The 142063-nt window shown below is 42.7% G+C and overlaps 4 protein-coding genes across 5 annotated transcripts; 2 read left to right on the forward strand and 2 right to left on the reverse strand.

Moving 5' to 3' along the window:
* Positions 1–17450: 17450 nt before the first annotated feature.
* On the forward strand, positions 17451–20209 carry LOC125465533 (E3 ubiquitin-protein ligase RNF183-like). Its single transcript, XM_048559164.2, has one exon. It carries the CDS (start codon positions 18040–18042, stop codon positions 18607–18609), a length of 570 nt encoding a protein of 189 aa, XP_048415121.1. The 5' UTR covers positions 17451–18039; the 3' UTR covers positions 18610–20209.
* A 9534-nt stretch (positions 20210–29743) lies between these two features.
* prpf4 (PRP4 pre-mRNA processing factor 4 homolog (yeast)) lies at positions 29744–73170 on the reverse strand. 2 transcript variants are annotated; one of them, XM_048559229.2, is made up of 14 exons: positions 73116–73170; positions 71186–71370; positions 63974–64160; positions 59996–60080; positions 59756–59835; positions 58684–58777; positions 57612–57706; positions 50628–50686; positions 47733–47856; positions 44791–44880; positions 42851–42973; positions 33454–33561; positions 31233–31351; positions 29744–30655 (listed from the first exon to the last, which is right to left on the reverse strand). In XM_048559229.2, the coding sequence occupies exons 2-14, from the start codon at positions 71346–71348 to the stop codon at positions 30462–30464; spliced, it is 1521 nt and encodes a 506-aa protein (XP_048415186.1). In that variant the 5' UTR covers positions 71349–71370; positions 73116–73170; the 3' UTR covers positions 29744–30461. The 2 variants fall into 2 exon arrangements, with proteins under 2 accessions (XP_048415186.1, XP_048415185.1); XM_048559228.2 differs by lacking the exon at positions 73116–73170 and adding an exon at positions 72361–73012.
* Positions 73171–73241: 71 nt separating this feature from the next.
* On the forward strand, positions 73242–79163 carry cdc26 (cell division cycle 26 homolog). Its single transcript, XM_048558735.1, has 2 exons — positions 73242–73399; positions 78641–79163. The coding sequence occupies exons 1-2, from the start codon at positions 73319–73321 to the stop codon at positions 78812–78814; spliced, it is 255 nt and encodes an 84-aa protein (XP_048414692.1). The 5' UTR covers positions 73242–73318; the 3' UTR covers positions 78815–79163.
* Positions 79164–84162: 4999 nt separating this feature from the next.
* On the reverse strand, positions 84163–116541 carry slc31a1 (solute carrier family 31 member 1). The gene is given in 6 exon segments (XM_048558732.2): positions 84163–88100; positions 88103–88248; positions 89292–89460; positions 92676–92748; positions 99238–99399; positions 116456–116541. Coding segments are annotated over 6 exon segments (609 nt in total). The 5' UTR covers positions 116474–116541; the 3' UTR covers positions 84163–88059.
* Positions 116542–142063: the final 25522 nt, after the last annotated feature.

Below are 142063 nucleotides of genomic sequence, written 5' to 3' on the forward strand. Positions count from 1 at the left end.
CACATGCACATACACACACAGTACACAGAAACACCAGCACACTGTACCTTGAGACATATACTACACAGTGAAACACACACTGTCAAATGAGAAACATACTCAAGCTGTACAATGAGAGACACCGACTTACACTGAGACACATACACACGCACTGACAGACATACTGTACACTGAGACATGCACACTACAGTGAAACACAAACACATGCTATATATGAGGTACACACACACTGTCTACTCCCACACACATTTGCACTGTACACCGAGACACAAACTGTAGTCTGAGACATTCACACATTGTACACTGAGACCTACAGGCACATAATGTACACTGTGACACATACTGTACACTGCAACACACAGATATACTACATGCATATTCACATTTTCAGTGTCAACTGTGACACACACTCACAACGTATATGAGAGACAGACACTGTACACTGAGACACACACACACACTGTACACTCAGAGACAAACTGTACACCGAGGCACAGACATGCACTCTGCACTGAGATACAATTACGGTACACTGAGAAATGTGCACACACACAGCACACAAACACTGTACACTCAGACACAAACACACTGTGCACTGAGACACACACTGTAGACTTGGACATACACATGCTGTACACTGAGACCTACAGGCACATACTGTATACTGTGACACATACTGAATGCTGCGATTCACATATGCGCTGTCAACTGTGACACATACTCACAATGTACATGAGAGTCAGACACTGTACACTGAGATACACACACTGAACACTTAGAAGCACATTATATGCTGAAACGCATGTGCGCGCGCACACACACACACACACACACACACACACACACACACAGAACACTTGGAGACACATTAAATATTAAGACATGCAAACACGCAAACAGTACACTCAGGCACACACAATACACTGAGACACACACTGTCAAATGAGAAACACACATACTGTAGACTGAGAGTTACACATAATGTACACTCAGAAGCACACACACTCTACACTGAGAAACACACACACTGAACACTGCAACACACAGACATACTGTAAACTGAGATATACTTTTGCACTGTCCACTGTGACACACACTCACACGTTACACTGAGTGATGCAAATTGTACACTGACAGACGCACTGTACAGGGAGGAACAAACACTATATGGAGATACACACCAACACTATACAATTAGATACAAATACACTGTCCACTAGGACACACACTCACATGGTACACTGAGACACACACACACACAAACAGTACATGAACACACACACTGTACATTGAGACACAGCACGCACATACTATATACCAAGACACACACAGCCTGTACACTGAGACACATACACTCTACACTAAGAAACATGTAGATACTCTCCACTGTGACGCACACTCACACAGTACGCAGAGAGAGGACACTATACACTGAGACGCACACATTGCACACTGACAGACATACTGCACACTGAGACAACACACACACAGACACGCATACGGTACACTGAGGCACACACACTACACTGAGATGCACACAACACTGTCCATTGTGACACACACTCACACGGTACACTGAGAGACACATACTGTATTCTGAGACAGACACACCCTGTTCCGCTTAGTGAAACATTATACACAGAGACACACAGACACAGATACACACAAACACACACACAGACACACACATGCACACACACATGCTCTGTACACTGAAACACATGCACACTTTACCTTGAGACATACACTAAACACTGAGACACATACACGCTGACAAACAAAAAACACATTCATACTGTGCACTGACAGACGCACACTGTACAGTGAGGCACACACTGTACACTGAGACACACACATGCTATACACTGAGACCCACAGACACACACTGTACCCTGTGACACACACTGTACTCTGCAACACACTCTACACTGGGATACACATAAGCACTGTTGACTGTGACACACACAATGTGCACTGAGAGAAAGACACTGTCCTCTGAGACACACGCACACTGAACACTTGGAGACATGTTAAATATTGAGACACGCAAACACGCAAATAGTACCCTGCGGCACATGCAGTACACTGAGACACACGCATACTGTACATTGAGACTCACTATACACTGAGACACACACTCTCAAATGAGGCACACACTCTACACACTGACATACATTCTGTACACTGACACAACACACAGACAGACAAGTATATGGTACACTGAGGCACACACACTATACTGAGACATGCACAACACAGTCTATTGTGACACACACTCACAAGGTAAACTAAGAGACACATAACGTACATTGAGACACACATACACTGTACACTTAGAGACACATTATGCACTGAGACACACAGGCACAAGCACACACGCTCACAGATACACACACAGTACACAAACAGACACACTGCATGCTGAGATGCAAACAGACTGTACTGAAACACACACACACGGCACACTTAGATAAACGCACTATACCTTGACAGATATAACGTTCACTGCAAAACACACACACACATACACATATACACACACACACACACACACGATACATTGGGGCTCACACACTATACTGAAGTGAACACCAACACTGTACACTGGGATTCACACGCACACATACACACAGTGCACGAACACATGCACTGCATGCTGAGATGCACACAGACTATACTGAAACACACACATTGCACACTTAGATAAACGCACTGTACATTGACAGATATAACGTTCACTGCAAAACACACACACACATACACATAAACACACACACAGTACTCGAACACACACACTGCAAACCGAGATGCATGCAGACTGCACACTGAGACATGCGCACTACAGTCAGACACAAACACCAGCTATACACTGAGGTACATGACTGATGTATATGACAGACAGACACTGTGCACTGAGACACACACACTCCGAACAGTTAGAGGCACATTATATACTGAAGCACACACGCGCATGCACATACACACACACATACACACACACACACACACACACACACACACGTGCACACACAGTACACTGTGGCACATGCACTGTACACTGAGACATATGCACACTGTACATTGAGACACACTTTACACTGAGACACACACTGTAAAATGAGAAACTCACAGACTGTGCAGAGACACACATACATTGAACACTGAGAGATACACACACTGCAAATTCAGACACAAGTGCACATTGTGCACTGAGAAACACACACTACAAACTGAGAGACACACACTGTACCCTCTGACACTCACTGTGCTCTGCAACACACTCTGCACTGAGGTACACATATGCACTGAGATATGCACACAGACATACTGTACACTGAGATACATATACCGAAAACTGAGACACACAAACTCCACACTAAGAAACATGTACATACACTCCATTGTGACAACCATTCACACAGTACACGGAGCGAGGGCACTGTACGCTGAGACACACACATTGCACACAGACAGACATACTGAACATTGAGACAACACACACACACACACACCCACACACACACAGGTCTACAGTACCCTGAGGCACACTCTACACTGTGATACGCATATACTGTCCCTGTGGCACGCACTCACATGCTACACTGAGACACACACACACACACACACACACGCACGCACACACGCAAACACACAGTACACTGTGGCGCGCACACTGTACACTGAGACATATGCACACTGTTCATTGAGACTCACTATACACTGAGACACACACTGTCAAATGAGATGCACGCACTACACTCTGACATACATTCTGTATACTGACACAACAGAGAGACAGACACGTATATGGTACAGTGAGGCACATACATATACTGAGGCAAACACCAACACTGTACACTGAGATACACATGCATACATACACACACGTTACACGAACACACGCACTGCACACTGAGATGCACACAAATTGTACTGAAACACACACGCTTCACACTGAGACAAACGCACTGTACATTGACACATATAATGTTCACTGAAGAACACACACACACAAACACACACACACACACACACACATACACACAATACTCGAACACACAAACTGCACGCCCAGTTGCATGCAGACAGCACACTGAGATATGCGCACTACACTGAGACACAAACACAAGCTATACACTGAGGTAAATACACACTGCCTACTGCCACACACATTCACACTGTACACCGAGACACACATACACTGTACACTCAGAGACAAACTGCATTCTGGGGCATGCACAACACTGTCTATTGTGACACATACTCACACGGTACACTGAGAGACACATACTGTACGTTGAGACACACATACCTTGTATACTTAGAGACACATTATACACGGAGACACACAGACACAGACACATGCACGCACACACACACATACACACTGACACACATACACATGCACACTACGCCGAAACACATGCACACTGTACCTTGAGACATACACTATACACTGAGAAACAGACACTTTCAAATGAGAAAGACACTCATGCTCTGAACTGACACAAACACACACTGTAGACTGAGAGACGTTGGCTTACACTGAGAAACACACACACACACACACACACACACACACACACACAAAAACACACGATACATTGGGGCACATACACTATACTGAGGCGAACACCAACACTGTACATTGAGATACACACGCACACATACACACACAGTACACAAACACATGCACTGCATGCTGAGATGCAAACAGACTGTACTGAAACACACACATTGCACACAGATATAAACGCACTGTACGTTGACAGATATAATGTTCACTGCAAAACACACACACACACACACAGTGCTCGAACACACACACTGCACACCGAGATGCATGCAGACTGCACACTGAGACATGCGCACTACAGTCAGACACAAACACAAGCTTTACACTGAGGTACATGACTGTGGTATATGATGGACAGAGGCGGTACACTGAGACACACACTCAATGAATACTTAGAAGGCACATTATATACTGAAGCACACACACACACACACACACACACACACACACACACGCATACATGCACACACAGTACACTGCGGCACACGCACTGTTCGCTGAGACATATGCACACTGTACATTCAGACGCACTTTACACTGAGACACACACTGTAAAATGAGATACACACAGACTGCACAGAGACACACGTACACGCTAAACTGACATACACACATTGTACATTGAGAGATACACACACTGCAAACTCAGGTACAAGCGCACATTGTACACTGAGAAACACACACTACAACTGAGAGACACACACTGTACCCTCTGACACTCACTGTACTCTGCAACACACTCTACACTGAGGTACACATATGCACTGAGGCACACACACACGAACACGCGTGCGTGCGCAAACACACAGTACATTGTGGCACGCACAATGTACACTGAGACTCACTATACACTGAGACACACACTGTCAAATGAGACGCACACACTACACACTGACATACATTCTGAAAACTGACACAACACACAGACAGACATGTATATGGTACATTGAGGCACTCACACTATACCGAGCCACACACACTAGATTGAGACACACACAACACTGTCTACTGTGACAGACTCACACAGTACACTGAGAGACACATACTGTACATTGAGATACACATACCCTGTACACTTAGACGCAATCAGATATGTTACACTGTGGTTACACTGAGACTCACACCAATTTGGCAGTGTGGAGGAACAGAGGGATCTTGGTGTGCAGATACATAGATCCCTTAAAATGGCCACCCAAGTGGACAGGGTTGTTAAGAAAGCATATGGTGTTTTGGCTTTCATTAACAGCGGGATTGAGTTTAAGAGCCGTGAGATCTTGTTGCAGCTCTATAAAACTTTGGTTAGACCGCACTTGGAATACTGTATCCAGTTCTGGTCGCCCTATTATAGGAAAGATGTGGAGGCTTTGGAGAGGGTTCAGAGGAGATTTACCAGGATGCTGCCCTGGACTGGAGGGCTTATCTTATGAAGAGAGGTTGACTGAGCTCGGACTCTTTTCATTGGAGAAAAGGAGGAGGAGAGGGGACCTAATTGAGGTATACAAGATAATGAGAGACATAGATAGAGTTGATAGCCAGAGACTATTTCCCAGAGCAGAAAAGGCTAACACAAGGGGTCATAGTTTTAAGCTGGTTGGAGGAAGGTATAGAGGGGATGTCAGAGGCGGGTTCTTTACACAGAGAGTTGTGAGAGCATGGAATGCGTTGCCAGCAGCAGTTGTGGAAGCAAGGTCATTGGGGACATTTAAGAGACTGCTGGACATGCATATGGTCACAGAAATTTGAGAGTGCGTACATGAGGATCAATGGTCGGCACAACATCGTGGGCTGAAGGGCCTGTTCTGTGCTGTACTGTTCTATGTTCTATGTTCTATGTAACACTGTATGCTGAAATACACATACAATCACATGCACACACACACATACACACACACACGCATGGTACTCGAAGACACAAACTGCACACCGAGATGCATGCAGACTGCACACTGAGACACAAACACAAGCTATACACTGAGGTAAATACACACTGCCTACTGCCACACACATTTACACTGTACACCTAGACACACATACACTGTACACTCAGAGACAAACTGCACACTGGGACACGCACAACACTGTCTATTGTGACACACACTCACACGGTACACTGAGAGACACATACTGTACAGTGAGACACACATACCTTGTATACTTAGAGACACATTATACACTGAGACACACAGACACAGGCACACATGCTCACAGACACACACACACAAACACATGATACATTGAGGCACACACACTATACTGAGGCGAACACCAACATTGTACACTGTGATACACACGCATATAGACACACGCATTATACAAACACACACTGCACACTAAGATGCGCACAAATTGTACTGAAACACACATGCTTCACACTGAGACAATCACACTGTACATTGACAGATATAATGTTCACTGAAGAACACACACACAAACAGACACACACACACATACATACACACGGTACTCAAACACACAAACTGCACACTGAGATGTATGCAGACTGTACACTGAGATATACGCACTACACTGAGGCATAAACGCAAGCTATACACTGATACATACTGCCACACACATTCACACTGTACACCGAGACATACATACACTGTACACTCAGAGACAAATTGCACACTGGAACACGCACAGCACTGTCTATTGTGACACACACTCACACGGTACACTGAGTGACACATACTGTACAGTGAGACACACATACCCCGTATACTTAGAGACACATTGTACACTGAGACACACAGACACAGACACATGCACGCACGCTCACACATACACACTGACACACACACACATATGCACACTACACCGAAACACATGCACACCGTACCTTGAGACACACACTATACACTGAGAAACAGACACTTTCAATTGAGAAAGACACTCATGCTCCGAACTGACACAAACACACTGTAGACTGAGAGACATGGGCTTACATTGAGAAACAGACACACACAGACACACAAACACACACACACACACATACACAGTATTCGAACACACAAACTGCACACCGAGACGCACGCAGACTGCACACTGAGACATGCGCACTACAGTCAGACACAAACACAAGCTAATCACTGAGGTACATACACAATGCCTACTGCCAAACATGTTCACACTGTACACCGAGACACACATACACTGTACACTCAGAGACAAACTGCACACCGGGACACGCACAACACTGTCTATTGTGACACACACTCACATGGTACACTGAGCGACACATACTGTACGTTGAGACACACATACCCTGTACACTTAGCGACACATTATGCACTGTGACACACAGGCACAGACACATGCACGCACACACATACACACAAACACACACACGCACAGTACACTGAAACACATGCACACTGTAACTTGAGACATACACTATACATTGAGAAACAGACACTTTCAAATGAGAAAGACACTCATGCTCTGAACTGACACAAACACACACTGTAGACTGAGAGACGTTGGCTTACACTGAGAAACACACACACACACACAGACACACACACACAGACACACACACACACACACACACACACACAGAGACACACACGCACACAAACACACGATACATCGAGGCACACACACTATACTGAGGCGAACACCAACACTGTACACTGAGATACACACGCACACATACACACACTGTACACAAACACATGCACTGCATGCTGAGGTGCAAACAGACTGTACTGAAACACACACATTGCACACTGAGATAAACGCACTGTATATTGACAGATATAATGTTCACTGCAAAGCACGCACACACATACACACACACAGTACTCGAACACACGCACTGCACACCAAGATGCATGCAGACTGCACACTGAGTCATGCGCACCACAGTCAGACACAAACACAAGCTACACACTGAGGTACATGACTGAGGTATATGACAGACACGGTACACTGAGACACACACACATTGAACACTTAAAGGCACATTATATACTGAAGCTCACACGCACACACACACACGCACACACAGTACACTGTGGCACGCACACTGTACAACTGACACATATACACACTGTACGTTGAGACACACTTTACACTGTGACACACAATGTCAAATGAGAAACACACAGACCGCGCAGAGATACACACATTGTAGATTGAGAGATTCACACAGCATACTCAGACACAAGCGCACAGTGTACCCTGTGACACTCACTGTACTCTACAACACACTCTACACTGAGATACACTTATGCACTGAGATATACACACGGATATACTGAACACTGAGATACATACACCGAAGACTGAGACACACATACTCCACACTAAGAAACATGTAGATACTCTCCATTGTGACACCCACTCACATGGTACACGGAGTGAGGACACTATACACTGAGACGCACACCTTGCACACAGACAGACATACTGAACATAAGAAAACACACACACACACACACACACACACACACACACAGACATGTCTATAGTACCCTGAGGCACACATTACACTGAGATACACACAAACTGTCCCTGTGACACACACTCACATGCTACACTGAGACACACACACACACAAACAGTACACTGAGACATATGCACACTATACATTGAGGCACACTTTACACTGAGGCATACACTGAAAAGTGAGAAACACACAGACCGCGCAGAGATACACGTACACTCTACACTGAGATACATACATTGTACATTGAGAGATACACACTGCATACTCAGACACAAGCACACACTGTACACTGCAAAACACACACTGCAAACTGAGAGACACACACTATACCCTGTGACACTCACTGTACTCTACAATACACTCTACACTGAGATACACATATGCACTGAGGTATACACACAGTATGCTGAGAAACATACACCAAAGACTGAGACACACATACGCCACACTAAGAAACACGCACATACAATATGCATACATTGTGACACCCATTCACACAGTACATGGAGCGAGAACACTAAACACTGAGACACACACATTGCTCACAGACAGACATATTGAACACTGAGACAACACGCACACACAGACACAGTACACTGTGACACACACACAGTACACTGAGACATATGCACTGTATACATTGGGACCCACTTTACACTGAGATGCACACTGTCAAATGAGAAACACACAGACTACACAGAGACACACGAACTCTACACTGAGATACACACATTGTAGGCTGAGAGATACATATACTGCACACTGAGACACAAGCACACACTGTACACTGAAACACACAGACACACAGTACACTGAGAAAACATATGCACTGTCCACTCTGACTCACATTCACAATGTACACCGAGACACACACACACACCCTGTACACTCAGAGACAAACTGTATACTGAGACATACATACATGAACTCTGCATTGAGACACAAAGACTGTACACTGAGAAATACATATGCACTGTCCACTCTGACACACATTCACAATGTACACCGAGACACACACACACACCCTGTACACTCAGAGACAAACTGTATACTGAGACATACATACATGAACTCTGCATTGAGACACAAAGACTGTACACTGAGAAATAGATATGAACTGTCCACTATGACACACACTCGCAATGTACACTGAGAGGCTCACACTGCACACTGAGAGACACACGCACTGTGCACTGACAGACATACTGTACACTGAGACATGCACACTACAGTGAGACACAAACACATGCTGCATATGAGGTACACACGCACACACTGTACACTGAAACACACAAACACACACTTCATTGAGAAATACATATACACTGTCCACTCTGACACACACTCACGATGTACACTGAGAGGCTCACACTGCACACTGAGAGACACACGCACTGTGCACTGACAGACATACTGTACACTGAGACATGCACACTACAGAGAGACACAAACACATGCTGTATATGAGGTACACACACACATTGTCTACAGCCACACACATTCACACTGTACACCGAGACACACACACATTGCACACTCAGAGACAAACTGAATACTCGACGCACACATATGCACTCTGCATTCAGACACATAGACTGTACACTGAGAAACATGCACACACACACAGCACACAGACACTGTATTCTCAAACACAAACACTGTGCACTGAGACAAACTGTAGACTGAGACATATACACGCTGTACACTGAGACCTACAGGCACATACTGTACACTGTGACACACACTGTACACTGCAACACACAGACATACTGTACGCTGAGTTTCACATACGTACTGTCAACTGTGACACACATTCACAATGTATATGAGTGACAGACACTGAACACTGAGACACATACACACAACACTTAGAGGCACATTATATACTGAAGCTCACATACACACACACAAACACACACACACACACGCACACACACACACACACATGCACACACACACACAGTACACTGTGGCACACACACTGTACACTGAGACATATGCACACTGTACAGTGAGACACACTTTACACAGTGACACACACTGTCAAATGAGGAACACACAGACTGCACAGAGATGCACGTACATTCTACACTGAGATACACACACTGCAAACTGAGAGACACTGACTGCACACTCAGGCACAAGCATACACTGTACTCTGAGAGACATCCGTTATACACTGTAACACACAGTACACTGAGATGCACTTATGCACTATCCACTATGACACACACTCACAATGTACACTGAGAGACAACACACTGCACACTGAGAGACACACACACTGTATGCTAACATACTGTAAACTGAGGCATGCCCAATACAATGAGTCACATACTAATGCTATATACTGTGATACACACACACACACACACACACACTGTCCACTGTGACACACTCACACGGTACATTGAGACACACACACACACACACACACACAAATACACTGAGGCACACACAGTAAACTGAGACACAGGCACACTATACATTGGGACACAAACACACACATACTGTACACCAAGATGCACACAGACTGTACACTGAGACACACACACCGAAGACTGAGACACACACACTCTACACTAAGAAACATGTACATACTCACCATTGTGACACCCACTCACACGGTACACAGAGAGGACACTATACACTGAGACACACACAGTGCACACAGACATTGAACACTGAGAAAACACACACATACAAACATGCATACGGTACACTGAGGAATACACGCTACACCGAGATAAGCACAACACTGTCTATTGTGACACACACTCACATGGTACATTGAGAGACACACACACACACACACACACACACACACACACACACACACACACACACACACACAGAGTCACATACAGTACACTGGCACACACACTGTACACTGAAACACACACTGTCAAATGAGAAACACACAGACTGCGCAGAGACTGACACACAGACACTACACTGAGATACACACATTGTAGGTTGAGAGATACATATACTGCACACTCAGACACAAGCACACACTGTACACTGAGAAACACATACTGCAAACTGAGAGACACACACTGTACACTGAAACACACAGACACACACTTCACTGAGAAATACGTATACACTGTCCACTCTGACACACACTCACGATGTACACTGAGAGGCTCACACTGCACACTGAGAAACACACGCACTGTGCACTGACAGACGTACTGTACACTGAGACATGCACACTACAGTGAGACACAAACACATGCTGTATATGAGGTACACACGCACACACTGTACACTGAAACACACAGACACACACTTCATTGAGAAATACGTATACACTGTCCACTCTGACACACACTCACGATGTACACTGAGAGGCTCACACTGCACACTGAGAGACACACGCACTGTGCACTGACAGACATACTGTACACTGAGACATGCACACTACAGTGAGACACAAACACATGCTGTATATGAGGTACACACGCACACACTGTACACTGAAACACACAGACACACACTTCATTGAGAAATACATATACACTGTCCACTCTGACACACACGCACGATGTACACTGAGAGGCTCACACTGCACACTGAGAGACACATGCACTGTGCACAGACAGACATACTGTACACTGAGACATGCACACTACAGAGAGACACAAACACATGCTGTATATGAGGTACACATGCACACACTGTCTACAGCCACACACATTCACACTGTACATTGAGACAGACACACACTGTACACTCAGAGACAAGCTGAACACTGACGCACACATATGCAATCTGCATTGAGACACACAGACTGTACACTGAGAAACGTGCACACACACACAGCACACAGACACTGTACACTCAGACACAAACACTCTGTGCACTGAGACAAACTGTAGACTGAGACATACACACGCTGTGCACTGAGACCTACAGGCACATACTGTACACTGTGACACACGCTGTGCACTGCAACACACAGGCATACTGAATGCTGTGATTCACATATGCACTGTCAACTGTGACACATATTCGCAATGTATATGACAGACAGACACTGTACACTGAGACACACACACACTGAACACTTAGAGGCACATTATATATTGAAGCTCACACACACGCACAGCCACACACACACAGTATACTGTGGCTCACACATTGTACACTGAGACATATGCACACTGTACATTGAGACACACTTTACACTGTGGCACACACTGTCAAATGTGAAACACACAGACTGCACAGAGATACACGTACACTGTACACTGAGAGACATACACTGTACACTGTAACACAAACACACAATACACTGAGATACATGTACGCACTGTCCACTATGACACACACTCACAATGTACACTGAGAGACAAGACACTGCACACTGAGGGACACACGCACTGTACACTGACAGACATACTGGAAACTGAGGCATGCCCAATACAATGATTCACATACAAATGCTGTATATTGTGATACACAGGCACACACACACTGTCCACTCGGACACACACTCACATGGTACACTGAGACACACACACTGAACACTTGGAGACACATTATATACTGAGACGCACAAACACACACAGTACACTGAGGCGCACACAGTACACTGAGACACCAGCACACTGTACATTGAGACACATTATACACTGAGACACACACTGTCAAATGAGAAACACATCTACTGTAGACTGAGAGTTATACATATTGTACACTCAGAAACACACACTCTATATTGAGAAACACACACACTGAACACTGCAACACACAGACGTACTGTACACTGAGATATACTTATGCACTGTCCACTGTGACACGCTCACAAGGTACACTGAGAGATGCAAATTGTACACTGACAGACATACTATACACTGAGGCACAAACACTACATTGAAATACACACCACCACTATACACTTAGATACACACACACTGTCCACTATAACACACACTCACATGGTACACTGAGACACACACACACAGAATCACACACACAGTACACTAACACACACTGTATATTGAAACACAAACACACATATACTGTACACCAAGATGCACACAGACTGTAACCTGAGATACATACACCGAAGACTGAGACACACACACTCTACACTAAGAAACACGTTCACACACACTGTTCACTGACACACAGAGTATACACTGAGATACACAAACTGCACACAGAAACACACGCTGTGCAATGAGGTACACACATTCTGTACACTGGCCACACACCACACATTGATGCACATATGCACTGTACGCAGAGACAAATGCTGTACACCATGACACACACACTGTACACTAAGACACAGATACTGTAAACTGAGACACACACTGTTCATGAAGAGGCACACATTATAATGTGACATACGCAGTACACTGAGAAACATACACTTTACACTGAGACATAAACACACTCTACACTGAGATACACACTGTACACTGATATACACTTGCGCACTGTACACTAAGACAGACAGACACACTGCTCACTGAGAAATGCACTGAAACCGAAACATACATACTGTCCACTGAGATACAGACACAGAATACACTGAGACATGCACAGTGTAGACTGAAACACATACACCATCCACTGTGACACACACATTCACTTTACACTGTGACACACCCTGTACACCGAGACACACACAGTACACTGAGATATAAACACACTCTACAGTGAGACACACACTGTACACTGAAACACACACACTGAGACACACAGACAAACTGCATACTGAGAAATGCATGATACACTGAGGCACAAACACGTTTCACTGAGACACACACACAGAGTACACTGAGACATACATGCTGTACTCTGTAGCACAGGCACTGTAAACTGAGACACACTATACACAATGAGGTACACACACTGTACACTGAGACTCACACACACTGTACACTGACACACAGAGGATACACTGAGATACACAAACTACACACAGAAACACACACGGTACAATGAGATACACACATTCTGTACACTGGTCACACACCACACATGCACTGTACACAGAGACACACTGCACACAATGAAGCACACACACACTGTACAATGTAACACACACAGTACATTGAGAAACATACTGTACACTGAAATACACACTGTTCAATGAGAAACACACATTCTGTACACTGGACACACGCCACACACTGATACACACACACACTGTACGCAGAGACACACTGTACACAGAAACACACACATTGTACACTGAGACACAGACAAAACAGCACACTGAGAAATGCACTGTACACTGAGACACACACAGAGCACACTGAGACACACACACACACACATTGTACACTGAGACATACACACCGTACACTGAGATACACACACTGTACATCACAAAACAGGCACACTGCACATTGAGAAATGCACTGTCTACTGAGACTCACACACTGTCCACTGAGACACAAACAGAGTGGAGACTGAGATACACACACTGTGCACTATGGCACACACATTCACTGTACACTGAGAAACACTCTGCACACTGTGACAAGCCCTGTACACAGAGACACACACACTGTACACTAAGAAATGCATACACTGTATACGAAAACATTACACACACTGCACATTGAAACGCGCACACTCTGCTCTGAGACACAGTGTAGACTGTGACACATGCACTCCTCACTGAGAAACACACACACACATAGTACACGGAGAAACAGCCTGCATAGTGAGATGCACAATCAAAACTGGGACACACACTGTACACTGAGAAATACACACTGTACACTGAGAAACAGACACTGTAAACTGAGACACACAATGTACATTGAGACACACACCAGACACTGAGGCACACAGACACATTGTGCACTGAGACACATAGACACACTGTATATTGAGTGACATGTACTGGATGCTGAGACACATACACACTGGACAGACACAATTAATATAGACTGAGATCCACTCACACTGTAGATACACACACAGTATACACTGAGACGCAAGACAGTATACACTGAGACACAACACACAAACACACACACAGACAGTCACAAACTGGAAACTGTGGCATAGTCAATGAACACTACGGTGCACACACAATACTTTAACAAACACAAACACTTAATACTGAGACCCTCTCACACTGTACACTGGGACACACAAAATGAACACAAGGTCATACTTACCCTATACACTGAGATATGCTGAATATTGAGATACACTCACTGCGCACTAGGACACAAACTGGACAGAAACAGACAGACACACACACTGTACACTGAAAAAACACACACACACAAGAAACTGACAAACACCAAGATACAAACACAGTAACATTGAGGTTCACTTACATTGTGCACTGAGACACTGGCACTGTGCACTGAGGCACAAAGTAAATGAACACTGAGACATACACACTGTACACTGAGCTGCTGAACGCTCAGGCACACACTATAGACCGACACACACACAATATACCGAGACTCTCACACTGTACACTGAAATACACACATACACATATACACACGCACGCACATGCACACGCACACACACAAACGCACACACACCTAAGCACAGTGACACAAACCCATAACACTGTGTGACAGACACATTAATGCTGTGGCAATCTCATACTGTACACCATGTGTAATTGTGCTGGCCAGAGGAGTAGGTGTGCTGCACAGAACTGTACTTGTGCCACTCAGGTGTAGCTGTGTTACCCATGCTTCTAGCCATGTTGTGTATGTGTGTAGCTGGGTCACTTGGGTGTGTAGCTGTGTCGCCCTTGTGCCTAGTTGTGCCATCCATGCATGAAGCTGTGTTGTCCACATGTGAAGATGTTGCTCATGTGTGTAAGGTGTACCACCCACGCGTGTAACAGTGCCATGCCCTCACAGTTTTTTTTGTGCGTAGACCATACTCCTATTGAATTGACTAAGTGGCAGGTCAGCTCACAACCTCCACCCTCTACGGCCTCGATTCACCACCTTTTGTTGGGTTGGCACTGCAGGGTGAAGCTGGATGCTCTAATGTGTCCCTTTCTCAGAAATCTGCACCCACCAACATTTGTGGGTGCAGTTTCTTTCAGGTGTTGGTGGGCCCATGGCCCTCTCAGATGAACAGTGCGTCTCTCTTTGGGAATGGCAGCTTTCATTCAGAATTTGTCATATTCCAACACCAAGCACCCCCCACCCCGATGAAGTGTTTCCTTGGTGACCGTCCACATGCTGCAGGTATGCCAGGCCACGAGATCAATTGTACGCTGAGCATACAGCTCTACTGGGCCAGGGCTTGTGGTTGTTGCAAGGCCCCACGCGAGACTGTGGTGCCATGCAGATTACAATGAAGGCAGCTTAAAGGAGGAGAGTGGCCCTCAAAGGAAATATCCTCAAGCTGAAACCAGGAAAACCTGTTCCGCTAGCTTCCTCGCGCAGCTCGACACACAACACGAACAGTCACACCGGCAGCAGCTCCCGGAGACAATGGGAGAAAGAGAGAGAGAGACTGACGGACGCAGCAAACTGGACTGAAACAAGTGAAGGGAAGGCAGCAGCAAGCTGCAAGGTTTTAACCACAGAGCTAAGGACTCCAGGTCAATCCCATTGGACGGCTGCAACTGCCAGGAGGCCTGGTGGGACACAGCCAAAGGGAAGGACTTGTCTTCAGCTCCCCCGGCTGACTTATTCAGGCTCCTCTACGTTAGGTGGAAAGGCAGTGAGATTTTAACCGAGGGCAGACAGCAAGATGCACACCTGAGTGCGACCATTCTGTGAGAAACAGCTCAGGCTCACCATCCAGAGAGCCACCGCTGGGGTCAGTGAGCAGGCTTTGGCTCAACTGAACAACTGGTGACTGGTCGTGGGGAGAAGCCGGGTAAGTGAGGGAGATTCTCCTGCCCGGTCAATAGCTGAGGCACCTCAGAAACTTGAAGTGCGGAAGTGGAGAGATGTTGTAGTGAGGGGTGGAATGGTGAGGTTGTGACAGGGAAGGTGGCACTCCCTCAGATGGTGCGAGGCCCACGACGCTGCCCGCTTTAGAGGTTACCATGACGCCAGAGGGGAATGGCTCCGAGTGCGAATGCGCGGTCTGCTGGAACCCCTACGACAACGCCTTTCGCACACCGAAGATCTTGGAGTGCAAGCACACTTTCTGCCTAGAGTGCCTGGCCCGCATGAGCCTGGCATCCGTGCCGGAGATGGATCCGGGCATGTCCTGCCCCCTGTGCCGACACCTCACACCCCTGGGTGCCGGGCAGTTGGTGACAGGCCTGCGCACAAATGCAGAGATTCTCGGCCGCATGAGGCTGCAGCCTGTCCATGTTTATCTTGACCATGGGCGCCTGTTCTACAAGGGTCCAAGCAAAGCCAGCTTCTTGCTGCGTCGGCCAACCGTCTATACCCTTAGCCTGGATGTGGAGCGAGAGGGCGGACCCCCCCTGCGCACTCAAGCTGCACCAGCCCTGGAAGACCGACTGCCCCAGAACACCATGTGGAAATGCTGTCAGAGCCCACCATGCAGAACCGCCATTTACATCATGATCGCCACTTTTGGGATCACAATCATTCTTGTCATCTCACTCTTCTGGACTAAGAAAATCCTATGGGATTTGGGCTGAGAGAATCTCCTTGCATTTATTTAGCACTTTTCCCATCCTCGGGATGCCCTAGAGTCTTTTGCTCCTCGTGAAGTACTTTCTGTTTAGTTACTGTTGCGCTATACAAACTGCAATTTGGTCCCAGTAAGCTCCCTGAAATAGCCATGTGACAAATGCCAGATAATCTGCTTTAACCACGTTGGCTGATGGATAGATATTGGCCAGGGAACTGGGAAGAAACCCCCTCTGCTTTTCTGCTTCAATGGTACTGTGGAATTTTCTACTGCTTGAGAGGGAAAACTGTTTCATGTCATGTCCAAAAGACAGCATCTTTGCAAGCTCAGTAATGCTTTTGACTGTCAGCTGGTTTATGTGTTAAGTATCTGGAAGAGGGAAGTCTTGAACCCATAACCTTCGGCTTCAGAACGCATGAGTTCCCAGCTAACTCATAGCTGATCCCTGACAGACACCAGCAGCATTCCAGCGAGATGGGTAGGCATTCTCATAAGGGGTATCAGGTTGGTGTTTTGGTCTAAACTCGGCTGGTCTATTCCTCACAGGGAGAGTCCCCAGTCCCTGCAAATTTTCAGAGACGAAATCCATATTATCATCATTTCACATGGACTCTCCTAAGGCCCAAAGTCACAGTGAGGTTACACAAGGTCATGTGCTCTCCATAGGTTAACGTGATCAGAGTGTAGCACACAGACACAGGGAAGCATTGTGACATCATCATGTATTACTCGTCTACAAAATCACTCAGTGCAACTTTGAGCTGTGATGGCACCGTCAAAAATTGGGTAGAGGTGGTGAGGTGCCACTTGGATCACGGTCAAGAATCACAATGACATCTCAACACAACGACTTTAAAGTGGGACACCGAGGCAATATATCTGTTCAATATACACCAGGGTACCCTCACAGCCCACTCAGGGACTGGTACATACATACTTAGTCAAACGTTAACCACCATCCGACTGAAGGTCTACCTCACGAGCCCTCATTTGAGTGGGAGTCTAGTGCACTGACCCAATCCGACTGAGGGTCTAGTACACTAAGTGGCAACTGACTGAGGGTCTAGTACACTAACCCCCATCCGAGTGAGGGTCGAGTACACTAACCCCCATCCGAGTGAGGGTCGAGTACACTAACCCCATCCGAGCGAGGGTCAATCTCACCAAGCCGCAACCGACTGAGGGTCTAGTACACTAACCCCCATCCGACTGAGGGTCTAGTACTCTAACCCCCATCCGAGTGAGGGTCTAGTACACTAGCCCCAATCCGAGTGAGGTTCTAGTACACTAACCCCAATCCGAGTGAGGTTCTAGTACACTAACCCCAATCCGAGTGAGGGTCTAGTACACTAACCCCAATCCGAGTGAGGTTCTAGTACACTAATCCCATCTGACTGAGGGTCTAGTACACTAACCCCCATCCGAGTGAGGGTCTAGTACAGTAACCCCAATCCGAGTGAGGTTCTAGTATACTAAACCCCCATCCGAGTGAGGGTCTAGTACACTAACCCTCATCTGAGTGAGGGTCTAGTACACTAATCCCCATCTGACTGAGGGTCTAGTACACTAACCCCCATCCGAGTGAGGGTCGAGTACACTAACCCCAATCCGAGTGAGGGTCTAGTACACTAACCCCCATCCGAGTGAGGGTCTAGTACACTAACCCTCAACTGAGTGAGGGTCTAGTACACTAATCCCCATCTGACTGAGGGTCTACTGCTCGAGCCCCCATCCGAGTGAGGGGCTAGTGCTCGAACCCCTATCCAAGTGAGGGTCTAGTGCTCTAACCCCTATCCGAGTGAGGGTCTAGTGCTCGAACCCGTATCCAAGTGAGGGTCTAGTGCTCTAAACCCCATCCAAGTGAGGGTCTAGTACACTAATCCCCATCTGACTGAGGGTCTAGTACACTAACCCCCATCCGAGTGAGGGTCGAGTACACTAACCCCAATCCGAGTGAGGGTCTAGTACACTAACCCTCATCTGACTGAGGGTCTAGTACACTAACCCCCATCCGAGTGAGGGTCGAGTACACTAACCCCCATCCGAGTGAGGGTCTAGTACACTAACCCTCATCTGAGTGAGGGTCTAGTACACTAATCCCCATCTGACTGAGGGTCTACTGCTCGAGCCCCCATCCGAGTGAGGGGCTAGTGCTCGAACCCCTATCCAAGTGAGGGTCTAGTGCTCTAACCCCTATCCGAGTGAGGGTCTAGTGCTCGAACCCGTATCCAAGTGAGGGGCTAGTGCTCTAACCCCCATCCAAGTGAGGGTCTAGTACACTAATCCCCATCTGACTGAGGGTCTAGTACACTAACCCCCATCCGAGTGAGGGTCGAGTACACTAACCCTAATCCGAGTGAGGGTCTAGTACACTAACCCCCATCCGAGTGAGGGTCTAGTACACTAACCCTCATCTGAGTGAGGGTCTAGTACACTAATCCCCATCTGACTGAGGGTCTACTGCTCGAGCCCCCATCCGAGTGAGGGACTAGTGCTCGAACCCCTATCCAAGTGAGGGTCTAGTGCTCTAACCCCCATCCAAGTGAGGGTCTAGTACACTAATCCCCATTTGAGTGAGTTTCTTGTACACTAACCTGCATCCGAGTGAAGTTCCAGTACACTAAACCCAATCCGAGTGACGGCCTAATACACCACTCCCCATGTGAGTGAGGGTCCAGTACTCTAACCCCTATTCGTGTTAGGCTCTAGGACGCTCAATAATCCCCATTGAAGTGAGGGTCTAGTACGCTCACTAACCTCCATCTGAGTGGGGATTTAGTACCCTCACTAAGCCCCATCTGAGTGAGGATCTAGTATGCTCAGTAATCCCCATCCAAGTGAGGGTCTAGTACCTTCACTAACCATATCCAAGTGACGTTGTAGTATGCTCACTAACCCCCATCCGAATGAGGGCATGATAGTGTAAGTCTGTCACGTAGTCAAAGCTTCCATACCTTGAGAATGTTGGCATTAAGTTATTCTTAGTCATGAAGCAGGTTGAATATTTTACACGTCCACTCTCACATTGCAAGGTGACTGGGCAGATTCCATCACAAAACGGTTTTGATGAATCAATTGTAATTTAAGAGACTGAAGACTATTCTGCCACTTGCAACGAGTGAAGAGGAAGACCAGCACTAAGCAGATAAATAATCTCTTTTGAGAGAGAGGCTTTTTATCATTGAGCTCCTAGAACCTTGGCCCGTTTGCAGAGAAATATATTTAAAAATAGGTGTCATCCCTTTAGCCTTATACTGTTGAGGAGCCACAACAATCGCCTTTGTTTGTCATGAAGATATTGCCACCAGCGTTTCGTTGCCAGGGAGATATTGTCGTGAACATTTCGTTGCCAGGGAGAGACCACATCAGCTGCTGGTTGCTAGGGAAGTACCATCATTGGTCTTTATGACAAAGTCAAAATGTGATGTCTGAGAATTCAGGAACACAAGCTTTGTATTGAATTCATTTCCCTATCATTAGAGTCCAGGATTGTCCCTAATTTGCATAGAGTGACAAGTCCAACTTCCACATCATTGTTAAAAAAAGCTGATTTGTTTTCATAAAGCTCCCTCTACGGCATAATTATTTTACAGCCAACAAAGTACTTTTTGAAGTGCAGTCACTGCAGGAGAATTGGCAGACCAGTTTGCACACAGCAAGATCCTGCAAACAGCAATGTCATACTGACCAGAAAATCAGTTTTCGTGGTGGTCATTGAACGGTGTATATCTGGGAATTCGCTAACATTAGAAGACAAAAGCCCTTCCATTATTAATAGCCTGTCTCTTTTGGAGTGAACTTGCAATTGATATATAAACATATAGAAAAATCCAAAAACAAACTCATACCAGGACTACTATAGGAAAGTTTGTGTGTTTCAAATGCAGGATGAATCAGAATCAGGAAGCTTTAATGGAAGAAAGTAGGGAGTCTCTGGATTGAGGGTCTTCTATGCCAGGCTTGTACTACATGAGGGCTTGGGGTTTAGTCCAACTTCTATAGGTTTACAGCCAAAACAAATTATAATAGAATTATTTTGGGAGCCTAAGTTCTGATGAAACAATTGTCTAATGTCAATTTATATGCATTTATGTCATTGTATGTTATAGAGGTGGAAACAGCAAGTTGCAAAATAATATAGACTAATTGACTGGGTAAAAGTGAAAGATGGACTAAAATTTAATGTGGAAACGAGGTGGAGTGTTCATTGAATTCGAATTGTAGAAAGACAAATTGGAATATCATCTCATTGATGAGAGTCTAGGAACCATGGACAAGTAGATTGATTTATGAGTCCAAGTCCATAAGGCATGGAAAGCTGGTAGCAAGGATACAAAAGCAATCAAGAAGACCACAGATAAAATTGGCCAAAAAAGTCAAGGAGGCTGGACTCAAAAATGCAAGACACAATCCTTCAATTGTGCTTATATATGGGGGAATATTGTCATGATGGTAATGTCACTGGGCAAACAATTCAGAGGCCCAGGCTAATACTCTGATGAAGGGTCTAGGCCCGAAACGTCAACTTTTGTGCTCCTGAGATGCTGCTTGGCCTGCTGTGTTCATCCAGCTCCACACCCTGTTATCTCGGATTCTCCAGCATCTGCAGTTCCTATTATCTCTAATAGTCTGGGAATATGGGTTTAATTTCCCTCTCATACAACCCATAGAATTAATTAGTGAAAATTAGGAATTGAAAGCTCAGCTCAGTAATGGAGACCATGACAATTACCATTACTTGTAAAAGCCTATGTGATTCACTCAGGAATAGGAAGTCTGCCATCCTTACTTAGCTGATCTGGCCTGCATTTGACTGGGATGTGGTAGACTCTGAGCTGCACTGGCAAGCCATTCAGTTCATGAGCAAATAGAGATGCCCAACAGAGTGATGTCAGTGAACCTATGAAAAGATTGAAAGTAGTGCCTTAGTCAGATCAGTGTTACATTCTGCTTTGGGAAATGCATTTTAGGAAAGATATTTTCCCTTGGGTGGGGAATTGCACAAATTCACCAAAATGATACCTAGTTTAAAGGGCTAAATTAAGGGACAGGACGCGTACTGATGAATTCAGTGTGTTGGAGGGGGAAGTCATCTAGTCATGGTGTTGAAAATGCCATGGGAGAGGAGATAATGTGAAATAATTAACTTCATCTGGAAACCAGGGCAAGGCACCATAATCTAAATATTAGAATTATATCCTTCTGAAGTGAAGGCAGGAAACACTTCTGTACACAAAAAGTAATGGAAATCCTTTCCCCAATGGTGGGACAATTAAGATTTCCACATCTGATAATGGTAGATTTTCATAGTCAAAATATTTAAAGGATATGCTGTAATGACAGGTGAATGGAGTTGGGATAGAAACAAGCTATCACCTAATAAATGTGAAACTGTGTTGGTGGAGCTGAATGGCCTACTCCTGCTCTGATGTTTCTTTGCCAGAAGGAACTGATGCCAGGAAGTAGGATCATGGCCTTCAGTGTTCAGGTATTAACCTGAAAACACTTCCCAAACGTGCACACGCTGCACAGGCAATGACATTCAAACTAGTCTGTAGATACTCAAACCAACCAAGCTCAAACATTATGACACACATTTGGAACAGGGTCGACTTGAACCTGGACCTCCTGGTTTAGAGGTAGGGACACTACCAGCACACAACTCTTAAATAGGCCTGTACATTGGGTCCTCGTGGCTTCAATTGCTATCTGAATCGGCCAGTGGTGAGGGATTTAACTCACAGCAAGGGAACTAACCCCAGGTTATTGCAGCCAGGCCCTATTATTTGTTTTAGTAACATAGGGTACAGTCATGTCTAGTATCAGTCGGCTAATGGTTCTAGACCATTATACTAGCCCCACCAATAACTCACAGCAAATTACATTCCACAAATGCATGCCCCATGACTGTAGGGGACAATGGGCTGACTTCTGAGTGTGATTTATAAGATTGAACATCAGTTTGCCGATGCAGAATGGGTAATGGCTACACTGACTGAGACACAGCCAAGTAAGTTGCTGCTATTGTAAACTGAAATGAGACGGATGGGGACAGGCCTGCTGTCACTCAGATGATACTTGCAGGGTACAAAGGGTGGTACATAGGAGGGGTGAACAGAAAGCCATTGAGTTGAGAGTGGGTGCAGGACTTTGTGAAAGACACAGAACCTGCTCAGATACACAAAATATACCGAGACATGGACAGAATGCACACAGGGAACATTTCCAGTGGTCTGTCGACAACGTATTAGGAATTACAAACAAGCAGACAATTCCTGCTTTTACAACACTGTCTCCTCTTTTCTAAATATTTCACAGTGCACAAATGAACTGGTGTAAGGCCTTTAATATTATTCCCTTGTTTCAAATCTCTGTACGATTCAATGAAATGTTAATAAAAAGTTAATGAAAAAGAACTTGTGGTGTTCGTGGATGGATGAACAAACGAATGAAGTATTGGAATTGAAAAGTGATGATCCACTGGAGTGCTGTTTTCTTCTGGGACCAACTCTTCACACTCCAAGACCAGCACATGGAGGTGGTTCTGAAAAAATGGGAGGCTTGAAATCGGTCCCCAAGTGTCCTGGGGAAAAAATAACAAAGGGGACAACAGGATGAGCTGAGGCACCCTGGGTACGTACATTGAAAGTTGCATCTTAGCTGGACAGGGTGGTTAAAAAGTGTTTAGCATGCTTGCCTTCATTGCTCAGACCACTGAGCATGCAAGTTGGGATGTCACATTGAGGACTCTGGTGAGGCCACTTTTGGACCACTGTGGGACAGTTCTGATTGCCCCACTGCAGGAACGATATTATTAAATTGGTGAGGATTCAGAGAAGATTTACCAGGATGTTGTCAGGATTGGAGGTTTTGAGCTAGAAGGACAGTTTGGGACTTTTTTGACTGGAACGTGGGAGGTTCGGGAGTGGCCTTACAGGTATCTAAAACCACGAGGGGCATAGACAAAGAGAATAGCAAATGTATTTTCTCTAGGGTGGGGAGTTCAAAACTAGGAGGCATAATTTTAAAGCGTTCAGAAAAAGATTTAAAAGGGACCTGAGGGGCAAATGTTTCACCCAGAGCGTGGTTCACATGTGCAATGAACTGCTGGAGGAAGTGGTAGATTCAGGTACAGTTACAACATTTAAAAGACATTTGATAGGTGTACATGAGTGGGAAATGTATAAGAGCCAAATGCAGGTAAGTGGGACTAATTTAGTTCGAGAAACTTGGTTGGCATGTGCGAGCTGAAGCAAAGGGTCTGTTTCTGTACTGTATGACTCTAAGTTTTCAAATATTCAAAGGCTGCAGGGCATGTTGGTAAGGAAGTGAAGAAAGCTTATTGATTCTCAGATGTGTAAATAAAGATGTTGAATACAAAAAAAAGGAAGTCAAGCTAAATGTTTACTGGTTAGGCCTCAGTTGCAGCACTGTGCACAGTTCCAGGCAGCACGCTTTACAAAGCATCTCATAGTCTTGCTACAGGGAAGAGAGAGGGCAGTTCTGTGGAGATTAGGGAAAATCAAATTGTTATCGGACCAAATGTTTAAGCAGCAATCTAATGGAAGCATTCCAAGCTGAGGGGTTTAACCGAAGAAAAAACTCTGAGAAGTTGATCAGGGTCCTTTTTTTTTAATTGCCAAAAGCGAGAACAACTGTTTCAATCTGGAACACACTTTCTGTAGGCATGCTGAAAGATTCCGTAGGAACTTCTGAAAGAACATGTACTTCAAGAGAATTAATTTTCAGAGTTATTGGAAGAGATTGGATTGCATTACTAAATTAGTAGCACTTCCAGGTACAGCACAGCCAAGTGGACCAGAGGGACCTCCTCCTGAGCTACAGAGTTCAGCGAACAATCACTGAATGTTTAAGGTCAGCCACTCAAGAGTTGTGTTCTAAATCACTCTTGGAATATAAGTATCGTTACCATGCTTCCCTAGCCCTAGTTGCCCACAGGTGTGGTGACATTTAAGCAACAGTTCTGTCAGGTTGCGAGGTCTTGGATTATGACTCAGCAATGAAGAAGAAACAGTTGTAAAATTCCAAATTAGGATGGTATATGACTTGGAGATTACCTCATACATGGTGGTGTGCTCATACACCTACAGTCCTTATCCAATTAAGTGATAAGAGATCACAGATTTAGACAGTGTTATCAAAGAGCTGATATATCTTCTAATATTAGATATTAGATATTATAGTCATGGTGCACTAGTATTAGAAAGAATATCATCATCTTGACTTCCTCCAAAAATATTGGGCCCTAAGTATAGAACACTTTAATAACAGACACACCCTAGAAGCTTTGCCAAGAATGTGTCATGGATCAGAGTCTGACAGGTAGTGCAGGTAGCTTATTGTACTGTAGGGAACTTGAGTCCTTCCTCACGAGCACCAACACATTTCCAACAAGTGTCAGGTGTGAGGGACTGAACCTGGAATTTAACAACTCTACAAAGCTTAGTTATGGGGTACGACTTAACCAAGGAGTTTCAGTAATTTACTTTCATACAATAATGCTACCCAGAGATTGAAATCAAAGGAAATGACAGGGTAGCTTAAGACTATATAGTTTTAAAAATCACATTTGCTTCTTGTTTACAAAACTATAGTCCCTCTTGTCTCACTGTGTGTTTTACTACATGTCTCATCAGTGGCATTGATTTTGTTTGTACAGCGCAGGATCTGCTAAGCTCCAATCAACTGTCTTCCTCTATTTTGTCACTTCAAATAATATTGATTAAAAAAAAGTACATGGGAAAGTCAAAGTATCATTGTCAAATGAGGTTTGAAATGTATTCATGGCCCAGGTTACTCAATTTGATTTAGATTCATAGATGCTTACAGCACAAGATGTGGCTGTTCAGCCCATCAACAATTATCTGACTACACCAGCTCACTTTTCAGCTCTTAGCCCAGAGCACTGGAGCTTATGGTAATGCAAATGAGTATCTGAATGCTGTTTAAATGTTGAGAATTTCAAAAGTCAATCAAACTTTCAAGCAATGAGCTCCAGATTCCCACGACCCTCAGCATTAACGTTTCTCACCTTCACGCTTATCCTTTCTACCTCTTACCTTAAACCTATGCCTCCAGGTTATTGACCACTCTACCAATGACTTTTTTAATCTACTCCAAGCCCCTCAATCTTATACACATCTACCAGGTCCCCTCTCAACCTGCTGCTTAAAGAAAAACAAACCCAACCCTCATAGTTCAGACCTTTCAGCCAGGCCAGACCCTAGTAAATATCCTCTGCATCCTTCCAAAAAGATTATGGGACATGGACATTGCTGGCTGGGGCAGCTTTTATTGCCTGAATCTAGTTGCCCTTGAGAAGGTGGTGCTCAGCTGCGTTCTTGACGCACTGCAGTCCACAGAATGCAATCACAACCTTTCTTACAATGAGGCGTCCTGAATTGCAAACCATCTTCCAATTGCGGCTCAAAACTTGGTCATGGCATAATATAGTGTAAGAGGATTAACTAATAAGCATGAATAGTACTTGAAGAATTTATATTTCACCCCTTAAGCCAGCAATCAGCAAAACCACAACAGACTTCATGTATTTAGCAAAGTAAGCTATGCTCTCATAGTTATCTCCTTCAAAATGCTTATTGTTTGTCCAATTTAAAGAAACTGTAATCAGAACTGCTTCATATTTATTAAAAATGCCCAGGAGTAAGCTGCAAGCAAGAATTTAATTAAGGGTATGATATAGCTTTTATTTACAATAAGGGGCAAGACACAGAAATTGAGAATTTGGATTTGTTCGACAAAGAGCTAATACTAGTCTGGGAGCTCAGGGGTTACAGGTAAACAGGGTTTGATGGGAGTTAAGACATCAGTAGCAGAGACTCAAAAGGCCTCGAGTTTACAGAGTATAGAACATGGAGGTGCTTTGTTAAAAGAGGTGAACAAGATACAGATGAGGGATTTGGCAGATGAACTGCATTCGGGGCAGGATTGGACAATCTCACAGAGATGGTAAGAGGCATTCTCAGGAATGGTGTGAAGCATCAGAAACTGTTCTCAGTCAAACAGGATTGCAACAGAAGGATGCAGTCATTGCCAGGGAAGTGTGTTTTCTCAGGGACTGAAACAATGGGATGATCTGCCAATATTTCAGTAGAGAAAGTTTGTGATTGTCCAGCACTGGCTAGCCAAGGGGTCAACAGAGGTAGTAGTGAAGTGGAATTGGGTATCCTTAGTCTACACAAACACAATGCTTTCAAATAACATTATCTAGGATCAGTATGTGGATGAGAAATAGGTGGCAGCCAAGCCTACATTCTTGGGGAGCAGTAGAGAAAATGGTCCAAAAGCAGAAAGAGAATCCATTACCAGTGGTTTGCTAGCTATGGTCAGCTAGATAAGAATGGGACTGGGTGTACGCTGTAACACCCAGCTGGATCACAGCGAAAGATAGGTGACTCACTGTGCTGAAGCTTTATGAATTTGAAAAGGTGGCGGCTAGTTTAACATCACTACTGTCACCACAGTTGTTTTTGCGATTCTGAGAAAAGCCTTTACAGTAATGTAGCGAGGGCAGAATCCTGGTTTATTTTCTCTTCATGCGGCATCCCTACTTTGGTCAGGATGTGTGATGGAGAAGGGAACAGGACAGGTGAGGAGATTGAGCCTGTGCTGTTGGCAATATCTTGCACCAATGTTGTATCACTTAGCCAACTGAATTAATAGGGCCTTGAAAACTGATTGGAGGAACATAAATGTGCAGTTTGTGAAAGAATGGATTTGCCTGACAATAAAATGTTTAAGGACTTCAGAGCAGAAAAGGAGGTTGGAGATAGGGTGGAAATTAGCAAGAGTGCTGAGATCAGGAGTTGTTTTTTTCAGAAGGATGATGACATCTGATTTGAAGGGCAGAGGTTGAGCCTGAAGACAAAATACAATGAGTCACATTAACAACATACACTCTTACCTACGGAATGACAAACATCATGGACTGCATTACAGGTTGGAATCTAATTTAGGGTTTGAATGGTTAGAATTAGTGGGATTGGAAAGATATAGAACAACATGCCCAGAAATGAGTTGAATCAAAAGGTATGGATGGTTTATATGTAAAGTGGTGTTGTGTACTTATCGAATGGAAATTACTCAGTCTGATACAGAAATTAGAGCAACGCTTATTTATCAAAATATTTATTACAAAAGCATTGCTAGAGAACACCATCACCTGTGTGGCTTACACAATACAGCATACACACAAATTCCAGTCATCACTGATACTGCTGTGAGCTCAGCACTACACTGACACATTTCATCCCCAGCTCTGTAGACTTCACTGGATTCCGGCACCCAATCAAAACCGACTAAGGTTTGCCCAAAGCTGCTGGGCTCAGCTAATCTTTGACTCTGACTGTAGGCCGACCAGGATTGAATCAGTGTTCCTGCTTGTGTTGTTTCTTTGAAGCTATTGATATAAATGAGAAGGCAGTGAGGAACAGGAAGAAAACAATCTTCTCAGGGATCTGCTCTTGCAAGTACAGAAGATCTTCTTTAGTGTCTGCTCCACACCAGGGTATGCTGATCCTGTGGAGCAAGGCCAGGTAAATTTAAACCGGTAATAAACAGCTCAAGTTTCACAGGAATTGGCAAGGTCCAATTCTCAACAGTCCTGTCAATCACCAAGACACTAAAAATACATGACCAAAGCAGTCTCCAGGTGACCCTGGCAATGAGTGCTTGATGACTGGATACGTCATTTCTGGGAGATGTTGAACTTTGGTGGCCAGTTGTCAGTTTTTTGGTCATATATTAGTTACTGGAAGGAATTTTTCTCCTCCTACACAATAGGGGGTGGCCTGTAGTTACTGCTCTGCTCCATTCTATCTACTCAGATGTCCAGAGTTTGAAGGTCCTGTCATATGAACACGTGGCGATCAGCTGCCCATTTGGAGAGATGTCCAAGCCCATCACCTTGCCCTCATGCCCAGCCATGGTTTTGAGGGGTGACCACCCAGGGTGTGTCCAAATCTTTGCAGTGTTGTCATAGGCACCAGTAAGCAGGTAATGTCCATCTGTGGCTGCGGGGAGACATAAATTAGCTGTTAGACAGTGGGTGATTTGGAAAATAATAAAAGGAAGACATTTCAGAGATGGAAGTGGATGAGAAACAGTGCATGAAGGAAGGAACTGGTCACGTTATCACTTTCTTACATATGGCAGCACTCCACTAGAACAAAGACCTCATTCCCTCAATCACTGCAATAATTTTACAGGGGGAGAGGTTGGAATCAAGATGTACGAACCAGCTCCCTCACTCTATCCTCTCACAGGCCTGTAAGCTTTTCTTTCTCAATATTTAGTAAAGTTCTTTCTAAAAACTGCTACTGAAACTGCTTCCACCCCTTTTCAGAGAGGACATTCTAGATCACAACAACTCAAAATCAAGAAACAATTTTTATTTTACGCTCGTTCTTTAGCCAATTCCCAAAACCTGTGATCTCTGACATCTGACCTTTGTGCTACAGCAACAGCTTTACCTAATTTTCTCTATCAAAACCCCTCATAAGCCTGAGGATCTCTATTATGTCTTTTTAAGCTGCTCTGCTCGAAGGAGAACAACTGTGCTCCTGTTGGATTGCTCTGTACAATACTTACGCTGAAACCTGACCGCAGACAGGAGGTTGTGGTGTGCTGGGATGGTATAGATGCATTTCCGCTGGCGAAGGTCCCAAACTTTGCAGGTATTATCTCCACTTCCTGTTGCTGTGTGATATCTTAACAAAACACAGTCAGTTTGTGATAAAGAAAAATAGAGATCAGAAATAAGAACAAAACGTACGAGAGAAGCTCAACAGGTCTGGCACCATTTGTGCAGAGTAAGGAAGTTCATGTTTTGAGTCCAATCACACTTCTTTGGAACTGAGGGTTCACTTTAAGACTTGACAATGAGAAATCGACAACTGGCTTGTTGTTCAGCACAGGCAGAGACGTGACCTCAAGCCCAACAAAGTGGGCGACCCTGTGTTATAGTGCCAAAAGCAAAGGGTCAGTATATCACATGACTCTCACTGGCTTTGTGAAAAGTGACCTGCAGGTTGCAGCGGAGAATATGGGAGGAATATCAATGAAGACCACAAGTTATGTCACACCACAATAGTGGGAAAGGGCAAACAACTACTTACATTCCTGATATTGGCAAAGTATCAACACCTGTACCCTCACAGGTCTATGTGTTTCCAGCCATTACAGGAAAGCTGATGGGAGTCCGCAAGCATAGTTTGGGAGGAGGGTGGACTGCTAATTGTAGTCTGTACCCATTACTGAGAAAATGGACAATGTCCACTTCAATTGTGGAATGACTGGAAGGGTCTGTACACTTTATGATGTGAGGCATTAACTCCACCAATCCATTTGGCTGAATAAACAGCAGGTTGTATACAAAATGAATTGGAAGAATAACATTGCTCATCTACATTATACACAGAAAAAGCAGTAAGTATGATTTATAGAGCAAAGTCTAAACTGTTTTTCTGTGGAAATCACACATCGACATCCATTATTATGAAAGATATCATCTTTTACCAGTCTGTTTTCCTTCATTTTCTGTGAATTAGCTCTATCCTGCATACTGACTATAGGCCATGATTCTGCCTAGGGTGCTGTTGAGGAACATGTGCATAAAAATCTGCAGAACTGCAGAAATAAAACATTGGACAAGCTATTCAACCCAGTCTCTTTTGACATTTACCTCTTCTAATATTAACAGCTTCTGCCTAAATTGTCAACTCTGGAGGTGCATTCAATAGCCTTGGGGCTTTCTGTTAAAAATATTTCTTCTCTAAACCTTTCATGTTTGACATTGTGACCCTTCATTCTAGATAGCCACTGGAAAAAATCTGCATCTATCCAACCATGACTCACCTTTTTGTAACATGGCAATATCATAAGGCTTTTATTAAATCACTCAACAATCTGAGTTGACCTAAGGAGAGGATGTGCACTCTTTCCAAGTATATCTTGGTACAGCATTCCCTTGTATCCCTCTCTGTTCCTGAGAACCTCTGCAAATGATGAAATTAGCGAGTGTGGAGCTTGTTAAAAAAAGATTAAAAATCATGGTTACATGATTTTTGCCCGCAGATATTGATTTTCTCTTTACTTATGTTTTGGCACGGATAGGCGAGTTTGCAATGTCATGGATACAGAGGGTTTACTGTAATTGTAATGTTCCCAACCCACTGCACCTCAATATTTTCCTGTAGTTTGGCATCCAACACTAACACAATGGTTTAACTGAGGAATTATGAAGATTTTATAATTGGATCCTCACGATCTATTCTCTCCCTGATAACATTCTTCCTGTGAGAAAATCTCTAGAATTTCTTTTGTTTTGCTTTTACAGCTTTACAATCCTGTATTTAATGTACTGTGAGTCTGTTCCCCAAATGCCTCTTCTTTTCCTGAAAATCGAGTTTATTTATAGTCAGAGTATTGTTTGTTTTACCTGAAACATAGGTTCCCACTTTGACACAAATTTCTTCTGACACTTTGCAGCGTTTCTCCCCATCTAATCAAAATTCCTCTAGCCTTTGAAGGAATTAACGTGTAGCTCCTAACTTGGCATGATCTGAAGACATCTAGTCTTAGCTATAAATCAATAATACACAGACAAGTAAAAATGGCTCTGGATCTGAAACTAAAGGAATGTCAATCATTCTGAAAAACTTGCCTTCAATTCTTTGATCTTTTCATTCTTATCAACTTTTAAGTCAGTTTGCTACCCTCCTTCTAGTTCCATATCAACATTACACTCCAGTAATCTCCCAAGCGATATGTTGTCAAAGGGGTTTCTGAAGTTCACTAACACTTGTCTTACCCATTAGGAGAGAAGCTGATCCCATAGATCTCCTTCAGGTGTCCCTCCAAGAACATGATGCATCGACCCGTCCGTAAATCCCATAGCCGCCCAAAGGCATCTAGGCCTCTGTTAGAGGCAGAAGCACAAAGTATTAGTCACAGAAATGACAAGTGCTGAGATGAAGCCATTTTAAACAAAACCAAATAAATCCAATCATCTCTTCAAATTGTTGAGTACTCCATCAGCGCTCCTTCCGATGCTGATTTTGAACTTTATTATTTTGTTCAGACAGAGCACCATCAATAACCCCTTACACATCTCTCATAGCTCTGGAGACAAGACCCTGATTTTGTTAATATTGGTGGAATTCTCCTACTGGTACCCAATATAGCTATGGAGGCTGAAAATGGGATTTGAGTCACACAACGTGGAAACAGGCCTTCAACTCAACTCGTCCATGCCAACCAGCTTCCCAAGGTGAACTAGTCCCATTTGCCTGCATTTGGCCCATATCCCTCTAACCATCCTTATCCATTATCTGTCCAAATGTGTGTTTAAATGTTGTTATTACATTCATCTCTACCACTTCGTCTGGCAGCCCGTTCCATATACACATCACCCTCTGCGTGAGAAAGGTCCCTTTTAAATCTTTCCCCTCTTACCTTAAGCCTACGTCTTCTAGTTTTGGACTCCCCGACCCTGGGGAAAAGACATTATCTATTCACCCCATCCATGCCCCTCATAGTTTTATAAATCTTTATAAAATCACTCCTCAGCCTCCTAAACTCCAGGAACAAAGTCCCAGCCTATCCAGCCTCTCAGAATAACTCAAAGCCTCCAGCTGTGATAACATTCTTGTAAATCTTTGTTGCACCCTTTCCAGTTTAGTAACATCCTTTCTATAGCAGGGAGTCTCTCATAAGAAGAAGTGATTTCATAATTAGTAGTTTCTGGGAACTCCAGCCTAAAAGTTATTGAATTCTGTTCATTTGAAGTACTGAGGAAATATCTGGACCAGTTTTAATTTTCAAAAGTCCAGTGAAAGAACATTGTGCACACTTTTTCTTTCCCAAAACCATTTACTCGACATTGAAGTTAGGAGGGAACTGCCATGGAGATTCAACGCAAGAGGCTTGGTGGCAGCACCAGTGACTGAGCTATTCAGGTACTAAAGGACATAGCTGCCAGACTAGGTCTGCAGCAGGTGTAAAAGAACTGACAAAACATAAAAACACACTTGACTTCCTCCTCACCAATCTGCCTGCTGCAGATGCAGCTGCTCATGGCAGCATCAATAGAACTATTACACTACTTTTTGTGAAGACAAAGTTCCACCTTCACATTGAGGATATTCTCCATTGTGTTGCATGGGGCTATCATGATGTGAAATGGGGCAAATTTTGAACAGATCTAGCAATTCAAGACTGGGCATCCATGAGGAATTGTGAGCTATCAGCTCCAGCAGAATTGCGTTCCAGCACAATCTATGACTTCGTGGCCTGCCAAAAGCATCAGCTGCTTCATCAATGACCTTCCCTCAATCATAAGGTTAGAAGTGGGGATGTTCGCTGATGACCGCACAATGTTCAGCACCATTCACAACTCCTCAGATACTGAATCAGTCCATGTTCAAATGCAACAAGATCTGGACAACATTCAAGCTTTGGCTGACAAGTGGCAAGCATCATTCACGCCACAAAAATGTCAGACAATGATAACTCCAATAAGAGATAACATAACACCACATCTTAAAACTGAATGTATCACTACTATCAACATCCCAGGGGGTACCATTGACTATCAACTGGACTTGCCACATAGTCAGTGGCTACAAGAACAAGTTAGATGCTAGGAATACTGTAGCAAGTAACTCACCAAAGCCTGTCCGTCATCTGCAAGGCACAAGTCAGGAGTGTGATGGAATACTCTCCACTTGCCTGGATAGGGGCATCTCCAACAACATTCAAGAACCTTGGCACCATCCAAGGCAAAGCAGCCTGCTTGACTGGCACCACATCCACAAGCAGCCACTCCCTCTACCACCGATGCTCCATCGCAGCTGTGTGTATAATCTACAAAATCCTTTGACAGCACATTCCAAAGCCACTCCCAACTCTAAGGACGAGGGTAACAAATCATGGGAACAACACCACCTTCAAGTTCCTCTCCAAGCCGCTCACCACCTTTACTGGGAAAGATATTGCTGTTCCTTCATCATTGCTGCGTCAAAATCCTGGAATTCTCACCCTAAGGGCATTATGAGTCAACCTATAGCATGTGGACTGTAGTGGTTCAAGGAGGAAGTTCACCACCACTTTCTCAATAGCAACTTGGGCCAGGCAATAAATGCTGGCAAGCCAGCAACACATCTTTGAGTTGGATTATTTAGAAGGGAAAATATTTATACTTTCACATTTCAAACTATGTTAATCAGCTTTGCATCTTGGTCTATTAAATCTCGCATTTTTAATTAAACCAATAATTCTGATGTTTAACGAAGCTGGATCTGATATCATTTTGTTCTGAGTCTTGGTGGGATGCATTTTGGAGGGTTACTGCGGGCTCGATGGGTCAAATGTCTGCACTGTCAGCCTGACTGACAATTTTTGTCAATGTAGTTCTTCACCAGTAAACATTGTCCAACTGCAGAAACACATCTAATATGGGACATTGAGTCATGAGTACTGCATGTGCTGGCTGGTTGAGCGTGATCAGCATCTTGTATGTCACAAACAGCTGAATGGATACGCTGTGTAATAAGATGGGTCAGTTTTGAATGCATGGCCTGCACACCTAACATTATACCAGCAATGAAATTCATATGCCATGTTATTGGTTTGTGTGATAGGCAAAACAACTATCTGCAAAAGAGGGAGGTTCGCACTCAAAGAGAGAGAGACACAATGTGTGTGCAAGAGAGAGAGAGAGAGAAAGAGAGAGAGAAAGACAGATGAGCAGGGAGGAGGGGGGGAGAGAGGGAGGAGGGGGTGGGGGGAGAGAGGGAGGAGGGGGTGGGGGGGGGAGAGGGGTGAGAGTGGAGGAGGGTGGGGGGGGGGGATAGAAAGAGAGAGACATGAAACAGAGACAGAGAGATATGACAGGGAGAGGAAATGTGTCTGCCCCATTTCATCAGTCTCTCAACATCCTTCCTGGCTTTCGTTAATACTTTTCACTCGTTATCCCAAAACTGCAAATCTTACACCATCAAGTTTAAACCATGATTGACTCTTTACAATCATGTGGAGCACAAGAGAAAAGTGCTACATGTCAAACTGGTGACAACAGTTCAAGAAGGCATTTGCTCAAGGCAAGAGGGATAAACCCTTGCCAATGATACCTACATTCCAAAAATGTTTTATTAGTCACCTGAGCTTCACTTTCCTCATTCTTTAAGTACAATTTGACTTTCACGTTAATAATGAATGCATTCTCCCATATAGGGAGCCCTCCCACCTTGGTTCCATGTAAGCTTTGCATACTGAACAAACTAGATGGAGTGGATTTATCACAAAAATCAAACAGCAGATAAAAGAACCTTTGTATGTATCTTTCAAAAATTTTGAAGTCATTCAGGTGGATACGGAAACTGTAAAAAGGTGGTTAAAAGAACAGTAGAACTACATAGAGTCAAAATCTCATTTTGAGATTTACACAGAGGCAGGGGGCATGACAGAGATGTTAAATGAATATTTGCACCTGGCTGTACCTCTAAGGCTGATGCTGGCCAAGCCATGGTGAGTGGGGGTGAAAATTCAGTAGCCAGAGCCATTTGAAACTAAGGAGGATGCATTTGATATGCTACTTAATGTCAATAAGTCATTGGGTGATATGTATCTGAGGAAACTCAAGAAAGATAATGCGGGCATTACAGAGGCACCAACAGTAATCTTTCAACCTTTCCTGGATCTGGGATGGCTCCAGAGCATTGGACAATTGTAAACATTACACCCTTGTACAAAAAAGGCTTATAAAAGTGAGCCTAGCAATTACTGACCAGTCAGTTTAACTTCAGTAGTGGGAAAACTATTAGAAATAATTATTCGGTTTAGGATTAACAGTCAGATGGAAAAGTACGATTTAATTCGAAATGCCAGCATGAATTTGTTAAGGGAAAGTTGTATCTAACTAACTTGGAGATTTTTTTTAAAAAGAGAGAATGGAAAGGGTTGATGAAGCTAATGCTGTTGATGCGGCTTCCACGCAGGATACTTGAGGAAAGTTATAGGTCAAGAAATATCAGAGACAGTAGCAATGTGAATACAAAATTGGCTCAGGGATAGGAAACAGACAGAAATCGCTATTGGATGCTTTTCAGGCTGGAGGAAGGTTGGTAGAGAAGTTCCCCAGAGGCTGGATTTGCGACTCTTGTCTTTCTTGATATAAATGTTCAAGATCTTGGCGTGCAGGGGACACTTTCAAAGCTTTACAATTCTTAGAAGAAAACTGTAAACTGTGAGAAGGACAGCTTCAAAAGGACATTAATAAGTTGGTGGAGTTGGCGGATAGGTGGAAAATGAAGTTTAACATGGAGAAATTTGTGATGATATGTTTTGGTACAAACAACATGGAAAGACAGTGTAAAAGTAAAAGCATTATTCCAAAGGGTGCACAGGAGCAAAGAAATCTGGGTGCATTTGTGCTTTAGTCATTAGAGGTGGAAAGACAGGAAGAGAGATTAATTAAGAGAGGTTATTAATAGGAGTGGAGAGGACAAAGCAGAGAGTTACACTGAATTTTTAATAGTACACCAGTCAGGCCTTAGCTGGATCACTCTGTCCAACTTAGGGTGTCACACTTTAGGAAAGTTGTGTAAGCATTGGAGACAGTGTAGAAAAGATTTACAAAACTGGTTCCAGGGATGGTAAGCTTCAATTACTAGGAGAGATTGGAGAAGTTCAGACTGTTTTTCTTATTGAAAGGCTATTAAGCCAGAAACTCAGATAATGCTCCGAGAACCTGGCTTCAAATCGTGCCATGGCAGATGATGGAATTTGAATCCAATAAATACCTGAACTGAAGAGTGTAATAATGACTGTAAAGCTACTGTTGACTATTGCAAAAACCCAACTGATTTCATTGCTGCCATCCGCCATCCTTACCTGGGTCTGGCCTAAATGAGGCTCCAGGCACACAGTAATTGGGTGACTCTTAACTATCCCCGGAAATGGCCTAGCAAGCCATTCAGTTGTAACAACGGCTACAAAGTCTCCACAAATAAACTGAAACCTTTTGGACCACCTGTTATCAACATAAGCACCAGAAATGACAATTGCAAAAACAGCCCTGTTTTAGACTAAGGTGATGGGACTGACAGTTTCAAAATTATGAGGGATCTACACAAAGTTGAGATAGGGGAGACACTGTTCCCACTTGTAAACTGATCCAAGAACCAGATAGCACAGTCTTAAAGTGAAAGAAGCAAATGCAAGATGAGAAAAAGACTTTTCCACACAGCAAGTATCTCAGGTCTCAAATACACTGACTGGAAATAAGGTGAAGCCAGATTTGTTACTAAAGAAGACTTTACAAGTTGACAGGTCTGTTTTTGCCATTGTCATTTCTAGTGCCTAGGTTGATAACAGGTGGTCCAAAAGGTTTCAGTTTATTTGTGGAGACTTTGTTACAACTGAATGGTTTGCTAGGCCACTTCCAGGGATAGTAAAGAGTCACCCAATTGCTGTGTACTTGGAGCTTCATTTAGGCCAGACCCAGGTAAGGATGGCAGGCGACAGCAGTGAAATCAGTTGGGTTTTTGCAACAATCGACATTAACTTTACAGTCATTATTACACTGTTCACTGCAGTTATTTATTGAATTCAAATTCCATCATCTACCATGGTACGACTCGAACCCTGGTTCTCCGAGCATTATCTGAGTTTCTGGCTTAATAGCCTTTCAATAGCAGCATCTGGTCATCGCTTCCCTGTAAAGACAATACGTCTGTAGTATTGTGTGAAGACCATTTCCTCACATTGTTCTTCATTTGACTGCACAGTACAAATACAGCTTCCTAACTTAAAAGAGAAACCACAGAGAGCCTGGATTGCAGTAATACTTGTCTAAAATGGCTCGTGGTCAAATTGTCAAACCATATCAGATGGGATGAGATAGCAATCTGAATATAAAATAGCGGTAAAACCGAGATTGCGTACAGCCCAGGACAAAAAAAAGCAGATAAAATTTAATGCAATCAGGAAGCAAATTTAAAAAAATATAAAATCCAGGAATATGTGGAAATCATCACGAATAAAAACAAGAGAGTGTAAGGTTTTCCAAAAAAATCAAATAATCAACACCCAACACATTAAGCCAGTGCAGAACACAGTTAAATCAGTTGACACAATGATGAGTTACACACCAAAATTGTACAATTAGAGGAAACCTTTACAGAAGTTTGGAGATTGCTGCTTGCACTGCACTACCAATACTGCAAGTATCATCTAGACGAGAGATAATTGTGCACATGAAATGATACAGAGTACAGGCATGAGGTAGATTCCTAGATTCACAAATCTGGAGCCTTTTGGATGTCAAAGGGCATATAAGGCAGGAATAGACAAAAGAAAGGAAGCAATTTTAGATGTGGAGAGTTCAGCACCGTATGAAGTCTAAAGAAATACAGCAAGTACGGAGAAAAAATTAAAGATAGGAGCTAGGAAAGCAGAGTGAGGGCTTGACAAAATATCGACAAGTAAAATTGAAGTAATCCCAGTAATGTTTCATAAATATGTAAAGAGCAAGAGGATTATTAAACAAAGAGCGGCCTATTACAAACTAAAAAGGGAACCTGTGCATGATAGAGGGCTTGTAATGAATACTTTGCTTATGGCTTCGCAAGAAAACATATACATTGCAATTAAGGAGAAGGAATATGAAGTATGGGTGTTAATAAAACAGTCAGAAGGAAACTATCAATAACTTATAGATCTTTGAAAGTAGACAAAGTAGGTAAAGGATGAAATATGTCCCAGGCTGTGAAGGGAAGAAAGTGAGTTAATACAGAGACCAAAGTCATCACCCTTCAAACCTTCTGGCTATGGTGAGGTGCCAGGGTATAGGAGGACTGCTAACATTATACCTATTGTTTAAAATGGAAGGTATCAATGGTATAATTAGAGATCAGTCAGCCAAATCTTGTTGGCGAGCAGGAACAGGATGACAACACAGATTTAATTTAGTGCAAGTTAAAATCCAGGACTGTCAGGGAATTCCCCTGCATTCAAAGTGTGAACATTGCATGGCTCAGCTGGCAGCACACTCAGCTCCATTTCAGAAGGCCATGGATGAAAGCCCGTTTCAGTACTTAAGCATAACAAGTTAGGATGACACTACAGTACAGTACTGAGCGAGTGCTCCAACAGTAGAAATGTGGAAATTTGGACAAGGTGTTAAACTACGGCTGTCTATTCTCTCAGGTGGGTGCAAAAGCTCCCCTAATGCTATTAGAAAGGGCAGTGGAGTTATTTCCTGTGCACTGACCTTTTATCCCCAAAATTTATTTTTAAATCAACATCACTAAAACAAACTACTTGGTTATAATCATGTTGTTGTTTGTAGGAGATTGTTCTACACAAATTAGCCACAGCATTTCATATATTATGGAGTAACTTCACTTCAAAACTAATTAATTGGTCGTGGATGCACCCAGTGGTCATAAAAAGTGGTGTGTATATATATATATAAAACTCTTCCCTTACTTAATACAAGGAGGAAATTTCAAAGACGAATGGAAATCTAAGAATCTTTTAGGAACCAAAAGAAGTGGGAAATTTTAATGCTTTTTTAAATGTACCTGTTAAGACGGGATAGAATTAGATGGGTGCAATCCATTTTAATTACCTTTTGATCACATGAGCTGGAATGATCTTAAAAATCCACGGATTATTATTTGCATGAAATCATCTTCTTCCAGAAGTTACAACTCTCATGGAACCTCCCTTTAGGAGGATTTCTTGGAATATGTGCAACCAAAACCAACTCCAAGCCACGACCACTGTGCAGCTGTGTGAAAAGTCAAAGTGCTAGCATACTCAAAGCCCATACTGACTGTATTCAAATGGAAATACAGGACCAACAAAAAAACGGCAAATTATGTCTGTAACAGGTACTCATCTCTTCCTCTGACAATTCTTTGAAAAAAACTGAAATTTTGGAAATATGGAGATACAACCGCTACTCACTCTCAGTATTGGTTTCTAAGGTCAGAACGAGGCCAACCCTCTTGGGAGCTTGCATGATGACATACCAGATTGAGATGTTGAAACTAGCAAAGTATCCACCAAAGGCACAAGTCAGCTCAAGCAAACTAGACCTTGAGTGAAGTGTTTTGTTTAACTATCAAACTAGCACATCACACACAGGAGGTAACCAGGCTAAAAAGCAGCAGGGGCAACTTTACAGAAATACAGAAAGAGATGGGGCAGCACAGTGGCTCAGCAGTCTTCCTCACAGAGTCAGGGACCGGTTCCAGCCTTGGGTGACATCCAAGTGGAGTTTGTACATTCTCCCTTTGTCTGCATGGATTTCCTCCAGGTGCCCCGGCTTCATCCCACAGCTCAAAGATTTGCAGGTTAGGTGGATTGACCATGCTAAATTGTCCAAAGTGTTCAGGGATGTAATAGGCTTGGTTGGTTAGCCATGGGAAATGCAGAGTTATGGAGACAGAGTGGGGCTGCGGTCAAGATGGGATGCTGTTCTGAGGGTCAGTATGGACTCGATGGGCTAAATGGCCTGCTTCCACACTGTACGGATTCTATGATGCTGGAAATACACAGCAAGCCCATCAGTGTTGGCAGAAAGAAAATACTGATCATGTCCTGAATAGAGACAGAAAGGTTTATGAACGCTTCGCTCTCCTCAGAGTCTGCCCATTTTCAACATTTTTAAAATTTTTATTACTCATGTCCTTGAATTGGAAATACTGAAACTTCAAATCTCAATCTTTAAAATGTTTGTTGATTAATCTAAAAGCTGTGTATAGTAATCTATTCCAACTGTGATGGTTAACATGCTGGCCAAATGAAATTGACAACAGATGCAAGCTTAAGATTCCCAATGAATATATTACATACATTGGTCAGAGGGAAGATCATGTCATCAAATCAGCTCCTGGAAGCACCCATGGTTTCCAAATAGTTAGTTCTGAATTGAATTCCAAGTGCTGCCCTTCCACAACTGCAAGGAATATATTTTGTTCCACATCGAAGTTGAATGAATGAGGGAAAATCCTGCGCTTTTTTGCAGTTAAATGTTATCAATATATAAACTATGGTTTCAATAAGGACTTACAGCTCAGGTCGTGTTGCTAATAACATTTAGCAGATTAGCTGCAGATGGAGAATGCTGGATTCTCAGTTGCTGCTCATTTGAGAAGATTCAGTTCTACTTATGCATTCTCAAATAGGTCTGGACTCACCCAGTTCCCACCAGTGAGCCATCACGGTGAAAGGCAATGTCATAGACACCCTTGCTATGGCCTTCCTGGTGCAAGATTTCCTCCTGAGCTTCCAGATCCCAGAGTCGCCAGGAGTGGTCATAACTAAAAGGCCAAAAGAGCAGTCAAAATAACACCACTGAAACATTTTTTTTTACAATGGACACTACATCTTATCTGAGATAGTCTGTTACCATCTGTCATTAGAAAAACGTTGGAATCTATTAAAGAGAATGTAAATGAACAATATCTCAAAATATATAATAATAAGCAGAGTCAACACGCTTCATGAAGGAGAAATTTTGATTTCCAGAAGACACTTCATAAGCCTTCACACATTTGATTACTTGAGATAACAGTCCATGGTTTTTGGATTAACATTAAATCAAGGATAGAGGATTGGTTAACTAACAGAAGCAGAGCTGGGAAAAGGGAAGCATTTTCAGGATGGCAACTTCTAACTAATGGTTAGGTCAGAATTATTTACAATACCTATTCATGGCTTAAGGAAAGTGATGAGGAAACTGAATTTACTGTTGGCAAGTTTGCAAATGGCACATAGCCTTCATAGTAACTTAGGCAGATTAAGTGGATGGGCAAAACCTTGGCAGAAAAAAAATATAATGTGTGGAAGTGGGAGAGTTTACATTTGGAAGAATATAGGAGTGAACATTATTTAAGTTGAGGAAGACTGTAGAAAGCTGTAGCACAGATAGATTTTGGGGTCCTCATGCATAAATTGCAAGATGTTAGCATACAAGTTCAGCAGGTAATCAGGAAGGTAAATGGAACATTTTGTCTTTATTTGAAAGGAAATGGAGTATAAAAATAGGAAGGTCCTGTTAAAACTACTCCAGGCACTAGGTTAGACCACACACTGACAGTTTTGGTCCCTTTACCTGAGGAGAAATATACTAGCTTTGGAGACAGTCCAGAGAAGGTTCATTAAATTGATTCTGGGCAAGGCGGGTTTTCCTTTGAGGAGATATTGTATGAGTCAGGTTTATTCTTGTTGGAGTTGAGAAGAATAAGAAGCAAACTTATTGAAATAAAGAAGATTCTTAAGGAGTTTGACATGGTAGATGCTGAAAGGATGTTTCCCCTTGTGGGAGAATCTAGAATTGGAGTGCATAATCTTAGCTAAGAGGTTGCCCAGTTGGAATAGAGATGAGGAGAAATTTCTTTTCCCAGAGGGTAGTGCATCTGTGGAATCTTTTACCACAGGACTGTAGCAGCTGGGTCATTAAGCATATCCATGGTTAAGACAGGCAGATTTCTAAAAAGGGAATCAAGGATTTAAGAGGAAGAGGTAGGAAAGTGGAGTTGAGATTATGAGATCACCCTTAAATGGTATAGCAGACTTGACGAGCTAAATTGCCTACATGTTATGGTTTAGGCTCTACCAAAGAAACTGAATTTTACCTGTAACCATCTGTAACCAAGGAAACTACAGATAATTGTAGATAAAATGTCACTGTTGAAACTAGATCTTACTGTGAACGCTCATCTAGCAATGGTAGAGAATAAATACTACTAGCAAGTGCATGAACTAGAGACACACACAGACAGACAGACACAAACACACACACAGACACACAGTGTATTCATGTATAAAGAGGGGGTAAGAGGAAACACTAATATAAGAGCTTCAGAACACATAGGCTGGACCGTACAACACACACTGGTGGGCTCGTGCCATCAGTAAATACATGAATCAAAACTGAGGACAGACCAATCTGGAGATGTACAGGACTTTATGGAAATGAAGCAGAATCACCAATTAACCCAAATTATTTGAATTTCTGCAGCCACAGCACAGCATGAAGCACAAATCATCCTGAGCTCCACTTTACTTGTGCAAGCTTGCGTGACTTTTATACATCCAATTAACTTAAGTAATATTTGCAATTGCTGTTACTTACCATGTGGTGCCCAGGAATCTGCCTGATGGGTGCCAAGCCACTCGAGCAACTCGCATGGTATGTCCTTCAATGTCAGCTACTGGTTCATCACTGCAAAATTCCAAAACTTTGACAGTCAGACACATGGACTACATACTTTAGATAAAGTATTATATTTACATAGCATCTTTCATGACTTTGGGTGCACAAAGCTTGTTAGTGAACAATAATGTACTCACTGAGGTGCAAAACACAGCAAGCTCCCACAAACAGAAATAAGATAACTGACTAGATAATCTGTTTCAGTTATGGGCTGCAAAATAGAAATTGGCCAGGACAGTGGAAAAATGTGTCCCAGAACATTGATGTCCACCTAAGATGGCAGACAAGACTTCAATTTAATATCTCTTCTGAAAGATGGCACCATAATCAGTACAGTACTGCACTAGCACTTCACTGGAAAGTCAGCCTGAATTACGTGATCAAATCTCTGGTGCGGAGATTGAACCATAATACTCAGAGGCAGGATATAGTTACCACACATAAATGCTGACACTGTGGTGGTGTGTGCTTTGTGTAAACAAATCAATCTGCTAGGGTCTAGAAACCCTCAACAAAGCTGTGCATTCCACACCAGTTGGAATCAACAAATTCAAATCTAACGGGTCACTCTAGTCATTGACAACAATACTAGATTCAACACAGGAATCTTAGCCAGCTCTAGGGCCAAAGGGCCTGTACTGTGCTGTAATGTTCTATGTTCTGTAACTGACCTACAGTTTTCCCTACATGATCTTGACCAAGTAAAAGTTCACTGGCGCCATTCTACACCACTACAGACTGCCACCATTTCAACACTAAAGCAAGCAGAGCTTAAATGGCAGCTGATACAGAGCTTATTTCATGTGATGCTGACCTATCAGAGGAAACACCAACAGATGGGTCACATCTCAACTTTGTAACAGGGCCCTCAAACACTTATTCATTAGCAAACAATTATGTACAATCACTAACAAGCAGCATCCAAATGACTTTGGGAATGAGACACAAATAATGAGGACTTGGGATATTACTTCCATCTTAAATCTGTCCAGATTTTCAAAGGAGCACAGGCTTTTCAAAATACACTGGAACCATTCTGCAACACAAAGACTTGGTTCACCACATCTACAAGGCTGAAAACAGATCTGCACAAAAACAAAGTTGCTGGAAAAGCTCAGTGGATCTGGCAGCATCTGCAAAGGAAATAAACAGAGTTAATGTTTCAGGTCCAGTGACCCTTCCTCAGAACGCCAGATCCACACATTTTGGTCAATGTGCTGGGTCTGAACAAGGTCAATCAGATGTGGGACCAGAAAACTCAGGCATGTACAGTGAAGCTTACAGCAAAAAGCACAAGTTTGGGAGGTCTTTGAACCAGTTGGGGATAGAATGCTTACCCTGATTGGAAAGTGAACATCAAAGAAAGGCCCTATTTAACTGATATCAAACAACGATATTTTCCCACAAAGACAGGGTTGAATGAAACCTTGAAATGACTATATATAACAAGAGTTAATTTTCTTGACCCTGTCACCAATCTTTTGATTCATTAGAAACTTAATATAAAGCCTTAATGTTTCTTCATTTCTAATTCGTTTTTCTGAAGATTCAGGAGCTTTTAAGCAAATGTTGTTGGAAAGAACTGATTGTTAAAAAACAAACAATTGACAAAAAGCAGGGAGATTATTAAAAGCAAAAGTTGGAGAATTAGCAAAGAGTTTGACCAAATGGAAACTTGCGAAGTAGTGTTAGCTGATCAAGAGGTTGTGATGGTAAAATAAGGAGGTACAAAGGGATCCAGTTGAGACACTCAAAATTCTCAAGGTTGTGGATGTTGAAAATGTGAAACAAGAACTAGAATAGCTTATAAAACTCAGCAAGTGAGGCAGAATCTGTGGAGAGAAAGAAAATTAATGTTTCAAGTTGTTAACCTTTTGTCAGAATGATATAGGCCTACAATATTCAATCTCTCCTTATAGGTTAATCCTCTTACTCAAAGGACAAGCATGTCTTTTCTTAGGGAAGGAAACCAAACCTGCCACAGCATTCTAGATATGGTCTCACCAATGCCCCGTTAGAATTTACTCTCATATTCCAATCCTGTTTAACTGATATTCCCTGAAATGTTTGCTGCACCTGCACATTAACATTCTGTGACTCTTGTGTAAGAACACTCAGGTTCCTTTGAGTGTGAACATTTCCCACTAAAAATATTCTTTTGTGTGGCAGTTTTTCCCAACCAAGCAGACAAATTCACCTTGTCACACGGTATTCTAGCCACCATCTTTTTCCTCATTCACCCAACCTGTCTGAACCTCTCTGCAGTCTGTGTCCTCATGCTTACCTCCCAATCTAGCTTTGCATCATCAGTGAACGTAGACTAGTTGCACTCGTACCCTTCGAAGACATTGATACATTGTAGATTGTAAATAGTTGATGACTCAGTACCAATCCATACAGTGCCCTACTAGTTACAGCTTGTCAACGTGGAAATGTCCTGTTTATTGTTGTCCATTAACTAAACCATACAATCATCCTCCAATGCCGCATGTTCTAATTTTGCATAATCATAGAAACACTACAGTGTGGAAACAGGCCCTTCGGCCCAACAAGTCCACACTGAACCCGGGTCCCTGGTGACGTGAGGCAGCAGTGCTAACCACTGTGCCACCGTGCCGCCCCTCTTGTATCAATTCTTTTTGAAAACCCAATTACACTTCAGCTACTGACTAGCCCTTAGCCATCTAATTAGTTTTACTCCCCAAATCTGCAAACAAATTTGTCAAATATTATTTCACTTTCATAAATCCACATTGACATTTTGTGCTTTGAAAGAGATTTTAAATTCTTCACACTTGCCCAAGATATATTTTATCCCATCACAACTGGAAATTTTTGTTCACTTTATAGTCTTTACAAACCTTTCCAGATTCCAGAGTTTCACTGAGCCATCAGCGGCACATGATGCCATGTTACAGTCCTTCTCATCAAGTGAGATGGTGGCTTGGGGATGAAATACAATGGCACCCACATTTGTGCTGTGACCTGTTGAAACAGAAAAGCCAGTCAGCAGCTGTCATAAGTTGAGATGACCTAGGCTCCTTGACTGAGGTCAGCTCGGTATACCTGGTCCTGACTTAGATCAATTCACACCAGTTGTCAGCCCTCTGGATTTTATTTTATATTTCCTTACAGCTTAGTTTGCAGGCTCTCTAAACTTCATTTAGCTCTAGCCAAAAAGCCCATCTAGTGAAATCACCAAGCTTAGTACAGCTCAGAGTTCAGTCTCTAAAATGGTTGAGAAATTATAATGTTTTCTGGAAATGCATTCTTTACATATTGATATATCAGAAAAATATTGGCAGATTTTGAACCATTTCAGACTTCTTTCTTTCAGAGAGGTGTGATTTCTTGAAAATGCAGACATCATTTAATGTGTGCTGTAAGTTACCTGCTGTTTTTACTGGAAATGTTTTCAAGATGATAGGAAACGAAATTGATTACTTTAATTACTGGGAAAACATAGCTTTAACATGCTAACAGGTTGCCTAGCATGTGACTCGAAGCTCTGTTACACAGATCAGAGAGATTAAAGAAGAGACCCAGAAGCTGCAGTCTCTCCCCTGAAAACCTGTTTCTTAGAAGATGTGGCTGGAAATGTGAATGAGCTTCCAAATACCAGAAATTCAATTTACCTGGTTAAACATGAAGGTGTGGACTGTTACCAATTGCCAATAACTCAAATCCAAGGTTGACTGGCACCAGAACCAGACATTTATCACCAATCCACAACGGATGGCAGGAAATTCAGCAAAAGTGACAAGTCATCATATTTTATCCTTTGTTTCCACACAACTGGTGTTAACTAGACTTTGCCACTTGCTTCAAGAATAAATGTTGTTCATATTGACAAATCATTTTGAGATTAATAAAGAAACCTGATGGCATTGCTTTTATTTTTGTTAGATATTTGATCATTCTGATCACCGAATTAACAAATGGCACGAGTGGAGGGATTGTGGTGCTTCATTATTACAGCATGCTTCCCATCAATGCCGTAATATATTAAGTTTTAATTGTTTAACAGGTCAGTTTCCCCTTTACTTATTATGGTCCTGATTATGAAAAGGCAACCTAAACTGTGAAGTGTGTCTGAGACACACTGAATCAGAGCTTAAACATGATGCCCTCTGTAGCTCTTTGGCAAAACTGACTCTTTCTGCTCACAGGCAAAACGTGCTTACTTATTACAGGCTCAGACCGCCTATTGATATCAAGGATGGATAAAGTGGAAAAGTGTTGAAACTAAAGGACTGCTTATTTATTCCTACAAAGTTGACTGGTTTGTAAATACAGAAACCAGAAGGAATTAAAATAAAAGCAGACTGTTTACAACATTGAGAGTTTTGCTAAATGCATTCAAAGCACATTAAAAACAGCTCAACTGCATTCTGTCAGTAAACCCTACAAGACTGCAAATATGGTCATACAAAGGGGCTTTTGTGGTGCTGTAGTAGTGTCCTTATTGGTGGGTCAGAAGATCTAGGTTTAAGTCGCACCTGCTCCTATCATGTCATAACATGTCAGAACATGAAGATGAAACAAATCAACAAAGGTCACTCTGTTTCAATGGGCAGGTGAGTGGAATAGCAGTGATTAGGGGAAGAAGGTTCATCTGCCCAATTACTGGTGTTAAGCAGAGTATTGGTGTGCAGGGATTCAACAGGGTAACAAAGGAGATACAGATAATTACAGGCCTTTTAGTCTTACTCATATCCAATGTAAAATGCTGGAACTGATCAGGAGTAAACTTAACGATTTACTTATGCAATAATAATTGAGGTATCAGCAGCCAACACAGGTTCAGATGATACAGACTCCACTTCAACATCAGCATCCACTTCTTTAAAGGAACTAACTACCCAAATGGACTATGGTCAGTCTTGGAACGTAGTATACCTCAGACGCCAAAACATAATTTCAAACATTCGACAGAAAGCGTTATTTTATGAAATTCATTTGTTGAATGATTAATTACTGATTCAAGATCTTACATCAGGATGATTGAGAAGTACTAAGTGAGTATACAAATAATTGATATTTAGAAACATAATATGGGGAATTTATCTATGGTGCGAACCAGGAAGGGCAGGGGGATCAGCAGGGGCAGCCCGGAGAATCAGAGAATCAGCTGGGTAAGCCTCTATGCGAGCTTTTTGCCCATTTCCAACTATAATTGCTCCACATTAGTGGCCATGCCTTCATGTTGCTTAAGCCCCAAACTGTGAATTTTCTCCCTGCACTTTTCTTTCCTGCCACTTTGCTTTCTACCTTTAATACACTTGAAAGGCTTTTGGTCATCTGACCCAATTGATCCTAATGCGTCCTATTTTGTTTTATCGTGACCCTGTGAATTGCCTCAGGACATTTAATTATGGTGAAAGTGCTATTAATTGTTATAAACAGTACGTTTAGGATAGCTATGGATCAGAATTGATTAAATATTCAAAAGGAAAGACTTTGCAGGGCCAAAAGAAAAGTCAAGGAATTTTTTGGGCTCTCTACCAGAGATGGGACAGGCATCGGATCAAATAGTTTTGTTCTCTGCAGAATCCTTCTGAGATTCTATGACTGCAACTTTCTTTTTCTTCAACGTAGTCAATATGGTTTCCTGGGAGGATTGTTGAAGCTGAAACAACTGGATGCTACAACGGCGGTTGGGGGTGAGCTTCTTCAGAATCATAAATTTCTAAAGTTTGACATCAGACCTTACTCATCTGCAATTACCTTGTGATCCTGTGGGATATGAGCCTTACCTCTCAGTGTACGAATAAGACTACAGTCAGGAACACCCCAAAGCTTACAGAGCCCACTCCTGTAGACAAACAAGAGAAGTACAAGGAACTGTCAGCACAACTTATCCATACATGGCTGGAAATCAAAGAATGCAAGAACATTCTGCTTGATCTCCCACTGCACAGTATACAAATTCAGCAGTGAACAGAGCATTCTAGTGAGGCAGCATTAGGGTGGGAACAGTTTGTTAAGACACTCAGACTAACATTCTATCGAATATATCCTGGCTGTGTGCTGTCTGCTGGTTGCACTGACTGGACCCTTTAAGATTGTGAGAAGGCTGTGCACACAAGTTCTAACGAAAATAGTTGATGTAGTAGATGACGTATGTAGAAGTCGTTGTGCATATCCTGTTTGTTCATTGCACAGTGAATTACAAATTGCTCTATGGTCATAATCCACCTAGTTAGCTACAGCCTTACTGTTTTTGCGATGTATGATACCTTTAATATATTCTGAGTCTACCAGAAAAGCTTGCATCATGTTGGGATTGCACAGATAGAAGTGGGAAATGCAAAAAAACTGAAACAGCACTGCGTCACTACTTGTTACACTACAGAGTAACAAGCTTACACTAGCAGCTGTCATGGTAAATGTGGACATATAAATTAGTGCCCAACCCAAAGATGTTAAGAGTACGTCCATTTACATTTGAATCAGGATGACCTAAACCCACTGGAGTTTTCATGTTACACCAAGGATGTGTTGGGATTAACTGGACCTAAACCGGGAAGAGACAAAAATATGAGGAAGAGAAAGTAGACAGGGACGGGAGGATCAAAAGAAGTTAGGGCAGAGGAAGACAACAAAAAAAGCAGGAGATGATTGGAACAGATCAGGGACAGAGATACAGACAGAAGGTATGAGAATGTCAAACACTTTCAGCTTGAGGCATGAAGTCAGCAAAGGCACTCAACAAGGCAGAAGGGATTGGAGCAGGTAGTGACCCTCCAGCCCATTTTAAAGCAAAGTCAGTAGTGCCATTGGATCCATGACAACTGCAAGCTCTTGGGAATTTTTTTTAAACCTTTTTTGTTCTCTAGCAAAAGAACCAGAAGAGAAAGATGTTTCTTCTCACATGGCCCTCCTGACTTTGAATTCAGCACTTTTTGTGTCAGACAACAGGAAGTTTACTGCGTCAGTGAGTGAATCTGTCATTTCATTCAGTTACTAGTGTGGTCAGGATGTAGTTACAGCATGAAATATTTGCACAGGCATTTTCCATTAACAACACTGATATATGTTGGAAGAGGTATATGTAAATGATGTTTAGGCCACAATGCTGTTTAATGTGTTAGATACAGACAGAGATGCCATGTACTTCTCCACTGTGCCATAATAATGTCACAAATATTTGAGCTGTCCAAACAACAGCAAGATTCTCCAATACTAGCAATACTAAGAAGGATTAACTCAACTGTGTTTTCATTTTGAGTAGGAAAGCCACCCTGTAGGTTATCCTTCCTCATGACTAGTGAGTGAGGCAAGCTAGCAATTGGCTCTCTGTACACATTCACTAGCCATACCTAATTGCACTTGAGAACATGTTACTTGGTTTGTAGAATTATTCAAGTCCTTCTAGATCTTAGTAATTAATGGTGGTTTTAATACATCGGAATGTATTAAAATGTATTTCAGAGGGCAGTTGGGAGTTGATCATATTGCTGTGTAACTGAAGTCACATGCAGGCCAGACCAGGTCAGGACAGCATTCTTCTCTTCCTAAGTCAGATTTTTGTAGCTACCTAGTAGCTCTATTACTAATACTACCTTATTATTGCATGTCTATTTTGCTAACAGAATTTCACAACTTCTCACGTGGGATTTGAATAAATGTTTTAAGTCTCAGAATTACCAGTTCCGTGATGTAACTGTGCTAGAAAACAGGCTCCAAACTCTTGCCTCTGTAGAGAGGTGAAAGGAGGATAGGAACCTCTCCAAAGAGAGCTCAATGTAGCCAGTGTCACTCTGTGCTGTCTCCCACACTTCCACACATGTGAACCAAGACCATTAAACATAAAGTTGAAACCTGCAGAAATCACCTTATTGCAAGTCAGTGGCACTAAATGCATTGCTGTGATCTGGCTATGCGTTTTGCAGCGGAGAGCGGCGCGAGCCGGGCGGACGTGAGGTCAGGGCAGAGAGGCAGTTGGGAAGGTGAGTGAGTGCTATTTAAGTACTTACCTCGAAGCCAGCGGGTCCTTTTTGCAGCAGAGTGCTATTTAAGTAGGTGTGTTCTCAGCCCCAGGTCCTACACGGTAGGGCCTCCCTCCCACCCTCCTCCTCTAACCTAATTAAGAGTCCACTGACTCACAGCAAACACACAAGGGCTGAGGGAAGTGCCTGGTGAGTAAAGTGTGAGTTTTCGGTGAAGAAGCTCAGTGAGGAGATTATGCCACTGTTGAAGGGGGTGAAAACATGACTGCCAAGCTGATTGAGTGTGCTGCATGCATGATGTGGGAGGTCAGGGACACTGATGTTGTTTCTGGCTCCTATAGCTGTGGTAAGTGTGTACACATTCAGCTTCTGAAGGAGGTTGTTGCAGCACTGAAGAAAGAACTAGAAGACCTCAGGCTCATCCGAGAGAATGAGAATTTTCTGGACAGGACCTTCAGCAAGGTCACTACACCGAGGATACCTGAAAACAGAAGGGGGATGTCAATGACAAAGGAAGACATGAATGAAGTACAAGAGACCCCAGGGGAAGCACCTGTTGTAAACAGACTGACTGTCTTGGAAACTGCCAAGACAGGGGATGGTGTGTTGCCTTCCTGGTGCCAGGATCCAGGACATCACTGATAGAGTGCAGAGAATCCTCAAGGGTGAAGGTGAAGACCCAGAGGTGGTGGTGCATGTTGGCACTAATGATGTCGGGAAGAAAAGGAGGAGCATTCTACAGCGGGACTTCAGAGAACTTGGAAGAAGGCTGAAAAGCAGGACTTCCAGGGTGGTTATCTCTGGTTTGCTTCCAGTTCCTCAGGCTGGAGAGGGCAGGAACAGAGAGATAATGGACCTGAACGTGTGGCTGAGGGACTGGTGTCAGAAGCAAGGCTTTAAATTCTTGGATCACTGGGGTATGTTTTGGGGTAAGAATAAATTGTACAGGAGGGACGGTTTGCATCTTAATAAATCGGGGGACCAGTTTTCTGGCAGGCAGGTTTGCCACTGCAACACAGGTGTGTTTAAACTAAGTAATGGGGGAGGGGACAAACTGGAAATTTAAGAATGAAGTTAAAGGGAAAGTGAGAATAAGAGATGTTAAGAAGGACAACAGAATGAACACAGCAGAAAACTCAAGAAGGGATCGTACAGTATGGCCAAGTGAAATAGGGATTGATAGGAAAGGTGAGGGGAGAAACAAATTAAAAATATTATATATGAATGCACAAAACATAAGAAATAAGGTGGAGGAGCTTGAGGCTCAGTTGGAAGTTGGCAAGTATGATGTTGTGGGGCTAACTGAGACGTGGCTTCAAGTGGACAGGGCCTGGGAAATGAATATTCAAGGCTATACGTGCTATCAAAAGGACAGACTGGTGGTCAGAGTGGGTGGGGTAGCCCTGTTGGTGAGGAATGATATTCGGTCCATTGCGAAGGGGGACATAGAGTCAGGAGATGTAGAGTCAGTATGGATAGAGCTGAGGAATTCTAAGGGTAGAAAGACCCTAATGGGAGTTATTTCCAGGCCCCCAAACAGTAGTCAGGAGGTAGGGTGCAGGTTGAATCAAGAGTTGAAATTGGCCTGTCACAAAGGTATCACTACAGTTGTTATGGGAGATTTCAACATGCGGGTAGACTGGGAGAATCAGGATGGTACTGGACCCCAAGAAAGGTGTAGAGTGCCTCCGAGATGGATTCTTAGAACAGCTTGTACTGGAGCCTACCAGGGAGGAGGCAATTCTGGATCTGGTGTTGTGCAATGAACCGGATTTGATCAGGGACCTCAAAGTAAAGGAGCCATTAGGAGGTAGTGACCATAATATGATAAGTTTTAATCTGCAGTTTGAGAGGGAGAATCGGAAGTATCAGTATTGCAGTTGAATAAAGGGAACTATGGAGCTATGAGGGAGGAGCTGGCCAAAGTTCAGTGGTACAATACCCTAGCAGGGATGGCAGTGGAACAACAATGGCAGGTATTTCTGGATATAATGCAGAAGGTGCAGGATCAGTTCATACCAAAGAGGAAGAAAGATCCTAAGGGGAGGTGGGGGCAGCCGTGGCTGACGAGGGAAGTTAAGGACTGTATAAAAATAAAAGAGAAGTATAACATAGCAAAGATGAGTGGGAAGCCGGAGGACTGGGAAGCTTTTAAAGAGCAACAGAAGATAACTAAAAAGGCAATATATACAGAGAAAAAATGAGCTATGAAGGAAAACTGGCCAAAAATATAAAGGAGGATAGTAAAAGCTTTTTTAGGTATGTGAAAAGAAAAAAAATGGTTACGACTAAAATTGGGCCCTTGAAGTCAGAAACGGGTGAATTTATTATGGGGAACAAGGAAATGGCAGATGAGTTGAATAAGTACTTTGGATCTGTCTTCACTTGGGAAAACACAAGCAATCTCCCAGATGCAGTAGTGGTTGAAGGACTGAGGGTAATGGACAAACTGAAGGGTATTTATATTAGGCAGGAAATGGTGTTGGATAGACTGTTAGGTCTGAAGGCTGATAAGTCCCCAGGACCTGATGGTCTGCATCCCAGGGTACTTAAGGAGGTGGCTCTAGAAATTGTGGGCGTGTTGGTAATTATTTTCCAAGGTTCTATAGATTCAGGATCAGTTCCTGCGGATTGGAGGGTGGCAAATGTTGTCCCACTTTTCAAGAAAGGAGGGAGGGAGAAAACAGGAAATTACAGACCAGTTAGCCTGACGTCAGTGGTGGGAAAGATGCTGGAGTCAATTATAAAAGATGAAATTACGACTCATTTGGATAGCAGTAACAGAATAGGTCAGAGTCAGCATGGATTTACGAAGGGGAAATCGTGCTTGACTAATCTTCTGGAATTTTTTGAGGATATATCTATGAAGATGGATAAGGGAAAGCCAGTGGATGTAGTGTACCTGGACTTTCAGAAAGCCTTCGATTAAGTCCCGCATAGGAGATTGGTGAACAAAATTAGGGCACATGGTATTGGGGGAAAAATACTGAGTTGGATTGAAAATTGGCTGGCTGACAGGAAGCCAAGAATAGTGATAAACGGGTCCCTTTCGGAATGGCAGGCAGTGACCAGTGGGGTACCACAAGGTTTGGTGCTGGGACCGCAGCTGTTTACGATATATATTAATGATATAGACGAAGGCATTAGAAGTAATATTAGCAAATTTGCTGATGACACAAAGTTGGATGGCAGTGTGAAATGTGAGGAGGATGTTATGAGAATACAGGGTGACTTGGACAGGCTAGGTGAGTGGACGGATGCATGGCAGATGCAGTTTAATGTGGATAAATGTGTAGTTATACACTTTGGTGGCAAGAACAGGAAGGCAGATTACTATCTCAATGGAGTCAAGTTAGGTAAAGGGGAAGCACAACGAGATCTAGGTGTTCTTGTACATCAGTCAATGAAAGCAAGCATGCAGGTACAGCAGGTAGTGAAGAAAGCTAATAGCATGCTGGCCTTCATCACTAGAGGAATTGAGTATAGGAGCAAAGAGGTCCTTCTGCAGCTGTACAGGGCCCTGGTGAGACCGCACCTGGAGTATTGTGTGCAGTTTTGGTCTCCCAATTTGAGGAAGGACATTCTTGCTATTGAGGGAGTGCAGCGTAGGTTCACAAGGTCAATTCCCGGGACTATCATATGTCGAAAGATTGGAGCGACTGGGCTTGTATACACTTGAGTTTAGAAGGATGAGAGGGGATCTGATTGAGACGTATAAGATTATTAAGGGATTGGACACTGTGGAGGCAGGAAGCATGTTTCCACTGATGGGTGAGTCCAGGACCAGAGGACAGTTTAAAAATAAGGGGTAGGCCATTTAGAACAGAGTTGAGGAAAATCTTCTTCACCCAGAGAGTGGTGGATATATGGAATGCTCTGCCCCAGAAGGCAGTGGAGGCCAACTCTCTGGATGCTTTCAAGAAAGAGATAGACAGAGCTCTTAAAGATAGTGGAATCAAGGGTTTTGGGGATAAGGCAGGAACAGGATACTGATTGTGGATGATCAGCCATGATCATAATGAATGGTGGTGCTGGCTCGAAGGGCCGAATGGCCTACTCCAGCACCTACTGTCTATTAATGTAGCAGGTCCATGTAGAAGTTAGAAGGCATAGTGGGGAATTTAGACAGCAAATGAGACCTTTGTTTAATGCCTCATCCCAGAGACCACATTTCCAACAGTGCAACACTCCCCTCTGAACTACACTGAAAGGTCAATCTTGATAGTGTGCTAAAGGCTTCGGAGGAGTGGGTCATGAACCATTGATCTTCTGACTCAGGCCCAAGATTGACAAATAGCAGAACAAGCTACAAGACTGTTCAAAGTCGTTAAATGTTTCTTTCCTCCAGTGGTTTCCTATCCTGCCAAATATAGTGAACTGCAAGGGACATAGACAAGCCTTTGACACCCCAGTCAAGTAGTTACTTTGTGTGTGAACCACTATCGATCCCCTTCTTACCTTCTGTGAGAACTGAACATTCAGAACAGATTATGCAGCTGTGCAAAGTATTGTAAGCAAGGCCCTAAATCTGACCCCATTGACCTCCACTCACAGCATTTTCTAGCCAGTGTCAATGAATTGCTGGAGGATCCTCGACTCATTTTATGATGCTGAACCCTGGGTGACGCTACAGTGAATTGACTGGACTCAACTAACTCGGTACAAATCAAGGCTTGCAACAGGAACGTGTGCTATCTGTACAGTTCAGTGGCATACCCTGCTACCCACTGACTCACTTGTGAGCCCTAATAAATTTTATTACTCCACTTTGATGTCCTCAGGTCTTACCAAGAAGCTGTAACCAGGAGCTTGGAATTGGGGCTGAACTGGCAGTAGGAGATGGGTCGGTCATCACCAATTTGGCTGCAGAAATTATTTAGGGCCTGCAACGAGAACAGAGTGAGAACAGGGGTGAGAGTTATGGAGTATGTTTGTGTGTGTATGTACGGTCCTCTTAGGTAAACAGACAGAATTTGCTCTTAAACTGTACCATGTTTACAAAACAATGAGATAGTATAAACACAAAAAGGGAAATTCAGCAGAAGTTAACTGTGATACAAAGTCCAATGCTAAATTCTAATCAGCAAACCAAATAGAAATTTCAATCCACAATATCAGTTTAATTATAGCCATGCTGGAGACTGGATACTGTAACTGGTCTCAATACTACACTTTTACCTCTGATCCTAACCTGGGCTAACAGAATTAAGGTTTCTTTAAGCTGTAAGAGCTCCTTGCACTGCGAGAGGTCAGCAATATTAAAATATCTTCCTCACAGCACACTGGAGGAGAGCATAACAGAAACATAGAGGAACTGCTCCTAAGCTGTATTTAAGAGATGGACAGGAGAAGAATCATTACTTTGTAATGTCTGTGGATACCATAAACAGCTTTACACCTGACGCGAGACAGCTTGGCAGTGGTACAAGGTGACGGAGGTTACATATATGCCCAACCCTAGCACCGACATCTATCACCGTGAAGGTTAATAAGAACAATTAGATTCAAAGTTTAGTCAATACAATATGGCTTCATTGCAAAGATTGCTCATTTTCCTTAAAAATGGTTTTAAGGGGAATAGATATCAGTGCTTGGAAAAAGAAATATTTTCTTCCATTTAAAAAATTTAGCATTAAATGGGATTGGAAAATGGTATTAGAATAGGTAGATGTTTGACTTCTGCTGCAGATGTGATGGGCCGAAGGGTCTCTTTTCATGTTGTAAAAATTCAATAACTCTAGCCCACTATAAGCTCCCATATCAAGAATTTAAAAATTACTAAAATTTCTTCTAGTAGTCAATAACAATTCACAGAAATGTTGCAATCTGCTGAAGGTATACACAATCTATTTCTACCTACCCGTAAGCTCTTATGGAGCTCCTGCTGTCGCGCAGTTCGTGAAGCCTCCGGAATCTCCTTGTTTGCCCGGGCTTCCTCCAGTCGCTTCACAGCTCTTAGGAAGGTCACAAAACTGAGTCAAACATCACATCCAGAAAACACAATGCATTTTATGCAATCTCCAAGTAGAGTGATGCTGTTCAGTTTTATTTACTGACCAGTAAGATCATGTTAGCACTGTACACAGTGGCTGACCCAGTAAAATGGTGCTAACACTGAGCATTACTTTAGATACATTGACTCAATAAATTGGTGCTAATGCTGTGCAGTGTTTTAGACACACCGACCCAGTAAAATGGGGTTAACACTTAAGTGTATTAGACACATTCATTTCCATACTGTACAACACATAATCTCACAACTATATAACCTCACACAAATACGATAAAAGTCATAATAAAATAAATGCAAATCAGCACTACATCCTCTTGTCACAATCATGGATCCTAAAGCTGGTCACACTATCTGGTGAATTAATGAGATCCTGTAAAATTTATTTAGTTTATGGGGTCTGTTTGCTGCAGGGAAGTGGGAAGGATTCTGTTGCCAGGGTAGCAGTGGGGTTGGCAACACTCCCAACTTCCCCATAAGGTTGGTCCAACAGAAATTCCACCATGAACAAAGATTACTGACGGATGACAGGCACCAAACTACAGAGAAACTTGTAGGTGCAATTCTTAGCACTGACACTAGGTGTTACAGCTATGGTATCTGCCCCATTCCCTTGCCTAAGTGATTTTCTTCACTATTCTCTGAGCTGACTTGCTGCAGTTTGCACACTATCACTACCATTGTATACACTAAAAAAACCTGTGCTTGATTTACAGGTACAACTCAAAGCCTCAACATTTCTAAGATTATTTAGTCTTACTGGTAAGATCAATTTCCTTTAATACAGAGACAAACTGAAATGTCCCAAAATGTTAGTTCACAGATTGCCCAACTCTTGAGAACTCTCTTGAAAACCAAATTAGAAATCCTCAATACTCTACCAGATCCTCAAGAAGAGTGGAGCCAGTGTGATGAAACTCACCTTGGCAGAGAAAAGCGGGCAATGTAGACACGAGCAGTCTTCAAGGTGCTGGGGCCCTCATGATACCAGGTTTGCTGATGCTGGGCATAAAAAAATCATCAAATTAGTGTTACAGATTAGCCAAATGGATCAGCTGTGACGTCCCACCTGGGGTCAGGGGTCATCACCTCTACCAACTTCTCCAGCCATACTCACTTACAAGCATTGCTAATAAACCACAAACAATTTTGCATGGCACACCTCCTGTCGGCTTTTCTTTGCATCTTCTGTCTTCTCTGTTTTTTTCAAGGCGTCAGCACCCACCACAGACAGTATGTTACGTAACCTGGAAAATAATGCACAATTCAGGAATCTGTGGGCAGACAACACACCACAAAGAGGACATCTATAGGCTATCTCCTTCAACAGATCACAGCACTTCAACAAAGCTGCTGGAAAAGCTCAGCAGGTCTGGCAGCATCTATGAAGAGAAGAATCAGAGTTAACGTTTCAGGTCCGGTGACCCTTCCTCAGAAGCGACCCGAAACGTTAACTCTGATTTTTTTTCTTCACAGATGTTGCCATACCTGCTGAGCTTTGCCAGCAACTTTGTGTTTGTTCCTGATTTACAGCATCTGCAGTTCTTTCAGTTTTTAACACTTCAATCTTAGGATCAGACCCTTGTTGATGGGAACAATCACAAGATAGGAAACCAAAGAAGAAAGCGGTGAATGAACTCAGAATTCTGACTGCGTCGACTGAAGAATTTGAGCATCACCTTAGATTTAAGTAGCAATCACAAAATGAATGAGTGCATTTGAGGGCAGCAGAGTGATAGATGTGGAGAGGATGAGTAGGACAGAAAATTGGAAGAGAGGCAGGAGGATCCAGTGGACTGAGCAAGATGTCAGGACTAAAGACCAAAAATTCTGAAATCTATAATATAAACAAATCAGTAATCACCACTAAAGAGAAAAGACGTGTGAATTTTAGATCTTATAATTCACCCAGACTGTGAAAGAGGAGAGAGAAAAAACACGTTTTGTGTAAGAGGAAAGAGAACATGTTTCGCTGTTTTTGGAGGAACCTAGATAAACTTTGCCTTTAATCAGATGATCAAATAAAAGATTCCCATTTGGAAATCATTTTTAAAAAGTACAATTCTTTTTTACTTTAAATGATGTGATTGTTTTCTTATTCAGATTTTAGGCCCACAGCACCCTCCTGTGTTCAGAAACAGGATTCCAGTCCAAAGTAAACAAGAACATTCAGCATCTAAGGTTCCAAAATGTTGTTTAGTCTGCATGCACATGTAGATATTTTTGATCAACCTGTTCAGAGATATTATAGCTCACTCCTGGAGTAGGTGGGATGTGAACCCAGGCTCTCTAGTCTAGATATAGGGATACTACCACTGGGCCATGTGACCCTCTGCACTTGTACACATAATGCTGCAAGAACATGGGTTGCCATGGGACAAGGGTGAGGGGGTTGCCAAAGATTTAAAATTATTATAGAAGGATTAGGGATTATGGGGATGTCAGTAAATCTTTCACTCAGAGGTTGTGGTCTGGAGCTCACTGTTTGAAAAGGTAGTTTAGCATAAGTCTCTACCACATTTTTAAACAATACTTTGTATTTGCAGAGTAGTAAATTGCAGGAAAATTGACCAAAATGGGATTAGGCTGGATTTTTTTTTTTGGACAGCCCAGACATAATGACTGCCTTCCACGTTCTAAACCATCCTACATTTCTACTGTAGGCAACCACTGAAAAAATCCTCTTTGATTTTTTTGCAAAGACAGCCTTCAACAATTCAGTCAGTCCATGCCACTCCCAATGAAATTCTCTTTCTAATGTTACAAATGGAATTGAACCTTTAAATAGGTACTTATTGTAACAACTGGATGGGGTTTTCAACAGGCAAAATCCAAAAAGCAAGGAGATGGGAAGTTAAAAGACAGCTTGCTTGAAATACAAATAATTATAAATGTTTGGTTCCTGGATCAGTTTGCAATGAGTGGTCAAAAACTCATCCAAAGGGAAAACATCAACTGACATTTCAACTCATAGTCAAAGTGAGTCTTCACTACTCCAGTTTTATTTCCTACAGCAGAATAAAAATCCTTTCAAGGGTCTATACCACAATCATAATCTGTGCCCTTAATTTTGACCCAGTTTCAACCATTGCACTGTATTCCACGTGATGGATATCATAATCCACAATGCCAGGCAGCTGTAGTAATCAGACATCATGTTACTAATGAGGCCTACGTACCACATCAAAATACTGGGCAATATTCTTTGGAAGGTGAAATGAAAATGACAAGTCAGCCAATTTCAGGAGAATAGGCATTAAAGCCAGGCCATTCGTTGTCATAAGCAATGCCACCAGATCTCATCTCTCCTCATAGCCTACTGTTGCCAGATTATTCGCCCTCTGAGCCAACTCCACCAGGTCATCCATAAATCAGCAGGCTACCTTTCCTTATAGTGCAGAAGAACAATTCAACCCATCATGTTTACATTGATTCTAAGAATGAACAATTCAGAATGCCAAACCCCTGTCTACTTCCCAAAACCCTGCACTCACTTCCTTTTCAGATTAACAGTCTAATTCTCTTCCAATGTTTCGACTGAACTTAACTCTACACTCTGTCAAACAGTGCATTCCGTCCCTTAGCCAATCCTGTGAGGAAAGGTTCTCTCTCATGTCATTTTTGCTTATTTTATCAATTACTTTAAATCTGTGGCCTCTAATTAGTCACACTCTAACCACCATTCCTTATAGTCAAAAGATGGTATTGGAACAAATTTACTATTATGGGTTTGGCATTGGTTAACATTCAGAAAGTAGAGAATCAGAATAAGTAGATGATTCTCCAAATAGCAGTCTGTTAGCAGTGAAATACAGTAAGAATCAGAGTGTTCAGATGTTCACAACCTATATAAATAATTTGGATAGCGAGATCAATACTACTTGAAAATTTGTTTATGACACAGAATTGCAAGTTGTGAGGAAGAAGCAAGGAGGCTTCAAGCAGGCTTGGACAGGTTAAGTGAATGGGCAAGAATATGACACATGGAATACAATATAAATAAGGGTGAGGGCCAAGTTATTCACTTTGATAGAAAACAAAACATACAATATTTCTTAAATAGCAAGAGATTGGGAAGTGCAGGTGTCCGAATAAACCTGGATGGCTGTGTTCGTGAGTTGCTAGAAGTTAGGATGCAAATATAGCGAGCAATTAAGGCAGCAAATGGAATGATGGTATTCATTGTAAGTGAATAGAGTCTTCTGGAGCAGGGGTAGCATCCCTACCTCAGGCTCAGAAGGCCCAAGATCAAATCCCACCTGCTACAGATATATGTCACAACAAGCCTGAACTGGTTGATTATCAACTGATTGATTTTTTTTTGTTTTATCCCAAAGGGGTATGAATACAGGAGACAACTTGCCACAATTGTAAGGAACCTTGGTGAGACTTCACCTGGAGTACTGTGTATAGTTTTGGCATTTTTCTCTAAGAAAGTATATAATGGCCATTTGAGCAAGTGCAATGGAAGTTGACCAGGCCATTCATTGGGATAAAGTATTGTCTTTTGACGAGGGACTCAGGAAACTGTGTCTGTATTCGGTAGTCTTTAAAAGAAGAGGAGTCGTTTCATTGAAACTGACAACATTTTCACATGGTGTAAGTAGATAACATTTCCCTTGCCTGGTGAGTCTAGAACCAGGGATATAGTCTCAGGATTAGAGGTGACCATTTAAAACTGACATGAGGAGGAATTTCTTCACTTCGACGGTGGTGAGTTTCACTCGAGAGGGATGTGGAAGTTTAATCATTGAGCACATTCAAGAATGATGACATTAAGAGAAATGGAGATAGTGCAGGGAAGTGACGTTGAGGTAGATAACAAGCCCATGACATAACCAAATGAGTGAGCAGGCACAATGGGCTGAATGGCCCAATCCTGTTTTTATGTTCCTCAGACAACATCACCAGACCACCCAGGATTACTAAACTGTCGTTTGTCGCACAAACCCACCAGACAATTCTTCATAGTCAACACCCTGATCACTGATCCTCATAGCCAAGGATACTCACAACCACCTTAGTAAATCAACACTCCTCAAAGCAAAAACACCACATGACATATAGTCAGTCAATTCTTATCAAACCCATGACTGCTTTTGTTCATAGACAAACCCCACCGGAGATATTCGAACTTCACCTCTCTCGTCGTTCTGCTGGTCCTTCCCCAAAAAGTGTGATTGGCTCTCCAAGTGCTCGTAAACAGGCTTTCACTTCTGCGTCATCTGTCGAGACATTAATCTGCCGTGCTCGTTTCCTGCGTTCAAACTCTGCCAGTACCTCCGCTTGCCTCTCACTGACGTGCTCTTCGACCTCATAGAACTCATCTGGACAAGAGAGGATCAGAATTACACACAGCACTGATTCCTGGATACTGCACCTCCCTGCTCTAACCCTGATCGATGGAAACAGTTGTACTATATTGCAGAAAAAAGTCATTCAGTTCAAACCTGGTCCTGTTGGTATCTGTAAACCTCATAAGCAGATGTCCTAATCCTACACATCCAACCTGAACTAAGGTCTCTTTACCACGCTTTCCTTTTAGCCACATTCAAATCATTCTTAAGTGACAAGCCAGCATCTGTTTCCATCTAGTACTGCATTCTACACGCTCTCAATCTGTGAAGAGAGTTTTTATTGCAGTACTAGTTTTGTGTCTAAATCCTCTTGTTCTAGCAAATCATTCAGTATTTCCTCAGAGTTGGAAGCATGCTCCGCCGTGAATTAAGTTGCGGGTTTAAGTCCCACTCTAAAGGCTAAACTAACATTGCTCCACAATAGTAACAACTTTGTACAATCGCTGTAATTTGGCTAAGGTGTTAAACTGAGGTCCCCATCTGCTTCAAATGTATATAAAAGATCCTACAGTTCTATTTAAGAAGAGCAGGCTGTTAATCGTCTATTAATTATGTTTAGTCGGATGAGGGTGGTAGGCATTAACAGCAGAACCACTCACGGTCCGACAAAATTCAGCTGAAATCATAGCTGTTGGATTAGGAACTGAACGCTTTAAATGTGTAATATTGTAAAGTAATGCTGATACAAGTGTGTAAAGATTGGTTCCAGTTCTACCTTTCACTAAGTGGTTTTCTGAAATATAACACGGCAGCAGAGCCTAAAGGTGAGAGGAAAAAACTAAGAAAAAAAGTGGAAAACTAAAAGAATGTAGAAAACGGGGAAAAGGAAATATAAATTGTCAGGGAGCAAATGTAAACTGGCAGGGTTTGATACCATCCAACGTTCCAGTCTATATGATCAGTAGTTGAATCAAATGGATATGTGGGCATGGGTTAAATCTCTGCTAAAGGATAAATAAGGTACAGTGATGAAGGTTTTATTTAATAAATTTATTAGTTCTTATGGAACAATAATCTGTTAAACATCAACTAGGCATGATCAGGCATTTTAAAAAAAAATCAGATAGTCATTGTGTGGAAGTAAAGAACATGGACTGATTTGTACAAAAGACTGGTGAAATTCAATTTTAGAATTGCTGGGTCAGTACAAGAATTTAAACTGCTATACATTAGCTAAAGGTGTCTCAGATTTTCCTGCAGCTGGAGACCTATCCCGAAAAGCTTTTTAGATTTTTTTTTTGGCCACAAGTGCAGTCAATTAATGATTTGTTTTTATAGGGCTGTCTTTCTGAAATTCCACAAAAAGGCAGCATATGCAGCAGGAAAAACATGGAAACTACACAAATTCATGATGGCCTGAATGATGTCTTTAAGATGCGGTAGTTTTCAGTGTGAACTGCTTTCATGAAAATAGGTTGTGTTCAAATTAAAAGCGGATGCTACAGTCTTTTGTTGTTAACTTTAATAAAGATCTTGAGTATCCTCAAGATGATTTCTTACTGGGGAATATGAGATAGGGTTATGACTAGTCTGTGGAGCTTTCAAACAGACTGTGCTGTGAATATCTAAATTCAAGATTTTACATTCAGGGGTATCTTTTGTTGGGCATTAAAACTTCTAAATTTGAGATAAATGAAATATTCGTTTTAAGAAGACCATAAACAAACCTAAAAGTTAATGCAAGGGAGCCTGGGAGCCACTTTGACACAGACAGGCTCAGAATCTACCAAAGGCTGTAAAACAGTTGTGACCAGGAGGAGATGACTATCGGAAACCAAGCAGGTTTTCCAAATTGGTATCATTGACCAAGAATGCAGTGAAGCCCATTCTTAGCTGGGAGTCCACATTCAGGTGGTGTTGAAGGAAAATTGCAGGACTCGATTAGCCAAATCTACCCTGTAATGTGAAAAGTTGCCTGGGTATCTCCTGTATACAAAAAGCAGCACAAATTGAATCTGGTCAAGTACCACACTATCAGTCTACTAAGTGAAGTTATGAATGATACCACTAACAGTGCTATCAAGCAGCACCTGCTCAATGACGCCCAGTTTGGGTTCCGCCATGGCCACTCAGCTTCTGACCTCATTACAGCCTTGGTTCAAACATGGACAAAACAGCTGAATTCCAGAGGTCTTGTGAGAGTGACAGCCCTGAACACCAAGGCCACATTTGACAGACTGTGCGATTAAGGAGCCCTAGCAAAACTGCTATCAATGGGTAGCAGCGGAAAACTCTCCGCTGGTTGCAGCCATACCTGGCACATAGGAAGACGGTTGTGTCTGTTGGAGGTCAATCATCTCAGCTCAAGGACATCTCTGCAGGAGTTCCTCAGTCCTTGGCCCAAACATTTTCAGTTGTTCTATCAAAGACCTTCCCTCCATCAGAAGGGGAGATGTTTGTTGATAACTGCACAATGTTCACCACCATTCACAACTTCTCAGATATTGAAGCAGTTCATGTTCAAATCTAATAAGACCTGGACAATATCCAGACTGGGCTGAAAAGTGGCAAATAACATTTGCACCGCACAAGCTCTAGGCAATGACCATCTCCAAAAAGCAAATCAATGGCATTAACATCACTGAATACCCGCTTATCAACATCCTGGGAGGGCTTACCATTGACCAGAAACTTAACTAGACTATCCATTTAAACATAGTGACTATATCAACAGGTCAGAGACTAGGAATACTGCAGCAAATAACTCACCTTCTGACTCCCCAAATCCTGTCCACTATTTACAAGGCACAAGTCAGGGGTTTAATGGAATACTCCTCATTTTCCTGGATGTGTATAGCTCTATGATCCAGGACAAAGCAGCCTGCTTTATTGGCACCACATCCACAAACATCCATTCCCTCCACCACTCACACTCAGTAGCAGCAAGATGTACCATCTACAAGATGAAGTGCAGTAGTTCATCAAGGGTCCTTACACAGCATCTTCCAAATCCTCAACCACCACCTTCTGCATGGGCAAGGGCAGCAAATACATGGAATACTACCACCTGCGAGTGTCCCTTCAAACTACTCACAATCCTGACTTGGAAAACATATCGCCATTCCTTCAGTATTGCTGCGTCAAAATTCTGGAACTCCCTCTCCCCAATGTCATTGTGGGTCACCCTCCAGCACATGGACTGTAGTGGTTCAAGGAGGCACTCACCACCACCTTCTCAAGGGCAATTAGGATAGGCAATAAATTCTGGCTCAGTCAGCAACTCCACATCCCATAAATGGATTTTAAAAAATGCTAGTGGAAGAACCCCAGGAAATCTTGCACCTTGGAGGGCAGTGGAAAACTAGAGAGGATCAAAGTTAACAAGGTGGAGAGCTGGATGAACACGACAGGCCAAGCAGCATCAGAGGAGCTGGAAGGCTGATGTTTTGGGCCTAGACCCTTCTTCAGATCCTTTTTCTGAAGAAGGGTCTAAGCCCAAAACGTCAGCCTTCCTGGTCCTCTGATGCTGGTGGCCTGCTGTGTTCATCCAGCTCTACACCTTGTTATCTCAGATTCTCCAGCATCTGTAGTTCCTACTATCTCTGAGGATCAAAGTTAATTCTTGACAGCTGCAGCACATCTTGGTTTGGTCCCACAAAAGCAAAGACTCTTAAAATCCTATAAATTAAAGAACTTAAAGATCTTGAACCTTGTGGTACAGTAGCATTGCCCCTATCTCTGCATTTGAGTTCAGGTCATCGTTGTCCTGAAGGTGTTTCCTAACACATCGGAACAGGATGATTAAATTTAGAAGAGTAAGATCTTAAGAAACAAGGGGTGTCCTCTCACGACTGTCCCGCTATTCTATAATATCATTGCTAATCCACTTTAACTCCTTTTTGTGTCTGTCCCTCATTGCCCTCAACTCCTTGATTTTTTTTAAACATCCATCTATCCCCTCTTTAAAAACACTTTAGCCACTCTTGATAACTAGACACCTTCATTCCAGGAATCAGACTAGTGAACCACTTTTGGACTGACTTCTTGGAATCTCTAGTGTGGAAACAGGCACTTCAGCCCAACAAGTCCACACTAACCCTCAGAGCATCGCACTCAGACCCAGCCCCCTGTAACCCATCTCGTCTACACATCCCTGAACACTATGGGCAATTTAGTATAGCCAATCCACCTAGCCTGCAAATCTTTGGACTGTTGGAGGAAACAGGAGTACCTGGAGGAAACCCACCCACACACAGGGAGAACGTGTAAACTCTACACCAACAGTCGCCCAAGGTGGAATCGAACCTGGGTCCCTGGTGCTGTGCGGCAGCAGTGCTAGCCACTGCGTACCCCCCCAAATGCGACTTCAATGCAAATATATCCTTTCTTAAACACAGGGTCCAAACTACTAACCAAAGTGCATGACCTCATACATTCCTACATTGAACTCCATCTGTCAACTTCACTCACTATTCCCATATCCCCTTGCAGATTCCTATGCCGTCATCACAATGTGCCCTCCCAACTATTACATGTTTAAATATTACCAGGTAAGTGTTTCCTTGTAAGGGTAAAATATGTTATGTTCTATTATGATTTGAGTTTTAAATCATAAGGGTTTATGAAATATCGTGTTCAATTTGAGATGCTCATTTTGTTCAATTTCTACAGTAGTAGTTGTTGCTTAAACCCTGACATCTTGACGCATATGTCTAAATTATTAACTAAGAGTTCAAATTTCTTGAAGTTCCTCATCTGTACTGAAATTTAAGCAATTTGTTCAGATATTAAGCAAGTTAGGCTCTGAAAACATTAGCTCATAACTCAGATGTTACGTCCAGAACGAGCTATCTTTGGTCAACCATCAGAAAATGCTGGTAGCATACCAAAGATGGGGCAGAACACTATAATACTTATTTGGTCAGTTGGGTTCGTTGGGCCTTCAGGCTTGGCCAGATGCTGTTTTTGACATGTTGTAGTCAGGTCCTACAATGAAACATCCTGAAGATGAGAATGTCTTAAAGGTAAATGAAACATTTTTAAAAATTAACTCAGGTGAAATGCATACCTAAGTTGACATTCTCTATTCGTGGGTGACCCAAAACACATGAAACTAGTCATTTTAGCAATGTTTCACTTGTTAGCTTTCCTAGAGGGTATTCCGGAACAGATGAATTCTTAATATTTCTTAAGGGTAAGAAAAGAAACCATTTCCTTTCTGCTTGGGAGGCTAAGAAACTGAAAATAATTGTTAAAAGGGCAGTTGGATGTGTTGTTCATTTTAAATCTAAGATAGATACATTTTTGTTAAGCAAAGGCATTAAAGGATATGGGCCAAAGGCAGGTATATGGAGTTAAGTCACGCAGATTTCAAGTGCATAGCTCCCTCAAAGTTGCCACCCAGGTGGATAAGGTTGTTAAGAAAGCATATGGTGTTTTGGCTTTCATTAACAGGGGGATCTGGTTTAAGAGCCGTGAGGTTATGCTGCAGCTCTGCAAAACCCTGGTGAGACCACACTTGGAATATAGTGTCCAGTTCTGGTTGCCCTATTATAGGAAAGATGTGGAGGCTTTGGAGAGGGTGCAAAGTAGGTTTACTAGGATGCTGCCTGGACTGGAGGGCTTGTCTTATGAGGAGAGGTTGACTGAGCTCAGACTTTTCTCTCTGGAGAGAAGGAGGAAGAGAGGTGACCTGATCGAGGTGTACAAGGTAATGAGAGGCATGGATACAGTCGATAGCCAGAGACTTTTACCCAGGGCAGGACTGACTGCCACGAGGGGTCATAGTTTTAAGGTGTTGGGAGGAAGGTATAGAGGAGACGTCAGAGGGAGGTTCTTCACTCAGAGAGTTGTGAGCGCATGGAATAGTTTACCAGTGGTAGTCGTGGAAGCAGAGTCATTAGTGACATTTAAGCGACTGCCGGACATGCACATGGACAGCAGTGAATTGAGGGGAATGTAGGTTATGTCATTTTAATTTTGGATTAGGAATATTCCACGGCACAACATCGTGGGCCGAACGGCCTGTACTGTGCAGTACTTTTCTATGTTCTGTGTTCTATCAGACATGATCTCTCAGAGCGTGGAACAAGCTCAAGGTCCTGAATTGCCTACTCCTATACCTGTGTTTATAAAAGTACACTGGCTGCTTAAACACTGGTTTTTATGGAGGCTGTGGATATCGGATTCTATTTCTTCAATATTTTAAGCAGATACTGTGCAATAAGACTCCTGAAAATGGTATACCCAGAGAATGTTACGTAGACAATGGTTCACAACGGGATACAAAATGTGACAGAGTGGTTCTGAACTGACCTTGCTGGTTTGAAACAAATGCTAGAGGCGAAAAAAAGACTTCTAAACTTAAGTGGATGGATGTAAATCATCAACTGTTTCAGAAAACGAAATGCATGTGCAAAGAAATTGTTAGCAGTCTCAGAGAATGTGGGATTTTGAAATGCAAAGCTTTGCTGTGTATTTTTTGATTTCAGCCATTCGCACGTTGTGTAGGGTAAGGGATTAATACTGTCAATAATTGTTGTCACATACGCAACTTCACACAGATAAGAGATCTATAAAATGCTCTCAACATTTGCTTTGAACAGCCTGAATATTTTCAATGCAATTTCTTTTGAAAATCTGTTAACTGTACATTCATTATTTGCAGGTATTGGGCATTAACTTGGACTTCCTTGCATCCCCACTGAAGAGTCAACATACAGCATATTTCTACGGTATCCAGAAAATCATTTAACCTTATAAGATCAGACTATCAGGCCATCGTCACTTAGCTATTTGTGTGAACTTGTTGCACATAAATTTCTTAATTACAACTGTTGCCATTTCCAGAAGTGTTTCAAACGTTATAGACTTTCTGCACTTTTGCATCCAAAATAAAGCCCAATTCATCTAAAATTGTTACTTATTGCTATTGTTCCCAACCAGCTTTCTAAAATTTCTCAGCAATCTTTTCAGCAGCTCCACATTTTTTGACTCAATCAGATGGAGTAATTATTCAATGACACAGTTAAAGAAACTGAAGCATCATCACTTACTGCTGGATATATTAATATGTCCAGCTTCTACCCCAGCTTTCACAGCTTCTTTCCCCAGGTATCCTGCATCTCCTTTGGAAATCCTCTCTTTCTCCTTCTCTTCAAGGCTTCCATAATAAATCCGAGATTTCTTAGGCAACGGAACATCATCATCATCAGACATTCTTGTAATATGGGGCAGGAAACTGTGGGTGTAGAAAATGCATAAAATTAACAAACCGTTTTGACCAGAGATAAGAGATGAGAAAGACAGGTTGTTTGACTCTAGCTCTAATCTCCAAGTACATGCATCTGCATGCTTAAATTGGGGTGTTGCTCATAGGAATTCTGGTTTTTGATGCCTTGGGAAAGAAGTTGGAACAGGAAGAACTGAACGAGTGTTGATTTCTAGCCCAGGAGAGAGAATCTTTGGATCATGCTTTTGGAGCTTCACAGGAACAAGCAGGAAATGAGAGAGAATCAAAGACAACAGAAGCATCCATGGAATAAAATCAAGAAAGGCTCTGGCAGATGAGAAAAAGGATCACAGAAAATTTGGAACTGTCTCCCCAAATCAAAAGCAATGCACCTTAGGGCAATTTGAGCTATTGAATTAATAAGATCATTATATTGTCAAAGTACCAAGAAAAGTTGAGCAAAGGTAGATCTTGGAGTTGAGGTACAGATTAGCCATAGCATGTCTGAATACATTGATTAAAAAATATCTAAATGAATAGTAAGTGCAATAGGGCTCAAAGGAGTGAATGATCTACTTCTATTCCTAACTACAGATAACAAACAAGTATCAGATGATCTCTTATAAAAAAGTGTGAAGCTGGATGAACACAGTGTGTTCATCCAGCTTCACACTTTGTTATCTTGGATTCTCCAGCATCTGCAGTTTCCATTATCACTCATCAGATGATCTCTTGTTCCTTACAGCAGAAGATGGAAATGTGAAATTATCCACTTTGGTCTGAGTGGCAAAGCTGAACATATTTCAAAAGTAAAAGCAGATGTTGACATTAAGGTGAACTTGAGGGTCATCATACCCATCTTATAAAAGATTAATTTGTAGGTATATTATAGATATTTTGCTTGGGTTTTTAAATGTTATTTGAATATTGAAAGACTAACATTTCCAAATTTGTCAATGATACCAAACTTAGAAACAGTACTAAAGATAACAATGTTACCAATTGCACAGGGTAGCACTGTCTCTCAGCGCCAGGGTCCCGAGTTTGTGGAGATTGCACGTTCTCCCTGTGTCTACACGGGTTTCTTCCGGGTGTTCTGGCTGCCTCCTACTCCAAAGAGGTGTAGGGTGGGTGGGTGCTAAATTGCCCATCAGGGATGTTCCGGTTAGGTGGGTTAGCCATGGGAGATGGGGATGATACGGGAGGGATGCTCGGTGTGGACTCGATGGGCCGAATGCTGGCACACGGTACGAATTCTATGATTCTAACTACCAGTCGGAGAATTGTAGGCCGGCAGATTGGGATTTAACAAGCGATTCATTTTGGAAGAACGGTTTGGGAGAAGGAAATAGATACTTAATGACTCAGTGCTAAAGAGCGCGCAGAGAGACGGGGAGGGGAGAGGACTTGGTGCCAACGTGCACTAAACTCTTCAGGTGGCAGCATACACAGGGCGTGATTAACCAAGCACATGGGAGTTATGAACTCCCTAAATAGAAATGTTGATGGAAAAAGCAGGGGATTTACGGTGAAGTTGAATAAAGTTATGAGCCACAAGTAGAGCATTGTGTGTGATTTCTGATACAGTACAGCCTCCCCTCCCCCACAAGCAGCCACAATGACCGACTTCTCCCCAACCTGACAATATAAAGGCCCGGTTAAGGACGGGGAGTTGACGGCAATAGCCAAGGCCTAGCTTTAGGCTATCTCCTGTCTCTATCTCTCCTTCCCCCAGCCTCAGCGCGGCCTCTTACCAGCTCCTATACCGTCGTTAAGCCGACACTGACTGCGTCCGGGGCAAAGGGTAAGGAGGCGGCGCACAGGCTGCTGGGTGTTGTAGTCATTTCCACGCCGCCGGCTCAGAAACTACATGTCCCAGTGTGCCATGCCGTGGTGACGCCAGGTGTCGCCTGTAAGGTCTGAAGCGACCAAGTTGGACGTGACTTCTAGCGGCAGAATGTTGCGGAGGAAGCCTACTCGGCTCGAACTGAAGCTGGACGATATTGAGGAGTTTGAGAGTATGAAGAAGGAGTTGGAGGTGAGTGTCAAGGTGACAGGAGTTTGGCCAGGGCTGGCGCCAGGTTCGCTCCGACAGAACCTCAGCGGGGCCTAGGCCTGGGCCTGGGCCTCACCGTCCGCCTCCAGAGCCAGACCCACCATCGCCTGGACACGGCACCGACAAAGGGACCTGGAAATCACTTCAGTCAGGCGGCAGGAGACCCGAACCACACCACCACCAACCCCCCCCTCCCCACCACCAACCCCCCCCCCACCACCACCACACACACCACATTCCCCCACCCCCCAACACATACCCCACACCCCCACACCCCACATGCACCCCTGCCACTTGCACACCCCCTGCACTTACTCCCACCACCCCCACCCTGGCACAGGCACTCACACCCAGTGCCCACCCCCCCCATACTGCTGCCACTTGCTCGCACCCCCATCCCCTGCACACGCTTTATATCCTTCCTAGAGCATCTATACATTGGAGCATTAAGCATCCTGCCCTGTCCATCCCTGAGCCACGTCTCTATAGTTGCTATGATATCCCAGTCCCATGTTCCCAACCATGCCCTCAGTTCATCTGCGTTATCTGTTAGGCCTCCTGCATTGAAATAAATGCAGTTTAATTCATCCGTAATAGCTCGTTTTCTGCTTTGTTCCTGACTGTCTGACCTGTTCCTTTTCCCATCTCTACCAGTTTTGGGGACTGTCCTCTTTTCTCACTATCTCCCTAGGAAATCTAGCAAATCTCCCCAGCAGAGTATTAGGCCCTTTCCAATTCAGCTGCAATCCATCCTTATGCAGGTCACTTGTACCCTAGAAGAGATTCCAGTGATCCAAAATTGTGGATCCTCTCCATCACCAGCTCCTCAGCCATACATTTATCTGCTGTATCCTTCTATTCCTATCCTCACTAGCTCATGGCACTGGAAGTATTCCAGATATTACTACCCTGAAGATAACAAAGTGCGGAGCTGGATGAACACAGCAGGCCAAGCAGCATCTCAGGAGCACAAAAGCTGACATTTTGGGCCTAGACCCTTCATCAGAGAGGATGCTCTCTGATGGAGGGTCTAGGCCTGAAATGTCAGCTTTTGTGCTCCTGAGATGCTGCTTGGCCTGCTGTGTTCATCCAGCTCCGCACTTTGTTGTCTTGGATTCTCCAGCATCTGCAGTTCCCATTATCACATTACTACCCTGAAGAACCTTTTTTTTAAAAAATTCCTGCCTGTCCTCTTCAGAATGATTTAAAATTAGGGATATTGAAACTGTATTAGACGTGCAGTGATATTTTGGAGGTCTCAGAATTGGAAAAGGTTATGAACGTCAGGAGGGTCCAGGCTGTGGAGGGATTTGAAAACAATAATGAAGATTTTCTATAATAAAGGTATTGTTTAACTAGTAGTCTGTGTGGGTCAGCTAGTACAAGAGGGATTGGTGAATGCTGTACGTTAGACTGCAGGCATCAGAGACTTCAGTTACCTCAAATTCAGTGTTTAGAATGTGGGAGAGCAGCGAGGAATGCATTACAATAGTCAAGTCTGAAGATAACAAGCATGGATAGGGTTTCAGCGGCAGAAGAGCTGAAGTAGTAATGGAGTCAGACATTGCAACAGAGACGGCAGTAAAACCAAGTTGCTGCAAGAGTTCAAGATAACAAAGGGTGAAGCTGGATGAACACAGCAGGCCAAGCAGCATCTCAGGAGCACAATATCGCTGCTTCCATTTAATCTTGGGTGTCAGAGTAGCAAGAAGGCAAAGTCAAGACAGTGAAGGGTTCAAGTAAGGTAGTAGTGAGATAGATGTGAAACTGATTGCCAAGGGACAGTGTACAGTGAAAAATAGAAGGGGGCCAAAGATAGATCTCTGGGGGACATCTGAGATCACTGTAGGAATGGAAAGAAGTCATTGCCAATGGTTTCCCTGGCTATGATGCAATAAGAATGGGATCAGGCCAGTCTACTCTCACCCACTGGACAACAAAGGAAAGTAATTGGAGGAAGATGGCTACCATGTTGAAAGCCACAGCCAGGATGAAGAAAGATAGTTTACCTGTGGTGTGATCACAGAAGGTGTTGTTTGTGACTTGAATAAGAGCCATTGCAGTGTTGATTGGAAGGATTCAAGTTTTGGAAAAGATGGGCACAGATTTGAGATGCCACAAACACTTCAAAGGATTTTGGAATGGGGATGGTCAGAGATAGGGCAGCAGTTTGCAAGCAGCGGGAATTAAAGGTATTTTTTTGATGAGGGAAATATGATGGCACATTTGAAGGAGAGAGGGTCAGAACCAGAAGAGATAGAACCATTAGTGGTTTTAGTTAATGTGTGAGCAAGGAAGGAAAGTTGGTGGTCAGTAATATAGTGGGAATAGGGCTGTGGGAGTACAAGATGGCTCTTACGAACAAGATGAACTCTGGTGAGCAAAGAGAGGAGAGACATTACAAAGGAAATAAATTTTGGCTGAGAAAGGGAAACCATAGATTCCACAATCACTTTTGGTAAATGTTCCTGCACCATTAGGCTCTTAATGAATATCTGGTTCATTTATTAAACTAATATGGCCTGCCTGCTTGTTGGTTCTAGTGCATATTGTTGTAAAACAACTGCCCTGAACACACTGAAGAAATGTATTGATTTTCTAACATGAGTTTATTTGCTTTGTCCAAGCTAGGTGAGTAAATTACAGGGGACAACGATGCAAGGGGGATATAGACAAGTTGTGAGTAGGCAAACATTTGACAGTTGGAATATAATGTGGGAAAATGTGAGGCTACATGCTTGGGCAGGAAGAAAAGAATATTATTTGAATGAGGAAAGACTACAGAAAGCTGCAGCACAGAGCATTTTAGGAGTCCTCGTGCATGAATCATAAAAAAATTATCAAGTTCAGCTATTAATAGTGAATGCATATGGAATGTTAGCCTTTATTTCGGGGGAGTGAAATATAGAGGGAACTCGTTAAAACTATATAAGTACTAATCGGACCACACCTAGAATGCTGTGGAACAGTTTTAGTCCCCTTATCTAAGGAAAGATATACTGGCATTGGAGACAGTCTTAAGGAGGCTCACTCGGTTGATTCCAGGTATGGAAGGATGTTCTTCTGGGAAGATGTTGAGCACGTTGAGTCTGTACTCATTTGATTTGAGGAGAATGGAAGGTGACCAAATTGAAACATACAAGATACTTTGGAGGGGGGCTTGAGAGTGTAGATGTGGAAAGCATGTCTCCCCGTAGGGGAGAATCTAGGACCAGTGAGCATAATTTCAGAATAAGGGGTCACCCATTTAAGACAGGTGAGGATTGAGCTGATCTTTCGATTTTTTAGGAATGACTCGTGCTGTGAGTTCCAATGAGTGTACCATATTTGATTTTACACAATGTCCCCTAGTAATTGACCCTTCCACCCTGCAAACAACCCTTATACTTTCCACTCTATCCATGCCGTTCACAATCTTCTAAACTTCTCTATCAGGTCGTGACTCAGCCTCCTGCATTTTAGTGAAAACAAACCCAGTCTATCCAACCTTCCTTTATAGCTAAAATCCCCTATGCCAGGCAACATCCTAGTAAGCCTTTTCTGTACCCTCTCCAAAACATCCACATCCTTCTGGTGGTGTGGTGACCAGAACAGTATGCCTAACTGAAGTTCCATAAAGCTGCAGCATAACTTGTCTATTCTTATACTCAATGCCCCTTTTAATGAAGTCAAGCATCCCATAGGCCTTTTTTACTACCTTATCTACCCTTGCTGCCACCTTCAGTGATCTGTGGACCTGCACACCCAGATCTCTCACATTCAGGGTTCTGACATTCACTGTTTAATTTCTACCTGTATGTGACGTTCCAAATTCATTGCCTCACACTTGTCTGGATTAACCTCCATCTGCTATCTTTCTGCCTCTGCCTCCAACTGATCTATATCATGCTGTATCCTTTGACAATCCTCCTATCTGTAACTCTACCAATCTTTGTATCATCTCCAAACTTACTAATAAGACTAGCCACGTATTCCTCCATATCATTTATGTGGATCACAAATAGCAGAAGTCCTAACACTGATCCCTGTGGAACACCACCACTCACAGCCCTCCATTCTGAAAAGCGTCCTTCCACCACTACCTTCTGTCTCCCATCTTGCCAGCTCATCCCTGATATGTGACTTCACTTTTTGCATCAGTCAGCCATGAGTGACCTTGTCAAAGGCCTTCTGAAGTCCATGTAGACAACATCAGCTGCTTTTCCCTTTATTAAACATCTTCGCAAGCTCCTCAAAAAAACTCAGTTAACTCGGTGACACGTGACTTCCTCCACACAAAACCATGCTGTTTATCACTAATCAGTCCATTTGCTTCTAAATGTGTATAGGTCTTGAGAATCTTTTCCAATAATTTCCCTACTGCTGACGTGAGGCTTACAAGCCTGTAATTTCCAAGATTATCCCTGTTACCCTTTCTGGGCGGCACGGTGGCTCAGTGGTTAGCGCTGCAGCCTCACAGCACCAGGGACCCGGGTTCGATTCCAGCTGCGGGTGACTGTCTGTGTGGAGTTTGCACATTCTCCCCGTGTCTGTGTGGGTTTTCTCTGGGTGATCCGATTTCCTCCCGCAGTCCAAAGATGTGCAGGCTAGGTGGATTGGCCATGCTAAATTGCCCAGGGGAATGTGTTCAGGGAAGTGCGGGTTTTAGGGGGATGGGTCTGGGTGGGATGTTTCAAGGGGCAGTGTGGACTTGTTGGGCCGAAGGGCCTGTTTCCACACTGTAGGGAATCTAATCTTAAAAAAAACAATGGGACGTTAGCTATTCTCCAGTTGTCTGGGACCTCACCTGTGGCCAAGGAGAATACAAAAATGTCTGTCAGTGCTCCAACAATTTGTTCTCTTGGAACAACCTTCTTTTGAAAGTTCTTGTCTTTGCCTTAACTCCTAGGAATCAGATCAACAATGATCTCATTGAATAGTGGAGCAGACTTGATGGGCTGAATGGCTAACTTCTGCTCCTGTGTTTACAGTTTAAATGCTTACTGTCCCATAATTATCAAATCCACCATAGCTGGAACATTGCACTGCCCTGCATCCTGTCATAGGATTGTTTGAGCTCTGTAGAGGTTTCACCAGTTTTTGCTGTGTGGTAGTCCTGGTCCTTTTGGTGAGACATCCGGGTTGTTGCCCCTCTGGCTGCAATGTGTCTAATTTCCACCTGAGGTGTTTTAAGAGTTGTGGGCACACATGGTAAATCCTCAATGTGGTCTGATCTTTCTGCAGAATCGGAAGAAACAGCAGCGTGAGGAAGGAGTCATGGTGAGCTCCAGTGATGTGGACAGTGCAAATGGAGCACGAGATGATGCCAAGGTCAGAGAGAAGATAAATGAGCGAATTGGTTACCGACCCAATCCTCACATCAACAAACCCTTCTCTCTGTTTGGGAACCTCCACTGATGGCCTATTGACAGCAACATGTATGGAGTGTACACGTTCACCAGGCTGCAAAATATTACCTGAATATTTAGGATTGTTAATTCAAAGACGTGTTGCTCTTGGCAGAATTAGTGTCCAGCTGCCTCTCCTGCTAAGGACAGTGCCAAATGCAAGATAAAATGGTGTGAAAATCACTGATCTAGCCACGTGCTCTGTAAATATTTCCACAAGTGTCTTATAAAGAGGTAATGAGCTGATCCTTCATTTTTTAGGAATGACTTGTATTGTGAATTCCAATGATCACACTATATTGGATTTTACTCGCATTATTTTAAGATAATAAACATGCCTATTATTTTTCCATTTGAAATGATTTGTGGTAGAAGTGAAAAAAATTGATTAGATTTTCTGATCAGCATTACTTTAATAGATCGAATACTGTTAGCATTAAAATAACAGCAATCAGAAAATACTGGGATAATAAAATGTGAGGCTGGACGAACACAGCAGGCCAAGCAGCATCTAGGAGCACAAAAGCTGACGTTTCGGGCCTAGACCCTTCATCAGAGAGGGGGATGGGGTGAGGGAACTGGAATAAATAGGGAGAGAGGGGGAGGCGGACCGAAGATGGAGAGTAAAGAAGATAGGTGGAGAGAGTGTAGGTGGGGAGGTAGGGAGGGGATAGGTCAGTCCAGGGAAGACGGACAGGTCAAGGAGGTGGGATGAGGTTAGTAGGTAGCGGGGGGTGCGGCTTGGGGTGGGAGGAAGGGATGGGTGAGAGGAAGAACCGGTTAGGGAGGCAGAGACAGGCTGGACTGGTAAATACTGGGTTTGTTGTTACCTCTCATCTCTGTTCAGCACAGTCCATGGAAGAGATGGAGGGCTGCACGTAATGACACACCTCTCTTGAATGCAAATGAAAGTCGAGACCATTTTCCCCATTAATCACACCCAGAGATCTCATTGTTGGAAATGGCTGGTATTGATTTGCATGCGTGTCAGTTGTAGCTGTTCTCTATTCATCATACTTTACTGGAGAAATCCCCTGCTTTGGCCAGGTTTTGCTGCAGGATGGCCACAAGTTCGGTTAATAGCAGTTCAGGGACATGAAAGCAGAGTTAGCTGTTTAGATACTCCACCATTCAACTATTTGAGCACTATTCTCATGTTCCTTGCCTTTAACTAGGATTCTGTTGCTCTCTGTAAAACACACCCTGTTAACAAACTTTATTTGCTCTGCTGTTTATTATAATGCCCTCCCCTACCCCCGTTTGCTTACGTCGGGGTAACAGTAGACAATCGGGAATATTAGCTGCTGGATGATCAGGTTCAGAGCTTTGCCTGTAATATTGAAGTGTTCTGGATGTAAGTTGAAGTGTTGTATGCAGGTGTAGAAGACTCATTTAATTGTGTCAAAACAAAATGCATGGAAACTGTGCTACCCTATTGGGTCAGACAATTAATCAATCAGTGCCAGCTACTTTATGATGAGGTTTGGTTTATCCAGTCTCTCTTTTTTAAGTTTTAAAATATTATCCTGCATTTTGCTTACAGATGACATAATGTCAACAAGATGCACTGCAGAACTTGCCAAGGCTATTTTGGCAGAATGTCTGAAATCTGTGACCTCCGCTAAGATGGAAGAGGGCAGCAGGTGCATGGAAACACTGCCATCTCCACGTTTTGTTCCACACTGCACACCACTCCAAACTGGATATTATTACCACATCTAAACTGTCTTGACCAGTAGCAGAAAAAAAGAATGCTGGGGAAACTCGGCAGGTCTGGTAGCATCAATGGACAGAAAAAAAGGTTGTGGAGAATCCAATGTGATTCTTCTTTAGAACTGAAGGGAGTAAAATTGACAATGCTTTCACTGTCCTTATTCAAGTTTTTAATTCTGGATTGTTATAACAATTCAAATTTCACCATATGCCACAGGGGATTCAAACCCATGCAATCTGGGCTTCTGGTATACTGGTCTAGTGATATACTGGTCCATAATAGGTCTGCCTGTTGGTAATCTCCCATCTGGGCACAGTGTCTGTGAATTTTTCCATCATAAATTCTAATGGTCATCTTTCTATTGTAAATTTGTTATAGTAATTACTTTCTGCTGCTGGTAAATGCACTGAAGCATTTTCATTGGCAAGAGGATGTAATTAGATTATAACCGGTTTAAATAGGTAGCCCCCATTAAAAGAGACACATGCACAAGTAGGTTGTTTCACTTTAAAATTAGAGCTGGGGCTGTTATACTGATAGTGTCCCTATCTCTGAGGCAGAGGTCTGACTTCAGATCCTACCTCCTCCAGAGATGTGTAATGATATTTTTGCACAAGTTGATTCATTTTAATTTCTTTTAAAATCAGCACTGTTCAATTAGCTACATGGCTGTACCACAGTTGGATGGATCCAACCTAATTGGTCTTAATCCTTTTCGTGGTCTATCCAATAATATTTGGGTTATAGAGGCAGGTTACATTCAGCAAACAGGAATGGAATAAGTTTGAATTCCTATTATTCATGTAACCAGTCAGCTATTTGGTATAACTTCAAAAATAACTTTAACACAGACAGGGATATGTGTAACACAGCTGCACTTTGAGTTTTTTTTTAAATGAGCTGTTGGATTTTCTACTCAAATTTTTGAAGTTAAAGTGTAGGATGTGAGCATTGTTGGTTGGTCCAGCATTTATTACCTATCCCTAGTTGTGTTGAGGTGGTGGTGATGAGCTGCTTTCTTGAACTGCTGTAGTAGACCCACAGTGCTCTTGGGGGTGCCAGGATTTGGACTTGCTGATATAGTTCCAAGTCACAAAGCACAAAATGGGGTCTTGGCCTCTCAGTAAGACTCTGTGTTTCAATGCCATCAAAATCACTATAGCCACAGGAGCAAAGAAACAATTCCAGCAATTCGGAATATGATTGTATACTGATTAGGTCAAAGTATTTGTGAGCAGACAAATTAAAAGATACTAAGTGGCTTGGGGAGAAACTCCGGTAGTGTTGGTGTTCCCTTGTATCTCTTCTTCACCTAGGTGGAATTGATCACAAGTTTGGAAGGTACTGAGACCTTGATGAATTTCTCCAGTGCATTGTCTCGTAAAGGGTGGGTACCATCTCAGTGTTGGTGGTAGAGAAAGGAATTGTTTGTACAAGTAGTTTACCAGAGCAGACCAGGAATAAACCACAGTTTGTTATCTCAGTTTGCTCATTACTCCTTTTCAAAGCGTAGAGCTGGATGAACACAGCAGGCCAAGCAGCATCTTAGGAGCACAAAAGCTCATGTTTTTGGCCTAGACCCTTTATCTGAAAAGGAAGAGGGGGAGGGGGAGGCAGATCAAAGATGGACAGAGGAAAAGATAGGTGGAGAGGAGACTGACAAGTGAAAAAGGCAGGGATGGAGCAAGTAGAGGTGAGTGTAGGTCCGGAGGTAGGGAGGGAATAGGTCAGTCTGGGGAGGACGGAATGAGGTTAGTAGGAAGAAAATGGGGATGCGACTAGAGGTGGGAGGAGGGGATAGGCGAGAGGAAGAACAGATTAAGCAGGCAGGGACCAGCTGGGCTGGTTTTGGGATGCAGTAGGGGGAAGGGGAGATTTTGAAACTTGTGAAATCCTCTGCTCTGCTGCTTCCTGTCCCACAGGCCCGAACAGTCCTCCTCCGACACCCTCATTCGCCTCACTAAACTCATCTTCACCCTCAACAACTTCTCTTTTGATTCCTCCCACTTCCTACAGACAAAGGGGGTGGCCATGGGTACCTGCATAGGCCCAATCTATGCCTGCCTCTTTGTAGGTTATGTGGACCAGTCCCTCTTCCGCACCTACACTGGCCCCAAACCCCACCTCTTCCTCCGTTACATTGACTGTATCGGCGCTGCCTCTTGCTCCCAAGAGGAGATCCACTTCACCAACACCTTCCACGCCAACCTCAAGTTCACCTGGACTATCTCTAACACCTCCTTCACCTTCCTGGACCTCTGTCTCCATTTCTTGCAACCATCTAGAAACAGATATCAATTTCAAGCCCACCAACTCCCACAGCTACCTAGAATACACCTCCCACCTGACTTCCTGCAAAAAATGTCATACCCTATTCCCAATTCCATCGCCTCCGCTGCATCTGCTCTCAGGATGAGGCATTCCACTCCCGTACATCTTAGATGTCCTCGTTTTTCAAGGACCGTAACTTCCCCCCCCTCCAGAGTGGTCGACAGCACCCTCGACTGTGACTCCCGCATTTCCCACAACTCATCCCTCACAGCCTGTCCCCGCAATAAGCACCAAAAGAGAATTCCCCTTGTCCTTATGTACCACCCCACCAACATCCAGATCCAACGCATCATCCTCCGACACTTCCGCCATCTGCAATTCGACCCCACCACCAAAGACATTTTTCCCTCCCCACCCTTGTCTGCTTTCCGGAGGGACCAGTCTCTGTGACTCCCTTGTCCACTCCACGCTCCCCTCCAACCCACAACACCTGGCACTGTCCCCTGCAACCACAGGAAGTGCTACACCTGCCCCCAAGACGACTTTCCACATCAAGCAGATGTTCACCTGCACATCTGCCAATGTGGTATACTGCATCCGCTGTACCCGTTGTGGCCTCTATGTTGGGGAAACAAAGTGGAGGCTTGGGGACTGCTTTGCAGAACACCTACGCTTGGTTCGCAATAAACAACTGCACCTCCCCCTCGCACTTAGATGACATGTCCATCCTGGGCCTCCTGCAGTGCCACAACGATGCCACCTGAAGGTTGCAGGAACAGCAACTCATTCTGCTTGGGAACCCTGCAGCCCAATGGTATCAACGTGGACTTCACAAGCTTCAAAATCTCTCCTTCCCCCTGCTGCATCCCAAAACCAGTCCAGCTCCTCCCCACCTCCTTAACCTGTTCTTCCTCTCTCTCCTATTCTCCACCCCGCCCCCATTTCCTTCCTACTAATGTCATCTTTCCTTCGTCCTCCCTGGACTGACCTATCCCCTCCCCACTTACACTCGCCTCTACTGGCTCCATCCCCACCTCTTCAACTTGTCCTTCTCCTCTCCACCTAGCTTCGATCTACCTCTCCCTATTTATTTCAGAACCCTCTTCCCCCGTTCCCCCTTTTGAGGAAGGGTCCAGGCTCAAAACATCAGCTTTTGTACTCCTAAAATGCTGCTTGGTCCGCTGCATTCCTCCAGCTGTACGCTGTTATCTCGGATTCTCCAGCATCTGCAGGTCCCATTGTCTCATTTTATTTATAGCACTTGCTCTTTGAAGATACATTTGTATTATTTATTGATGCTTGTATTTAAAAAGAGACCATTCTTCATTGCTCAGATCTTACACCTGCACAAGATGGTTTGTCAACACGAGAAATAAGTTTAAAAGACAAACTAATAGTTTATTGGAAATAAGCATGATAATATATTATTTTTCCAGTACAGAAAATTGCATTGTACAGTCTCAAGAATTGTTTCTGACAGCTCACTAGGAAGATAACATTGCAACACTGAGGTGCTGGAGTGGGAGGAAAATCATCAACATGTTTGAGAACTGAGAAATCAAATTACAAGACAAAGGCTTAACAATAGGCGACCATTATTCATTCAAGAGAACCAAAGGCACTGAATTTCAAATACAAGCTGAGTAAACATGTACCAAATTTTACAGGGTGATTTTAAAAAAAAACATCTTGTACAAGATTGACAACCAAAGAATTACAATATTTTCCCCATCATATCCTTTTATTAGCTATATTCAATGCGAAATGTAGGATTGCCATTTATTTCAGAAGGAGAGTACACTTTTATAAATCACATTTTGATGTTCAGCTGTATTAAAAGCAGTTCTGGGAGCACAAATGTGAAAATAGCAGCACAAACGAGGAAGAACACTTGTCAACTCCTGCTCCAACATTAAATGCATAAAAGCCAAACTTACACAGATCCAGTTTGGAGCCAAGTTTTAGTTTAAAATTACCATTGGTTCTTTCTGCTCAGCTTGAGTTTTAAAATCCAAAATGGAATGCTTTCAGTGGCAATATTTTAAGAGTACCAGAGGAGAGAAACATTGTGTGCGCAGTTAAATGCAGGACACCTTGTCATTCATTGTTGGTTAGTCCAAATGACACTTTACGGTGTCATGGATCATGACTGTAGTACAAACGTACATGACCATGTTCATTGACACTGCCATGTGAGCTAATGAATTGGAAGCAATGAGGACTTAGGGATCAATAACAAACCCGTTTCACATAAGCCAATACAGGTAGTCCAAAATTAAAAACAGAAAATGCTGGAAATACAATCGATCAGCAAGAGAGAAAGAAACAGCATCTAGGTTAGTGATCTCGACAGTTTTGAGTATTTCCTGCATTTTGTGTTTTACTTTTATTTCACAGCAGAATCTCTACGAATTAGAGGGGGAAAAAAAATTTGACTGAAAATCCCAATAAAAGCGGGAGTCCAGGAGAAAGTAGTGGGGGACAACCTCAACACAAAGTACATCTCATCTGCAGGCTTAGTTCATGTGGTCAGATGTGTAGTGACACTATGCAGCTAATATGAAAAAGTTACTTACTGCAAGATGAGGAAGGACAATCAATTGCAAACACACAGCCCTCAAAATATTTTTTTAATTAACCAATTGCTGCTCAAAGGTTTGTGTCATTCCCACCCCAATGGCCCCATTAGCAAGCTTTAAGTATACACCTAACTGGTACCATTTTACAAAAAGGCTCTCACTTTACAAACAGTATAATAGTGTTACTTAGTGGTGCCTCTGGAAACTCTGTCCTGGGGCTATTACTAGAAAAAAATATTGTACCTATTTAATGCTGACCAGATTAAAGTTGTAACTCAGGTATTAAACAGTAGCACCACCTCATAATTCCTTCTATTAGGAAATACAAGCAAGGCTGAAAGAACATGACAGAGGATGAAGTACTGCCATGATTGGTGGTGAATCAGCACAACATTAGTGAACAAAATTAAAACCAATGAGGGGAGACTTCTGTGTGGGACGTGACCCTTCCAGACAACATCCCACATTTCACGGACTGCTAGAAGCCCAAAAAAGAGCACAGTTACACAAGAGAGCTGCATCTCCATTGACTATGTCCAGTACATTTTCTGAAGTTTGCACTGTAAGTGTTTATTTCAAAACACTGAAGATCTTCTAAGGTATAATGCTTTGATGGGCTTGGTGATAATATGACACCAGAGACCCAAAATTTTTGGAATAAGCAGGGTAGTCAGTCTACAATCTACAAATTCTTTAGATTCTTACTATTTTTTTTTCTTATACCAGGTTTTATAACTGTCTAGTGACACTGGATAAATGCATTATCTACCATCTTACTCAACCACTGATCTCAGTTGGGTAAGAATAATGTACTGCATCCACAATTGTTGGATCAGGAATGGGTGGGATTATGCAAATAAGCCAAGCAGCTCACTATCCTAAGGGAAAAGTGCATATACATAGACGTTAGATGCAAGTAATATTCAGCCTGAACTATAATGGTCCCCTTACTGGAGCAACCTATAAATTCAATTGCAAAGGGTACTTGAGTAGAGGTGACCAGCCAGCACTTGTAGAATCTCAGTACATCAAATCATTTGGAACAGGCTAAACACTCATTGCCATCTTGATGGAACAGCAGGTTTCTGCAAAATGACGATGTAAATTAGGCCAAATGGTCTCCACATTCACACATTGCTTTGTGATTCTTGAATGCCAGCCAGAGAAGATCACATTGATCTTACAGACCTTCACAGCTGCCACTGAAACTTATCAAGTAGAATTAAGGACCTGATTGAACTCATTTCCTTGCCTACTCCCCTGGCTCTCCTAAACTAAACGCGGCAAAAAAGAACATTTGAATTAGTATAATTGGCAAAACCTAAAGTTCCCTCACCATTTCTGAGCTGCTCTGGACTACAATCAGCAGTTGATTAAAATTGATCAAATTTCTAAAAATAGATTCCGGAGGACCAGTCCATTCATTCCTATTGGTCCTGAGCAAGGTTGTTCCATTGATATGTATCTGTGCAGGCCCAGCAGCACCCAAAAAAACCATCAAAGGAGTCTCCCAGTCCTCCAATGAATACAAGTACAAATACTTTGCTAACCAATAGTGAGGAAAATTCCTAACACAAACACCAGGTAATAGCATATATCTACCTGGAATCAATACATAATTTTCTTATTAAATTACAATTCCGTCAGCACAAATAGAAAATATTACGAATCAGGGATCCAAGCATCAATTTTGAGAACCAGGAGATTGAACTAAAGGATGGGGTTGTGGGCAAGAATGCAAATTGCAGACAATACAGATGCATTTCTGTATTCAGACTTTTTAAAAAAGTGAACAATTACATTTAAAAAATCAAATATTCTTGATGTGAACCAAACAAATACAATTTCTTGCCATTAACATTATGTATGCTATTGAGTATTTTATTGAGGGACAGAAGGTCTTTTTGTTTGAAAAAACTACTTATGAAGTGATCATTAAGTCTTGGTCCTGATAGTATTCAGCTTTGTACAACACATTTGAAAGTTCTATTTTTTAAAAAAATTTAATCCTTGCAAAATAAAAATTGCTTCACTATTCACTTATACGAGAGGAGAAACTCACAGAGTGACTACATGTCCTCACTTAATTATGCCATTTCTGTCTACAAACTGATATGCTATATCAGTGCAGGAAGATATAGTTTTGGCCATAACTATTGCTCACTTTAACTGTGTGAACTATGGGAAACTGCAATTAAAACAGAAATTCATTTAGATAGTTTGAAGTGATTAGAGTTTTACATAATCCCATCTGAGCAAAGACAACATTGTAAAGATTTCAAGAACAACTCCAGGTAAAGCAATGGCTCATCGTTTAGGATTCATAGCACACTTCATTATACATGTAGTCCGAAGTGGCTGCTCCAGCACCATTACCCAAGATCATGCCTCAGGTTTCTGAAAAGGAAGTGTAAATCTGCTCTTTGGCAGCAATTAAGGCGTGAAGCACAAAAAAAAACGATTTGAGCAGCGATCCTTCAACTGGAGTCTGAACAGATTAATGTGTGTATGTATAGGGGGTGCCAGCATTTATTTGTCCCCACCTGCGTGTGTCCATGTGTGTGTCCATCTGTTTGTGTGTGTCCCCGGTGTCTGTCCGTATTTTTAAACTGGCTGAATGGTCATTTCCCGCTTTGCAGATCATAGTGCTGGGGCGTGCAATTTGCTCACTGCCGTCGTTAATGGCAGTGTTCAGTGATGTCCACCACCACTGCCTTCTTCCAGCTGAAGAGGAAGTATCCAGCACCTGCACCCAGTGCCACAGCAATGCAGAGGTAACCGTTGTAGGTCATAAAGATCAACATGAGGAAGTAGCTGATGACCACTTGTATGATGTGAAGTAAAGTCTGGATGAGGTGGGGCACACTGAACATCTGCTGGCTGCAAACAAAGGGATCAGTCAGTGAAAAACTCTAGCTCTTTAGGATAGAATGAACGAGTGATACTGTTTTATGAGCACCCGATTCAATTGCTGCTTCCACCCTTTTCATTTGTTGCTTTTCCCCCACTTCAGTTGTTCGGTCAATGTGAAGTTAGGGTTAGAACGGGCGAGAAAGTAATTCACATAAAAATGCAATATACCATCTGTGGTGTATTTAATGATGGCCAGTTTTTCCTGCATCAAAGTCTGACCACTTCAACAAATCCAAAAAGTGAAGCCCAAATTGGGGTGCCTCCCTATAGGAGAAAGTAATTAGCCCCATTTCCCAATAATGTTTTGCTTTAAATTACAGCCAAAAGTAGAAAGAGGTGCAAAAAGGTGCACAGACAGGGTTGACGGTCAGAATCTTTTTCCGAGAGTTGAAAAATGTCTAAAACTAAGAGGTATGCATTTAAGGTGAGAGGGGCAAGTTCAAATATGTGAGGGGAAAGTTTTTTTTTTAAAACACAGAGTGGTAGGAGACTGAAACATGCTGCCAGGGGTGGTGGAAGCAGTCACAACAAGGGCGTCTAAGGGAGTTTTAGGTAAGTACATGAATATGCAAGGCATGGTGGGATACGGACCAAGGGCAGGGAGAAGGGATTAGTTTAATTTGGCATCACGTTCAGCACAACATCATGGGCCAAAGGGCCCGTTCCTGTGCTGTACAGTTCTATGTTCCATGTTCTGGAAGCAATTTACCCTCTCAGTATTGCTCAATAGTTACCGCCCTTTGGTGTCTTCTCCATCCCTCCACTGAAGATATTCACCCAAACCTGAACAACCTTCAAGTGAAATAAGCCACCCCTCAATATCTCAGCACAGGCCTGTCCGCAATTGATAGGACGACATGCAGTTTCCAGAAACTGCAACTAAACAACCAGAGTTGATGGCAGTGTGTTGTAGATGCAAAGCTAAGGCTAGTTGTAATACCAATCTTCCCATTCCTGAAATAGGCCTTTCTAGGTGAGTACCAAATCTTAGTGTGTTTTGCATCACTCACCCAACAGTTTTGTGCGTTTCCATCAGGATTGTCCCATTTGGTCCAGGTACAGGCATGGAATTATAACGAACATTAACCTGCGATTTACGAAGCAAACATTCTCGACTGATTTTCAGCCCCTCGTAAGCCAAAGCACACAGGAAGACAACCACACAGGCACCGACCATCCCTGAAGAAGACAAATGAGCAAAGGCAAGATTGAGGTTTGAGGTTAAGCAATATAGAAATGTGGAAATTTGCTTGACCTACATAGTTAGGAATGATTTAACAAAGACATAGACTATATCATAGGGACAGGAATGGAAGAGAGAAAGGTTGGCAGGAGCACTTCAGCTCACAAGGTGACAAAGTGCCAATTCTTACCTTCAATCTCAACTGTTGCTATTGGACCCAAAAGGTGCAAAATGAGTATTTTCTCAATAAAATACTAAATGATAACAGTGACAATCTGGAATTAATGAAATGTCTTGCTCATTGGAAGATTGGGTCATGTGAAATCTGGAAATAACAAAGCTCTGACCAATTCCACCTCCAGCCAGCTTACCACAGAGGACAAGGGTTCTTGGAATGCAGTGGTAAGCTTAGGGCCAAGAGGTCCAGATTCAAGTCCTACCTCCTCTTTAAGTGTGTAATAACATCTCTAAATAGTTTCATTAGAAAATATCTACAACTGAGAACATTTACATCCTTCTACATTTCCACCTGATGGAATGTAAACACACACTAATACTAATTCTATGAGTGGCAGTGACCTGCACGTATCTCACATGACTATTCTTCACAAGTGAAACTGAAATCAGAGAATCGGGATTAACAGCACAGGTTACAATGATCTGGGGCTTCAGTCTGAGTGTTCTGCTGCATCTCAGCGTTACTCACACTCTCCTCGCCATCAGGTGATTTTGGGTTTCAAACATCAACTCATGTTTACAAAAATTCATTCAGTGGATGTGCACTTTTGCTGGTTGACCTGGCATTAATTGTGCATCAGAAGGTGATGGTTGTGGTGGTTGGGGGTGGGAGGATGTTGGTGGTAATGGTGTTAGTAAACTGTACTCGAACCACTGCAGTTGATTCACTGTTGGGGAGGGAGTTCTACAATTTTGACCCAGTGACACAGAAGGAATGGCAATATATTTCCAAGTCAGAATTTGAGTATTTTGGAGGGAAGATTGCAGGTGGTGGTATTCCCTTGTACCGCTTGTTCTTTCAGATGGGTGCAGTGGAGAGTTTGGAAAATGCTATCAGATGAGTCTTACTGAAGTTCTACAGTGCATCTTGTGGATAGTTCACATTGCTGCTACCACAATGCAGTGATGATTGACAGTGCAATAATGAAGTTGGTGGATAAGCTGCCAATCAAGTAGCTGCTTTGTTCTGGATGGTGGCAAGTTTGAGTGTTGATGGAGCTGCATTCATCTAAGCAAGTGGGAAGGATTCCATCACACTCCTGACTTATGCCTTGTAGGTGGTGGACAGGCATTGGAGAGTCAGGCTGTGAATTATTCGCTGCAGTATTCCTAGCCTATGACCTGCTCTTGTAGCCACTATTTATACAGCTAGTCCAGTTCAGTTTCTGGTCTGATGTCCAAATGCTGACAGGAGATTCAGTAATATGTCATAGACAATGTTTCAATTCTCCTTGTTAGAGATGGTCATTGCCTAACACATGCAGTGCAAATACTACTTTCTGCTTGTCAGCTGAAACCTGCAAATTTGACCATTTGGACATGGACTGCTTCAGTATTAAGGAGTCACGAATGGTGTTGAACATTGAACAAACAACAGTGAACATTCCCACTTCTGACCTTATGATGGAGAGAAGTTCATTGATGAAGCAGCTAACGATGTTTGGCCCTGGGACACCCAGAGGAACTCCTACAGAGATGTCCTGAAGTTGAGATAACTGACATACCAGGTTTTATTTGAATCAGTGAGGTATTTCCCCGAATGTCACTGACTCCAGTTTTGCTAGGGCTTGTTAATGCCACATTCAGTCAAATGCAGCTTTCGTGTTAAGGGTAGTCACTCTCGCCTCACCCCTGGAATTCAGCTCTTTTGTCCATGTTTCAAGTAAGGCTGTAATGAGATCAGAAGCTGTTTTGCTGTGGCAAAACCCAAACTTTGCACATAATCAATGCCAATATTCAAATGAAGTACTGAAGGAGGGCTGCATTGGCAGTGATTTGGTCTTTTAGATGAAGCACGAGAAATGGAAGTGAGGGTAGACAGTGCAGATGTTTGAGCCTGGTCCATCATCTATTAAGACCATGATAGAACCTCAACATCAATTCCTCATTTCACTATAAAGCCCTGTCAGCCTAACTCCAAAAATATATTAATGACAGTCACTAAGAGGTACTTATTGACTAAGCATTTATAATACCCTGGGCTAGGGTGTGTCACAGATTATCATCTGTCTAAAATGGTCATACCCTTACATTGAGACTATGTTCCAGTGCTAGACTCTCTAGCAAAGTGAACTAGACTCTCAGCAATTACCCCACCAAACCTTTTCATAGTTTTATACTGTCAGACCACCTTGTTGTTGTTCTAAGTGGCAGAGAAAATAAACCCAATGTACTCAAACTGTCCTGATAGAACAATATTCTCATCTCAAAAATCTGCGAGAACCTTCATTTCACTTACTAAATATATCTCCTCGCTAACGTAGGGAATCCAAAACTATAGACAGAACTCTAGATGTGGTTTCAACAAATCCCTGTATAAACTGCAGTCCACTATTAAAAAACAGTGAGAATTTAAGAGGGTCTCACAGAGGTTAACACTGATCAGCACCCCACAACATCTGGCTCAGAGCTCATAATCCCAGAATCTTGTCTTTGACCTGACACATAGTTTGGGATGTCCGGCCACACAGGCTTCAATATTTTCCAAACCAGCTGGGTGTTAGACTTCATTAATCTCTCCCAATCTAGCATTATTTTGAATATGAAATTCCCTTGAGTTCAAGTTACACAGAGTCCTTCCGCTTCCCCATTTTGTCATCTCCTCTAACCCAATATTATCAAGATCTCTATGTTTTCCATCTACAATTCTGAGCTCTCTTGGCTCCTCTATTTTAATTGCCAATATCAACTATGTCTACTAATGCATGGGCTCCAAATTCTGGAATTGCTTCCCCAGACACCCGAGCCCCTCCATCCTCCTTTAAGATGCTCCTTAAAACGTACAGAATTGCTAAACTTTTTAATAAGCTGTCGTAATATCTCTTTCAGATCTCTGCCAAATTTTGTTTATTAATAATTCTTAGTGTCTTGGGCCAATAACTGTGTTAAAAGACGCTATGTAAGTGTAAGGAGTGTTGCTCGAGTCATCAGCTGCAGGTCATGGCCTCTGAACTGCTGTGATGTCAGTACTCACCTCCAACTGAGTTGATCACTATCCCAGGGAACAGCAGCTCCACTTTCTTGTACCCAAAGTAGAAGGTCATTTGCTGAGGGATAAAGGAATTGCAGCATGAGACTCAGATTAGATTGCGACCACAAAATCCAGCTAAATATTCAAACTGCTATCACTCCCACAACATCCCAAACATGGTAAAGTAACATTATTGTGTTCCAGAAGCCAGATGGTGGAAAGTAGAATTGGAAAAAAAAATCTGTGGGGTTTTATAAGCATTTATTTACAGATATACATATTACAAATTTGCACCTTCTAACCAACTAGTTGAGACAAGCACCAGTGAATTCTCATTATCTGCACGCAATTAAACATAATTAATATACAATTAATGGGACTGGACAAATGTACGATTAACAGTTAGGAGGTGGTTACACACAGTATCACCATCCTCAATGATATCGGTGCAAAAGCTGAGCCCGAAGAATTTGCAACTCTCAAGCTGAAGTGCTAAGTGGATAATCCAACTTGGCCTCCTCCAAGGATCCACAGCACCACCGATACCAATCTTCAGACAACTCAATCACTCCATGTGACAGAGAAACAGCTGAAGGTATTGGACACTGCAAAGGCATTGGGCCCTCATGACAATATTATACCAATAGTACTGAACACCTTGTGCTCCAAAACTTGCCATACCCTGAGCCATGCTGTTCTAGTACAGCTACACCACTGGCATTTACCCAACAATGTGGAAATTACCGAGACAAGTCCTGACCACAAAAAGCAGGACAAATGCAGCCTGGTCAATTACCTTTCCATCTACTTTACCTTCTATCACTTTGGCAAACAAGAATATCATCCACAGTGCTATCTAATGACACTTACTCAGTGACACTCAGTTTGCGTTCTGCTAGGGCCACTCAGTTCCTATCCTCATTAGAAGCTTGGTCCAAGCATGGACAAACAGCTGAACTCCACAGGTGAAAAGAGAATGACTACTGGCCTTGACATAAAGCCAGAAGTTGACTGCATGTGGCAATTATGAGACCTTAACATTGGAATGACATTGCAAGCTATTTCTCTTCTAAGACCCCAAACAATTTCCTCTTACAATAAAATCATAGCTTAGCTACAGCATAGGAAGAGGCCATTCAGCTAGAGAACTCGGGGCAATAAATATTGATGCTTTGAAAACAGTTCACATCACAGAAGAGAAAGTGCTGAAGATCTTCGAAAACAAAGGTGGATAAATCCTTGGACCTGCTCAAGTGTATCCCAAGATGTTGTGGGAAGTTAGGAAAGAAATTGCAGGGCCCCTAGCAGAGATATTTGCATCATCCATAACCACAGGTGAGGTGCCACAGGAGTGGTGGGTGGCTAATGCTGTGCCACTATTTAAGTGTCATTATTTAAGAAAGGTTGTAAGGAGAAGGTTGTCAACTGTAGACCTGTCAGTCTGACATCAATAGTGGCTATGTTGTTGGAGGGAATTCTGAAAGGTGGAATTTATATGCATGTAGAGAAACAGACTGATTTTGGAAAGTCAGCTTGGCTGTGTACGAGGGAAATTCATGTCTCCCAAACTTGATGTGAGTTTTTCAGAGGAGATAACAAAAAAGACTGATGAGGGAAGAACGGTGGATGTTGTTCACCTTGGACTTTAGTAAAGCCTTTGACAAGGTTCTGCACGGTAGACTAATAAAGACTAATTAAATTGGGCAGCACAGTGGCTCAGTGGTTAGCAGTGCAGCCTTACAGCACCAGGGACCCGGGTTCGATTCCAGCCTCGGAGTTTGCACATTCTGTGTCTGCGTGGGTTTCCTCTGGGTGCTCCGGTTTCCTCCCACAGTCCAAAGATGTGCAGGCTAAGTGGATCAGCCATGCTAAGTTGCCCGTAGTGATCAGGGGTGTGTGGGTTATAGGGGCATGGGTCTGGGTGGGATGGTCCAAGAGGCGGTGTGGACTTGTTGGGACAAAGAGCCTGTTTCCACACTGTAGGGAATATAATCTAAAGTTAGATCACATGGGATTCAGGAAAGCTTGTTAATTGGACACAAAATTGGCTTTACAGCAGGAGACTGAGGGTGGTGGTGGAGGGTTGTTTTTTGGAAAGAAGGCCTGTGACCAGCAGTGTTCCACAGGGATCAGTATTGGGTCCACGTTTGTTTTCATTTATATAAACAATTTAGATGAAAATTTAGGAGACGTGGTTAATAAATTTGCGGATGACAACAAAATTGGTGGTATGGTGTACAATGCAGTTATTTAAGATTACAGAGATCTTGTTCAATGGGTCAATGGGCTGAGGAGCAGTAAATGGAGTTTAAATTGGATAAATCTAAGGAACTACATTTTGGCAAAACAAACAAGGGCAGAACTTATACAATTCATGGTAGGACCCTGGATAATGTTGTAGAACAGACAGATGTAGGGCTTCAGGTAAACAATTCTTTCAAATTTGCGTCACATGTAAATGTGGTTAAGAAGGCGTTTAGCACACTTGCCTTCATTGCTCACTCCTTTGAGTACAGGAGTTGAGATGTCATATTGAGATTGAACAAGACATTGATGAGGCCTCTTCTGGAGTACAGTTTACAGTCTGGTCACTCTGCTACAGGAAGAATATTATTACATTGGAGAGGGTTCAGGAAAGATTTACGAGGATGTTGTTGGGAATGGAAGGGTTTGAGTTATAAAGATAGGCTGGTTAGACTGGGACTTTGTCCACTGGAGTGAATGATGACCTTACAGAGGTTTATAAGAATAAGTCCTTCTGTACACCATTTGTACAACAGGATTTCACTTAAAATATTGACAAACAGAATCCTATTTCCACTGTACCCACAACCACAAGTATTTCAGCACGCCAAGTACTTTTAACAACCCTTTTTTTACTTTTAGTAAGCCTAGCAAAAGGGCATTTTCTATTCTTATCAATCAGAAATGTTATGAAAGCAGTTATAGTAGAAAACCTATGAAAAGGATGAGAATATAAAGCTTCACAACAAGTGACTAGAATTTACAGTCAAATAATTGTTACAGTATAGGATGAGGCTCTTCAGACCTTTGTGTCTGTGCAAACTGTGTCCAAATCAACATCATCCAGTCCTTTTAGTTTAGCCCAGGCAAGTGTTCTCTGCAGACAATTATCAAAATCCCTTTTTCAAAGCCATAACTGAATCTGCCTCCATCAAACATCAGCCAGTGCATTCAGATCCTAACCACGTGCTGTGTAGTAATGATTCTCCACCTGATACCATTGGTTATTCTGCATTCCACTTTAAATCCGTGTCCTCTGGTTCTCAAACCTTTTGGCAACAGAAACTGTTCCTCTTTATCTATTCTACCTAAATTTCTCATCATTTTTATCATCGCTAACAATTCTCCTCTGAACTAACTCTTCATGAAGGAGAATAACTGGAACTGTTTCCATTGTTTTTAATTCCTCATCCCTGAAACCTCTTCAATGCCTCCTCATCCATCCTGAAGTGTGGTGCCCAAAACCAACAACAATTACTTAACCTGAAGGCTCCCTCAATAGTACCTTACAAACCCACAACCTCTGCTGCCTGACAGAGTGAGGCCAGCAGACACAGGTGAGCACCACCACCCACAAGTTCCCCTCAAAGTCACTTGATCCTACACAGAACTACATTGTGATTCCTCCACATACTGCTGGATCAAAATCCTGGAACTCCTGTCCAAACTATATGTGGATGTACCAACACCCCAAGGACTGCAGCATTCTTAGAGGCAGCTCTCTTTCTCCAGGGCAATTTGGGATAAGTAATGAATGCTAGTCTTTCCAACAATGCCTACATCCCACGAATAAATAAACAGGAGTTGAGGCTGAACTAACTTACAAAAAAGGAACAGGGTTGGAACATAGCATGAGGACAAACACCAATATGGACTGGATGAACTGAACAGCCAATTTCCATGATGTACTTTCAATGTATTTCTCTATGGTTACCAGAACAATCTGTATTCATAATGCACCCTCATCATTGTAAAATAGCCCAAGGCATTTCTTAGTGAAGCATTACCAAATAAATTTTAGCAATCAGCCACGTAGGAGATATTAGGGCAGACAAAATAATGTTTGGTCAAAATATTAGGTTTTTGAGGGGTACCTTAAAAGGTTCAGAAAGGAAATGCCAGAGTTTTAAAGCCTTGACAGCTGAAGGTATAGACGCAAGTGGGCCAGTGAGGCAGCCCAAAGTGGAACGCTGGCGGAGGCATGGTGTGGGCTGGAAAATCTGGAGTGGGACTGCGAGGAAACTTAGATTCTCTTAGGTTTTTTTTCCTGATCTTATTCTGAGTAAATGTGAATGGCGCCAAGAAATGTATGGTGAAGATACACATTTTTCACTGTATTTTTACAGTGGATACACGTGACAATAAACAATTTGATTCAATTCAATTCAATTCAAGAAAGTGTCAAAATAATTAAAATCAGGGAAACATGATGGGCCTGAGTGGGAGAAGTTCACATAGCGGAGGTTGTAAGGCTTGCAGCAGACTACAGAGACAGGGAAGAATGAGATCATGTAAAGATTTTTAAACTAGGATAAGAATTCTAAAACAAAGACATGGCCAAATCTGAAGCTCAGTAGAAATGTGAGGGCACAGGAAGAATGAGTGAATGGGAATTGGTGTGAGTTGGTGTATAGACAACAAAGATTTGGTCAGGCTCAAGTTTATCAAGGATGGAATATGGGACACCGATGAGGTGAACGACTGAACAACTGACATTTGGAAAGAGGTTGCCATTATGAACGGCAGTCTGTCTTCCACACACCAAAGTCCACATCCTTTACAGTTACTTTTCTCTTTTAAGAAATGGTTGTGGTTTTCACAGCTGACAGCAGCCAATCTCAGTCAGCAAAGATCTGAGAATAACTAACAGAAACACAGTGCTGGAATCACTGATGAAAGAGACACAATTGAAACACTGGCTGTTCTACTTCCTCCAAAGATGCTGCCTGACCTGCTGATAGTATTTTCTATGTCTCAAATTTTACAGCATCTATACTTTCTTTTCTCCTTTGTCAGTTTTATTGCCAGATGACATTCACCTTAATGAAATTGTTTAGAATCCACAGATAAAAACCAACTTTTTCTTTTAAAAAGTGTACTATTGTCCTTGGAGTGGTCTTTTAGATAATTTTTTCGTGATTGCAGATGACCTGTTCAGAGATTACTGCCACCCATTCACAGCAGGACTCAGGAAGCCACTCCCTGACAGTCTTGGGCTACAATGGTATGAACAGCACAACAAACAACTCAACGCAACAGATACATGCTATGAGAAAAAGAAAGGTAATGGTCTACCCACCTCCAGGAAGCTTTCATCTTGCATCGAGGATCAGACTGTCATTCTGAAAACCACATAACTTTACCTTTCCATAATTTTTATAGTGGGCTTCGCCCCCAGAATGTATGTTTTAAAATGAAAACCACAACCTCAGCATGCAGGAAGCTCAATGATCAGCTAATCACCACAAGCAAGAGAAAGACCAACAATAATCAAGGATCACAGTACAATTTGCACATGAGAAAGAGAGATGACAATTTGATTTTGTGGAAAAGAGTGACCCTCCGGCAGTTTGGCAGCAAGTCGGAACCCCATCGGAGGGGAATTACTGCAGCAGTTAAGTTGGAAACTATCATCTGATTTATCATGCTGTATTCCCAAATGGCATGTGAAACAGCGACTTGTTCAGTCCCATTCTTAGCCTTTCCCCCACTTCACATCTCCCTCTCACTGGTGCACTCGATTTAATCAGAAATCTCTTAAGCTTTTGCCCCCCTCAATGCAGGCAAGACAGAAAGCAACTTTCAGACAGGTCAGCAAATGTGCATTTATTAGCAATTTTTGAGTACCAACATTTAAATTTTAAACATTTAGTAAGCGGAATTCTTACAGCAGCCAGGCAGAAATATTCTTCAGTCATACACGGGCTAAAAGGCACTTCAAACTATGTGGCACAGTGGTTAGCACTGCTGCCTCACGGTGCCAGGGACCCAGGTTCGATTCCATCCTCGGACAACTGTCCGTGTGGAGTTTGCGTATTCTGCCCATGTAAGAGTTCCTCCGAGTCCTGCAGTTTCCTCACACAGTCCAAGAATAAGCAGGCTACGTGGACTGGCCATGGGAAATACAGGGTTATAGGGATAGAGTTGGTGGGATACCCTTCAGAAGATTAGTGTGGATTCGATGGGCTGAAGGGCCTGCTTCCACACTGTAGGGATGGTGATTCTACGCTGAAAATTAAGATCAAATACACAGTGACTGTAACTGTCAGCAACATGAACTATTCCTCACACCACACAAACAGCTGCTCCATGACACACTAGGCACCTAGACACTTAATGGTAGGAAGGATCCAACTCGAAACAAAATGGTGCCTAAATTGAACAGAAGCATCACAATATTCCATTTCCCAAATAAAATGAGCATCCTCAATTCACCTAAAACCACACAAGGAATTGAGAGTCCCATCAACTTGCTATTTAGTCAAGGCCAGGTGGGTGTTTGTGTAGATCCTAAAACATATGGGTAAGAATGAAACCTTACCATCATCATTCCACCAGAGCCATGATCATGGCCTGGAGCAGATGTTGATGAGTGGTGAGCATGGCTGTCCGAGCTCATTGTCATGCTGTGATGGCTGCTGTCATCCATTGACATATTCATTGTAGTGGTGGAGAAAATGAGTCCAAGACTCTCTATGAGGGTCTGGAGAGAGAAACAAACATCATTAGATTTCCCTGGCTGGATGTAAAACATACACCAAATTGGCCCAAAATAGGGGCAAGGTCATCTATGCTCCAGATCAATTGGATTTGCACCGAATGATGTTTTGGAACAAAACCAGTATTTTAAAAAAACATTGATCATGAGTGTTGTAATAGATTAATTAAAACTAACTAACAGTATGTAGTTGTTCTACAAGGCACTGATCAAATTACACCTACAGTACACTGCGCCATGTTAGAATGCACAATATATTTCTAGCAGAAGGCATTGGAAGGAAAATATTTAACATTTTACCGGGAATAAGATGAAGAAATGAAAGCAAGAGACAGAAAAAGAAGAGCGATCAAGTGGGGTAGTTTGTGAAAGGGTGCTGGGGTGGAGAGAGTTTAGGGGTCAGACTGTGATGAGTCCAGGGGAAATGAAGGGGGAGGGGAAGAGTGAAGAAGAGACAGAATGGGAAGACAGGGTGGAATTAGAGGGGCTGAAATAGTGAGTGGAATGAAGAAGCAATTGATATAAATACAAAGGAAAGAAATAACTTGCAGGGCAGATTTACTGAAAATAAATATCAGCATTTAGTGTTTCAGCTTTTGGGGAAAGCAAAATTAGAGGCCATTAATATAAAGAAATCAAGCAAGTAGTTCAGAAGCAACATCTTGAGTGTGGTGAAAATATGCAACTCAATACCCCAGTGGGCACTTGGAGAAAATAGTCTAGATACATTTAAGGGGAAAACTAGGTAAATACAGGGTTAAAGGAATTGAGGGTATCGTAATAAAAGTTAGGTATGATAGGATTGGAGGACAAGTGGAGAATAAACACTGAAGGTGAATGAACTGTGTTCAATAGTCTATCCAGTTGTTTTTCTTACTATTACTAATGGATAGACACAAGGAATCTCCCAAACATGGTTGGGTTATATGATCAGAGTTAATGTGCTGGAAAGATGAGTTTCAAAATGGGACAAATGGACTTTTCCAATTCATAACTTTGATTTAATACTCACTGTACAACAGGCAAGCACTGACAATGCAAACATAAAACAAAAACAAAAGACAGCAGATACTGGAGATCTGAAACAAAAACAAATTTCTGGTAAAACTCAGCAAGTCTGGCAGCATGCGTACCGACAAAGCAGAGGTAATGTTTCAGGTCCAGTGACTTTTCTTCAGAACTGACAGTAGCTAGGAAAAGATTGGTACATATGCTGAAGACTGGGTGAGGGGAGGAATGAAAAATGGTGGAAATGAAGCCTTTAGAGAGAGAACAACAATTGGGCTGACGAAGGACTGGGGAATGAATAACTGCTAACGGGGGACATTAGTGGCTGACATTGGGTTGTGTGTGGTAGCAGCCCACATGATGACAAGGCCTGATGTGTGGAGATTCAGGTGAGGACATGGGAAAAGGTGGTCAGGCCCTAAAATTATTAAACTGTATATTGAGCCCCAAAGGTTACAGGGCTTCCAAGCGGAAAATGAGATGCTGTTTTTGCAGCTTGCAGTGAGCTTAGCTGGAACACTGCAGTAAGCCCAAGTCAGAAATGTTGGCCAGGGAACATGGTGGAACCATGTGATGATGTGGCATAAAACAGGAAGCTCAGGGTCATTTTTGCACACAGAAAATAGGTGCTCTCCAAAGTGGTCACCCAGTCTGTGTTCCATCTCCCCAACATACTGGAGAGCACAGGGGAGCAGCAAATACAGTAGGAGATAGAGTGAAGTACAGGTAAATTGGTGCTTCCTGGAAAGTGTGCCTGGGACCGTGGGCAGTGAAGAGGGAGGTAAATGGGCAGGTGTTACAATTTCGGTGACTGCATGGGAAGATCCCATGGGGGTGTGGGGAGGCAGTGGGAGTGAAGGAGGAGTGGATGAAGGTGCCCCAGAAGGAACAATTCTTGTGGAAGGCTGACAAGGGAAAGGAGGGGGAATGTGTGTGGTGGTGGCATTCCACCAGAGGTGGTAGAAATGGAGGCCGATAATCCTTTGGAATAGGATACTGGTGGGGTGGCAAACGAGGACCAGGGGTCCCTAGGGGTATTGTAGAAAAAAAGAGGTGAGGGCCGAAGTGCAGGAGATGTGTCATAAAAGTGATGGGTGTTAAAAGGAGTAGCTTTTCAAAGTGAGGACGAGTTTGGCCAAGCAGACAAAGGTGACAGTGAATGGAGACGGATTAGATTAGATTAGATTCCCTAGAGTGTGGAAACAGGCCCTTCAGCCCAACAAGTCTACACCACCTCTTGATATATCCCACCCAGACCCATCCCCCTATAACCCACACATCCCTGAATGCTACAAGCAATTTAGCATGACCAATCCACCTAACCTGCACATTTTTGGACTGTGGGAGGAAAAACACAGACACGGGAAGAATGTGCAAACTCCACACAGGCAGTCGCCCAAGGGTGCATTCGAACCCAGGTCCCTGGCGCTGAGAGGATGAGGTGCTAACCACTGAGCCACCGTGCCACCTTTTTCTTTAGAAACAGGAAGCGGCAGAGAGCTCTGAGACCATCCTGATGGCAGATTGATTGTGTAAAGAGATTGCACGTTCATGGTGAGGCGGAGCCTGCAAAAGATGTACAGATTAGGTTGATTGACCATGCTAAAAATTTCACTGTAGTGTCCAAGGACGTACAGATTAGGTGAGTTAGCCATGGTAAAAGACCCATGGGGGGGTTTCAGAGTCTGGGTGGGGGTTTTGTTATTCAGGGGTTGGTGCAGACTCCATGGGCTGAATGGTCTCTGCAGGGACTCCATGATTCTATACTAAAAACAACCAGAACTGCAGCCCCAATTATATTCCAGCTGAAATCTTCAAAACAGATAGCCTTTTGCTCACATCAACACTCTCCGCACCAAACTTAATGACTAGGAGAAGCTTGTTAACAATTCTTCAGAATGTCATCAACTTGTTCATTAAACTGCATAATTCAAGGCATGAATAACGAGGCACAGCAGCAACAGAAAAGTCGAGACAGCAAACCCTGCACTTCTGGGCTCTCATAAGACATCTTGCTCCATGTGCCCAAAGATGTCAAAGGCCAAAAATTGGCTGTTTCATCATGAAAACTCATTGCAAAAACTAAAGCCGTAAGTAGACATTATTGATGAATTGGGAGACAATGACAACAATAGGCTAGGGCACCAAGAAGAATTTCGCCAGGTCTTCTTCAAACTAGTCCAATGGAATCTCACACTTCCATGAGGGCAGATAAAGCTTGATTTAATCTCCCATTCCAAAACAGAGCAGTACAATGTCAGCCTCACGTATTACATTCAATCCCTGGAATGAGATTTGAACGACTCATTCAGGCATGGAGTTGAAAGACCTACCAACTGAGCCATGACTGACGCTGATGTATAATATATTTGTTTTAAACTTACTGAACTAGCACAATGAGCCAAGGTAAAGTATGGCAAGTATGAGGCTTTTTCCCAGGATGGAAGAGTCAAATACTAGGAGAGACAGGTTCAAGGTGCGGGGGTTTGAGGGAACGTGTGGGTAGTTTAGAGGAAATGTTTGAGACAAGTTTTTCACACAAAGGGTGGTGAGTGCCTGGAACGCGCTGCCAAATGATGTGATGGAAGCAGGCACAATAGCAGCTTTCAAAAAGCACCTGGATGAATACATGAATAGGAAGAGAATAGAGGAATTTCGTTCCTGCAAGTGAAGACAGTTTTAGTGTGGAAGGGAAAATGTGTCAGTACAGGGTTGGAGGGCCAAAAGGGCTGTTCCTGTGCTGCATTCTTCTTTGTTCTTATAGATTTATTAGGAGGCTACCTAAACTGGAAGGCTTGAGTTATATGGGGAAGTTGGACAGGCAGGAACTTTTTCCGGAGCACAGGAGACCGGGTGGCGGGGGGGGGGGGGGGGGGGGGGGGGTAACCTTGCAGAGGTATATAAAATCATGAGAGGCATAAATAAGTTAAGTAGTGGATAGCTTTTCTAAAACGAGAGGGCATAAGTTTAAGGTGAGGGGGTGGAAGAGATACAAAATTAGTCCAGAGGGTCATTTTTCTTTTCCCCACACAAGAGTAGAGGGAGTGTCTAGAATGGGCTGCCACAGGTAGTTGTCGAACCGAGTACAACTTAGCCATTTAAGAAACATTTAGACATGTACATGGATGAGATAAGTTTGGAGATATATGGACCAAATGCATGCAAATGAAACTAGTTTAAAACTGTGAAAATTGGGCAACTTGGGCTACAGACCTCAATGACTCTAAAGATCAGTTGTGTTCACATTTCCTACTGGCAAATGTGCCCAAAACTCAAGGTTTGCATTAGCTACAAAGTGATGCTGTACATTTATATAAGTTATAGAAACACTTAATGCTGTAATTTAGCTTACTCCAGTCACCCACAAACTTGGCACAGACAAATGTGGGAGGGTTTGCCATAGAACCATAGAATGATACAATGATTCTATGACAAACCCTCCCACTTCCTAATCAGATTTTATGTATTGAGCTAAGAACACAGGATAATCTTTTAATCTGATCCAAACTGAGTTTTTTTTTATCCTTTTAATGCAGTTAATTGGCAATGATTCATCTGTTCAACTAGATGGGAATAGCCTCTGGGCCTCAAAGCTCATCTTGAAATTTGAAGTTAAATCAGGTTTTAGGAGATAGTGGAAACACAAATTGAATTGAGCAACATTATGATCAGAGCAAATCAGGTCATTTGATTATGGCACTGGCCATCAAATGCAGAAACAGGTTCTAAATAATTGTGTTTCCTGGCAATTACGAGAACAAGAGACAACCAAAGTTGTTAATTTTAATCCATGACCTTTCCACTTGTGCATGGTTTATCTGAAATGCGCTTTTAAGCTTGACCAAACTTTTCACTTTTCAAAAAAGCAGCCCCATTTCACTTTTACAACAGCTAGTTTTATTATATTACTGGGTATTTTAGTTAGCATGACATGATCAAGCTTTTCTTGGTTCCTTGACTAATGCAAGGTGATCACCATTCGATGACACGTTCAGCGTTCCATGCTTTGGTGTGTCTACCTTCTATTGTTTTCCTGAAGATTGGGAGTGCTTTATATTCATTTTCTTTACGATACCATTTAATAGAAATAACTGACTTGCCAGGGGTGCAGTCATAACAGCCCCAGTTTAGTCACATGCACTACTGTTAATCTATTTAGTTGACATTTAGTCACTAAGAAGGAAAACACCACCATTGACAACAGAGACACAACAAGGTTAAGGCACACATTCATAATCCATGCCAAGAAAAAAGCTTGCATTTACTTGGCACCTTTCATGAACTCAGAACACCCCCAAGGCTTTCTAATTCCAAGTGCAAATCATTGGTGCAATGTAGGATATACAGTAGTCACAGTAAGGTCCTACAAACTTTAATGAGGTAACAAACAGATTATCTTGCTCAGTAACATTGAAGAAAGATAAATATTAGTCAGAACACCAAGGAGAACTGTCCTGGTATGCCAAGGAGTTTTCACATCCCACAGAGGAGACACTCAGGTTCTCGGATTGACATCCCATCCAAAAAACGAATATTGTATAATGACACACCATGGGACTGTACCATCTTGGGTTAGAACTTTTACAACAGCTCTCTTATGGCTAAGATTTAATGGATTGCCAAACAAAGTATGGAAACAGAGACTAGATAAAACCCTGGGTTCAAATTATGGTCTGTGCTGTTGATTTATTTTAGTGTGGATAGATTCTATGTTAACTTCAAGATTCTTGCACCTCAGGAGTGAGGGAGGGAAGAGAAGTAGTCAATCTAGTGATTCCGCTGAAGGCACTTTACTTTGGATATCATGTGACGACAACATCAAATACAGCCACCTCGGACAGACTTTAGGATTTGGATTGTCAATTTGCTATTGACAGTCGGAGGAATGGCTGAAGAAATGATTGACTAATAGTCAATGAAGCTGTAGTCATTGACTGTAAAAATCCAGATTCATTTCTTCATCACTTCAAAGATCAACCAGCTTGTTACTTTTCCAATTTTAAATCTTTCCTCTATCTCTTCTCTGACCAACACAGCCTCCTGTTTTTCAGGAATCCTACATTTTTAGGAGTGTTTTTAGTGACCGCTGTAGACTTATCTATGTATTCAAGGATGAATACTGCAGAGCTGTAAAAAGTAACTGTTTTCCATTTCCAGTACAAGCCAGACAGATGGTTTGAAAGTGCTTTGTGGTAGTCTGATAGTAGCAGAATTTTGAGAGAAAATTCAAACCAACATTCGTGGACGACCTAGCAAAAAAAAAAGTGGTATTCATAATTTTTAACCTCTGCTCTGAGTTAAATAAGTATAAATGCAGCAACAGCCAAGGTTCTACAATTCACCTCATCCAAACCAAGGTGAGGAGGAGAAAATGAACTGTGGAATCTACTTTTAATCACTCTACAATGATCCCTATTGGAACTTGTTTATACACAAATTGAGGAGTATGAGGATCTGGTATCATTCCCTCCCCTCTTCTATACAGGGAAGGTTTTGGACTAGTGGTATTATGGCTAGACTATTAATCCAGAGTTAACATTTCGGGTCCAGAATGTTCTGAGGAAGGGTCACCAGACCCGAAAGGTTAACTCAGTTTGCTCCTTCACCGATGCTGCTAGACCTGCTGAGCTTTTCCAGCAACTTTGTTTTGTTCCTGATTTACAGCATCCGCAGTTCTTTAGATTTTTATTAATCCAGAGTTCCAGGTAATGTCTGAGGACCAGGTTTGAATCCCATAATAGCAGATGACATCTGTATTCAAAACAGAAAATCTGGAATTAAGAGTCTCATGATGACTACTAAACTATTGTCAACTGGGGGTAAAACCCATCTTGTTCACTAATAAAAATAGTGTGGAGCTGGATGAACACAGCAGGCCAAACAGCAACTCAGGAGCACAAAGGCTGACATTTCGGGCCTAGACCCTTCATCAGAGGGGTCTAGGCCCGAAATGTCAGCCTTTGTGCTCCTGAGATGCTGCTTGGCCAGCTGTGTTCATCCAGCCTCACACTTTGTTATCTTGGATTCTCCAGCATCTGCAGTTCCCATTATCTCTGATTCATTAATGCCCATTATGGAAGGAAACTGCTGTCCATACCCTGGTCAGGCTTACATGTAACTCCAGACCCAGTGCGATATGGTTGCCTCTTATTACTGCCCTTCTGGACAATAAATGCTGACCTAACCAACGACATCCACTTTCAATGAAAAAATTTTTTAAAAAAACACAAACTGGCTTTCAGCCTTTGTTCAGAGGTAGTATATGCCTGTCTGATTCAGAAGTTGGTGTGTTCAAATCCCACTCCAGGAACGTGGACAAATAGAACACAGAACTGCACAGCACAGAACGGCCTGTTGGTCCACAATGTTGTACCAAAAATGACGCCAAATTAAAAGTAATCCCTTCTGCCTCCCTTGGTCCATATCCCTTCATTTCTTGCATATTCATGTGCTTATTCAAAAGTCTCTTAAACAACTTTATCGTATTTGCCTTCACCACCACCCCTGGCAGCACGTTCCAGACTGCTGCCACTGTGTGTAAAATGCTGGGCCCCCATAACTCCTTTGAACACACCTCTCCCCCAACCTTAAATATATGCCTCCTAGATTTTGACATTTCAGCTCTTGGGGAAAAAAAATCTGACCGTCAACCCTATCTACGCATCTCTTAATTTTATAGACATCTATCAAGTCTTCCCTCAGCCTCTGCAGCTCCAGAAAAAACAACCTGCATTTTTCTAGCCTCTCGTAGTTCATACTCTGAAATCCAGGCAGCATCCTGGTAAACCTTTTCTACACACTGAGAGTGTTAATTACAATGTGGAAATGTTTTCTGTTCAAATGAGGTTCAACTCAGTATGTCCTCTGGTGAAGATGCAGAAAAAATGGCTACATGAAGATTAATGGAGCTCTCCTTGCAGCCGACCAACGTTGATCTATGCAGGAGTTTGTTCCAGATAAGTTCATAACAGAGACCACATTTTAAAAAACTACTTCTGAATGCACATCAGCTGGAGAACGCTATATAATGCAAATTCTATGGCAGTTGTCTTCCAAGCATTTAAACCAGGGCCTTTAGGCAATGAGTCAAACCTTGTTTTTAGTTGAATTGTTATTTCCAGTGTAGGTAAACTTTGAACTAATTTATTTATATACATCATGAACTATTCTCTGACGCAGTAGAACAGTGGACACCTAGTTTTTATTGATCAATGTGAATCACTTAACTATCTGTCCTTGAATCAGAAAATCCAAAGCACAAGGAGAATAAATATCTGAGCCAACATTCCACTGCAATAACTAAGTTGGTGTGGAACTGTCAAAGTGCCATCTTTCAGACGCAATGTTAAATCAATTCCAGGTCTCAAGTGGGTGTTACACATCACTTGATCAATACTTATCCTTCAAGCATAATCACCAGCACAAATTATCCGGTCATTACCAGACATCAGTTTATGGAACCTTACTGTGTACAAAGTGGTCCCCATTAGTCCTTTCAAGACAACTGTGACCAGACTTCAGAGGAGCATTATTGACTGTAAAGCATTTTGGGACATCTATGAAAGGTGTTTTTTTTTAATTCAAGTCTTATTATCTTTTTCTCTCTTAGCCAGGTGCCCCAAAGTTAGACAAGGTCACTTGTAGCATATCTCGGACTTCTTTACTATAATGTTGCTTCTGACCTGAAGAATGTAGGGAAAAGTAATTAGAAAACACTAAAGTCAGCTTCAGAATTTATTTCAGTGCTTCACACTAAATCTTAACAAAAGTACACAGAGAGGAATGCAAGTCTGAACCAAAAGGGTCACAGCCACCACTGACTGATGGCTCAATTTCAAAGCAGCTCAAAGTATAAACTTCAAGGAAGCAATCTTTACTTCACATTAACTGTGCAAAGATCTCTCGTGCACAACTGAACTCTGGAAGCATGAAAATGCAAGTGAATCTTCCTTGTGCAAAAAGGCTCGACAAATTATCAGACTGTATCTTGGGATTTCTGAGAAATAACACTTCATCCACTTTTTTTTAAAAACCGATTTATCAGCTTCAGAGCTGGCGATTGATCGCTCTGCACATAAAAACCAATCAGTACCCACCCTGAGGCAATGTTCCAGAGGTAAACAGCAGAAAACTAAATTGCAGAGCTACATTCTGGCAACCAGACATATAAAATAGATTTGCAGTGTTGGCTTGTTGCACTTCCACGTACACAGTTAAAGGTCTAATTAAATGAGATATAGCCTGGTGCAATATTATCCAAGACAGCCACTGAAGTTTGCAACCTCGAATGATTTGACTTAAACCACAGGCAGAAAAAGGCACCCACCACTCAAAGTGATGCTGTGAGTTGTGCAATGTTAGTGTGCGTCATGCATTACTGCCCCAAGCAAAAAAAAACATCAAATTGTGACAGTACAGAAGGTCATTCGGCCTACTGTGCCTTGCTCAGTGGGCTATTACCTAGTTTCCCTCAATAGCATGACCCAGATCATCCCATTTGAGTTGCACAAATAACTTTGTGCCTATTCATTTAGATTTGGCCTGTGTTTCTGTTTGGCCCCACCCACATCATAACAACCCAACATTTTTACAACAATAACCTCGGTCCAATTGCTGCAGACATCATTGCGCAAGCAATTTTCTTCCTCATGCCCTGTGTTATACAACATAGAATAATTCACATAAAAAGACAGATTGGCAATAAGATAAACTTTAGAGGCAACAAGCGAAAGAACTAGGCAAGATAGACAAACATGATGAAGATCAACAAATTTAAAAATAGCTTATTTTTAATTAGTTCAGGGTTCAAAAGTGTTCAGGAAGTTTGCATAGGTTCTTTGCAGAGAAATTTTTCAGTCAGCCTGGGAAACTTGTAACAACCTACCATCAGGCTCAGGGCCACAAATAAATTAACTAAAAGATATGAAAAAAAGCCCATCCTCGAATTGCACTCTAAAAGCCATAAAAAATATCCTATTGATAATTCTGTTAAATTTCTGTAACAGCTATTGGTTGTTTCTGACCAGTGCAGATACAATGGACCAAAGGGCCTACTTCTGTACTGTAGGTCTCTATCTTGCACAAGGAGTTTCACAGTTCACAGCACAACCAAGAGTCTCTAGAATCACAGGGCACTTTCTCAGAAGCCCAGTAGGGTACCTTTGCTTTGATAGGTTGATTATTTGGATAGAAATAAATGTTCAAGGACAGAGAAAAAGCAAAAGATTGGCACCAAGAAATGATGCTTGATTGAAAAGCAGGTGCAGATATGATGGGCTGAATGGCCTCCCTCTGCACTGTAACAATCCTGTGGATCAAGTGACTCAAGACTCACAGCAATGTTTGACTCTTAATTGCCATCTGAAATGGTCCAGCAAGCTACTCAGTTCAAGAACAATTTGGATGAGTGGCAAATCTTGGTGTTGCCAGTGGTGCCCACATCACCTAAAAGAATAAACGAGAAAAGTTGCTGACAGTGGTTGAATGTATTCTGCTCGTGATGGCTCATACCCCATGGTACTGATGCCTAATTTTGACCTGCTGGTTATGTTCTGAATCTATCATATTCAGCAAGTTAGCAGTACCATACAATGTGAAGGAGGATGTCTCAGTGTTAAGATAAAATTTTATCTCTGCAAGAATCTTGCAAAGGTCACGCCTAACATTCAAGGGCTCATGCATCTGTGCCAAGTACAGTAGTAAGGACAAGGTCAAGCAGGCTTTTCCTTGGAAAAAAACTTGCTCACCAATTCCTAAAAGGAGACTTGTTCTTAAGGATTTGGCCAGCTTGGTCAACAGTAGTGCTGGCAAGTCACTCTTGGTGATGGGCTTTGAAATTTCATAACCAAGGGGTATTGTGTGCCCTTGCTACACTCAGTACTACTTTTAAGTGTTGTTCAACTTGAAAGACAGAAGGGCTACCACAATTATAACATTAGGATGGTATGGTGGCTCAGTGGTTAGCACTGCTGCCTCACAGTGCCAGGGTCCTTGGTTCATTTCACCCTCGGGTGACTGTCTGTGTGGCGTTTGCACATTCTCCCTGTTTCCTGCGGGTGCTCCAGTTTCCTCCCACAGTCCAAAGATGTATAGGTTTGGTGGATTGAGCATGGGAAATGCAGAGTTTCAGGGAATGGGTGGATGTGGTGGGCCCAATGGCCTGCTTCTACATTGTAGAGATTCTGTATGGTTAACTCCATATTATATTGCAGAACCAGCACTGTAAGACTGCTGATGTGACTGTGACAACCCCTTTTAGGAATCTAGGAGCAGGAATAAGCCTTCAAGGCTTCTACCATTCAATTAGATTGCTGCTGATATTTTCCCAAACTATACCCACATCCCTTGATGTCTTTAATATCTACGAATCTATAATCTCTCTTGAATATAATCACTGACCTTATATGGTACCCAGATAGAGAATTCAAGGTTCACCATCCTAAGCGAAGACATTCCTCTGTGCAATCTTAAATGGTCTGCCCCTCATTCTTGTTTGGTTACCATTTCCAGCTGACTGCTGTTGTTCCACAGGTACTCAAGAATCAAGGTAGCTTTGTAACAACCATAAAGATTGTTGTGCCTCTAGACAGGACAAGCTGGATAGTTTAGATTTTGACACTGCAGCCAACAACGAATGTGCCCTGGAACCAAACTTGATGCCAAAACAGTAAGGACACTCAGATGAAAAAGGGATCCTAGCAAATGTTCTGCAACCTGTAAGTCACAGGACTGCAAAATTTTCAATACAAGAGTTTACTTTGATGACTGACAAGAAAACAGCACATCACTGCACACACCACTTCAAAGTTGCAAGTGAAAAGTTTCAAAGACATGAACTGTTCCAGTTAACTACTTCTCCTGGCCATAAACATTAACTCTAAGGCTGATCCACATTCCTTAAGCATGTCTTCTTTGATGATAAGCAAATTGCATGCCTCTGGGCAGAGGCAACTTAATACAACTGGCATTTCTGAAGCACCACTGCTCCATCCATGACACCGCGTGTTGTGCAATGAGACAGTCCCTACTTCTGGGCCAAATTTCTAAGTCCCACCAGTTCCACAGGTATGTCACAATATATCTGAACAGATTGATTTAAAATAATTAGGCATTGTTACACTTAGTTAGCAACCTGTCAACTCACCATTGACAGGGGTAAATTTCACATGTTGGCACAACCTTTCTTTGGTCTGGCTTCATTTCTAAATACACAGTCAATGGAATGCATTTTGAAAATATTAAGGCATTTTTAAATTTTGACATTTAAATTTTGAAAATATTATAACAGGTTCTATTCTATACTATTTCAATGGAACAAATATAACTTCATAATAATTCTATAATATTGGAGTTAAATGTTTCTGTTTACAAATTTTGTGAAGAAAGTACATATTTGGAAAGTGGTGACACACTTACCCTACCACTATTCATTTCAGTAACGGCTACAAAGTAACTAGCATCAGAACATTTCCAATGGTGAGAGGCCACACAGTCAAGACATACTCCCCGTACACCTACAACTGTGTTGCCAAATTCTGAATGAATGCCGCCTACAAGTTTGCTGAAGACACCACTGTAATGGGACGAATACAACAATGAGTCAAAATACAGAAGGGAGATAGAGGGCAATGAAAACAATCTGTCTCTCAACATCGGCAAAAGTGAAGAACTGATCATCGACTTCAGAAGTAAGGGTGGAGAACACATCCCCACCTACATCAACGGAATTGAGGTTGAGAGGGAAACAGCACCAAGTTCCTCAGAGCGACGACGACCAAAGACCTGAGCTGGACTTCCCACGTAGATGCGACAGTCTAGAAGGCACAACAATGCCTCTTCTTCCTCAGGTAGCTCAGGATATTTGGCATGTCCATAAGGTCTTTCACAAACTTTTAAAGATGTACCATTGAAAGCATATTGTCTGGGTACACAACAGCCTGGTATGGCAACTGCTCCGCCCAGGACCATAAGAAACTACAGAAGGTGGAGTACACAGCCCAGACCATCACGGAAGCCAAACTTCCATCCATGGACTCCATTTACACAGCTTGCTGCCACAGAGAGACCCAACGTACCCTGCTATCAAGCAGCAGAGACAGGTTCAGCAACACACTCTTTCCGGCTGTTATCAGACTGTTGAATGGACTCTTAGCCTCAAATAATGTAACCTGCAGTGTAACCTATATGCCCTTTCTGATCTGTACATCCTTTGCTTGCTACGATCTGCTTGTACCACTTGTAAACAAAGCTTTCACAGTACATGTGACAATAAAATCTATCTCAAAAAAATTATATTGTATACAAAGAAGCAGATCACTCAGCCAAACAGGTTCACTGTTTATGTTCAAGATGAGTCTCATCCCATTCCTCATCTGAACCTATTCTGCAAATCCTGTTTTATTTTCCCAAGTGTTTATCTAACTTCCCTTAAACACATCGATTGTTCACTTCAATTACTACTTCCAGTTGCGATTTACAGATTCTGCTTAAAAAACCTCCTGAACTCACTATCAGATTCACCGGTGGCTGAAGTCACCATAGTCCTACTTGAACTGAGGGCTGCTCTCTACCACAGAGAAGGGGAGAGATTCTGAAGGACTCTCCTTCTCTGTAAATAGTGCAGGCATTGAACCAATGTGGCAGGAGTTACTCTGCATTGCAAACCATCCATCCAACCAACTGAGCTACCTAACCTCAACTGGTGACTATGTTATAATCAAATATGCTTGCTTTTTATTCCTCCATAAGTGGAAACATCTTCTATGCCTATCTTACCAAACTTGTTAATAATTTAAGAATTCCATTAGGTCACTCTGCAACTTTCCCTTTCTAAGTGAAGTGTGACCTGGTTTAATTAATCCTTTCTGATCCTGATAACTTTAGTTCTGAAATCAACTTTGGAATTTTTTTTTAAAAAACACCTTTACTAGCAACCCTACATCCTAGAAACCAGGACTGGACAAAACACTGCATTCCAAATGTGGTATGACCAAGGTCCTGTATACATTTTAATAATTTCACTGCTCCTCAATTTTACCCCTCTATTAAGGACATCCATGTCATTTTTATCCCCAAAAAAAGACAATTGTCTTATTAAACTGTAACATTAGTTTGTGATTTGTGCAGCTGTACCCATAAATCTATTCCCCCCTTTGTCCATTCAGACTGTTACACGGCAAAATAGTTTTTAAAAAGTTCTTCACATAGACAAGTGATAGAATATTGAGTTTTCTGTTCAGTTCTGTCAGTAAACCAAATGTTTTCAGTGTAATTTGAAATGTTGAAGAGGAACAATTAAGATGATCATGAGGGGAGGAGGAAGTGGGATAAAGCCAGATGACTTCAATGAAGATAAACATTGTAGAATATTGATGGGTTGAGTGAGCCACTTCTATGATTCCAAAGCACCACACTGAACTGCCTTAACGCATCAATCTTGCCCAAAAGAAATTTCTGACGTCCACAAATAAACTTTAGGTTAATGGTATGGATCAATGTCAATGAGACACCTTCTGCTCAAAAATCTTTTCAAAACCTTCAGGTCACAGAAAGGGTATAATAATATACAAAACCCCCAACTCTATTAAATTACAAGAAATGTATCTCTACCATGATTAGGAAATTTGTAGGTGATTTTTTAAAAATCCTCCCTTTTTTCAAAATGTTGCAGTTATTTAGGGAAGACAAATTAATTTGCTTACTCCTCCGTATTCAGATTAAAGTCCTTAGCTTTCTCTGTGACACCTTCCATGTGGAGCTATTCCCAGTTTCATTTACAACTTATTTCATAGTTTAATCTAAATGCCACATAGGATAACTGTACCCTGGACTTTCAACTCTTGGGTCAGCTTGACATAGTGATTACACTCTTATATCGCATCTCTGGAAGTGTGTGGCTGACCTGACACCATGGTTTGAGAATGAATCTAGACTGATTACTTCAGAACAATACTGACGGATCCTATCATACTAAAGCTAACTGCTGTCTGGCCGAACTATGCAGACAGGCTCTCATGGCACTGAGAAACTCTGGGTGTTCTATTCACACTTAATCCTCAACCAAAACTATATGTTCCTTTACCTCATTCACTCTTTTCTGCTACATACAAATTGGCTACCACATTTGCCTTACGTAAGAAATGTTGACAGTATAAAAGTAGTTTGCTGATTTCAAAATATTTTATGGCAGTCTCTTTGTTGCAACCATTTTTGGCAAGGGTGGCGGGGGAAAGAGAGAGAGAGAGGGAGGGAAAGAAGAGGGGGGAGAGAGAGGGAGAGGAGAGAGAGAGAGAGAGAGAGAGAGAGAGAGAGAGAGAGAGAGAGAGAGAGAGAGAGAGCGCGCAAGAAGTAAACAAACTAAACAGCAAATGTTCAAGCGGGATGATACGTGGGAGGAAATGGAGAAAGTGTGCATGAAGCAATTACATCTAAAGGAAAGTTGTAAACACTGCTGTAGAAGGGTATGCACTCATCAAGACAGCAAAGAGACTGGGAAGTAAAAGAAGGTGCGCTAGTGAGCACAATGCAGAGCAGACCAAGGGAGTGGACAGAGACGGTTCACTGAATCCACCCTCTATGCCAGAAGAAATGTCAAGAGGTCAAATTGTACTGCAGGGTTAGAATGTACAATTTAAGGGCGCAGTTGGATTGACCCAAACCGTAACATTGCACACAAGACATTAAACCGAATCCACATCTGCCTGTTCAGTTGGACGCAATTATTCAGACTCCCTTGGTATCCTGAACAATACCCAGCACACAGCCCACTTCAAACAGACTATCTAGCCATTTCTCATTTAATTTTGCAGGTCCTTATGATGCTGAAATTCGCCGCCACATTTACGAATGTAACAGTGATTGTATTTAAAACAAGATCAACTTTGGAAATAACCAAAGGTATGAACAATTCTTCCTTCTTGGCTGGTTTAATTATTCTAGGTCACCTTATCAATGTCACTTCATGTCGTATGTGCCTTAATTCTTCCTTATCTTAAGATTATAAGTCCATGATCTACAGACGATTAAAAAGGTATTGCTTTTTACATTTAAGGTCAGCCTTTCTGCTTATCTTTCCCCTTTACTCACGACATGTACACCCCCTTTTGAAATTCAACCAGCAAAGATAGCTAGAGTACTCCGATGGCCTGACCAGCAAATTATAAATCCTCAGTAAAATTTCTGCCTTAATGACACAAATTCAACACGATGATCGGCAGTCAATTGGAGCAGCGAGACAGATCATTTTTAAATGAGGATACATGAGCAACTGCATCTCACCACAGGGAAGAGTACAGGATGCGCCTGTAACACAATAGTAAGTGTATTGAAAATTTAGAAGTCAGTGAGATGATGGTATACACACTGGAATGGCAAAATTCCTGCTCAGGCAACTACAGTGTCAAGCAACTGCAGGACAGGGTGAAATGTCATCCTGCTTTACGTGTACAATACATTAATCTCCCACAAAAGTTGTGTCTGAACAGATTAATAGACATTGAAAATGACAGGCAAGGCTGACCCAGGAAGTTACAATTTGTTTGCTAGCTACGACACAAGAATCAGGGCAGAACACCCCCAACTCTCCCCCACCCCTTCCTAAGTAGCCCCACATCCACCCCCCACCCCAAATCACCACCACCACCATTCCATGACATCAGATATCCATCATAGCTACAAATCAATGCACAGGGAAAGAAACCAAGCACAAAAACAAACACACAATCCTCACAGCTGCAAAGGTCAATGACTTGGAGATCTGCTGTTCAAAAATTCATTTTCACGCATTTTAGAGGAATTCAGATTCTTCCCTCCCAATGCAGTTAAGACAAGTCAGTTCTAGAATCAAACCTGGAAATATACAGCACCTTCCATCTCAGACCTGCATGGAGAATCTAAGCAAGCAGAGTCACAGTATACACAATGCAACTCTGCTGTTGCAATTTTAATTCTTGCACTGCCCTTTCCACAGAGGCCAAAAATATATTAAAGATTAGTCTGGCCAAACAGCAAAAAAGTTCTTCGGAATCTTACTCACCTTGTTGTGATCATTCATGATCACCTGTTATATGCCAGAAAACCTCAGTACTGTTGCAGGATCCGTATGTCTACTCTGTCATTTGCTGACAAGTGAATGAGGAAACAGGTTAATGTTTTTAAAAATTTTACAACTCAGCACCACTGATTAACCCGGTACTATGATTAACATGGCACTGCTCAGATACGGGCTCAGGTAATGTTGAAATTTACCTACGGTGTAATTCAATGCTGGAGCACTAGCAACCCTATTGATTGTATCAGGGTGATGGTGGATGCGCATCAGGCAAACTTGCACTAGGGAGGGTAACAATCAGGCATGCTTGATGCCCCCTACTTAAGATGTATATTTGTTTGCCCGATGGACAAGGACTAAGATCAGAATTAATTTTAGGAATTCCATCAAAGCTTGTCATCAAGTATCAGATGTGATTCAGTGGATAACACTCTTGCCTCTCACATTAGAAGACTGGATCTAAGTTCCTCACTCCATTAATACACTTTGTTTGTGAAACATTGCTGAGGATAGATTGGCTTTGGTATTTCCCACATCACAAAACTTGCTGCATTAGTTCTAAGGCGCTTTGGAAGGTCCATAAATCTCATAAGGATTTATTTAAATCCAAGTCTTCAATTCCATGCAACAAGTATAATGGGCCTTCTGGTCAGGTGTCCAAGGATTGTTGTTCACACGTGGGACAGTAACCCACCAAACCATTTAAGTCTTTTAAGGAAAGGCTTAAAAATAAACTGAACAGCTTTTAAAAGAATTGCAATCATTGTCAATTAGTAGTTAAGTCTGCAGACCTGCAAGAAATTTCTATATCATGTGAAAGTGATTTTGCTTTGGTTGCCAAATCAATCTTTTATGCTATTTTAGGGAGGAGTTTGACATGGTTGGCACACTGGGTACTCCTGTAATGTAGCCAAACTCCAACCCAGATGGATAGAATGGATATCTCCTTTCTTTGGACAATTGATCAAAGAAATCACAGGTTATACTAGAAGTCAGGTCAGATCAAAAACAGATAGCATAGATCAAGTACGAGTTATGGATGCTTAGTAACTCCTGGTTTTGGGTCATGTTCATTCCCCTCGGTTTCACTTTATACGACTGGCCAAAAAACACACAGAAAAGCCCAACAAATAATTAAGAGAAAACTCACAGGTCTATGCAATGTACACACAACGCTTAGAATACAGACACAATCTTTCTATACATGGCCGACACAAACGAAGCGTAACGTTATCAAGAGCCCACAAGTACCAGCACAATTTATTACAGAGAAGCAAAACTTTATGGATGATAGTATAAGGTAGGGGTGGAGGTTAGATAGACCTTAGGTTGAAGGTAAAAGTTCAGCACAACATCGTGGGCCAAAGAGCCTGTACTGTTCCATGTACTAACATAGTAATAAGAAATAGAATAATATAACGACAGACACAGATGCTCTAATCTGGTAATCCAACTTTAATTTTGTAGGGTTACAGAGATGGGGTAGGGGCTAGGTCCGAGTTTGGGAAGGATGCTCTTGGTGGGATCGGTGTAGATTTGATGGGCCGAATGGTCTCTTTCCATGCTGTAGGGATTCTAAGATTCTAAAAGCAAAATGGGTTAGGGTTAGGTTTAGTATTAGCATTTGGAAAAGTTGAACCAGGATGGCTGGCATTTCTTTTATGGACTACTTTTTGATGTCTATTTCACCAAAGCTGCAAACAAAGTTAGTTTCTATATCTCAGGTTGAAAACAGAACTTTCACAACATGCGTGCATCACATATCGTCAGCAGGTCCATCCTGCTGAAAATACATTGATATGCTTGAACCTGTTCTTGACAAACAAAATATGAAAGCCTTACATCTTTTTTGTATTATCCAGGAGCTCAGAGATGCACATGTTCCCCATGGTAATGCCTGAACAATTCAGATTAGATTAGATGAGATTCCCTTCAGTGTGGAAACAGGCCCTTCAGCCCGACAAGTCCACACTGCCCCTTAGAGCATCCCACCCAGACCCATTCCCCTATAACCCACACACCTCTGAACACTACGGGCAATTTAGCATGGCCGATTCACCTTGCCTGCACATTTCTGGACTGTGGGAGGAAACTGGAGCACCCAGAGAAAACCCACGCAAACACGGGGAGAATGTGCAAACTCCGCACAGTTACCCCAGGCTGAAATCGAACCTGGGTCCCTGGTGCTGTGAGGCTGCAACGCTAATCACTGAGCCACCGTGCCGCCCACAAAGATTCAAGTTGCTTTTCACCTTGAGTATAAATTGTTGCAATTGTATCAAATCTGCTGTTTTTGTATTTGTCCTCGTGAGTGTTAAGACAAAAAAAAACTTCAGCCAGTGTCTCTTTCTGGCAATATTCAAAACATTTCAACAAGTTCCAAATCTGCTCTCAGCAGGCTATTAATGTGATAGGTAAATTAGAAACTGAATAAAATGGGAAGCTTGATACAAATTCATCTGGCGTAATATCTCTTCTAATTCTCGCTACTCCTCCTGTCTTTCTGTCTACTTGTTCGTCACATCATACTGGAGCAGAAATTTCATATCCTATATACTTGGGAGGATTCTAAAGCTACTGTCTATATACCCTGCAATGAACTACAGTCCCAGGCAAATGCCTCAATTCAGCTCTCTAATCAGTCTTAATGGAGACTTCTTATAATTCTTGACAACCTACATAACTCAGATACCACATATCCTTTTCGTAGAAAGCAGCAAACTAACAGATGCCTGATTACTGTGAAAGTAGTAGTTTTGGTGAGCTGCCTTCTTGAAACACTGGAATCCATGTCGTGTAGGTGTACCCACAATGCTGTTAGGAGGAGAGTTTCAGGATTTTGATCCTTAGAGATAGTTCTTGGTCAAGGAGGTGTGTGGCTTGGAGTGGAACATGCACGTGGCATGTCTGCTGCCCTTGTTCCTTCCAGTGGTAGACATCTGGAATTGTGCTGGTTGAAGTATCAATCACACTGGTTGCTTTGCCCTTGATGGTGTTGAGCTTTTCAAATGTTCTTGGAAGCTGCTCTCATCAGTTAAGTGGACAATATTCCATCACACTGCTGGCTTGCCCCTCCAAGAGTTTGGACATGCTTTGAGAGTCAGGAGGCAAGTTACCAGCCTCAGCATGCCTGATCTTTGACATGTTCTTGTCGTGAACATTTAGAAACCTAGGTGTATTCTGATTAAGGGGGCAGTGGTAGCATTCTCATCTCTAAGCCAGAAGGCCTGGGGAAGGTCCCACCTGTGCAACAGTTGTGCGATAACATCTGTGAACAGACTGATTAAAACATATTTATGTTGACAAACTCCTGAAGATATTTCCTGGGATCATGATGCTTGGCCTGCAACAGCCACAATGACTTTGACTAGTGGACAGCTGCCCCTCAATTCCCATTGATTCACTTTGTCAGGGCTTCTACATTCCACATTTGGTCCAACATTGCTTTAATGTCAACAGCAGTTACACTCACTCCTGAAATTCAGCTCTTCTGCCCATGTTGGATTGAGGCTGTAACAAGTTCCGGAAAGGAGTGGTCCTAACAGAACCCAAACTGCACAACGAACAGGTCAATGCTAAATAAGTGCTGTTTGATAGAACTTTGCTAATGATCAAAATGGCACCAACCAGGTGATAATTAGCCAAAGTAAATTTGTCTTGTTTTTAAATGGTCAGGCCCACCTGGCAATTTTCTACTTTGTTTGGGAGGCTTCAATTGGCTGACTTGTGCACAACCTGCATAACAGCTCAGGAAGAATATTCCATCTGGACGTTGCAGAGGCCTTTCTGATTAGTATGGCAGTTTTATTTATTTACAGATTCTCAGCAGCATTGGTAGAGTCAACAGTTATTGCAAATCCTTACTGTACCAAGTTGGTTGGCTTCAGCTAGAACAGATGGAGGTACGCAAATTATTTCTGCTTCCCAAGAAGTGACAGAGAAAAACAAGTCTGAAAGCCTTTGCTCACCTCGAACAGTCTGCACGCCCATCTTGATTACAGTCAAAAATTAAACAAAATCTGAAAAACGTGCAGATGCTGGAAATCAGAAACAAAAACAGATATTTCTGGAAATACTCAGCAGGTCCAGCAGCATCTGTAGAGAAAAATCAGAAGTTACACTGCTGGTCTAGTGACCCTTCCTTGGAATATGCAAATATTCACTTCTTGCCTTAGACAAAGAATTCCACTGAATGATCTACAGTGGCAATGATAAACTCATACAAAAAATCCCAAATTTGAATCATTACCTTTAAGGAGAGAAAAAGAGAAAACTGAAGGAATTTTTAAAAAGAAAACTACAGTATTTGAAGCCCTATGAAAATTTATTGAAAAGCACCCAGTCAGAGAACTAAAGTTGTCCTTTGCTGCTTTTTGGGGCGGCACAGTGGCTCAGTGGTTAGCACTGCTGTCTCACAGCGCCAGGGACCTGGGTTCGATTCCACCCTCAGGTGACTGTCCGTGCGGAGTTTGCATATTCTCCTTGCGTCTGTCTGCATGGGCTTCCTCCCACCCCAAAAGTTGTGCAGACTAGGTGGATTGGCCATGCTAAATTGAGCGTAGTGTTCAGGAATGTGTAGATTAGGTGTGCTGAAAGGGGGATGGGTCTGGGTGGGACACTCTGAGGGTCAGTGTGGACTTGTTGGGCTGAAAGGCTTGTTTCCACATTGTAGGGACTCTATGATGATCTATGAACACAAAAGTTAACTTTGGAAGATGTACAAGGATGCAAACAAAGGTAAATTTACTTTAACTATGTTTAAACTTTCACAATAGTCCAGGAACTCCAAAACATTGTGCAAGAATAAACAAACGAGTGGCTTTGCTCTTTTGAAGCTTTAATGCCGTATTCCAGGTGGCACAAAGGGACTCTCGGGTGTTTGTGCATGAAACACAGAAAACTAGCACACAGGAAGGCTAACAGAACGAAAAAATGCTTGAAAAATTTAGGTCTGGTAGCATCTGTGAAGAGAAAGCAGAGTCAACATTGCACGTACAGTGATCTTTCTTTAGAACTGACTGTAACTAGGAAAAGGTTGGTATATATGATGATGATGAATTGGGCGGAGGGGAGATGAGTAAACAATAGTTGGGGGTGGAGCTCAGAGAGACAGAAAAACAATTGAGCAGTCAAAGGAATGGGTAAAAGGTCAGCCTGGGAGAATCAGTAGTTGCTAATGGGGACAATTAGTGGCTGACAATGGGCTGTTTGTGGTATCAGCCCACGTGATGACGAGCCTGTGCGTGGAGCGGTTGGGGTAAGGACATGGGAGAAGATGCTCAAGCCCCGAGTTAAACGTGTCCTCTCTTGCTCTTACACCAGGTCGAAGTCCAGATCGTATTTCACCGATCTCTGCCTCAAACGCGTTATTAAGATTCTAGTAAACGTGACAGAAAGGGGAAAGAAAAAAAATCCCAAGTGTGTTAAAACTGAAAAGAAAATAAAGAATGCTTGTGAGGAAGTTTAGGAGAAATGCTCTAATGAGATGGGTAATGAACTACTGTGGCTAGAAAAAAAAAGACAAAATGAGAGTCATGCACCAGAAACACAAAGACAACAGGTAGTGCGTGCATAAAAATCAAAAGGTGGCAAAGTACATGAAAACTAGCAAGAAAATGGGCAGAATTCTAAGTAATATACTGACTCAAATTAAGGAAATCAACAAGGTGTTGTAAACAAGGAACAAAACATTAGGATATTTAAAAAGAAAAGAATGCTTAGAAGTTGATCAGGACAAGGAAAACTCCTTGCATAGATGGAAGAATAGAACATCTTAAACCCTTGGAAAAATAGAATTAGAAGTGATCACAGAAATGTTTTCAAATTATTCCCAAGGAATACAGCCCAGTGGCTTGAGACATTCATTATATTTCCGAACAAACCTAAAGCTTTAGAGTGCAATCATTTTAGAATTAAGCTTAATGAGTCACCTCATTAAAATGAATTTCTCTTTTTCAATCAGCAAGCTGTAATAATAACGTCCCCGTATGATTAGCACTGGGATATTAGTTAACTTCAGTATGATTTCCTCGTGCCAATCACTTTAAATGAGGGAGCACACCAAATGAAAAAAGATGCATAGTTGGGGTGGTGTGAGGGATTTTGAATAGGACAGGAACAAGGAATGTTCCATGTAACTCACAAAGAGACAGGTATAATGGGGATATTAAAGACATTATTGACAATTTCCCTCTCTTGTCTGGAATTAGATAAAATACATCAATTTCACTTCCAATTTCCATCTCATGTTCACCTTGTCCAACTCTTGATGCCTCCCTTCCCGTTCTCGATATCAGTTTCTATTTCCAGGGATAGATTGGCCATCGATCCCCAATTCTCACACTGACCCTGCTTCCTGACTCCATTCCATTCTCCCAGTTTCTCCGTATCTGTCACATCTGTTCTGAGGATATACCTTTCACAGGATGGTCTTAGAATATCCACATTTTTCCTCAACTGAGGAATCCCCATCTCCTGCACTTCTGCCATCACCTTTCCCTCCCTCCCACCCCAACAACAGGATCCCCCTTGTCCTCACTTTACAGCCTACCAGCCTCCACAAAGAAAGGGTCACAAGATCAGGGTGGTGATGGCCTAGTGGTATTAATCTAAAAAGTCAGCCGATGCTCTGAGGATCCAGTTTGAATCCCACCATGGCAGATCATGAAATCTGAATGCATTTAAAAACAAATCGCAAATTAAGAATCTATTGATGATCTCGAAACCATTGCTGGCTATTGCAAAAGCCAATCTGGTTCTAATGTCCTTCAGGAAAGGAAATCTGGAATCCTCATCCTGTCTGACCTAGCTATGACTCCAGGTTCACAGCAATGTGGTTGAGTTTCAAGTGCCTTCTGAAGTGACTGAGTAAGCCTCTTAGTTCAAGGGCAGCTAGGGACAGGCAATAAATGCTGGCTTGCAAGCAACGCCCATGCTCCACGAGTGAATAAAAAAGATGTCGTTTCTGCTACCTGCAGAGAATATCACCATCAGATAAATACTTTCCTCACATTAACATTCCACTGGGAGTGTACCCAACAGACATCCTTGTCCATTCCTACTCCACTCTCAACACCTCCCCATACTCCGACATGGCACCTTCCAATGAAACTGCAGAAGGTGCAACCCTTTACCCATTTACCTCCTCCCTCGTCACTATCCAAGGCCCCAGACACACCTTCCACGTGGAGCAGCAATTTACCTGCACTTCACTCAATTTATTCCGTATTGCTGCTAAGGTGGATCCCTCTTCACTGAGAAATGAACAACAGATTAGGTGATTGCTTTGCAAAACAATTATTCTGTGTGTAAAAATGACCCTGACCTTCCAGTTGCCTGCCATTTCAACAGTGATCCCATATCAACATTTGTGTCTCAGGCCTGCTGCAGCACTCCAATGAAGTTCAAGACAAGCTGGAGGAACAACACTTTATCTTCCACCTAGGTAGCTTACAGCCCTGAGGACATTCATTGAGTTTAACAATTTCAGAATGGGAACAGTCCTCCACATACATTATCTACACCCACCTACCTTGGGGGAAAAAGCTTCAAACTTTCCACTCTATCCATGCCATTCACAATCTTATAAAATCCTATCAGGGTGCCCCTCAACCTCCTGGTTCCAGTAAAAACAAACCCAATCTATCCAACCTTTCTTCCTAGCTAAAATCCCTCATACCAGGCAACATCCTGGTAAGTCTTGTTATAGCCAGCACAAAACATTTTTTTTCACGAGAATAGGAAACGTTAGCAGAATTAAGGTTTGAAATTATGACAGGGTACCAAGTCAAAGAAATCAGGAGAATTAGATGCATGCTTAAAACAAGAAAACATTTACCATGAGTGACTAGCAGAAACAGAATTAATTAAAACAAATTAGATAATGATCTAATTGATATAAAACAACTGCAAAGAGCAGAAGGAAGCTTGGAGTAAGTTCCACAGCTAACGATAACAGGCAAGACGTCAAGAGATGTGGGACTTCTTGAAATCATAACTCTTATTTATGGAATATATTTTATCATTATTCCACTACATGCTAAGTTTCTAAACAGGCAAAAACATACGGTTTTTTTGAAGGATTTCATCTTCAATGTACTTATTCAATTTTGATGGTCACACTGTTCCTGAGTCAAGCATCTCAGATGCTCAACCAACAAAGAGGTGCTCTCTTTGAATAAATTATATTCAAAATTAATTCAGTTAAAAGGACTCTTGAGATGTTATTTAAAGGGGTGGCTCTAAATTAAATCTAAAGTCAGCACCAACTCATTAGCAAAGATACAAGGGCTCTCGATTCAACTCCCAAAATGGAATATTCAATTGCAAACTAAGGAATCCAGGATAATGTTTCACCTCACAACAGCATCATTGTTGATTTATGTAGCATATTTAATGTAGGAAGAGCTCCAAATGATTCACAGACATCTAATCAGACAAAAGGAGTTGAGACAGCAAAAGAAGTAGGTGACCAACAGTTTGGTGAAAGAGTTATGCCTAATGGGGGATCTTAAAGTGAACAGGGAAAAAGATATATGGAGTGAATTCCAGATTGTTGAGCCCCTATAAGTCTGAAGACAAATAGTGTGGAGGGTGCATCTGAGATCATAACCTAAAGAATACAGGCTTGTCCCAGGAAGAGGGGAAGATAACAGAGATGGTGATAGGCAAGACTGTGCAGGGCTATTAACCAAAGTATGTCAATTTACATTTCAGTAAGTGGAAGACCAGGTGCAAATCTAAATCAGGGAAGACACGCATGATGGTGCCTGGAATCTGATGCAGGACAGGCTTTAGGAAGCCAGGACTTGAATGAGTTGGGAGGCCAAACAATTTGATTTTTGGAACAGTTGATCTAGAAGGGGATTAGATTTTGCAGAGGTATCAATGCCGGCCTTGAATAGCAATTTATTAATTGTATATATCCAAACTCCTAAAGCAGTTTGTTTAAAAATCAAGTCAAAATTTGCAGTAAAACTAAAAGGTGACAAATAGTCAAACTATTGTATTGTGATTCGTTGCCACTTGTGCTCTGGTCACAAATCATATAATTGTTTATTTAACCTCCAGTCACAAATTCTTTAAACTACACGTGACTGATGATGAAAGAGTGAGCTGTAGCTACCTCAACATTTGCATCACTGAGGTATTGTGAGAACAAAACAACACTGATGTCCATTTCAAGCCCACTAACTCCCACAGCTACCGTGAATACACCTCCTCCAACCTACACTCCTGCAAAAATTCCATCCCCTTTTCCCAAATCCTCCGCCCCCGCCGCATCCGCTCCCAAGATTAGGCATTCCGCTCCCGCACATCCCAGATGTCCACGTTCTTCAAGGACCGCAACGTTTCCCCTGCAGTGGCCGAGAACGCACTTGACCGCGTCTCCTGCATTTCCCACAACACATCCCTCACACCCCGCCCCCGCCACAACCGCCCCAAGAGGATCCCCCTCGTTTTCACATACCACCCCACCAACCTCCGGATGCAACGCATCATCCTCGGACACTTCCACCATCTACAATCCGACCCCACCACCCAAGGCATTTTTCCATCCCCACCCTTATCTGCCTTCCGGAAAGACCACCGACTCTGTGACTCCCTTGTCTGCTCCACACTCCCCTCCAACCCCACCACACCCGACACCTTCACCTGTAACCGCAGGAAGTGCTACACTTGCCCCCACACCTTCTCCCTCACCCCCATCTCAGGCCCCAAGATGACTTTCCATATTAAGCAGATGTTCACCTGCACATCTGCCAATGTGGTATACTGTATCCATTGTACCCAGTGTGGCTTCCTCTACATTGGGGAAACCAAGCGGAGGCTTGGGTACCGCTTTGCAGAACACCTCCGCTCGGTTCGCAATAAACAACTGCACCGCCCAGTCGCGAACCATTTTAACTCCCCCTCCTATTCCTCAGACGACATGTCCATCATGGGCCTCCTGTAGTACCACAATGTTGCCACCCGAAGGTTGCAGGAACAGCAACTCATATTCCGCTTGGGAACCCTGCAGCCTAATGGTATCAATGTGGACTTCACAAGCTTGAAAATCTCCCCTTCCCCCACTGTGTCCCAAAACCAGCCCAGCTCGTCCCCTCCCCCTACTGCATCCCAAAACCAGCCTAGCCTGTCTCTGCCTCCCCAACCTGTTCTTCCTCTCACCCATCCCTTCCTCTCACCTCAAGCCGCACCTCCATTTCCTACCTACTAACCTCATCCCGCCTCCTTGACCTGTCCGTCTTCCCTGGACAGACCTATCCCCTCCCTACCTCCCCACCTATACTCTCCTCTCCACCTATCTTCTTTTCTCTCCATCTTCGGTCCACGTCCCCCTCTCTCCCTATTTATTCCAGTTCCCTCTCCCCATCCCCCTCCCTGATGGAGGGTCTAGGCCCGAAATGTCAGCTTTTGTGCTCCTGAGATGCTGCTTGGCCTGCTGTGTTCATCCAGCTCCACACTTCGTTATCTTGGATTCTCCAGCATCTGCAGTTCCCGTTATTTCTGATTCCACTCCAACCCGTCCATTGTCTAGCATGATGTGGAGGTGCTGGTGTTGGACTGGGGCAGACAAAATCAGAAATCACAGAACACCAGGTTATAGTCCAGTAGATTTATTTGAAAGCACAAGCTCAGAAAGCTTGTGTTTTGAAATAAAGCTGTCAGACTATAACCTGGTGTCATGCGATTTCTGACTTTATCTAGCATGGCAATCATCGTCTATTACCTGATCCACCTCTCAGCCAGGGATAAATGACATCTGGAAAATTCACTGGCCAGAATCTCTCTTTAGAATTTCACGTGAAGAAAATGTGAAGAACACAATACTCATGACTTTCTATATAATAGAAGGCTCATTATTTTTATTCCACCCAACAAGCTGATGAATTAACTTAATTCAGGACAAAGCAAAATGATGGAGATAGTGGCACAGTCACAATGCCACTACACAAATAATCCAAAGGCCCAGGCTAATTCCTTAGGGACAAGGGCTCAACTCCAACCACGGTAGCTGACAGAATTTAAACTCATTTAACAAATCTCAGATTGGAAGCTAGTCTCAGTGCTGGTGACAATGAGGACTGACCTGAATTGCTGCAAAAACAATCCAGCTAGTACACATCCTTTAATGAGGGAGCTATGACCGACATGTCATTTCAGACTCCCAAGAATGTGGTCAACGCTAAAACTGCCTTCTGAAATGATAGAGCAAGTGCTAGGGTAATTACAGATAGTAACAAATACTAGCCTCGTCAGTGACATCTGTATTCCATCAAATAAATAAAGGCAAATATTGCAACTTAAGCTCATGTTTCCATCTTCCACTATTTACCTAGCCCTTCACCACAATAGTTCAGTGGTTACTGCCAGGTACCCAGGTCTGACTCCACCCTTGAGGGCTGGTTGTGTGGAGTTTGCACAGTCTGCCTGTGTCTGTGTGGGTTCCCTCCGGGTTTCCTCCCACAGTCCAAAGATGTGCAGGTTAGGTGGACTGGCCGTGTTAAATTGTCCATAGTGTATAAGAATGTATAGGCGAAGTGGATTAGCCATGTGAAATGCAGGGTTACACGGATACGGTGTGGCCCTGGGTCTTCAGGGGGTCAGTGTGGACTCGATGGGCCAAATGGCCTGCTTCCACATTGCAGGGATTCTGTGAACCACCTCAAATGTACCAATAATTTCCGCAAGTTTGTAAGACCAATGCTCTGAGCGTGTTCTAGTTTGATAACAGTTGGGGCAGGATGACAGGTGTATTCTGCATTGTCGCTTGAACTGGGACATGGTAGCATACCAGACTGCCCTTAGATTGACTAACTCAGAATACACAGTGTTATTTATTTTAGTAGAAATATTTCACCAGCGAAAAATCTTGAACAACTCTCACTGCGTAGCACTTGACTGAGCATCATATGCTTTGAAGGACATTTTTAAATTCCTCAGAGTACAATTTGGAAATAGTTTTACAAAAGAACATGACTTTTAACTGCATGTAGAGACCCGCCAGTGTTACAATAAGAAAAATGCCTGTTAGTTAATCCACCAAAATTATCAGTTTCCAATTTACTGTTGTTGAGTTATAGTAGACAAGAATTGAATAGCTGACAATCTCTTCTGCCAAGAGGCTATTCCATGACAAAACAGGTAGTAAACTCTGACTAAGATAACAAAGTGTGGAGCTGGATGAACACAGCAGGCCAAGCAGTATCTCAGGAGCACAAAAGCTGACATTTTGGGCCTAGACCCTTCATCAGAGGGTCCTGAGATGCTGCTTGGCCTGCTGCGTTCATCCAGCTCCACACTTTGTTATCTTGGATTCGCCAGCATCCGCAGTTCCCATTATCAGTAAACTCTGACTTGCCATTTCACCTTCTGGGGACAAAAACCAAATTCAATTTTTGCACACCACTCCTCAGAAGACACACACAGGCAGTCACACACTCCCAGGAGATTACATGACAGCTGGAATGGAATGGTGGGTGGTAAGTGAAAGATAAAAGGTGTTTTGTCACAATTCTGAGGCCATTGTTTGGAATATTTGACAGGCCTATTGGTCTTCTTGTCAAACTGCACTGTATGTTGTGAAGGGTTTAACTAACTCAGTACAAAAAAAAGAAAATAAAACTGCAACCAACTGGCCTCTACTTGAGTTAAATACTAACTTGGCCATTGCAGGGGCTCTCTTATGATACAGTCATAGTTATCCTCTCTCTGACACAGGAGGCCCAAGTTCAAGTCCCACTTGCCCCAGAGACGCATAACACCAATTCTTTACAGGTTATTTGGAAAATATCTAAATGGGCCATTTGGGTAGTGCAGCACAAACCTTTTCCACTGCCACCTGGCAAACAAATCACTACATTTATCACAAGCCTGACGGTCAGCTGAACCAGGCTGCATTATATTTAGTACATTATGGTTGACTAAATGTGGTGTTTTTCAGTAGTACGAACACAGAGGCCTTGAAAGCAGAAATGGCAGAAATTGATCCAAAAACCTTCACAAGGACTGTAAAAAATTCAAACAGATAAACTGGTGCAACCGAATTACCCACGCATAACAACACAAAGTTTCTAACAGACTGCATTTAAGGGGAAGCAATAGCCTTGCGGTATTATCGCTGGACAATTTATCCAGAGACCCAAGTGCTCCAGAACTTGCCACAGCCAAACCAACTGTTCCAGTATAGCTACAACATTGGCATCTCTCAACAATGCGAAAAATTGCCCAGCTGTGTCCTGGACATAAAAAGCAGGGCATAACTAACTCAGTTAATCATAACCCCAATATTTTACTCTGTATCATCTGTAAAGTGATAGAAATTGTCATCAACAGTGCTATCAAGCAGTACCTGCTCAATGACACTCTGTGTTCCACCAGGGCCAACTAGCTCCTAACCTCATTACAGCCTTGGTTCAAACATGAACAAGAGACCCAAATTCGAGAGTTGAAGGGAGAGTGGCAGCCCTTGACATTAAGGCTGCAGTCAACAAGAGTGTGGCATCAAGGAGCCCTAGCAAAACTGAAATCAAGGGAATCGGGCCATCTCTCCACTGCTTAAAGTCACACATGGCACTTAGGAAATTGATTCTAATTGTTGGAGATCAGTCAGCTCAGCTCCAGGACGTTTTTGCACAGGTTTCTCTGGGTAGTGTCCAAGGCTCAACTACCTTCAGCTGCTTCAAAGGCCTGTCCGCCATTATAAGCTCACAAGTCAGGATGTTCGCCAATGATTGCACAATGTTCAACACCATTCGCATTTCCTTAAGATACTGAAGCAGTCCATGTTCAAATGCAACAAGATCTGGACAATATCTAGACTTGGGCGAACAACTGACAAGTAATATGTACACACAAATACCAGGCAATAACCATGTTCAACAGGAGACAGACAATCTAACCACCACCTGTCTACATTTGATGGTATTACCATCACTGCCATTCTCCACTATCAATAGCCTAGGGGTTACTCCTGACTAGAAACTCAACTGGACTCACCACATACAGTGGCTGCAAAAGCAGGTTACAGACTAGGAATTCTGCAGTGAGTAACTCACCTCCTGATTCCCAAATGCCTGTCAAGTATCTACAAGGCACAAATCAGGAGTGTGATGGAAATGCTTCCCCACTTGACTGGACAAGTGCAGCTCCAACAACACTCGAGAACCTCGACAATATCCAGGCCAATGCAGCTTGTTTGATGAGCGTCACATCCATAAGAATTTTGTCCTCTCACTACCAACGCTCAGTGGCAGTAGTGTGTATAATCTACAAGGCACACTGCAGAAATTCATCAATGATCCTTAGATAGCACCTTCCAAACCCACAAGTGCTTCCATCTAGGGCAGGGCAGCAGATACACCTGCAAGTTCCCTCCAAGTCACTCATCCTCCTGACTTAGAAATCATGGAATTTCCTCCCTAATGGCATCGTACGTCAACCCACAGCATGGAGAATGCAGCAGTTCAAGAAGGCAGCTCACCAGCACATTCTTAAGAGCAACTAGCAACAGGTAATAGCTTTGCTGACTGGCCAGCATTTAATGTTCCACGAGCCAATGAAAGGACCTAACTAATGTTCTGGGGACTCAGCTTCAAATCTTGCTGTGACGGACAGCAAATTTTGAATTGAATAAAAATCTGGAATGAAAAGTGTAATGGTAACCATGTCATTATCAACTGTCAGAAAATCCTATCTGGTTCACTCATATCCTTTAGGAAAGGAAGCTGCCTTCCTTACCTGGTCTGGTCTACATGCGACTCCAGATCCACAGCTATCTTAAATCATGACTGCTCTCTGTGAAATTAGGGATGGGAATAAATACCCGGTCTATCCAGTGACACAACTCAATCCACGAATGAAAAAAAACAAAACTTTATAACATCTTCACTGACAAGAGAATAGATCTAACAGATCAAATTGTAACATCAATAGGCCTTTCAACCCAAATGGCTTCCACCTTATTTCAACAACCCTTTTTGCATATTCGCAGTTCTGAAGAGGAGTTACTAGATGCAAAACTTTCTCTCCACAGATGCTGCCAGACCTGCTGAGATTTTCCAGAAATTTCTGTTTTTGTTTCTGATTTCCAGCATCAGCACTTTTTTCCAAATATTCTTTTATTGCATTCTCATGTGGCTTCCTCCTTAAATGTCAACATGCTGTTCACCTCTGCTCTGTGTGCTAGAGCATTCTCCCATTTAATCACTGCGTAAAGAAGTTACTCCTGAATTTTTTATTCCATTATGCACTCTTGTTTTAAATCCTCCCAGAAGAGGTAACATCTTCTCTGAACCTAACTTTTGATTTCTGTTAAGCGCTTTCAGTACTTCTTTCATTTTACTCCACTGTCTGTTCTTTTCTAGAAAGAGTTCCTGACTGTACAGTCTTTCCTGATTGTTCAGTTGTCATCAGATACTTTGGCCAATTCAGACACAGTGAGGTGTTGAACCCAAAGTCTTAAAAATTTAGCTTGTGTTTAGAATGTGCTTCTGGCAGTTCCAGGATTGGATTGGCCTTTGTATAACATACCACCTTTTCAATCTCTAGCTTGTGTTTGACAGGTTTATTTGAAATCATAGGCTTGTGGAGTGTAGCCCCTTCATCAGATGAAGTGAGAGAGAAGCACACAGGCACAGAATTTATAGACAGAGAAATCAAAAGCTCACACAAACGGTGTGAGTGGAGCATCAAATGTTAAGTCTCTGCAGGTGATCAAAGCTGTCAACAGTGCAAGTAAAAAGTCAACAGCTGACTAACAAGTGAAGGGATGACCCATAATCTGATTAAATGAGGTAGAAAGATAATTACAAAAATTTAGAAAAAAGGTGTGCTGGAGACAAATCAAATGACTGGAAAAGCATGATAGGTATAAAAGTCTCATGCCAAGGGTCTAACCAAAAGTAATAAATAATCCAAAACTGTACAAACTAATTAAGGTAGAAAGATCATAACAATTTATCAAGGTAGCTGTCAAAACAGGACAGCAAGGAAGATTGTACAGGTACAGAATAGTGTGGTGGGGTCACACATTGCACAAATGAACCGAAAACCATGGTAGAGGCCGACTTCAAGGCTTTGGAAGTTGGCTATCAATTTCTGCTCAGCTATTTTGCATTGTTGTGTATCTCAAAGGCCGCCTTGGAGGACGTTTTCCTGATGATTGGAGGGTGAGTGTCCTTGACCACTGAAGTATTCTCCGACTGGGAGGAAACATTCCTGTTTGGTGATTGTTGTGCAGTGTCCATTCATTCATTGTCGTAGTGTCTGCATGGTCTCACCAATATGCCATGCCTCGAGCATTTTCACCTGCAGTATATGAGGCAGACAACACTGGCCCAGTCACATGAATGTCCACTATGTTATGTGATCCCACGTGTGATGTCAGATCATTGGCATGGATACCAACCTGTCTTGCAAACGTTGCCAATGGCAGGGTTGTGTGGTGTTGTGGTTGATATTATCCTGTAGGCTGGGTAGTTTGCTGCAAACAATGGTCTGTTTAAGATTTGGCGGTTGTTTGAAAGCAAGAAGTGGAGGAGTAGGGGTGATCCTGGCGAGATGCTCATTATCATTGACGACATGTTGAAGGCTGCAAATAACATGGTGTAGTCTCTCTGCTCCAGGGAAGCACTGGACGTCGAGGGGGGTGGGGAGACTACATCATGTTTTTCACAGCCTTCAAAATATCATCACTGATCACCTACAGGCACTCATTATTTGACACTCTACTCATACCATTTGGATGATCTTTTGATCTCTTAACCCTCGCGCTCTCTGCCTATAAATTCTATATTCGGTGCACTTCTCTCTCATGTCACCTGACGAAGGGGCTGCACTCTGAAAGCTTGTGATTTCAAATAAATCTGTTGGGCCATAACCTGATGTCGAGTGACTTCTGACTTTGCCCACCTCAGTCCAACACTGGCACCTCCACATCATAGCTTGTGTTTAGAAGACAACTTCACTCATTAAAAGTCTCTGAATGAATGCAAGCTCACAAGAGATCAAATACTTCAACAATTTAACTGCAGGTAATGGAGATTTTTGGGCTCCATAAAAAAATTAAACCAGTAATTTGTGGATCTCTCAGGCAGTGGGTATGAACAGCTTTTCATTGCAAAAATCTCCAAGCGAGGTCTCACATAGCCCCAATTTCTGAAATGGAAACAGGTCAAAACAGGATTGAGGGGCATAACATAAACAAACATGAGTTGCCTTGTGCTATGGTTTGTGACTAAGACAGTCCCAACTTGGAATTTAGCTTCTAGTTGTTAGCTGTTCCCACTTTTCCTCTAGTCACAGTCATGATGGCATTGAAGGCCATATGGTCCACCAAGTCTATGCTAGTTCCCTGAAGATCAATCCAACCAGTACCACGACCTGTCCATCATGGGCCTCCTGCAGTGCCACAACGATGCAATCCGAAGGTTGCAGGAACAGCAACTCATATTCCGCTTGGGAACCCTGCAGCCCAATGGTATCAATGTGGACTTCACCAGCTTCAAAATCTCCCCTCCCCCAAACACATCCCAAAACCAGCCCAACTTGTCCCTGCCTCCATAACTTGTCCTTCCTTCCACGCATCCCATCCTCCCACCTCAAGCCCCACCCCTATGTCCTACCTACTAACCTCATCCCGCCCCCTTGACACGTCCATCCTCCCTGGACTGACCTATCTCCTCCCTAACTCCCCACTTACACTCACCTTTACTGGCTCCATCCCCACCTTTTTGACCTGTCTGTCTCCTCTTCGCCTATCTTCTCCTCTATCCATCTTCTATCCACCTCCCCCCACCCCCCAATTTATTTCAGAACCCCCTTTCCCTCCCCCATTTCTGAAGGAGGGTCTAGGCCTGAAACATCAGCTTTCCTGCTCCTCTGATGCTGCTTGGCCTGCTGTGTTCATCCAACTCTACATCTTGTTATCTCAGTACCACTACCCTGCTATATCCTTGTAACTCTAAGTTTATTTCCTTCTAGTGCTCATCCAATTTCTTTTTAAAGTTAATAGTCTCTGCTTCCAATATCTTTGTGAGCAGAGAATTCCAGATCATTACCATTCTCTGCATGCAAAGTTCTTTCATCACATCCTTCCTGCAACTTGTCCAAAATCTGCCTTAAACAGCCTTGTTCCATCTACTAATGGGAATAGTTTATTTTTGTTTACATAACTAAATCTGTCATAATCTTACACGCCGATGTCATATCTTCCTTCCATCTCCTTTACTCCAAACAGAACCTCAGCTTCTGCAACTTTTTTTTTTACAAAAATTTCTCATCCCTGGAACCATGATGGTAAACCTCCTCGACACCCTCTTAAGGATCCCGATGTTCTTCCTCAAGTATGGTGACTACATCTGGATGTAATGCCCCAAGTGTGGTTCAATCAAAGCAGTTTTGTAAATTTCAAGGGTCCCACCAATATTTCACTCCAGTTTCCCTCTTTCACAGACTGGGTTGACACAACAAACAAGACTTATTCATATAATAGAAATGGAATGCAACTACTGGAATCATAATAAACATTCCCCTGAGCTATACATATTATTGTAATATCCTTACTATAATATGTGTCTTGGTTACGTCAATGGGCAGTACAGTCCATTCTGTTGCTGTAAATTGTACACACTTCTCGAATTACATAACTACACTAAGATGGGTTTGGAATTACAACATAATCAAAACTTCAAGCAGAAACCCTGCAATTTTCATTGGAGCTGAGGCTTGCTTGTGCATGAAAATGATTACATCATGTTCATAAGTACAGGGGCCAATCGTTTGGTCTCCACACAATCTAGCAAACCAAAATGCTCTTGCTGGCTAAACAAAAATTGAAACATCAGTCAAAACAAAACTAAAGAACTGCAAGGTGTTGGAAATCAGAAATGCCGACAGAAATTATTTGAAAAACTCAGGAAGTCTGGCAATATCTGTGGAAAGAAAGCACAGTTAACATTACACTTCTTCAGACCTGATTGGAGCTTTTGGGGGGGGGGGGGGGTGGCATGGCGGACAGAGAGGAGGTGGCGGAAGAGAATGACAGCTGGGCAGATGAACAATTGGGTAAAGGTCAGCCTGGGGGAAGCAACTGTTGCTAATGTGGGCCATGACTTGTTTGTGGTAGCAGCCTGTCCGATGTCAAAGCAAGGTGTGGGGGGGGGGTTGGGATAAGGACATAGGAGAAGGTGGTCATTGCTGAACTTGATATTGAGTCCTCATAGCTGCAGGCTTCCAAGTGGAAAATGAGAGGTTGTTCTTCCAGTTTGCACAAGAGCTTCATTGGAGCACAGCAGCAAGCCCAAGACAGAGACGCTGGCCAGGGAAGGGGAGACGAGAAATAGACTGACAGAATGCTTTGCCAAACACCTATATTCTGACCACAAAAATGACCCTAAACTTCTGCCTGTCACTTCAACACATAACCTGTTCCCTGATCTCTGTCTCAGGCTTGCAAAGCTCGGCATGAAACTGGAAAAACAGCACCTCAGTTTCCGCTTGGGCACCCTGCAGCTTTCAGACTCAGTACGATTTCAACAATTTTACAGGCTTGAGCAGCCCTTCCCAGGACCTAATCCTACCCTCACACACCGGGTCTTGTCATTACATGGGCTGTTACCATAGACAACCCACTGACACTGGTATGGAGGGAAGGTCTTACGAGGAAAGGATGAGGGACTTGAGGCTGTTTTCATTAGAGAGAAAGAGGTTGAGAGGTGACTTAATTGAAACATATAAAATAATCAGAGGGTTAGATAGGGTGGATAGGGAGAGCCTTTTTCCTAGGATGGTGACAGCAAGCACGAGGGGGCACAGCTTTAAATTGAGGGGTGAAAGATATAGGACAGATGTCAGAGGTAGTTTCTTTACTCAGAGTAGAGGGGTAATGGAACGCTTTGCCTGCAACGATAGTAGATTCGCCAACTTTCGATACATTTAAGTCGTCACTGGACAAGCATATGGACGTACATGGAATAGTGTAGGTTAGATGGGCTTAAGATCGATATGACAGGTCAGCACAACATCGAGGGCCGAAGGGCCTGTACTGTGCTGTAATGTTCTATGTTCTATGACAACCACTAATCGTCCCCATTGGCAGCGATTGATTCTCCCAGGCTGACTTTTACCCATTTCCTCATCTGCCCAAATGTTGTTCCCCCTTCTTTCTGGGCTCTATCTCCACCTTTCTTTTATTACTTCCCCTCCCCTCACCCCATCTTCAGCATATATATCAAACTTTTCCTGGCTACAATCAGTTCAGGATTGTCAGGAGGGTTGCAGTCAATGGAGCAAAAACATTAACTGTGTTTTCTTTCCACAGATGCTGCCAGAACTGCTAAGTTTTTCCAGCAATTTCTATCAGCGTGCGTGAAAGACATCAGTTATGGTTCAATGTATTTCGTGAACAGACAAGTCTATTGTGCAAAGTACTTATTAAATGTAATATGTATAAAAGCAGTGTCACAGAGACCTGATGCTTATGCTGTATTGCAGGAAACTACACACAACATTGAACAGATCTTTGCTCACTGAAGCTCGTATGCAACTCAGGACTCTGCCATGAGTTGCAATGCATCAATTAAACTCGCTGAATGATGCACTCAGCATTAGAACATAACCAACCCAACCTGCAACATTCTCAAACTTACTCTTCAACACAAGACGGCTTACAAAATGCGGGTGATCTATTCTTGAAGAGATTTGTTGCTTTGGTTAAATATTTTTGCCCCCAAGTATTTTAAACCAACACTTTTAAACCACAGCATGAAGGTTCTTTAAAAAGTAGGAAAGGAAGTCAGTGTTCAAATGAACATGGCTCAACAAAGACAAGACAGCTTGTGCTCAAGCTGAACGTAGTCTGGGAGAAGACACTACCACACTGTAGTTCTATTCTAGATTCTGGAATCAGGCTACATTAGGAACAGTGTTTAACCTTGTAGACAAAGATTCAATTGTTTATTCTTACTAGTTGACTGGTCAGTTTACTCTTTGATTCAGATTGGCCCAGTACTATGATTTGATACAATTTTCATATTCCATCATCTCACAAACCTATGCAATTCTGCCAACTGTAGAGTTAACTTAAAATTCAATAAAAGCTTCACAAGATTCAAGTGAAACAGCAGCTCCATCAGCCAGCTATTAATAAGAATTCGAGAAATTCAAATAGAGACCATTACAAAATAGCCAGGTCTAGCTATGGCTAGAACTTACACAAGCCCAGATCCCGCTAAAAACTTGTCTGGATCACCACATAACTCTTGCATCAGATGACGCACAAGTCTGATGATTGCATCCCTATGCATGATCTGCACAAAAGCCTTTAACTGCACATAAAAAATTTGCAAAAATACATTCACAATTCAGCTGTTGCGTGCACTGCTCATTGTGCAATAAAAATCAAACAGGAAGGAGCCTGCAGTTCTTCACTCTTGGTCTGCACCAATTAATCTCAATAGAGGAAGAATTTTAGGATGCTATAATTTGCCTCAGTCATTTTGCTGACCAGAAGACCAACAGCAGAGATTTTTGTTCTTCATGTGATATTATCTTGTGACTCCGCAACGCCATACTGCAATCAGAAAGACTGAACGAAGGGACTTGGGTGGACACTCTCCACCCCATCAAAAAAAAATGGTGGCCTGACTCATTTTCTATACAAGTACACATGAAAAATACCCATTTCAGGGTTATTGGAAAGAAAAGATTACTCCACTCAGGCCCAATCTCAAAACAACATTGCTTCACCAACATGACATTTGCAGTTTCAGCTTGGCAGCTGAGAACAAAGTGGCGGTAAATCTCCAGAAGGTCTGTGCTCTATACCCTGGGACAGAGATCCTCAACTCAGGTCAGAGATGATGATGCGAATCCACTGCACCGTGTAATCCTACAGTCATAAAATTTACCCAGTGAAAATAGAGGCAGTAGCATTTTAAAACAAGTTTTAGCATAATTAACTGCGTGATTATGATTTAGCTGCAATTTCTTCAGAGCACTATGTTAAGGTCACTGGGTATACACTAATTTCACAGTAAACATAGACAATAGGCATATACAAGAACGTTGCCATTTAAAATACAAAAATATAAACCAAATCAGTAGGCTGTTCCACATCAGTTTTATGAAACAAACTCATCCACACGGTATCCAAATGTTTCACAAGACCAAAAGAATAGCAGTTGGCTATTGAGCCCTTTGAACATGCTCCACCTTTCAAGAGGATTATGGCTGATCTGACATTCCATACATCCATCTTGCTGCCCTTTCGTCATAAACCTTAAAGCCCCTGCTGATCAAGAATCTATCTCAGTTTTCAATATACATAAGGTCCCAGCCCTCTCAGCTCTGTGCCAGGGAATTCCACGGACATTCAACCTTCTAAGAGCACGTACAAAGCAATAGGTAGCAAGCCTCCTTAAACATCCAAACAATGGTCTGCGTACACGCAGAAAATTAAGAAGCAACTGTCTTGAAATGCAGCAAAATATTATAGCCTACAGTTATCAGTGAAGATGAAGCCTTAGTTTAGTGTGATCCTATATAACTAATTTAATGTATTCTAAACAGGGACTAACAATCAGCATTCATTTTACTTCAATTGTCCAAGCATTAACTTCTCTGAAATGATCCATATTACCTTCAAAAGGTAGTGCCTCTCTTCACAGAGGGTGATTAGCTTAGAGTCTCCCACAATTTTTGACCAGATTTCCAGCATCTGCAGCTGGAATCAATGTTACTGAGACAAAATGTTCAACCAGTCTTACACATCATAAATCTCCAATCAGTGCACACTACAAATCGTAGCAAATAGTGTAATCCAGTAACAAAGTTAAACGAGTGTAATGGAGGAATAAACACATTCTAACGGGGAAAATACTATGCATACCAGGGATGGTCATCAGTGGTGCGGCAAACAGTTCACTTCAATGTGAGCAATTAACGGACCAGCATGCAAACTTAAAAATTAAGTACTTAATATTCCGATTGAAAACTTAAAACTGGATCTGCTTTCCTCAAACTGTCACACTGCTGTTATAACTTTTTCTCTGTGAATGGTTTTATTCCATTTTGTTAGATTTCACATTCCCCACAAGAGCAGATAACCATCTGGTTGCAACATTAATACACAAAAATATTTGCAGTGTGCCTGCTATAAGCTTATTGAGGACAAAATGGCTGCCATGAGGTCTGTATCTTACACAATGCATCATGAAAACACATGTGGTAAAGGCATATGTCACACTGACTGTAAAATATAGGACCAAAATTAGGTTGCTCAGCCCTTCATGTCTTCCTCAATGTAGATTCATTGCTAATATGTTTCTCAACCCAATTCCCCTGTCTTATCTCAGCAACCCTTGATGCCCTTACTAATCAAGAACTTCAGTCATCTCAGTCTTGAATCTTACACTCAATGACTTGGCCTCCAGAGCCTTCGACATCAACGAGTTCCACGGACTCACCACCAACTGAAACGCATTTAAAACTACCTCTCTACCTTTACTTAGAAGGAATTGAAGAATATAACAGTCTTGAATCAATGGGAAGCACTTTTAGTCAAATTTGCTACTTCAAGATCCAAACTAAGGCTGAAACTTTGGTACAATAGAGTGGTGTTTGGATGAGGCATTACTGCTCAGAAGGATGCAAAAGACACCATGGTCCAGCAGTCAGTATGTGTCACTCAACCAAGCATTAATCTGATCATTCGATTGCACCTCACCGCAGTGTGACAGAACTTGCTGCAGGTACAGTAATTTGGTTTCTGCATTAGCGACGTTAAAAAGTGACCACGCTTCAAAAGGTATTCCCGTCACTGTAACAAGATGTTGCATTTGCCGAGTTCCTCAAATGCCCTGTACGAGCACAAGCTCTCAGGGCATTCCTGCCTAAGCGATTAACACTGGGCACCTTTTTTTCCTAAAAGAAAGGTCGACGTGGTGCCAAGGTTGTACAGTCAGTCACCTAGAAAACATAACGGCCTGAAGAAGAATGAACAGCGACTTTAAAACCAGGGTCTGTGAGCCGGGAGGATACAAGTATCCTCAGGTTAGCCCAATTTCTACAAGGCAGCACAGGAGCGCTTCGTTCACCAAGGGGCCCAGCGTAAAGTTTCGGGACCGTCGGAGTTGCCCACCGTGCCCAGGTATATCGCCGTCAGTGAGCCCTAACCAGCCCGTGCATTACACGGTTCACCCCGGACACAGGCCGAAGCCTGCACAAAACCCGGCGGCATCACCCAGCCACGAACTCCCGCCGCCCGAGCCTCCCCTACCAGCTCCTGTCAGGCCGCCGCTACCACTCACACCATCCGGTCCAGGTCTCACCAGCCGCCAGCACAGCACGCCTCATCCGCGCACGCGCGATCCGCCGAGGCTTTTTGGGGGGAGGGTGGGGTGGAAGAGAGGGGCGTCCGGACGTCAGACGCACCGTCCTCGAGCGCCGCCCTCACGTCAGTGTAGCTGCCAGAGGAGCTTCTCCGGTGGGAGATAAAACCCAGAGGGGCTGACGGTGTATAAGGGAGGGAGAGATTATACACACAGTGTTACTGACTGTGTGTCACAGAAGGAGAAATTATACCCAGAGTGACAGACTGTACGTAAAGGTGGGAAAAATTGCACCCAGACTGACTGACTGTGTGTAAAGGAGGGAAAAATTACCTCCTTTCAGTCTGGGTGTAATTTTTCCCCCCTTTACGCACAGTCTGTCACTCTGGGTATAATTTCTCCTTGTACTTGTCCATTTCAAGCCCACAGCTACCTAGAATATGCCTCCTCCCACCCACCCTCCTGCAAAAATTCCATCCCCTATTCCCAATTCCTCCGCCTCTGCCGCATCTGCTCCCACAATGAGGCATTCCACTCCCGCACATCCCAGATGCCCAAGTTCTTCAGGGACTGCGGCTTTCCCCCCACAGTGGTCGAGAACGCCCTTGACCGCGTCTCCCGCATTTCCCGCAACACATCCCTCACACCCCGCCCCAGCCACAACCGCGCCAAGAGGATCCCCCTCGTTCTCACACATCACCTCACCAACCTCCGGATACAACGCATCATCTTCCGACACTTCCGCCATCTACAATCCGACCCCACCACCCAAGACATTTTTCCATCCCCACCCTTGTCTGCTTTCTGGAGAGACCACTCTCTCCGTGACTCCCTTGTTCGCTCCACACTGCCCTCCAACCCCACCACACCCGGCACCTTCCCCTGCAACCGCAGGAAATGCTACACTTGCCCCCACACCTCCTCCCTCACCCCTATCCCAGGCCCCAAGATGACTTTCCACATTAAGCAGAGGTTCACCTGCACATCTGCCAATGTGGTATACTGCATCGACTGTACCCAGTGTGGCTTCCTCTACATTGGGGAAACCAAGCGGAGGCTTGGGGACCGCTTTGCAGAACACCTCCGCTCGGTTCGCAATAAACAACTGCACCTCCCAGTCGCAAACCATTTCCACTCCCCCTCCCATTCTTTAGATGACATGTCCATCATGGGCCTCCTGCAGTGCCACAATGATGCCACCCGAAAGTTGCAGGAACAGCAACTCATATTCCACTTGGGAAACCTGCAGCCCAATGGTATC

The sequence above is a fragment of the Stegostoma tigrinum genome, chromosome 29 (assembly GCF_030684315.1).
Source record: "Stegostoma tigrinum isolate sSteTig4 chromosome 29, sSteTig4.hap1, whole genome shotgun sequence".
Taxonomy (NCBI): domain Eukaryota; kingdom Metazoa; phylum Chordata; class Chondrichthyes; order Orectolobiformes; family Stegostomatidae; genus Stegostoma; species Stegostoma tigrinum.

What these genes read in the sequence shown, in the direction of transcription:
- cdc26 (XM_048558735.1), top strand. Translation starts at nt 73,319, where the DNA reads ATGTTGCGGAGGAAGCCTACTCGGCTCGAACTGAAGCTGGACGATATT. An exon ending in GTATGAAGAAGGAGTTGGAG is followed by an intron (nt 73,400 to 78,640) that starts GTGAGTGTCAAG and finishes ATCTTTCTGCAG; the next exon opens with AATCGGAAGAAACAGCAGCG.
- prpf4 (XM_048559228.2), bottom strand. Translation starts at nt 72,512, where the DNA reads ATGGGCAATTTAGCACCCACCCACCCTACACCTCTTTGGAGTAGGAGG. An exon ending in CCAGCAGAACGACGAGAGAG is followed by an intron (nt 60,081 to 63,973) that starts GTGAAGTTCGAA and finishes ATTATTTTCCAG; the next exon opens with GTTACGTAACATACTGTCTG. An exon ending in ATCAGCTTCTCTCCTAATGG is followed by an intron (nt 31,352 to 33,453) that starts GTAAGACAAGTG and finishes TGTTTTGTTAAG; the next exon opens with ATATCACACAGCAACAGGAA.
- LOC125465533 (XM_048559164.2), top strand. Translation starts at nt 18,040, where the DNA reads ATGACGCCAGAGGGGAATGGCTCCGAGTGCGAATGCGCGGTCTGCTGG.